Below are 121,896 nucleotides of genomic sequence, written 5' to 3' on the forward strand. Positions count from 1 at the left end.
AGCTGTCTACCTCTTCCAGGAACAGGTACTTAGATGACCAAGGTATCACTCAGCCTGTTTTTGATATACTAACCTCTTTAAAGCTCACTTCATCAGCAGATTTTCTAGCACCCTCACCTTTTTGCTGGCCTTCCCTTGGGCTTTCTTTACACATCAACACTGATTCTACTAACAGTTCAGAGATGGACTATGGTCCTTTCAACAGGAGTTTGACAGCTATAACTAAAAAGAAAATAGTATCAAGAAAGAGGAAGTTAATTTCCCTAAAGGCACAACATTTGTATGTTTGTGATAGCTTTAGCAATTAAGTCCCTTTTATAGCAGAGATACAAATTGTCATCTACAGCTCTCAGATTGTTAGCCACTACATGTCTCGATTACCACATCTGTGTACAATGGGCTGCAGAAGGGATCACCTGAGGAGCCCCAGGGAGAACAACACAGGGTATTTTGAATGCCAGCCCACAAGACCACGCTGAGTTAAACTACAGAAGAAAAGACTTGTTTGAAGTTACTAGAACAAAAAGCAGCACGACTTGTATTTCAACAAGGAAAGCACTTAAACACCCAAGTTGAAGATAGAAAGGAAAGACACACAAAAAACAAAAGTCTCCTCCTGGAAAAATAAGTAGTTCATCAGAAAACTACAGCTTCCTTTAGTCACAATTCATGGCCATCTAATACTCTACAAACCTAAGAGCAAATCAAACACTCCTTTAAAAAACAGGTACTTACCAAAAACTTCCCCCAGGTGCCACGCAGAAAGCCACCTCCCTTCACACAGCTAGCAGCTCCCCAGCTCTCCTCACAAATACCTACCCTCCTTCCTACAGACCTTTATGATCCTAAAGTCATTAGCTTACAAGTGGAAACAACTGTGGGACTGAGGGAGTGGCACAATTAACCTTCCTCCACCCTTTATCTTGGCACTGGGAGATGCAGCCACTTGTAAGGGGCTTAATCTTTTGAGGCTGTTTTCTTTTAGTGTAAAGCTATCCTTTCTTTTGTTACCCCTAAGGTTTGGTTTGTATATTCTATGCCGTTTACAGAGCCAGATTAAGAGGCTTGAGAAAGAAAGCTAAATTTTACTTTTTCTCTATAAGTACTTTCTATTATCCCTAGGAAAACTAAATTCAACTTTTGCCTTAAGTTGACTTTAGAGGAAGCTGGATCTGACCAAACCTCACCCATTGCTGAGGCTTGAGAGGGCAGATAAGAAATAAGGTTTGTGTCTGTGGCAGGAGACGCAGGTGGGGAGCTGACAGTAAGTGAAGACTTGGGAGCTGGGAAGAGATTCAAGGGCTGTAAGCATGAGAATAGTCCTTCCTGGAATGGTCTTTTTCTCTCCTTACAGCTAGTAGTTTCTCCAACCTCTGAGACTTCTCTCTTTGCTCCCATCCCTTTCCCTCTTATTTTCCTCCATAGGAAGATATTTAAAATCCTAAAGATATTTTAAAGCTGCACAGATGAGGTGCAGAGAGACGTGGTTTAGTTTAGTGGTGGATTTAGCAGTGTGAGATGAGTGGTTGGACTTGATGACCTTAAAGGTCTTTTCCAACCATAATGATTCTATGAAAAGGCAGGAGCAGCTCCAGGGGTCCTTTAGAGCACTGCAAATCAGTATTTGTACATCTTCTTATTGTTAACCCCCTTTTCATGCTCCTACCTCCTCATGATGGTGGACAAGAAGTGGGAAAGCACAAGGTTTCCAGTCCAGTCGGGGCCAGCCCTGGAAAAGCACCTCTTGAGCACCACAAACACAGCCTGGCTGCTGCATCTGTGATGGCAAAGGCCCTCCTGAGCTGGGGAAAGAGGACGGCAGGTACCAGCAGGCACATGAGGGCTGCCAGGGAGCAGCCATACCTCAGCAACGTTGGATGCTGCTCTCTATTAATAGGGCAGCAGCTTCCTGCTCCCAGAGTCAGAGATGTTTTGAAGTAAAATTGGCTTTTCCGGAGATGGATCAAAATAGAAATCCAAGCTGCCCCACATCTGCTGTGGGGATTTCAATCAGCACCAAGCTTCTTCGATGAAGTTTGGACTCTATGCTGGTTCTGGATGAATGGATTAAAGAAATCAGATACATAAATAAGTCTTTTGGTCAGCTTGTGCTGTACACTAACTCCAGTAAAACTCCCCATCACATGAGCATTGACTCTCAGAGATCACAGAGCCCTCACTGGCATCGAGACGCTGAGGAAGACACCAACAGACATCTCACAAGAAATAAAGCATCCCTGGAAAACTTGTACAGGTACAGACCCTGTTCTGCAGCTCTGGCAACTCCCAGTCAGCAAAAATCCAACCTCCCAAAGAGTTAACGTTCGAGAGGGCCAATAAAGCGTGATTGATTCATCGATCAGGCGGCTGCTGCCGCCTTTGGGAGAGGGAAGAAGCCATCTCGAGAGACAAGCGAGGCGATTGTTTGCTTTCTCTGGTGTTCACACAGTGCCCTGCGGTAACCCTCGTGCTCTGAAATGCTCATATTGGTTATTTGGAAGTTGGGTGCAGAGCTGTGCTTTCCCATGGCTGCCACTAATGACTTGCAGCTGTTGCTAATCTGTGCCTCTGATTTCCTTTGATTACTATGTGTATTGATGCCTGTGGTAAATAGGCATCTGCCAGGTGCCAGCACAATCAGGGGGAAAATATAAAAAGTTCCCTGTTTCAAATTCAATGTGACATTGTGCTTGTCGAGAGGCAGCCGTTTAACTATTTAAGGGGAACAGTTTCCTGGGCTCTTTGCTGGCCTCTTGGCTATGGAGGAGATTCTTGTGCATTTTGGTGATGGCAATCCCCCAGCTCCCTCTCCCAGCCCCAGCTGTAGGAAATAGCCACGGGGAGAAGCTGGTGGCTGAGAGGAGCATCCCAGCCACGTAACAGCCCATGAGTTTGGTGCAGAGAGAGAGGCCTCTCCTACTCAACTCATTCCCCCACCCCAGGTGCAGTGTCCCAGAGCTTCATGAGGACCTCTCCTCCCACTCAAGGGCAAGGGCTGGCTGCTGTAACTTTCTCCTCACCACACTCAGCTCCTGTTTCCTTCGATGCTGAAAGGCAGCAAGGCACCTCTGCCTGCAGTCCTGGGGTAAAAGGAGTGGAGCAGCAGCTCCCCCAGCCCATTAGGAAAACATCTGTCTTGCTGACAGCCAAGGCTAATATTAGATTATCCAGAAGGAACCTTGAAGGTCTCACAATAAGGAACATCCCTGGAAGAGCTTCCTCAGCAGGCTGCTGTAGCATGACCTGTTACAGGTGCTCACGTGTTGCCTCAGCCCCAGACCCCCTCCAAGCAATTTCTCTGGGAGCTTCTCATTCCCCTTCTGCTTGTAGCAGCCGGCTGAAGGTACCACACAGCTGCTCCTTGCTTCCATCCATCATCCTTCATCCTGGTAGCAGGTAATTATTTCCAGCTGTTAATTACTCAAGACTATCACATCTGACCCATATTGTTTGCCTTTCATTTGCACCTCATGTATGGAAAATGAGTAAATAAAGGAAAGCCTGAGAGAGACAGCAGTTATACACCAGTACTAGAGAAAGGAGCAAACTGTCCTGTTGAGAGCTGCTTTTTTTGTGGTTCATTTCCTCAGGGTGTGTGGGGATCACTATTCACTTCTGTGCCAGGATGCATTTAAAGGGCAGCAAGAAGTCAAAGGCACAAGACTCCTGGGCTGTGTAGAGGTGTCCACAGCAGTGGCTCCTTTTTGTTTCCCTCCCTGCTCAGTTTGCTTCCCTGTGTGCTGTGAGCTGCCCCGGGCTCAGAAGGATGGGGAACCTGTGGAGTACAGCAAAGGACACGAGCTCTTTCCTTGCAACAGTGCTAGAGGAGAGTCACAGGTATTTGCTGCAGATTAAGTGTTTTGGTTTAGGCTTGTTCTACTTCCTATTAGAAAGAAAGGAGCACTGAGCTTAGGAGAGGATGGTGACATTGTACCTGAAAAAACAGAGGGTACATGACTGCAGGAGTTAACAGTCATAGCCATAGGCTGATATTTCAGACCTCTTTCCCACTAGGAAAAGGAGGCTGTAAATTTAAGTCATGTATCCAGAAATGCACAGTTTCTATAGCTAAAGCTGTTCACCGTTGCTACCAATAAATTGAGTCACCTGAGATTATCATTTAAGTTTTGTGCTAGATCTAACTCCTTCTAGATCATTGGAAGAGGAAAGCTGAGCACACCTATCCTCCTAAAATAAGGTAAATAAGATACCTGAGAAATCAAAGGGCTCTCCATTGAAAAGGATAACAGGGCTGAGTTTGATTTCAAAGGATCAGGATGGCAGGAGCTGGAGACAAGCTAATCCAGGTACAGGAGGAGAAAGGGCTTTAGTAGGTGTGCCACAGTATATAGCCCATGGCAAGCAGGGTTTCAAGCTAGGGAGCAAGCTACAGGAGACTGGGAGTCTGAATGAAGATACAGCCTCCTACTTGTTTGATTGCAACTAAGTTCAGGATAATATAACCTTGTATATCTGACTTGAGAGGCAACCAAGTTCTTTATCAGCCTTTTTCTCTGAAGTGGAATAACCTTAAAGGCCTCACCTTTTGGCTTTGACCATTATATTAGCTGAGGCAGAAAAAGCAGACTGATTTTGGTAATTGTCACTGAACAAGAGAAAGCAAAAAAGTCCTGTAACGACCACGACACACACTCAAATAGTCTTCTTTAGCTTAAAGACTGGATAACTTTGTGCTTGGGCAACACCAACCCTCCAGACTTCAGCTAAGAAAGACCTCATGCTCCTCCCTTTTTAATCAACACTGACACTCCAGCCTTCCTCTGGGCTCTGAAGAACCATCCCTCCACACTGCCAGCTCGGAGAGGGAAAGATAGACATTGACAGAGAGCAGCAGAGTGTAGTTTGTGCCACTTCCCAATTAACACGTTCAGAAAGTCACAGATCCCTGCTCAGATGTGGCTGGGGACTCAAGGGTGCAGGAAGGTTTTACATTTCACCACTGAGGCTCCCAGAGGTTTTGCCAAATACTTACTAAGTTATTTGGAAGGAAAACAAGAACCTGGCCAAGCTTCTCCTTTGTTTTGTTCTTACTCTGGGCTCAGGCACCTGACCTGGCAGCTGCCTGCCTCCCTCTCTAATGGCATGAGGGAGAAGAGACATTCATGCTGTTGTCCGTGCTGGCATATGCTGTTTCTGTAAGCTCTCATCTGGTAGCTAGCCTAAGCTAGGCAGCACAGTGCTTTTTGAAGGAAAATAGCTGAACTTTGGCACCAAAACCCCACTGGAAACAGGCCGTTGCCTAGAATGTGCCCAAGCCCTTCGGCTTGGCTTTCATCACAGCAAGATTGCCCAGGAGAAAACGCCCAGAGGACTGGCAGCAAGGAGTTTTCTTGGGATTTACAGACTCAGAGACTTGGTTTCTGATGTGCTGACACCGAGGAGAGGAATCCTGCAGTGGGGAGGGCGAGCAGGGTCACTGCCCACATGGGAAAAGTGAGGACCAGACCAAGACACAGAGTCTGGCCTTGCTTTCCCAAATGGATTTGCACAGCTACGCTCTGTCTCCTAACCATTGCTTCACCCCCTATCCAGGCACATCAGGGTAACAGCCCCTCTTACACTGCAGGCTCCATGAAATAAAGGAGTAGGGTGAGTGCCTAGCAGTGGACAGAGGCACTGCTCGCCTTCCCACTCTAATCTCTCCTCACCATACCTAGGAATGGTTAGAAAGATAAAAGAGAGGCTGGAGAGTGTTATTGTATCAAAGCAGATCTGTGGGATCCAGATTGTGTGCCTCTATTGTACTCTGTGCTGGCTCTCTATTTTTAAAGTCTAAGCTACAAAAAATAAATTACTCTCAACCTGAGTGTGTGAAAGAGTTTTCTTTCATATTGGCATCTTAACTTTATCTAATAATGAGACCCAGGTAATTTCCTTGAGTTTCAGCTGCAGCAAGTGATGAAACAGTGAAATCTTTCTTTGCTGATTAACAGTATTAGGCTTCTAGGGAACAGAAGCAAGTCTCCAGTCTCAGGGAACATTAGAAACTTGCAGGTAATCCTAACCTCATCTGAGCCCCCTCTGCCTCACCAGCTTCTCTCTCACTCGGTGTGTTAGGTCAGCAGCACTGCAGCAGAACATACCTTCCCAAATCGTTACACTGATTTAAACCTCTTGGGGCGGGGGGGGGGAGTTTAAGGAATTTGTTTTCTAGGTTTTCAAATCCTGAAGGGACATGATTTCAGGATTTTCTTCACCAGCAGGAGAGGAGGCCTGCTTACTGTCCCCTTGGTGTTTCAAGCTATGTCATCTCATCCAAAGTACATGGAAAGAAATCAATGAGAGTCTTTCTTGTAACTTCAATGGGCTCTTGAGCAGCAGGCTCCTGGTTAAATGCCTGGCACTGGTTTTGTCCCTAGGAAAGCCTATCTGCCTACAAGGCATTCAGGCTGTGTCACAAATCCCACCATTTTTAACTACATAAACTGCACATCTTCTCTTTCAAGCTTTCAGATGCACTAGCACATACTCCAAGCCTTGCCACTCGTGAATATTCACCACATTGAATAGTCACCCACAGAAAGTGGCTCAGCTCATCTCCACTGCTCTTTTTGCAGTCAGGAGTCCATAGGCAGTCACAGGAAAAAGAAGTAAAAAAGTGTTGTAACTGAGGCCAATGATGACAATAACCAGAGCTGTGTTACAGAAAGAATAATCTGGAGTCTTTGTAGAGAAGCTTTTTGTAAAATAGCTAGTAATTTTGGCACCCAATTGGATATAAGCATCTGGTTTGCAAAGACTGCTGAATATCTGTTCTCTGGCAGTAAGAGATCTCTGTTTTTCAGAGGCTAGGCATAAAAAACCCCACAACACACCAAAAGGCACCCCAAAGTTTACCAACCACTTGGCTGCAGGCTGCCACAAACTCTTTCAGCCTTGAGACGATTGTGTAAGATGAAGAAGCTGCAGGCAAAACTTCCAGAAGGGTTTGTTTCGTTTCCAAAAGCTACATCATCCTTGCAGATCTGCTGCTCGTGGTGCCTGAGCAGCCTGCGGTAACAGAGTGTGACGTTAAACTCTCAAGTCTGTGGCAACCACATGCCTGCCTACAACTGAAGTTGGTTGCACACACTCAGGCATGAGCCTACTATTTGGGTATTAATTGAATAAGCTTTCAAAAATAGTTTAAGCAAATTAGTCCCTGACACACTGCACATCTTGAGCTTTCCATTTGTGGCCTTTCATTCATAAGCGATCATCCACAGAGTGAAAAGAAGCACACTTCACTCTAATTAGGGAGGAGCTAATTATCCTCCATCAATTAGATCCTACAACACTTATCTGTAAACAGTTGCTGGAAAGGTACATAACAGATTAGTGACTGAAGGTCTAATTAATAAGGAATAATGAGCTCCTTCCTGCACTAGATGGAGGAAATGTGCTCTCACACCCTGAAAAAGCCCAGCGCTAAGAGCAGTAACCTTACCAGAGATGCAGCAGAAGTCATTGCACACACAAGGCTTCTCCAGGTTTCAGATCCCACCTGCACCGTGTGCTTTGCTGTGCAGCAATGCCACATCCCCCTGCCCTCCTGGCCAGGACCTCCAGGGCTGCAAAGCCTCCCCAGGGAGAGGAGGGGTGGATGCTTTACGGTGAGTGGGGACTGTGGAAACACAGCAGCCTCAGGCTGTCTCTTCTGAGTCACACACAGGTCACACACAGCCCTGAGCTGCCTGCCCAGGCAGATGCCACAGACATGGAATCGAAGCAAGCCATTCTAAGTGGGACACAGATAACCTGCTACACCAAGTCTCCAGTGGATTTGAGCCAAATCCCTGTTGCAGGTCAACTCCACCACACTTAGAGTTAGCTCTGCCTTTGCCATGCTTGGTCCCAGAAAGCACAGCCTCATGGCACCGAGGCTAAAAGAAAAATTGCCACTCTAGACCCAGATGCCAAGCCACCACCCTCTGTCACCACAGCTGCAGAAGAGCCAGGACCACGTCCCAGCCACTGCAAGCATCTGTGGTTTGTGGCACGTTCCAGGAACATCTGATCTCTGGTTGTATGGGTTATCTAAACAAATGCTAAATTCAGAAATGTTTTTAACCCACCCATGATTCAAATACAGGCTTGTCAAACAATTCCCCAGGGCAGAGACGGCTCCTTCCCTAACTATGCAGCTCAGCAGTTGTCCAGCAGTGCCCAGAAGGGCAGCTCCCTCGGGGCAGAGAGCAGGGACTCCAGCTAATGCTGCCAAGATGGTTAGGACTGGTTAGAGCCTGCCATGTCAGGAATTTGTCCCCTTGTGGCCACAAGAACTACCGGACAAACCTGATGGCACACCACCATTGCCTTCCACCTAAAGGGCACTGGAAGAAAAAGGGGACTTCAAGGGCAAAATTGTTCTCGTTTGTATGAAAGTGAGCCTGCCTTCAGCCACATGAAGCCTCAGGGAAGAACAAAAGGTTACTGTCCAGACAGAAGCACTAGCTTTAGAACTATCTGCCAGGCATCACGATGCAGTGAAGTGAGGAAAGCCAGTCCCTCGCCACCGAGTGGAACTGGAAAACGAATGTATGTGGACGTGGCTGCTGATGCCTCCAGTGGCTCTTCTCACCCCAGGGATGCTCCAGCTGGCAAAAGGGGAAAGAAGGATCGGGTTGTGTTAAAAACCAAGGAGACCGCGCCTGTTTTCTTTCTGCGTGCATCCACCACTAGAGGTCACCTCGGATCCTCTCCTCTGGAGAAGGCTGCCCTCGGTTAAATGACATACCTCGACAGAAAATGACGCACTTTTAAATCAAACTCTCTGCTTGAGGAGCTCCAGCCCGAATGAGCGATGAGACACAACTGTCAGATACTTTAAGGCAGCGATTTTACCTTTCCTAGCACCCAACACTCAGCCTTTAGGTTTGACACACAAACTTCAGCAATGTCACTTAGGTTTCCCCATTTTTTGTTTTGCCTCTCTCTGACTTTCCACCTCTCCACTATTCAAAGAGGGCAGCAAACCCATCGTGGCAAAGGCAGATGCAGCTTGAGAGAGGGAAAGTAGTGTACCACCATTTCCTTGTCTGAGAGCCCCTTCCTCACCCCTGTGGGCTGTCAGCTCCCCCAGCTCACACACACATCACCTTGCCGTGTCCAAACAAACCTCTGGACTCCAGTGAAAGGGACCATCATCTCCAATGCTCTGCTAAGAGTCTTTAAGACATTATAGATGGATAAAGAGACAGCAGTTTTTAAGACCATTGCACATTTGTTCTCTTTTGAACAAGAGATCATTAACCTTGCTTTACAAATACACAGGTTGGAGGGCAGTACTTTGAGTACGACATTCCTGTTTGGCTACACACACTGCCCTTGGTGCCAGCAGTTTACATCCTATCAAGGATTTAAGCTCTTCTGGGATCATGGCAAGGTTTTCACGATGGCTGAAAGAAAGGGTCACTCCAAGTAATTACTGCAGCTGCCCCCGAGGACGCAAGCAGCAGAAATGATTTATCACCGTTGGCACCAGAGCTCCCTGAGGTGCCAGGGAATGAAAGAAACACCAGCCTGAAGCAATGGTAATGGGATACCTGCAGCGTTTCTAGGCATCCTGCTCTCAGCAGCTAAAGCCCTGGGAGTGGGGCTCCCTGCAAAGCTTCAGGTTGGGGGGAAGGCACAGAAAAAGGGGGCATAAGGGAAAAAGAGCTTTATCCTACTCCATTTCCATGACTGCCCTTGCAAGCTGCTGTTTGAAGGTGGAGGGGAGAAGCCTGCTAGGCGGTAATAGGATGCCAAAGTATTAGTTCTTGCCAAGGATATTTAGAGCCACAGGAGAAAGACTTTGCATGCCCACAACATCTTTGTACTGAGATGAACAGGTGAGATGTTGGCCTCATGGAAATCCAAAGCATCTCCTGCCTTTGGTTTCTGTAGAAAATCATCATATGTCCACTTGGAAACTTGAGAAGAATCCAGTTTTAAGAGATAATAGGATCACAGTTCATCTGAATGTCCTATTCCTGATCCAAATAGCCCACATCAAACACTTGATCGATGCTCTATTTGCCTGCCTTGTTAAGTCTTCCCTACACTCCCACATAGAAAAAAAGTCTCTGGGTCATGATCCATCATTATTATGGGAGCCTGAAGCACCTGACAGTTCAAAAGTAAAGGTATTGTCCCCTTCTTATTGATATCGCTCCAGTTTCCTCAGCAAAGTTTTTGTGGAGGGCTTTTCACCACATCTGTGCAGACACCACAGGTTAAGGGGAAACCAGCAAACACAGGCAAAGCCAACCTGCAAAGCCAACCTGCAAAGCCAACCTGCTCCAGCCTGGAGGAGCGACACTTAAAGGGGAAAAAGGCAGCTCTGATTTTTGTCTCTACCTTGGGAAATGACCTTATCCAATGACAAATATGCTTCGTGACTAATTACCCACTGAAATCTGCCCGAGAGCGACAGAGCTTCCCACGGATGTTTTGCAGGAGATATGGGAAACAAAGACCACGATCTTTCAGGGTTCTTTCCCTGCTATTGAACTGCGCGAGTTGAGCGGCTCCGTTCGCTGCCCGACACTGCAGCCCGGCACTTTTTGCACTACCCCTGACCGCCACTAGATGGCAGCAAGAAACTACTCTTGGCATCTTGATGGACCCTGGGGGTCCTCAGCTTCCTTCTGCTGAAGGCAGGGTCAGACCTGGGACTGGGAGCTGGCTTTGCCCGGGGTTATTAATCGCTTTTACTTGTGAGACTCATCCTTTGGGGTACAGCTCGTTGCCTACTGTAGTTCAGCAACCTTACAAACCCAATAGCATCCTTCCTGCACACTAAGATCGGATAGATATAGCCCAAAACATCACAAGGTTCACAATGCAGGCAAGTGTTCCTTCTCCAGCTAGTTGAAGGGTTGCTTCTGTTTCCAAATTGCTCCTCCTGCCCTTTTTATTCCCCCTTCCCCACATCACTTCTTGCTTTCCCAGCAGCAAACATTGCACATCCAGGTGGCAGAGAGGGAATGCTGGAAGAGATGAGGAACATCAGATGTCTTTAGCATCATGTGCACCTAATTCCCTTGGTCTGCTCTCTCCTCTCCCCAACACTTAATGCCAGGACAGCCCACATCTAAGGAAACCTTGCATCTCATCTCCCTTCTTCAGTGTGTTCTGCTCCAGATGCCTGGTGCAGGAACCAGCATCCACACAGGACACAGCTGTGCAGGGCTGGGAAGGGTCAGCATCTAAGCTGGAGTCCCAGCCCCATGGCAGGTGGTGAGTGTGGGAGCTGTCAGTGCTGACAACGGGCTCAAATATTCAGAAGCCATTTCACCAGGCCTGTACTTTGTACCTCAAAGCTGCAAGGAGTTGTCCAGATAACACAACTTCCCTCTCCTTTCTCTGCTAATGCTGCCCAGGTCCCTTTTTCTCACTGCACTGGGTTTCTAAGGTCTGGAGGGGAGGAGGGGGAATGAAAAAATAAAGTGAAAATGGGGGTTTCTTTCATACTGTGTGTGCTTCCCCCTCTCTAGCAAAGCTACTCTTTCAAACACACTGTAGTTCTCTCCATGGCTCACCCAGCCACAGCTCATCAGTTGCTGTGCCCCTCACTCTGCTGTTTTCAGATGATCCTGTCCCTGTTCAGAGCCCCGTTTCCCTCAGGGGCTGTGATTTCACCCATCTGATCTCCTCCTGGCATTGAATCCAGCCTGCTGCAGCACAACCCCACTGCTATTTGCATCATGTTTGCTGGCAGTAGCCATCCTTCAGCCACACCAAGCTTTCCTCTCCGATCTGACAGCAGCCCCAGGGAGCCCTCAGGGACTGCAGAAGGGAGTCACTGGCATTTCCAAACACTCCACAGCCCATGCCAAGAAGGAAAAATAAGCTTTTAGCAGGAAAAGTGTAACTCCATTTTCTGGGGCCCACCCAGAGATAAATCAGTGGTTGTTTTCTAAAAGGCAAAGTACTGGCTACCATCATCAGCTCCATTTAGCAGGTGCTGGGAAGGTCAGGCCCAAGCCCTTGCCATGGTGGCTGCTCCTCCAGTTACAGAGCACACATGCAGATTTGGCTCTAAAACGGCCCTTGGACAGAACTTCTGGGTCAGTTCTCTTCTCTGCCCAGAAAGCAGCTGCCTGGCAGATTGGCAAGATATCAGCATTGCCCTTTAACGCTGCTTCTTGCTATTGCCTTGGGTCATGCCTGCAGAAAGAGGAAAGCAGCAAAGAAAAATCCCCAAAGAGCCTCAAACAACACAAAGGGAAGACAGGTTATTTCCAAACTTGTAAAGGCTCCGTTCCTGCAAGTAATAGCGACAGTTCCCACACAGAGAACCATCTGAAATATTTGAGAGGCATCCTTTAGCTTCAGTGAAACGGAATGAACTCTGCTTTGTCCCACAGAGCCTCACACATCACAGCTGAAGTGCACAGCAACCCACGTTAAAACCCTTGTGATCTCAGTTAATGGGAAGTTGCATCACCCCAGCAGCTTGAACCATGTCTGGACCTGTCAAATGTTATGGTGTTTGGACAACATAACCTACTTCCACCAGCTGAATGCGCTCCTACCTCCAGAGGATCACCCATTGCAGCACAGCCAGGGAGGGGAGCAGAGGTTGTGCCCAGCACTGCTGTAAATCTCCATTTAACCTTCCCATCACTGCAAAGGGGAAGCTGCTCTGACTGAATCCATACAGGGCCAAACATCACTAGTTTATCTCATTTCTGTTCCCACTCTTGCTGGAGGTCAAGGAACAGAGAGCTGGACAACATCCAGCAGGTCAGACAGTCCCATTCCTTCCTGCTCCTTTTGTTTTGGGGGTGTGTATTTGGTCAGAGAACACAGAGTTTGCCATTAGCCAAGCAGCAAGCCCAAACCCAAGCATGCTTTAAATCCCTCTGCAACCCTCATGTGCACTGTGGACAGCCTCCAGGCATGGGCAAGTGCATGACCATGGGGGACTGCACCTGTGAGAAAGGGTGTCTTACTTTCTGGAGCAGGGATAGGGCTCTGTCCAGTGTCTCAGCTTCATCCTTCCTTGAGGGATGGATGGGAGGTTTTGGGGAAGCAGACAAGGAAGACAGGGAAAGGACAAAGACATTAAGTCAGCTTCCCATGGTCCTGCAAGGATTCACAACAAGAATGTTCAACTCAGGTGCCTACAAGTCTCACATGGCAGATGATGTTCAGTGGCCAGGATTTCCCCTCTGCAGGGTCAGCTCAAGGAAGCTGCACTCACCTGGAGCCTCAATACAGGCTCTAAACATTCTGCTGGAGGAGGGGAAAAATGATTCCACTCTGATGTTCAAGATGTGAGCACAGGAACTGGTCCCACCCCGTGCTAAATCCACACCACAAAAGGGTGGATTCATACCCTCCTGGTATGACCTCCAGGCGCATCCTGTGACAGCAGGGCACAGGGTCCCCACATGCCACCCCTCTGGGGGTAGCAGTACCCGTCTTGTGCCCTGTGGGACCTGTACCAATACCCAGCTCAGCAACACACACATACATCTCCGTGGGTTAACTCATCCTCTGCCATCCCCCAGTTACCACGCAGGGAGACCTCATGTGTCAGACACAACACCCAGCTCCAAAGTCCAGACAGGCTCCAGGAGAACAAGGAGTCTGTCAGGGTGCCCACACCAACAATTTCCCAGCAGAGATTGGGCAACATTCAAGGAAAAACAGCTCAATCACTTTGTGAAATCAGATTGTCGCAATCCCACGTTGGGTATTTTTTTGCCTTCAAATCACACAAATATTATCACCTGCTTTTTATGTCCTGGCCCCTAGTTTGCCTGTCCACACACGTGTAATCCCCTCCTTCACAAGATGCTTCTGTGCCATGACTCAGGCAGGAGCTGCAGAGCAGGGAGCAGAGTCAGCCATTGATACCTCAGCACTTGTGGTGGCTCCATCACCTCCCAGGAGCAGAGATGACGTGGCACAACCCGCAACACCCCCACGATGGTGGGTATGACAGACCAGGTGACACTTCAGAACCACAAGACAGATCTTTGCCGCTTGTCACTGTTTCTCTCACTCTCCTTCTCCCTTCCCACACCCACTTTCCTCTCTGCACAGTCACTGGTGAGCAGTCATTGATCCTGCTCCTCACAGACATCACATGCCCTGTGCAAATCAGCAAGCAGGGGGTGGGTTGTATTTCACCTCAGGGCTATCTCCAAGTGACCCTCAGTGTTACCAGCTAATAACAGAAACACATCAAATGGCCTCTGTGGATTTACTGTGGGTACCACAACACCAAATGCCAGAACCTTACATCCAATGCAGCATTTGGGGTTTCTTTTTCTGCTCCCTTTCCCAGCTTGGACTTGTTCATCTTCCCCTTATTGCTTTCCCAAAGCACATGATGTAAGCTGAGCACAAAGAACACAGCATAAAACAGGGGAAATGGTTTCTAGTTAAGACCTGTTTAAAAATAAATGGTATCTTTCCTTTTAGTACATTAGCATCCATTTTTTAAAACAAACCCTGTGGAAGAAGCTGTAATATATATGCTGCTTGATGCAGCCCACAGGGTATAAAGGAACCTCTCCTCCCTCTGTCCTGTCAGGCCACGGGAATGCTGCAGCCCAGCAACCGACCCACATTAGTCCCAGCTTTACAGGAACCTTTGGATGTGCAAAATCCAGTAACGAGAAGCAGAAGGCAGAGCTTCAGCCAAAACCATGCTGTCATTTCAAAGAACAGATCAGGGCAAGGATGGGAACTTGATTTGCAAACAGTAAAATAACTTCCTCTTCCTCCAGCAAAGCCATATCCATTGTAGCCCCAGCATCTTATCATCCCTGGGCTTCTCCAGACCTTGGGTGGCTGACATATATTTTAGCCGTATATAAGCTGGAGCATAATCATTTCTGGGAAGAAACTGGGTACTCAGGTGTTGAAATCACCATGTGCATATAAAGAAATTGCTAGATGATGACAATGACATCAAATGACACTGTACAGTATTGTATAATGCTAACTTGTGAATAATGGGGTTTGTAACGACGCCTCCACTGCTGAGGCCCTAAGTAATCCCTGTTGTCACTGGTGCCATGTGGCCTCAGCTTAATGACAGTTACAAACACAGACTGACACAAAGCCCTGGGTCTGAGGTGGATTTGTCTTCCCAGAGGACTGGCAGAGGGATCACAGTACTATGCTGCTCCTGTATAAACCAGTCTGGGGGGCAAGCCATGAGCTGCAGACACACCTCTCTACCAGGATGTGTGTGTGGTGGTACACTGGAACAGCCTCCATGGACACTTATGGCTGTATTCCCTTCACCTGCACAGCCTCCAGGATCTGCTGGAGTTACTCTGGAGCAAAGATGTTTATTGTTCACACAGAAAAGCCACTATTAGCCTTTGTTTTAACTGGAAGGCTGACTCCAGCCATGCATCGGTAACATCCCAAAGACACGGGTGCAAGACCAGAAGGAGATAAGGCACAGCCCTGGAGTGCCTGCTGGAGGGAGGCAGACATGCGACCTTCATGCCCTCCACCATACAGGGCTCTTCTCCTGCAGAGCTGGTCTCCCACAGAAGTTTGTGCATGGGCACAAATCAGACCAGCTGCAGTGGGACACTATGAAAACAAAGCATAACCACAGACCCAGGCCTGAGTCTGTCCAAACCCAAGCTGCAGCTGGGAAGAGTGACCGAAACACTCAGAGATTATGAGCACCAGAACTTTAGTTAAAAGCAAAATCCCAGTTCTAACTAAAACACATGCTCAGTTCTTGCTGGGTTACCTCCTGTTGTTTACATACATGCTCTCTTCTTTGAAATCTTTTTATTGATCCCATATGCTTCAGCTCTGGCAGCTGAACTAAGTCATCTTATCAAAATTAACATTAAAATAATGTAGTCTTACACATTACTCCCATGATTTTCCCTACACGTGCATTTGCCTTTCCCTACTTTGAAAGGGGTTCTCGTTCTTGCCCTCTTTGCAGTCAGGGGGCTGTTTTGAGCACACTGATAATTTTACTGGCTCATCTAGGTGTGATAAGGTCTTTGCTAAAAGAAGTTGCCTCTTATAGGGAGGGGAGAAGTGAAAGGAGCGAATTCATAACAAAACTCTCTCTTCATCTCTCCAAAAGGAAGGCCCTGCCTAAGCTCCATGTGAACGATGAGCAGGCGCCAGCCGAGCAACCCCTCAGCAGCACGTCCCTGCTAAGGAGGCACAGCCACCACCTCTCTCTCACAGCACTGGGGCAGAGTCTTTTTGGCTGGGCCAGGTACCAGATTCAAATAATCCTCAAGTGCTGCAAATGTGAATCAGTTCTCCCAGCTGGCACCTTGCCACTCTGTGCCAGAGCTCAGCACTCCCCTGCTCTTGACCAGCCTCCCCACCACGTCAGGGGACACAGCCACACACACACAGAGAGCCCAGGGACTACCTGGGGACAGGCAGAAGGACTCGCTTCTAAGGATCAACATGCTGAACCGTAACATTAAATTTCATTTTTGTGGCCAGCATCGCTGCTCCCAATCTGGAAACTCAACGGGCTGTTCCTGGCAGGCACCAACAAGAGCACCCAGCCACTGCTGCCAGGGGCTCCCAGCAGTAAACCCTCTCCCCACAGCAGAGATCAGGTTTTAGAAGCACAGGGCAGGTGAGGGTAATCAAGGTGAACCAGGAGGAGAAAGGCTTGGATGAGATTTCATGTCAAGGTTCACTAGAGCCTGGATGTCAGTTGGTCATCAGCCCACACAGCCACTCTCTCTCCCTGACACCGTCCCATGGCAGGATGGGGAAAGGTGCTGAGGGTCTCATGGGGGTCTCCAAGAGCAGCGAGGGCTCTCACATTGGTTTTAGTCTCAGTGAGGACAGGACTGCTCAACTTTGAGAACAGAAAATCAATGTAATCCACCACCAACCAAAAGCAGAACTACCAGAAAACAACACAGAATGGGATGACAAAGAGTGTGACCAGCCATCAGACCTTCCCCTCACCCCATGCCCACACACCCCATCCCGTATCTGCACCTCCTCCTCCCCTCAGGGCGCTGAGGGCACAAAATGGCGGCTCGGCCGTCCCTCACCCGTGGCTCTGCCACTCGTTTCCCCTCAGGGTGGGAGGGCTCCTCGACGTTCATCCCTGGGGTCTCTCACACACCACCCAATCCTTCACAAACCTCTCAGCCTTGGGTCCATCTGAAGGCTGCAGCTCCTCACCAGCTCCTCCCGTGTGGGGCTCCTCTGTGGGCAGCAGCCGCCTCAGGACACCCCTCTGGGCACAGCTGCCCCGGTCCCCCTCTGCTGTGGGGTCCTCTCGGAGCTGCGGGTGACCATCAGTCCTGCCAGTGCCCTCCGTGGGATCAGGGACACAGCTGCTCCCTCCCTCCGGGCTGCAGGGGGTCTCCTTTCCTCCTTCTCTGACTGAGGGGTCACCTCCACCTTGTCCCACTCCTTCCACCTCCTCCTCCCGCTCCAGATTTCCCTTCTTAATTAGCGATCACAGTGGCACTAGATTGGCCCACCCAGCGCCAGAGGTGGGTCCAACTCAGAGCTGGGAGAAGGTTCTGGAACTCCCCACAGGTGCCACCACTTGAGCCCTTTCCTCATCACCAAGGTCAAACAGCTCCACACGAACTCAACACGTCACTTTTAAACTATTGCCCCCAAGGAGCCACAGACTCCCAGGTTGTACCAAAACCTGTGGAGGTCCAACAGCCTGTCACAATTTAGTTGTTTGTAGCCTGAGCAAAGCTAGAAGATTCTTTTCCAGTCTGACTGGGTTTTTCGAACCCACTGGCACTGTAACTCTGTGCACCTCAACTCACTTTGGTAGCAGAGACACTGCAAGGCTTCTCCAGCTGAAACACCATCAGGAACAACATTTCTTCCAGACAACATACAAGGGATGAAGTCAGCAAAACTGCATACGAAACTGAATTTGTCTGTTTTCTACCAGGAAACAGACAAATTCCCCTTTCCTGGCAGTGCTGAGGGCCAAGGGACAGAGTCAAGACTTGGACCCTCAGAGACACAGGTATCCATTCAAGCCTTTCCTTGGTCTTTGCTGCTGAATGTCTCACTGTCCACTCTGCCTGGAGCTCCCAGGGAAACCAAGAAGAAAAAAACCCTCTATATGGGAACAGTGAGAGTTCAGCATCACTCACAGGGTCACCTTGGAGCAAAAATGTTGACCCGCTTACTGGGAGAGCAGAGATGTTTCATGAGGGTGACATGGGTGGTGTTTGTCAAACTGGAAGGATGGATCGGGCTGAGGGTAGGGTTTAAAGCATCACATACGTGCTGAGAAGGGAGTGGAGATGGGCGGGTGGCTGTCAGACACACACAGGTCAAGCAGGTGAACGACATCTTTTGTAATCTCCAAAAACATGAGGGGTTTAGTATCCAGGGATTTTGAAGAAAGCTGGTCTTTGTGACAGGTACAGGAACTAAGGGGGAAATTGCACATTAAAGACGGGACCAAATCAAATCAAATTAGAAGCCATTGCCTTGTTTTTTTTCAGAGTGGTCAGGAGATGTTTGGGATGGCAGGAGTGATGGCAAGTGCCAGTTCTCCACACACACTTAAAAGAGTGAGCTGAGTGTTGCAATGAGTTCCAATTTCTGGTGAAGAAGTATATGTGGAAGAAGATGTGACCATAGAGGAGTCACGGGGCATCTGGCTTTCTCACTCTGCTGAAAATTGCTCAGACTCAGGGGATCTGGAATTCCCCAAATTGGAGAGAAAAAACAGAAATGTCATTTTTATCCTGGATTTGTTGAGGTTTTTCTTCAAAGCTGCCAGGTGAGGAGCTGGAAGTTCACTTGCCTCCCAGATGGGGAGCTGGGCAGCTTGCCCACCACCGGCAGCCGGTAGGCTGGCAGGGCACCAGGCCATGTGTTGGCTGCCTGCAGCTGGTGTCCATCATGAGTCTGACAGAACTGACACATTCCCACTGCAAAGCTGGTTCCCCAGTAATCAGCAAGATCAGCAAGGACAAGTATCATGCTGGAAACCTTCAGTCTGCTGCCACACGTAACCTACGTTACCATGTGGGCTGAGGTGTTGTCGCTGCTTCATTGCAAGACCAGAGCCTCAGCCACAACAGAATAGTAAATAAAGAAATGGTAAACAAATAAAATGAATGTGTTTAAGTGGAATAACATCAGTACCGAGTCTACCCTGAGCAAGCCAGTGGAGCGGGAAGATAATATACAGGTATGACCAGAACTTTGAGCTGCAGGAGACATGGAGACATTCTCTTCAATCCACATCCCAAGAACACGTCCTCAGAAGCAAAGCTCTCAAGATCTTTCAGATTATCTGTGAGGTGAAAAGCCCCACAGACAGCACAATGAGCTTTCAAGGTAGAAAATCCTGCCTTCACATGCTGAGTGATTGTAGCTAAGCTGCAAACGTTTAATAGCAAACATCACCTTCATACATGATGCCCAAAAACACAGCTGTGATTGTCTCTCTGCAGCACTGCAGGGTGTGGGGGTGTGAGAAAACTACAGAGCACACATCTCTGAAACCACACGGCCCGGTGCAGCGTTTCAGCATCTCCTTCAGAAGGGCAGAGCAGGAGGCCTGATTCTGCTGCAAGGACAGGCGGGGTTGGAGGAGGAAGGGAAGAGAAACTTTTCTTCATGCAGGCTGTGTGTGTGTTCTGGGTCACTCCTGGTAAAGCCCAGGTCATGGTCTCCACCAGACTTTGCAAGGGAACAGATTTATGGTAACCTTGCACCCCATCTGCAGAGAGCAAACCACGGCAATGCTGCCTGCACGCTGCCGCAGCAGCACTCAGGAGCTAACCCAGAGCCCGCCCTGCTCTTTAAAAAGACTTAAACATCATTTATTTTTGACAAAGTCAAGAGGAGTCAAGACTCTAATCTCACCTCTTCCACCCTCTTTCATCTTCAAAGTTCCCATTAAGCACCCCAGATGTGTTCAACTTTTCTATGTTCATCTTTTTAAAGGCAGTTAAGGATTTACAACAACATGAGGCAATGTCTTTACACTAATTCTTTAATGTTGCACATACTGCATTTCATAACATTCGAAGAGAAAAATAAAACAACCAACAAAGTAAACCTTAAAGACAGAAAATAAATACCTTTCTTATGCAGAGAGAGTGCAAAATACTGTGTTTGTCAAACCTCTGAATGCTGAACCATACGACAACAAAACACTTACAAAAGCACTTGTCTCTGTATATCTCAGCTTTCCTCATAGAAACACAGAAATATTGTAACAAATCTTACAAAGATCAAACCCTTTTGCCCTTCACCAGGAGAAAAGTGGTGAAGAAAGTGTATTACCTGGAGGAAAAGGGGGAAAAAAACCCGAACCAACAGAACTCAGGTAAACAGAAGGTAAAGCCTAAACATGTACCAGGGAAACATCAGCTAGGTGCTGAGGGTGAATCCGCCCATGTGCCACAGTGGGACGGGACGGGGTCCTCAGCTGCTCAGAAACACAGCTCAGCATCAGACTCAGACCCTTCCAATCACACATGGTTGAAAGATGTACTTGTTTTGAGAAATAAGCAATGCTGGGGCAGTGATGCTGAAGTCAGCGTGGCGCAGCTTTTCTTCACAAGATTTGGTCACTAGGTGAAGTGAATGCTTAGAACAGCTGAGCTCCAAATAACTCCGAGCTGAGGTTTCTCTGAAACAGGCTGGTAGCAGAGACTGGAAGGTGAAAAGAGCAGAGATTTGCTGTGGAATGTGGGGAGTTTTGAGGGTGGGCAGGTAGCTATGGCAACGGTCAGCTTGAGATGGGGAGCTGATGAAACTCTGGGGCAGGCTCAGGCGTGGTGACACGGCCCAGCCCAGCATCCCACATGCTGTGGGATGTGTCCCTCCTGCCCCAGGTCCCCTGCACAGGCCCCAGCAACCTGCAAAGCTCAGGCACCTTCCTGATAGTCAGGCAACTCGCTGCACACATGCCACAGCATCACACATTCAGCCTGCCTGGGATCTCCCAGCACGTGGCCACCAGAAGCTGCTGCATCGGTTTGGACATCCAGAAGGCACAAGCAGCTGACTGAAGTCCTCACTTTTCAGCCCAGAAAAGAGAAAGCCTCTTGGGCAGAAGAGGAAAGGATGTAGTTGTGTCCTCTAAAGAGCTGGTGAATCTTGTCAACCAGTATCCTCTTGTATAGCCCAAATTGTGATAGTCAATAAAATCCACTGCTAGGAAACCTTTCCTAACAGTAGAGATTTGTTGGGACTAACCTGAAGGAGCATAACAAAGCCACTAACTAAAAACCAGCAGCAAATATGTACTGTGGACTGCACCAAACCATAGGAATTTACCTTGCCAGGAACACCATGACCTTCTCCTCAGGAAGCAGAAAAGGCTTCCAGTATGAAGGCTATTCAAATAAATCAATCAGATGCTAAAAGGCAACAATGCTTCAAGTTCAATATTTTATCATTACTAATTATAAATTATACATGGAGGAATTATAAATTATAAAAACTTGAGTGCAGTGACACAAACCAGACCTTTGGGCTTCCTGTTCAAACCACCCAGCTCTCACTTCGTTACTTCACTAACTAAAGGACAAACACAAAATTAAACTGAAGCTTTCCAGCACCTCAGCAGTAAGTTTACCTTCCAGCAGATCACAGGAGAATCCACTCTCATTACCCCAGGAGAGAGAATATTTCACATCTTTGTTGCCAGCCACATAAATTAGGGTCTGATTCTACACACTTCTGTGTGAGAGATGTCTTACAACTCTTTTACAACTAGCACCCTCTGTTCAACTGGTTTACTATGTATTTTTTTAATCATCTTACTGTGTAAGTAAGGGTTTTGAGGGTTTGAATCCCTCAGACATGAGGGTATACAAACAACACTTTTGTGATATACATGATAAATGGAGATGTAGATTTTTCTAGGTTTTGTTTTCCCAGTACATTTCCAAAACAGTCTGCTCAGCAACAGCAGCATCTCTCCTGTGAAGCTCCAAACCTGTAGAGCTCCTTTACCCACCAGCTCTTACAAAGCTGTCCTTATTTAGGTCTTTGAAGGCAACTTCATATGTCTGAACGAGTTCTTCTAAACAAGCCAAGCCTGGAATTTCTATCTTTGGTCATTTATCTCAGCATCAAATTAAAAACTGGGGGAAAACTGTTGGGAGGTTTTTATCCTCATGCAGAGAAATCTACTAGTTTCACTCTAAGAATCTTTGGCTTGAGATAGAGGATGAAAGGAATCAGTTTGAGAAAGATGAGAGTGAGTGGGAGAAGGAGATCACAGCACAGAACAGATTGGAAATTAAGTGGCAGGAACAACAGCACAACCACCCACTGTGGTACCAGAGGACAGAGCAGCCAAAAGGTGATTTCAGTGGCCAGTTGTGGCAATACAGTTGATTCTGTTCACTTGTACACCTGCAAGCAAATCTGAAGGTAAAATCCAGTCTCTCTTAGTTCATTCAAGTAAAAATCACGTGCATTTTAAACTTATGTTTGGACTTCATGCCATGTTACTGGATAGACAACAGTACATAGCATTTACCATCATTAAAGGACTGTAGAAACATTAGTTACTGTTAGTTCTCTCATCCTTCTTTGGAGTAACCCCCTGCACCAATTAAGAAATCATTTACTGTAGAGCAGCATTGACCATCTCCCACGCCACAGAATGACAAATGCTTTGTTTATGAACAGGTGCTTTGGGGAGCAGGCATCATCATCATTTTAACCCCTGGATGTGAGATGCTGAGTGGGATCCTCAGCTGTATTTGACACAGCTCCAGTGACTGCTGTGAGATTACCATGAGACATGTGGCCATGGAGATTTGTGGCCAGTTGCAGTAAGATGTTCAGATTTTGTCTCTAGGCTCTGACCGTTAAACTCAATGTTCAGCGGGGCTGAATGCTGCTGCTTCAGACTGAATGGAGGAGCTGCCACTTTTGTTCTCCAAGAGAGATATCTGTGGACACTAGAAAGGTAACATTAATGGCCTAAAACCTCTCTTGCTAGGACCACAGACCTCAGATCTTGCACCCTAAGATCTCCCCTGGCTGCCACCCACAATAAATCCCTTTTACAGTGACTTCTTCTTCTAAAGTGAAAAAAACTCCAACAAACAAACAACAAAACCCAACACTGTAAAAACATTGCTGCTAAAATGTCTCTCTGAAAACTCTGTGAGCATGACCAGCTGGTGCAAAATAGCTGCTTTCTGGAAAACAAGGCAACAGGGCCCTGCTGCTCCCAGCACCTCAGCACAGAGTTAGCAGAGTCCTGCTAGCTCAGCAGATTTGGTGTGCCCTCAGGTGCTGACCAGGTCAGGGTCTACTACATGCACATAATCAAGCAGCCCTATGCACTGAGAAGCCAGGGTAAGTGCTGCACTGGAAACAGTCTTTTTCTTTAAAAAACAACCTTTTTAAGCTCTGAAGTATTTCTAGGGCTTCTTTCTTGGTCAATTGCTGCATCTACACAGTCATAGGAAGATGGGCCTGTAGCTCATGCTCTCCTTACCCAGCTAAAGCCTGGGCTGCTGCTACCAATCTGCATACAGGCTCCCCACATGCCTGGGCTGGCACTCTGGCTGTCAGGTTGTGCTAAATATTAACTCCTCCTGCTTTTGGTACCCCCACCAGGAATCTAAATTGGCACCAGCAATACAAACTTGTATTGCAGTTCAAACAGTGACCTTGTGTCCGTGAGTGTACTCTGGGAAGACAACCACCTTCAGGTGCATTGGGAAGAACTTGGCACTTTCATTAACACAACAGCATTAATGAGAAAAAACAAAACAGGAGACATGTTCATTCCATTAGGGATTTTAGCAAAAACAAGCCAAGGGAAAGAGAGGGAGAGGACAAGGAAAGAAAGTAGACTAGCAAAGGGCACATTGGACATAGGTAAGCCCACAAATCATGAAAAACTCATTAATTTTAACATGCAAAGGATACTGGTACATTGCAATGCTGGTTATGGCTAAAGAGACTGTACAGCTCCTATGTCCTTGTCCTTGAGGCTTTGTTAAAGTAAGACTTTCAACTTCAAGTTCATAAATAAAATGGAAATGACAGTAGTGCCATAAAAACGTAGGTAGAAAAATAGTGCAAAGCCAAGGGCTGGACACTTTAATCTGTCACAAGTAGCCCCAAGCACTACCATTACTGCTCTTAAAGAAAACACACACAGAAAACATTCTCTATTTATTACAAATGGCAGTTGCCTGTATTGCACTCAGTATTTAGAATGTTCTGACTACCTCTCTGCTTCCCTTCGAAGCTGTGGATGGAGAATAAATATAGCCTTTCCCACTGGTGAGCGCTGCCTGCCCTCCAGTCACCACTGGAAGCAAAGTCAGACAGTATTTATAACGTAACTCAATTAAAAAGTAAAACAGACAATATCATTTAAGGCCTTTGTCCCTGCTAGTCTGCTCAACAGACCAGGCTCTCTTAAAATAACAACATCTACCACTTCTGTTACAGTAACCAGAGAGAGAAGTTAAACAGAAACAAAAGGTCACATTTACGGCTGCCAAGAAGGCAAAGTTCCTGAGGCTCAGCCCAGGGCCACAGCAGAGGCTCCTGCAGCCGAGGGGCAGCCCCATGCCACCCACGGGCAACCAGCTCGTCCAAACCTCGCAGCCCTTACCCAAAGGGGGGTGGAATTACAACCCATTACACAGTGCAAACTCGTGTCAGTTCCCACAGACAGAAAATGCACAGAACAAAAGCCACCGCTGGCCGGGGCTGTGAGGAGCACCAGCCAATAAGGAAATGAACTCCGGGGAGCAGAGGCTGTTCTCAGCTACTCCTGAGTGAGCCTGCAGTAACTCCAGCTCTTGGGTGAGGTTTCAGAGAGCTTATACAGGTGGTACTGAGACCAGGGCATGGATCAGTTTGATGGTGAGGCACCAAATTAAAATGAAGGGTTCGTTAACTGACAGCCTTTCAGATTTAGAATAACTAAGACTTAGCAGTAACAGACTTTGTTCACCTCGAGCGGGGCAGAAGAAACACCCACAAACAGACAGAGCTTACGCTTGCACAGCACTTCTCTAGTACTCCCTTCAGCAGCTCCAGGAGGTTTTAAAGGAGGGTTTGGCTTAGCTTTGAGTAACTTTTTAACAGGGTTCTTGCTGCCACTCCATGTAAACTGTTGAAAAAAGTATACCGGCTGCCCAGAAAATTGTGCATAAGTACTCGGAGTACTTGGTGTGTCCATGGCCACGCTGTGTACATACAGCCAGATCCCAACGCCAAACTGCATCGTGGCCTTTCTTAAAAGGAAGTACTTGGAAATATAACTCTCCTGACACTCCTTTAGAATTACCAGCTGCCAGCAGACACGTTCAACTGTCTTCCAAACCATAATCCAGAGAAACTTCTTGCAGTTGCAGAAAGTGGGGTGTGTTTGGGCCCTGAGCTGTTGCACCGCGTTCCTTCCTTCTTTCTGCACGCTGAGTTTGCTACACCCACGTTACTGACAAAAGGCATACCCAATGGCAGGGAAATCTGCATACTCCTAATATTTTAAGGTAGATATGTCATGTTTGATCTGAAAAAATATCAGTAGTCCAGTGTGTCAAATGAGAGTCCTACCTTAGTTAGAAACTTGTTGGGTTTTCATCCTGTGATTGAGATCAGTGGTGTAAACCACACTTATTTCAGTGCTAAAACAAGTACCATGGCAGCCAATTGACAGGGAACTGTCAGATGTATTTTCTTAACAGTTTGTTACCTTTCACTAGCAGACAGAAGAACTTAATCAGGCTTCTCCCTCTTCTACCAGATTCCTGAGAAATCTGAGTGTCTCCACGAAGCAACAGAAAGCGTGACAGTAATGACTGGGTCTGCAAAGGCAGAGTAATACTGCAGGATCGAGTCACATGCAGCTGATGGAAGATGGTAAAGTTCTAGCAGTGGTTCGTATTTTAGGGTATGAACTACTGAAGGGTGTTATATACTGCACAACCATCTAGACTTTTCCCACGCTGTGACTCGTTAGTGATAGAGTAGCCTGTAAAGAATAGGCACTTTTCCCAAGGATTGGCAGAAAAAGGGAGTATTATTTGGTAGGTATGGCACCAAAATACAACCACTGTGCTTCCTCACATACATATGCCATACAGATAGAGGCTCAGGCAGACACAGGGGTTTATGTTGTTGGCGGGCTGTGTTTTTTCTTCTTGCTTCGGCAAGATTTGCAGATGCAGCAGATGATGCATGGGGATGCCACGAGCAGCAGGGGGGAGGTCACCAACGCTATGATACCGAGTCCAACAAGGATCCCCACAACCTGAAAGACACAGTGGGGGAAAAGAGGTAATTAGCTGATGTGGAAAACAAAATACACGTGTGCATGCACAAGCACAGCACAGGTCACACACACACACAACGAAAAGCAGATGAAAACATGAAAATAATCCTCTTGGTCCTTCACTGAAGAGTAAAATCTCTTTGCTTCATGCATGGTGAGAGCCCTGCTCAGCAGAGGAGGAGCGCACCTGCGTTCTGTTCCACATCACCGACGCCCGCGAGTGGCCCAGCTTGTTCCTGCAAGGCCCTTTGTCATAATGTCTTAAGAAGATATCGTTCTGAAAAACAAAAGGGGAAGCTGTAAGAGCAGGTTACAGTTCTGGGGGGAGATGTTTGGGATTGGATTGGAAACACAACTTTTCTGACACGCTTTAAAATTAGCAGCTGCCAGCAGGCAAGTTCACCTGTCTTCCAAATTGTTATCCACAGAAACTTCTTGCAGTTTCAAGAATCACAGAATCTCAAGGGCTCCAAGGGACCTCAAAACACCACCTAGTCCAAACCTCTGCCAGAGCAGGACCACCTAGAGTAGGTCACACAGGAACTCGTCCAGAAGCGAGGTGTGTTTGGGCCCTGAGCTGCTGCACAGCCTCCTTCCTCCCCCGCTGTTAACGTGCATAAGAAGATGCATTGCACCTACTGCACAAGTACCTAACCTGGACTTTGGTGATGATAGAGGGGCTTGTAAACAACATATATGGCTGAAAACTGGCAGTCTGAGGGATCATCTTCCTGAGCTCCTTCTACCTTCTCTTCTCCTGCTGCCCCTACACTTTATAGTCATTTTCTTCCCAGGCTTAACAGGGAAATTGTAAAAGCAGGAAATCCCTGCTTCCTTCCTCTTTTCCCAGTAATACTTAGGAAGTGATTCATTTTTACTTCAGAAGGTGACCAATGCCCTGCATTAGCCTTCCCTGGCCAGCTGTGCTGTAACCTGACGCTGCCTTCTCTTTCATTTCTCAGCCCTGCTCTTTGGCTCTGCAGGTATCACCTTCCCCTAAACTCGGCACTCCCATAACCCTGCCGACTTAGAAACAGCTACACTGGAATCACCCAACTACTTTTTCCCTTTCTTCTTTGAACTGACAAAACAGAGCCTGTGAGAAGCTGAGCCTTCCAGTTCAGCTTGGTGTTGAGCAATCATTGTGTACTGCACGTACTCTGAGGCGAGCTGTGGCACTCGTGTTGAGAAAGCACATTCACACGCAGAGATGTGGGACATAATGTTAACAAAACCTGTTGAGCATGCTGAGAAAGGGAAAGATGAAGAATGAGGAAGTCTCATTGTTTGCTGGAGTACAAGGAAGAAAAGCCATGCAGCATGTAACATTTTCTTTTGAGTGCTGGTAAAGTCCTTTTTGCACTCTCACGGTTTTAATTGATGGTTGGGCCAAAAAGGGAAGCTGTCATACACCTGAACACATCACTCCCTGTAGGAAGGAGGACTGCTATGAAACTTGAAGTCCATACAAGTAGAGACTAATTGGTATCACTTGAGAAATAACCAGCAACCTGCAATTTTAATAAGTCATGTTCACAATCCAGTATTTTTATCCTCAAGTCTACTATGCAATCGCTCTCTTCAGCAAATGCAGTACTAGAGATGGACTGGTAAAGGAGACCTAGTCCAGATAAGGTCTTAACACATCCACCCATGGAACAATCCCCTTTACTCAGTACCATACCATTTTTTGGACAGGCTGTGACCCTTGCAGTTGGAGCAGGTGGAAGACACTTACTTCCAGGCTCTCAATCAAACTATTTTTACTGCACTGGAAGAGGAAATCAAAGGAAGGTAGTGATGGAATGGGCCTCCAGAAAACAACTAGTCTGGCCCATTTCCCTCAAAGAGCTAGCATGGGAGCCACAGACATGGCTATAATCCTTTCTAGAAAAATAATACAGATATAAATAAAAGCACTGCATGAATGAGAAGCCAGAAATGGAGTTGGAAGCTGAATCGAGCCAAGACATACACTGGGATATCAACAAGTTGGTGGAGAGCTTGTCCAGGCCCTCAGACCAACCCCAACCCCATTACAGTGTATTTAGCTGGGCTTTTTTCTGCAGCACTTACATCCAAGTTCTGTAGACAGTACCAGCAAAACGTGTGCTTGCAGTTCTTGCACATCATCTGAGCACAGCCCTCGTTTCGCTCGATATAGATCCGACAAACCGGGCACTGCTTAATTGGTGCTTCTGTCGCCGTTCCAAGAAGTGATCTAGGAGAGAAGAGAAATACATTAAAGTTGAATGTGAATGGAATTACTGTTGATACTCAGCTCCTCTGCCTAATGGGTACTATGCTTATTTTCAAAAGCACCTAATGCTGTTGTCTTAATGCAGTTAATGTGTGAAGCTTGTTACATTTGGTTCAATACACTGAAGGGTACTCACTCCTAGGTGTAAGATCACGTAAAGGGAAACTCCATTCCCTCGGTCTTTTATGCTACAGAAGCCCAACTCTCTCAACACCCACAAATCTATCACCTATTCCATTAAAAATCAGCACTGTGCAAGACAGCTTGCACAGTTCATTTAATAGAACCAGAGTGTGCAATTTACAGTACTGTCCTTGCCCGAGCAAAATATCCTTAAGTCCACCAAGGGCAGAGATCAAAAGTGGAGATGAAATATTATGGCAAGAGCTCTTTGGCAACTCCTATTCGATGAAGTCTCTAGCAAGCACAATGCTCAGGTTTTCAGTTAAGTCTTCAATTTCTTGCAAAAGAAATGATAGAAAACTTAAACACACATGACTGAAGTTAATCTGCTTCTGACAACAAACATGGATGGCCACAGACATGACATCATTTAAAAGCAAAAGCGTTTTCTTTCTGTACGTTAATGCCTATGTAACCTTATCTATAGCTTATGCTAGAGATACACACCTAAGCAAAAGGAGCACAAATCAGATTTCTCACACCAAATGGGACAGTTTACATCCACTCTGTGTAAGACTCAGCTATGCAGACATCCTATAAATACTAAGCAGGGGTGATAGTTTAAGCAAGGTTTGGACTTCTTGTCATAATTCTAGCAGGTGAATAGAGCCTTTAGGCTGACTCAAAGCCCTGGAAGGCTTCACCTTTCAGAAGTGTCGGTGGCATCACAAGTTTGATCAGAACCCAAATAACATTAGTAATCATTTTTTTTAAAGTAAGTATCATTTAAACTAATCTTTAGACTGGCATTACATTTATAAAACACCAGGAGAGATGGGAAGACTCAGAGATGTGCCTGAGATGTCAGAAGGAAGCCATTCCACAAGAGCGATATGTGACACACAGCTAGCACCTCGTGCCAAAAGGAACTGAAAGACTACGTTGCCTTTTTGAGTTCCCTTCTTACCCCTGCTCAGTTGGTACTAGAATAGGCTGGTTTTCCTGGCACAGGTGTTGTGGGTGCCATGCCTCCTTGCAGGAAGAGCAGAACTTGAGGTGGCAAGTTGGGCACTCCATGGGCAGCGGCGCTCCTGACTTGCTCGGTACAACATGGCACACCGTTTGGCAGTCAGCTGCAGGGCACCATGTTCTCTGGGGATCCAAGTGGACTTCTACAACATAACAGAGAAAGAAATACAGCTGTTTATACAGTCTCCTTCTCATTCCAGTGACATGTGTCTCGGTATGTAAGACCCAATTCTGCAAGTGGATAAGAAAGCTGAAGCCTTCTGCACCCATTATCTGTGGGCATTCCAGCCTACACCTTTGCTTTAGGCAGCTCTGCAAACACACTCTGCAAAGGCAGCTGCACTGGAAGCATTGCAAGAATGGCAAGACACAACATGGGACATATTCCGTGTCTTTATAGAGAAGTACAAAGGATGAACACAGGCTCTGCTTGCTGAGCTGCATGTGTCCTGTGTCGTTAGGCCATGCCCTGTCTTTCATGTGTGCAAGCCATCCGGTGTCTTTCACGTAAATAGCAGAGAGATTGTCATTAAATTCACTTCAAGTCACTTTCTGTTCCTTATTTCCTTCCCACTGTCTAAAAACTCCAATTAATATCCACTTTATTATACAATCGTTGTTTGTCAGGTAACAGATTATAATAGTCAAGGCAAGATTTGTGGTGGGGACATCGAGTTACAATGGTAAATGTTGATTCTTCCTCTCCCTCCCCAGCTTGTATTCAAGGAATTGGGGCTTACAACAGAAACCCATTGTTTGTGTGATTTATACTGGCTCAAGTGCACAGGTGCAGCCAAACACTCCCACTCTGTAAAGCCTCCTTAGAAACGGGCTGCTGTACCTACAGGAGCTACCTGCCTCTCCTGCTTCCCTGGGACCGCTCATGGTATCACCACTGAAAATAAATGGGTGGAGGGGAAGTCTCAGGAACAGGTGGAAATCCCTCCCTGTGAGATGTCAAAAGCCATTGCAATGTTCTTCTGTACCACCAGCAGATAAAATATTGTCACACTTGAAAAAGGCTGCACAAGTGCCCCAGACATATGTCCTCTAGCAAATTTGGCTGCAACAGCCGAAGGCACTTCCTCTTATGCACTCCCCTGCCTGCACTGCTCCTCTGCAGGAGGCTGCTGGTAGCCCACAGTGCAGAGGGGTGGTGGATGAACATCTAGCAGATGCTTCAGTCAGCATGAAAACAGTCAGATCAGTTCAGTGTCCAGATATCCAGAAAATAGAAACTGTACAACCAGATATAAGTTCAAAGTAGTAAAACTCTTTCCAAGCTCTCAAGCATTTAGATACATGTGCATGGACTCGATGATCATTGTGGTCCCCTTTCACCTTGAGGTATTCTATGAACACCCTGGGGGAAGGACACCCCACAAACCTCACAACCTACCTAGTGACTCAATTCTTTTCCAGTATGCCAAACCTCTCTGTTCACCTTGAAAACTCCCAGTTTGTTTAAAGCCATCTCTTCCCCCTCTTTGCCAGGGACGCTGACAGTGAGGAACCACATAAGGATGATCAATCTCTCTGCTGGCTGCAGGACACAGGTACACAATGCTCTGACTATAGGTGATTTTTAAATATGTGTCAGAGAGCTCTGACAGAAGTGGAGACATTTTACATCCATGGCAAAGGCTGTCATCTATAATTTAGGCAGCATCAGCAAAACACCTGTACCATCTACCTCCAGCCACTTCATGAATCTAGCTCCCTCTTTCCTGTTATTCCCTTACACATGCTTCCTTTGCCACCTAAACCAAGCAAACATTTTGCTTTCAGAACAAAATAGTTTGCAGCTTCATTTCTGGACAGAAGAGAGACAAGGATGGGCAGTACATCTTACATTTTCCCACACAGCAGTGTCCTGACTGAGAAATCATTATTTCTGTACCTTCACTCAGTGTCTGTTAAATTCTGAGCTGGGTAAGACCATGGCCTAATACTGGCTATTGCCTGAGTCTTCACACAGTAGGTTCTGATGCTTTCTGTGGCTAAAGGGCAGTTAAAAATGAGATAAAGCACAGTTTCTTCAGATAGCTGCTTAACATACTCAGCTTTGGAAACCTAAATTCTCCTGCCCTGTTTTTGGATGAATGACAGGACGTCTGGTTTTGACATCATGGGGAGGAGGAGAGCTGGGTTGTAAATCTTACTGAGTTTTACAAACTTGTTGCAGCAAGATGTAATGCACAAGATGGAATTCCCTCCTCTCCCACTTCCTCCATTTTACAAAGAACCTACAGATCGCGTTTTGCAATCCATGTCTCATACTGTCTGGCTTACTATGGAGTACAAGCAAAACCAGGAAAACTAAAAAAGAGTAGTCAAAAAAAAGGGAAAGAGGCTATTACATCGCTCTGAGAAGCTGCTCCATCTTTTGGTAAGGGCCATTTTTCTACTAAGCTTTTCCTCTGCTTCCCAGAGCCAGTTCAGCCACACTGGCTCCACTCTCAGGAGGAAAACCTTCCCAAACAGGGCCAGTAGCAAGCAGAGAGCTGGACAGTTTCCACAAAACGTGTGAGCAAGCAGGTGAGATATGGGAGACAGACAGGAAAAATACAGCACTCTGAAGGAAGGAGAATTTCAGTACCTCAGGTGAGGTGCTCACTGAAAGGATGAGCCTTGTGCAGAGTCTTAGGAACACCTTTTAAAGCAGACCACTTTTCAGCCAGACATCAAATAGAGGTTCACATCATCTACCACTCGGCCTATTGGGCAACTGCCACAGAAACAGAAATATAAAGCCAATGTCCTAACCACATCCTATTCCTTTATTTCGTTACTTCTGATGATCACACCAACCCCCACCCCAAGAAGACAAGTAGCAATTTTTATTTCCTCTGTTAAAATACATTGCATGTAAGCTCTGTGGCCAGGTCCTGCTTGGATAGAGACACTTGATAAAGTGTCTACCGATACACAATCATATGCCAATTACTTCTGACTACTTTTTCACCCAGTATCATTTGTCCCTTTTTTTCAACAAAAGCAAGGAAATGAAGAGAAAATCTATTTTATTAAAATAGCCAGCAGAGATGGGTGTGGGGGAAAATAGCTTTTGGTTATCTAAGTCCTTCTTCAGGTCTTAAAATGTTCCTCAAAATCCATCTTACACAAAGACCTCAGAGCAAGAGCAAGTTTACTTAAGAAGCTGGTTATTTCTTTCTAGCATTTCTAGTGAGGCAAAGAGCTCATATCTCAACAGAATAAAGCTGAGAGAAGAAGGGTCTAAAGCTAGGAAACTAAGGCTTTTAATAAAGGACTTTGCTGATCAGAGCAGAAGTCATGAAGGACTCTCTAGTACCTGCCTATTTAAGAGGGCAGGGCAGAGGTAGAGAGCAGTGGCCTGGGTTTGCCATAGCACTTGGTTTGAAAAGGGTCAGGTTGCACTAAGACTGACACAGACACAAAGCACACAGCAGATCTCAGCTCCCGGGAATCCCTGGGCAGTTTCCGGGTCACAATTTGGCCCCAACGGGTGCCCTCAAGCAAAGTTTATTGCTAATTTCAGAACAAGACTGTCTTGGCATTGGTCAGAGCAGGCAGACTGTCCCCAGTTAGGGTTAAATCTAAGAATAGAGTTCCAGGCTAAGCAGAAGCTAATAAGCCAAGACCAACTGATGAGTCCAAAAAGGTCAGCTTTGGGGGCAGCGCTAAACCCAGGACAGGGAAAAGGTCTTGGCTGGGGTTGGGATTAGCGCTGGTGTCTGGGTCAGAGCTTTAGTTAGCAGGAATTGCCATCCTCAGGCACCAGTAAGCTGGATTTGTTGTTGGGGCCAACAGGAGAGGCAAAAAGGCAAGGGTTTAAGCCTGATGCTTGAATGCCAGCTTTACTCATCAAGGAAGAGAAAGGAAAGATCTTGGCAACATCACGGAGAGAGGTAACGGAGGTGAAGGAGGATTTGTCTGACTTAGGCAAGAAAGGAAAGGGACAGGGGATGTAAACACCAGACAAGTTTCAAGCATCTGTGCATGGGAGGCAGAGAGACAAACAAGGAGATGTAACAGGGAGTTGGACAAAAGTTCATGAGTTCAGCTTGGGGAGTTACAGAGGAGGAGATAGCAGGAAATCATTAGTTTCACAGTGTTCAGTTTCAAAGTTTTTACATGAAATGGATTAATGTACTGCAAGAATGTCACTCTTCCTTAACCCTTTAATATGGTGATCTAACAAGTTCTGATTGCCACTGACTACAGCTGCAGACAAGCCACTGCTTGGCTGCTGAACTGGAGGGACTTCCTAAGGATTTAAGGAGAAATAAGGAGAAGGTAAAATAGGAGACAGAAATAAAAAATGAGAGCAGAGTTTAGGATTGTTTTCTTGGCACAGCCCCAACCTGCATCTGCCCATGAGCTCTGGGGCATAGTTGAGCTTGCTAATTTTGCAGTTTTTGTACTTCATGATCATTCACTGTAACTCATGCCAGATGAGATTCTGGAAAAACCCATAAATTCTTCTATCTGGCCATCTTTTCAAGTGCATTACTGTGCCTAACATCTATGAACCTTTGCATCTTCACACACGTTCCAAATCCATCTGCACCCTTGCGTGCAAAGCAAGAGAAGAAACACAGTCTTGCAAAGAAAGTTTGACAACAGGGCTGATCAGCCCCAGATACATCACCCTGCAAACTACCATGGAGTGAGTTCTTTGGAAAACTCTGCAACTTCCCCTTGAGTCTTCTGAGTTGGGGTCAGTCTTTAAAAGCAGCATTGAGATCTCATCTTTCTGACTAGCAAGTTTCTTCTCCAGCTTTGGCATTGAATCGTCTCCCGAAGCAGAAAGCTCACCTCTGGCATAGGAAAGTTTGGCCCCAGTAAGTCCTTTAGGTTCATATGTCTTTACTGGGTCTTTACTCAGTAGAGAGGGGTCTGACTATCCCTCAGGGAAAAGATTAAATATATGAGATGAACACCCATGAGGCATCTACGTAAGAAAAGCACTCTTGCAAAAATCCCCAGGGCACTGCAGGCTCTGTCTCCCTTACAAGTTCTGAAGATCCCTGTGGGTGTAGGAAAGGACTGTGTGCACCCTGCACCAGCCTCTAGCACCTTGTCTAGTCCTATTTCAAAACAAAGACATCTCTTCCTTAAGTCACCCAGTGGGCTTTGTCTTTGCAGTATGTATCGCTGCTGCCTCCGCTGACACGTTTAAAAGGAAGGTAATAGAAACAAGATTCGTACCTCGTTCAAACTTCAGCCTCTTGTATAACTGAAACTGGTCAATGGGTACCAAACAGGCAATCTGAAATGAGGAACAAACACATAGGAAAAGCATTAGGAGCACAGACTTGGAAACAATATCTAAGTGCCCTGTTCTACCCACCTGCACTCCTGAGCTGGCTCTCAAATCCACCTGCTCTGGCTGGTTTTCACCACCATGTTCCTCTGTACCTTGACTTCCTTCTCCAAAACAGATAGCTTGTGACCTCTCCTATTTCAGCCACACACACCACACTCAGCCTTTCTTACTATGCACAGAAAAGCCTTTTCTGTGGATTCTGTATTTACATCAGGCTTCTGGCTTTTATCTCATGTTGGTTTAATGTAATGAAGTGCGACAGCTTGCCAGCCTTGGAGACTGCAGCATGTTTTCATGCACAAGAACACAGCTCAAGTGAATTGTTCCTCATTCATGTCTCCCTATCTTAATGCAGGGGTCACTTAGCTCTCAGGAACTTAAAAGATTTCCATTTTTTATTCACTTCACGGCTTTTCAGCTCAGACAGTCAATGCCATTGCTGTTGGAATTTGCCTTAGACATGCATCAGCCCGCTGGGAACCGGACCGAAGTTAACAAACTGAGTTGGCACGGACAAATAGGATTTGCTGATACATTCTACACACTACCATAATTAAACTAGCAGCCCAAAAGGCTAAATGGTCTAATCTCCCATTAACAGTCTACCTAAGAAAACCAAGTACTCTGTTTAAAACTAATAAGCAAAGCTGCATACGGGATAACAAAGGGTTCAAAAGAAACTTCATGGATTCAGGAGCCACATGGTTGTTGGGCTTAGAATTGGAGATCATTCTGTCTGTTTGATCCATTTGTAATATCGTACCAGTACTGAAAATGTCTTTATCTTCCACTGAAAATAAACCTAGACTAAGACAGTACCCCACTGCAGTCCTTCAGATTACTGTCAAAGGCAACATTTTGCCCTCAGTGGAATGAATACTGGCCCTTCCCATCCTTCTGCGTTGTGTGACACAACATTCACGAGAAGAAATACAAAGACAAAAACATTCAATATATATTCAACATCATGCTGTGAATTCATTTGCTTTTGCAGATGGAGTAAAGAAAACAATATATCCATTTTTATAATACAGAATATGAAACTGTTATATTAAGATCTCATATCAACTGGAATTAAATTGCAGATGCATCATTTGTTTGACCTAAACCAATACCATCCAAAAAATAATCTGACTGATATTCAAGATCTGAGTGTTCACAGATGCATAAAAGACAACTGAAGAAATCAAAGGACTTAATTTCAAAATGGGAAACACCAACAAATCTTTACAAAGCACATTGTTAGTCTAGTAATCAGCCCTGGGTCAAAGCACTGCCTTCATTCACTTTCTGAATTCAGGGTGTAAACTATTTTTAATATGAAAGCATTTGCATGGCTAAACAACATTACATGAATATGACTACAAGACACAGAGAACTTCCTGGGAACCCCTTCACCTGTTCATCAGAACTCAGCTGAAACACTCTTGGAACACAAATAGTAATCAAAAGGGGGCAAATAAAGAGTGAAGTTCAACAGCTTCAGCAAAGAATGAAGCCAACCAACAAAGCTCTACAAAACCCACAAGACACATCATTTTGGTATTGCTCCTCCCCAGGGCAGCTTCAAATCTAAATAGAGTTTGGAAAACAGAATCATCTACTTTTCTCCATCTGGGTGAGCACTGGCAGCTACTTGAAATTTTCCTTCATTATGACTAAATTAAAACAGTCTCAGTGCTGTAACTTGAGTGAATTGTTTCCTTGTCTGGGCTTTCTGTGCTTGCTTTTGCTTTTAACAAACAAGAACAGTCCTATTGAGCCCAGAATTTCCCATATATTAAAAAGTGGCCTTTTCTATTACAGTGGGAGAGAGCTGGGAGTCTTCAATAGGAAGCAGAGTCAATGCTGAAAGCTTTCCCTCCTCCTCTGGAAAAGCTGATCTCACCATACTAGCTCTCTCCCACCAGTTTCACCCAGCCCCACACTTCTTCCTACACATCCTCTTCACAGCTCAGCTCCCCCCTCTCTACACACAGCTCTGGGCATCAAACACACACAGCCTCTGCCACTGACTCCCCCAGGCTTTGAACCACCAGCTCCTGGTAGCACCCACTTGGATGTCTGACTGAGACCTGCTGCTGCCCAGATCCAGTGCTGCAGCAGCTGTACCTGCAAACTCCTTTGAGAAAAAATCAAACAGATGAGATTCCCTCCCCAAAAAAACAGCAAATCTTTTCCTCAGTGAACTTTTAATCTCATTTATGCTTAATCAAGAAGGACAGCTGTAAGTATGGCAAAGGGATTAGGTGTTTATCTTCTCCTACTTGGCATCAGAATCTAAATAGTCTAAATAGTCTTCATGCAACTTCTCCAGCCCCAACCTGGAATCCATCCCAACCACCTCCTCTCCTGCACAACTGCACAAGCCCCTGGGCTGGACAGAGCATGGACATCTGGGGAGGAAGCAAACCAGCAACCTGGCAGATGGCAAAGGGCCAAAAGAGAAAGACCACGAGCATGTCAGAAAGCAGATGTATCTTATTCTAGGCTATGAAATTATTCAGTGCAGCCAGAACTGCCAGAGGACAAGTTTTCAGCCTTTTTTTATATTTTTCAGTACTGGGTTAAGGATCCAATAAAAACCTGTGAAGAAAATGAGAGGGAAAGACTCTCCACTCCTGAAAAGAGGTTTATTTGAGACTTATCAGACTGCTGGGTGCTGAAATAACGATTTCTGGGTTTCTCTATCCTGTAAGCAACATCTGCAGTTAAAATGCTCTTGTTATAGAGAAGAGCTCTCACTAAGAACAGCAGCTTTCACCTGAAGTAAAAATATCCACAGGAAAAAAAAAAAAAGCTAAATTTTGGAGGCTCACTACACAAAAGGCTCCAGCTGGACCCTTGTCAAGTGTCCAAAAAGGCTGCCCAGCGTGGTACGATAACCAGGGGTGCTGTTACTATGCAAGACAAAAGAGCAAAGGAAGGAAAATGAAAGGGTTTGAAATAATTGGGTTCAGTTTACACAGGGGCAGACTGTTCCTTGTAACCCAGGCAGCGCAGTAACCAGCAGCAAGGAAGAACAACTCCCCTGTTTTTAAATGCTGGCTACCACAGTGGAAAGGGAAAATCACCACTCCACCTATTCTCAGGCTTTCAAGGGAGATGCAAAGAGGCAATCAAGAATACTGAACAGATCTGACTTCCTTTCACACCCACGTGAATCAAACCTTGATAATGCCAATTCACCAGGACAAGGGCTTCTCCCTTTCTTGCTTTCCCACACAGGCAGCAAGGGCAGATCCTGCCCTGGCAGCAGCCATGGCCACTCGCATTGCCCACCTCTGCCAAAGTCCCACTCTGGGTTTGTAAGGAGTGCAAAACAGCTTTAACACAGGCAGTGGTTTGCTTTTGGAAGGGGTATGGCAGCTCAGTCTCTTTATTGCTAGACATTACACCCACACCTTTCTTCATCAGCTACCAACGCTCACCAGAGTCATCAGGAAACAGTAAATTATTCATTTTCCCCATTAAGAAGCTCTTCTCTCATTTAGTGACAAATAAAAACAAAATTAAGGCTCCCTCAGTTACTCCCCCTGGGTTTATTTTTAAAAGATGAGTAAATAAGCACAACAATTTTAATTCTGACCCCGAAAAAGACAGGTCAGCCTGCAACATTTTCTCACCTTCCTCCTCACTTTACCATTTCAATCCCTCCCAGCAAAATGTAAACCAATTTTCAAATGAAAAATAAAACTGGGGTGTTAAACTGCCTCCCAGTGGGCTTTTTCTTCAGCTGTGCACAGAACACAATGCAATTAGGAATTCTGAGATCTGGGTCACTGTCCCATTTCAGCATCGCTTCACAAAGTGCTGACAACCCTCTACCGGGTTAGCACTGGTGGAGGTCATGGATTGAAGATAGATGGACAATCTGCATTGCATGCAGAGGGGTAATTTTCCTTGCCAAACTGAAGAGGTAAAAGGAGAGCCCAAATCAGTCTTGCCTTTACTGCCTGCTGCATGGTTTTGATCCAAATCAGATGATGTATACACAGATCACTGGCATCAATGTTACAAGCTTCAAAACCACAGAGGAATCAGAAATAGCAGAGTACCATCCCCTAGACATTGTCCAGGTGAGTACTGTGTTAGAAATGCCTGTATGAAGTTGAGACTTACCCTGATTCATAGCTCACAGTGGTGATTGGATTTGTACCAAGTAAAGCCATTTCAAACCATGATAAATTACCCCTTACTTGGATTTGGGGTATTAACTGGCCCACTTAAACCAATGGAGCCAATTCCCATGAGAGACAGGAATATTCTAGACAGAAGAAGCCTGCATGGTTCAAGAGAACTGCATTAATGTATGATGTTCCTTCTACCTTCTGCTTCCAGGAAGGAATCCAAATTATCTTTGTTTATTGCACTATTAGAGCTTGAAAGGACAAACATCTTGTTTAATGAGATTGCTTTTAAACTTTCCTTTTTCTTTTGTGTAACCAGCTATTTGAAACAGAGTCTATAGCCAAAACCATTGTCTTCCCACCATCAGCTCTCATTCACTTCTACTTAAAACCAGCTAAGCCACAAGCAGCTGCTATCTTGATGTAACAGGTCAAGATGGGGCCTATGATTGTGCTTGATTTCAGGCACTTCAGTGGAACAGCTCCTTCTGTTTGAATGCACTATTTGTCAAAACAAACAAGAAAGGCTGCTGGGGAATGTACCAGTTGCAACTGGATTTTGTTAAAAGTAAAAAAAACCCAGAAAAAAACACTGAGAGGCTTCAGAAAACGTATTTTCCAAGTACTGAGACAATTTTCTAGTTCAAATGACTTTGAAAGTTCGTTTTTAAGAAGAAAAGCCCTGGAATATTTTCTTCTGAGGTCCAAAGAGGCACAAAGGTCAAAAGTAAATCCTTAACATCTCCTATACTCTATGGATAAGCAGTTTACTCCCCAAACGCTGGTGAAATGTTCAACTGTTTGAGATGCACATTCCCCCTGCTCACACTTGCTCATTTCTTCATGGCACATACAAGAAGAAATTCTATTCCCTGTTTAAAATGTTAATCAGGATTTCTGCCCCCATTCACCCCCCAAAAGCAACACATGTAGCACGTGGCCCAGAATCGAGGCACAAGCTGTGAAAAGACTCATAATTGAGCAGTAAATTAGATGAATTCTAAAGAATTTTACCAAGAAAACAGACTTAATTCACAAAGGAGACAAACAGGTCACTGGGAAGCACTGAAGAAATGTTACACACCTTCAATAAGGACCATCAGAGAGGGAAACAGAAGGACTTTCACAGCTATAATGTGTTATAAATTGCTTATAAGTTCTGTTAGTAATTGTTCGGTTTCCTTATTGAAGAGTGGACAATCCAAAATGCGCTGAACTAAGTGAAAAAAAGGCTTCCCTCCACTTCAAATTATGCTTAAGTTCACCTTATCTCCCTTGTGCAGGCCAGGGCAAAAGGCATTTCAAAAGCAAACAAACCAACCACGTTAGCTAACACAATTATAGACACAACCTGCTCAAAATATAGGAACCAATTTAACATCACATCTGTGACAAAGGCAGTTCTGCCATTTCTTCTCCAAGCTGTAATGGTACCTGCTAAATATCAGTCTCAGCAGCACCTGAGATGGATATAATATGAAAACTACACTTTTTCCAAACCCTGATGCTAACACAAGGGAGAAAAAAAGACCAACTTTGTCCTGGTGAGGAACCTTTTCCTGCCAGAAGCCCAAGATCAAACATCCAGACCCTCCAGGGATGAGAAGCCTCATGCTTTTATACCAGGAGTTTCAGAGTGTGTAAGGAATAAACTTCAATTCTGAAGAGTACTTCCATGCCAAACAATAACCATACTTAAGCACATACCCTACCATCTGAAAAAAGGTTCTGGTTTTTAAATAATAGCTTTTAAAGGCCACATTTATTTCATGCAACAGCCTTTATAGAGAAGAAAAAAGAATACAGAGTGTTCACACACTTTCACATAGTGGTTTACATAGTGATCTTTCAGATTATTAACAGAGACAATCTATTATTTCTATTGTTCCTGGGGTTTTGGGGAGGTTTTGTTCCTTAAAGAAATAGGCATTTGGAAAAATACATAAGCACTTCATATTAGCCAGGTTGGGGGCCTGTTTGCTTTTCAAGCAGCAGGTCTGTGTTTCCAGAGCATTGCCAAAAGGGAGGGTCTGAACGTTCATTCATCCATCCATGGGACACTAATGCACATTTGGGCTGTTTAGTCATTCTGCCTTCAGCCCAAAAAACACCCAAGGATTAAGCTAATGGTCCATTAATACATGCCCTGGAGTGTCTTCCTGCTTTACTAAGGGGAAATATATCTCTGTAATTCCTGTAACACCATATTTCTTCCTGCCATTTGTTCATTTTCTTTTAAAATACTCCTTTTCAATAACAGCTAGTTGCCTCCAATCTGGTGCAAGGGGTGGAGGGACACTGCTACATGCCCTCTGTCTGTGCAGAAGAAAGGAGGAAGGGAAACAGCTGGCTGCTTTCCACAATAGCTGCATTCAGCCAGAGAGAAGCTCCAGCGTACGCCTACACGCTATAAGGAGGGGAGCTGCAACTCCCAGGCCCTGATTTGGTTAAGCACAGTGTTCCAAATGCAAGCTGGAGAGGAGATCCTCATTTTTTTTCTGGAGAAAAAGGCATTTTTGGTATAGGGCATTCCACTGCCACTAATTGCATCTGAATAGGAGTGTATACTTCTACCACAGTCATGTCTTCTGTATACCCAGGACCTGGAAGGTCAGCTGCTTTTGCTCAGTTCAGGGATGGAGATCTGATTCTCTTTGATTTTTTTCCTGCAAGCCAACGCAGAGAGAATGCACAAAACCAGACAAAATCCCTTAGCCACCGTTTTTTTCCTGTTTGTTTTTTTTCCCGCTTGTGCTCTTAAGCTCAGCAGGGCCCTACGTGGCTCACTAAGCAAGCAAGCAACAATAGCTGCCAGGTGACAGCAGCTTTGCCCACTTTTCACCATGGCCTTCTAGATGCACAGATCAGCTGGCACATCTGAGGGCTTCAGACGCACTGGCAACAGCTCTTCCCCTTGTCATGCATTTGGCACTAAGCTCAATTCATAAACTTCAGCCCTAACTCAGGCAGGAGGCTGCTCAAGCACTGGTAGAGGCCATCTACAGCCTCCTTGAATCTTCTTGCCCCAAGCGGTGCAGGAAGGTTTGAGAAGCACATTTTCCCTCCAATTTCTCAGCCTCCAACTTTCAAATTGAACCTTCCAGTCACTCAGAGAGATTATCCATGTGCTAGATGGGCAAACAGCTCTACCTAAACCTCATTTAGCTTCTGAGCTCTCAAACTCTCCCGTGTCTGCCTTGGGAATTATAACACTTTCGTATCTCTTAAGACCTACCTCCCCCCAGCACTGTGCACATACCTTTCTTTCCATACAACTATACAGACTTCTCCATGTTTAAACTGGACTGTAAATTTGTTGTTGCAGCCCACTATAAACATGCACAAAGAAATTCTGGCCTTGCACACCACCAGTCTGGCTTCTTGCTCTTGGGTTAAGAGAGGCACAAGAACTTCAGGTGTTTGCAGGGAAATGAAATACGATTTAACTGACAGTGCTAATGGAGACTCAGCAACTCTGGGTTACAGGATATTCTGGCTAAGTCACCTGTACAGGTAATTCAGAGGTTGTCTGGATGCCAAGTAAACCTTTCCCCAAGGCACAGAGGGAGGAAAAAGGTGCAAAACCCTTGAAAAACATCTGTTAGGTTCTAGTTCCTCTTGTCAGTCAGGCTTCCTGCCAAAAGCTCATTAAAGGTAATTAAAGGGAGGAGGGGAGTGTATTGTCATATTTATTAAGTAGATAAAGAAGTTTAGGGGATTTATGTTGAAGAGGAAAAAAGTATTGATACCTCTGCTTCATACAGGGTCCCATTGCTCAAGCAAAGCATGTCTGGACAAGTGATAGGAGAACCACAACCTTCTTGGATTGCCAGCTGCACGTATTGTTTCAGGCACTAGAAACAAGCAAAGGAAAGAAAAAAAAGTTATAGCCCACACGTTGGTAACACACAGATGCTTGAGATGCTGTACAGTTACCACCTCCCCTGCCTTAATTGGCTGTCCTGAAGCTCCAGCACACAGCAAACATCAATTAATACAATTGCAAACGCTACAAGTCATTACATTGGAAAGAATGCAATGAAGAACAATTAATTATGCATGACTTCATCTGCTGAGCATCGTGTTTTTCCCAAATCAGCGAGTCAGACCTTTCAGCACTAACAACCCCCGTGCTCTGTTCAACTGGGATTGGAGGATTTAGGTGGGAGGAGTATCTTGCATCCTAATTAAACAGGCTTCACTCTTTTGCCTTTCCTCCCGTGTTCTTAGTTCAGACTATCAGCCAGCAGTCTCCATTGTAAGAGACCTCATTCACACAGAACAGACTGCTGTTCTCAGTTGCACAGAAGGGGAAAAGGGTTTAAAACCTGTTTAGGAGGTTATAATCCACCCTGGAAGATGTGCAGTTGTCAGTTCTCCCTCCCCCTGCCCCAATCCCCCGTATAGATAGACAATTTCCATGGTTTACCATGATTTATCAGCATTCTCTAGTCTAGGAGTTCAAAGTCCATTTCCAGCACAGTCTTACAGATGTTTCCAAATTGTCTCATTACACAGAAATGGCAGCCCTCACCCCAAGGTAAAAAAGGTGTCTATTCTCCCCATATCTTACTTGGTATACCAGTTTCAAATGTGTTCAGCTGGTCTTTCTAGCACATATTGTAGAGCTTTAAATAAAGGCTGGAGCAGTGGCCCGGACACGAGTGCTTGATTTGTATCTCCAAACTACTGGGGTTAGTAAGTGAACTCAATTCTCAATCAAACAAAATAACCAAGTGTCTTCAAAATAATGACAAAGCATGCAATAAATTGCAGCTCAGTCTTCACAAAACAACCAACCATGGGTTTCTGTCAGCGTGCACAGTTTACTGCAAAGGAAAACAAACACATTTTACTAGCAGCAGGACTAATGCAGCTTTGTGCCCTAGAGATTTCTATGATCAGGCCCTTGTGATAAAGTTCTCCTACTCAGTACTGCTGGCTTCTTCCTGGATTGCCCCATCAGTTTCAAGAAACATGTCAAAGCATAAGGTCTTTGAGACCTCTGTCTCTCTGCCAACTCAGCTGCTAAGCAGGTTACGGGGGAAATCACAGCCTTTCAGCTCTGGTAAAGCCCCAGGACACTTCACAAACCATTTTCCCACTATTTATAGGGATTCAACATTCAAGTCTGTGTCAGTTTGGACTGTTGGAAGAAGGCCTTGCAAATTGTGCTCTAATTAAAGAAATGTCCTCGTTTGTATTTTCATTGGAAGACTGGTACCCTTTTAAATGTCAGGATAATTAGGAGGTTTTCAAATGCAAATGAGGTTTCCTCCTTGTTCTGTCTCTACTAAAATACCAGGTCCATATGTTTTGGTTAATTCTGATCAACTACATGGAGATATTAGTTCATGCAAATAGAATCAGCTTAGTGGCATTTTAAACGAGCTTACTTTTGATTTGTAAATATTTGAAGCTAGAAGAACACAGGGGTATAACCTAAATGGTAAGCTTTAAATATCTAGCTCATTAAGCACTAATGGATTCAGATCCAGCACGTACCCCTCTAAGAAAACAGCAGAGCAGGCTCTAAGGAATTGATGGTGCAAGTAGTATGTGGGAGGTGAGGGAGATACTCACAGGTGAAGAGCAAAAAAGAAATCATGTCAGTAACTGAAAGCAGTATTAGCTCCCTAGGGAACAGAAGCTCAGATTTAACCAAGAGCTGTTCTTTTGTTACTCACACAGCAGTCTCAGTGCCCTGTCCCACCTCCTCGCCCACCTCTCCCAAAGGCATCTAGGCACAGGGCTCACAAAAAGTCAGTTTAAGCACCACACTAGCACACACAGTTCCTCCACAGTGCTGTAGGCAGCAGCAGGTCCATACCCACAGTGACTGGGAATGGGTACCCTGGAGACACTGGAGCTGCAGGGGCCTTGCCCACTTCTGCTGCCACCACCATCTGGGCAGTGGCAGCAGGTGACACAGGAAAAGCCAAAAAAAAAAGCCATTGCTGATGTGGACAGAGACTGTGGGTGACCTGCTCCTTCAGACCCACGGTCTGCAAGCACCTGCCATTGCTCAGATGCTTCAGACCATACCACAGCAGAAATGGGATATCAAGTGCTCACTCCCTGTACAAATTTCCTCCTTGCATTGTGCCCTTACACATTCTCCACCAGGAACAAATGGAACCAGAAAATTCTGCCCTCCAAGTCCCTTCCCCAAAGCCTGAATGTGCTGCAGGGTGTTGGGTGTACTTGAGTGGGTGATGCTCTAGCAGTACTTTCTTACATTTCACTCTCTCCCCTCATGGGACACCCATGGGACACTTTCTGGATCAAATCTCGGGTCACCTTGTGGGGAAGGGGGACTGTTTCCCTGCCACCACAGCCTTTAGTTTGCCTTAATTCCTCAGCAAGCATGGGAGAGCAACCTTTTACTTTTGCTAAGATCCTGGTTTCTGTCTCCTCTGTGATGCTGCCTGATATTTAGTAATTTGTTTTGACAGTATGGTACAGTGGATTTGTATTTGAGGGGCAGCTCAGGTCAGCTGGGTACAGAAGGAGGACAAAGCCTGAGAAGTTACTGCAGGCCTAGCAGCAGCCCAGAGGCTTGTTCTTAATTTAGACTTCCAGGACAGAAGCTCTGAGCACTCGCAATTACCCTTTCGTGCAAGGATGGGCATGAAGCTCTTAAGGAGCTTCGATCCACAGTATGGATTTTGCAATCAGTTTCACTGTGCAGTATTTAAATCATAAGGGGTGCCAAGCCAGGAGAAAGGAGGTTTCTGAGGATTGCTAATGCATCTGGATTCTTCTAGCTCACTGCTTGGTTGTAGGTGAGGACAGGAGAGCAATTGGAGCCTTCTGTGATGCTTTCAGAGGGTGCTATGCTTTCAGAAGGTGTCTTGGAGAGATTTTACCATAACAAAACTGTCTGTGCAGTGCCATGGATCTTGAAGTGTTTCATATTAAGACCCTTGCTTTGGTTTTCTGCACTTGGAAAAGGTGCTGTGGGTACAGCTCAAGAAGCTGACGAGAGGACTTAAAGCTGTTGGGAAGCTTGAAGGAAGCATTTAACATTTACCACTGAAGAATTAAGCTTTTTACTTAAGTCCATACATGAATGAAGATGGGAACTTCTTGTTCCCTCTTTCATAAGTCAGTGGCAAAGAGGAGACAGTAGAAAATCACTGTTTTCTAAAATATGCCTTCACTTTTACACTAAGACTGGTTTTAGAGTGTTTTACTATTATTTACAGCGCAGCTACTAATTGAGCTACTTACTTAAGCAGCAGCAAATAAAAGTATCTGAAAAGATGCACAAGCTGCAAATGTGATGAAAAGAGGATGCAATGCCTATCTAATGAATCACAACTGACCTTCTCAGCCATATGTCCTCCCACACTCTGCAGAATGCACTATACAGACACAAAATGGGAAGGCTACAGAAATCAGCAGTGTCTCAGGAAAACTGCACACACTACATATGCTACTTAATTGCTCTAGAAAGCAATGGTAAGATCAAGATACTCATCTTTCTTTTGGTATTAAGAGTTTCTTGAAAGGATCTTAATTTTGATATTGAGAAATCAAGAGGTCTCAACATCCTTGGGCAACACTCCACTACCACTTTCACACAGTGGAGTGACTGACAAGCACAGAGAGCAATCAGTGGCTGGAGAGGCCACCACACAGCACCTATGACTTAAAATTACTGTCATACCATCATCTTCCTCTCCATGGCCAGAGCAAGTCCTCAGTAGTGACCTTCCTACCAGCACAGTGAGGTTTCCACAAACATGCCACATAGTCAAGGCAGCATGTTTGAGGCAACAGACAACAAATCTACTAAGGTCTGGCTGAACAGGTCTGAATCCCACCGTGTACAGATGAAATGGGAGTTTGGCTCCATAACTGTCACCCCTCAAGTAAATGCTAGACACCAACATCAGAAATCCTAACTTCCATACCTGCAAATGTACCACTTATGTTCACTTTACTCAGATTTTCTCCACTGAGCAACTATAGCATGTACTTATCTGTGTTCTGGGATACATAAGAAAACCCTGATGCAATCAAGCAAGAGGGATCAATTCAAACCTGATCATGCCATTCCACCAGCCAAGCCTGGTAATACCTAACAGGAGGTTCTGGTGCTGACCTAATTTGTGCAAGCACCTTTTGTTTCTGCTGGGCCTCTGTCAGCTTCAGTGGAAGAAGAACTGCAAGTCATTTTTTCTCTGTCTGAGGTTCATAATATGGAATGACATCCTTCTCAAATAATTTACTGTCTAAGCACTTTGGGGCAAGAATTTTTTTCCCTCCTAGGCCATTTTTGTCCTTCAGGCCATCACCTTCCTCTACTCATCAAAATAAGGTCAATGTGCATTTACCTACTTCACAAAATGCTACTCATGAATATCTAGTAAGTTAAGGGCTGTAAAGCACCTGGATCAAATTATCATGCAATACATATGTATTTCTTTTTTATCTTGCAAGAAAGATTAGGATTTAGGCAAATATTTACATATGCCCCAAGTACACATCCCTCTCCTGGAGCTAAGGCTTTGTTGAAAGTGGATGTTGTAACATGATGGAAGAACCTTTATAAAAGCATCAAAAAGCCCAATCTAGGAATGTACAAACTAGTGGCATAAAAATTTCCTTCTTCAGTAATAAATACTTCCTCTAATCTTCAAAAGTGTTTTCTATAGTCAGCTGTGATGCCTCAGGAATAGAAAATCCTTCATTTCAACACTTCTCCTACATGCTGCTCTAACTTCAACTATTTTTCCCCCCAAAGGATATTGTACAGAGGGGATCTTTAATGTGCTGACAAAAAATAATACATGTATCAGTTAGGCAATGTATTTAATCTGCAAAGGGACCATAACAGTTCTGATTTTAACATCAGAATGAGTTTAAAGCATGATTTCAGTATTATGTTGCTAGGTAATGATGTGACAAAGGCACTATATCCCTCTCACTGTGAAATCTTCTGTTTCTATTCAAAGCCATTTTCAGACAATCTCTGAGACAATAGGTGGATCTCAATCACTCCTACATAGTGCTTTTTCCAGGACCCTTCCAGTTCAGCTACTTTGCTTGTCTCCCATCTCCACGCAGCTCTTTAGTTCCCTAAATGCAGCCCCACTGGCTTGGATGCAAAAGCAGAAAAGGAAAGCACCTATGTGACATGACAAAGTGCAACTGGTAGTTTCATTAAGAAACTAAGAAGCAAGCAACAGAAAGTGCTGGCCTCTTTTCCTGTCAAATGCTACAGGGGATGGAGGATAAGTAAGAGTAGCTGTCTTTAATTAAATTGCTGAAAACAGATCTATGTATTTCTTAACTAGTACCAGGGCGTGACTTACATTAAATATGAAAATGCAAGAAATGAAGGCATCTTGCCAAAACAAGGTTGTCTTTCCAACTAACAATTGCATATTCAGAAAAATACCTCTTCCAGACTTTTCCTCACAACTGTATTGGTTTAGGTTTGGGGTTTTTTTCAGCCTTAGCCTTTCTACAAACTTAAAATTTGGGGGCTGAAACATAACTTCTGGGGAGAAAACATAACTTCAGTTTGCATTCCAGAGTGTCTTCTGATTAAGAACGGATCAACAGATAGGCATCCAGATTTTGTTTCAGTTCTGGGCAGTGGTGATGTACTTTTTACTCAACTCTCATTTCCTTCTTATCATTTACAAATGTTATCTCTTCTTCAGTGCATCCAGAAGACAAAGTATTAGTTATACAGATTCACAAGGAATACGTCAATTACTGACTTCAGTGAGACAGTTCATACCATCTGATCCACTCAGCATTTAATCAGCTGTGTACTGAAATGAATATACACATACACACACACACTCCCCAAACAGTACTCACAGTGTTTATGACAGATCTACAGAATGCTTAGTAATATGTTCATCACTGTCACGACACGCACTTCTGCATGTTCCATCTCTAAACCAGGCCAGTCCTTTTCCATGTGTGGTAGCTGAACTCCTGGAATCTCTCTAGATTAATTAAGTCTACTGGCAATTAGCTTGGAGACATCTGCACTTCATTTGGAAAAACAATGTGGGGCTTTTCCAAGTAAAGAAAGTTTGTTTTACAAAGTGCACCACAGAAACAGCCATTTATTAATTAGTTAAAGTCATGATAGGCACAGGTTAAAGTGAAAAGAGGGGACTGTGGGGGGATCTCAGTATTTACAGGTATCTAAATGGTGGGTGTCAGGAGGTTGGGGCAGCACTTTTTTCTGTTGTATCCAGTGACAGGACAAGGGGTGATGGGAAGAATCTGGAACACTGTAAGTTCCATAAGGAAAAACCAAAGTCCAGTGAAAGGTGCATTTGTATTGCCCAATCTGTACTTTAACTGCTAAGGACCAGATGCAGTGATAATGAAGTTGCTTTCAAATGAACAGAAGATCAGGCCACATAAGGCTCACTAGAATGGGAAGGAATAACATCACTGACAAGCATTTCACTTTGTCAGGACCAAGTGAAAACACCAAACAAACATGACAACAGACCAGAATATAACGGCCTCCTGCTGCTTCACAAGCCTACTTTTTAGCAGATCTTTCAAGTATGTCTGAGAAATACAGTGTCATTAGCTTTGTCTCTAACAAGCTACCACCAATAGTGTTAGACCCTGCTCAGATACACAGTCTAAAACCAACTGACATACAGTCCACCATATCCTGGCAGCCTTTCATGAAAGTCAGGATAGGTTCCTGATAATTGTTGCCATGAAGTGGTATGACCAGACAGGAAAGAAACAGAGAAATCCACTCTTGCCAAAAATGAACTGAACTTGGCCTTACCAGCAGCTACAAACCAGTCATGACCATGAGGCTTATGTCACAGGCTGGCTCAGTTACTGTGTCACTCTGAGGCATTGACAACTCACTTCACATCTGTGTATTCATTTGCTAAATGGAGATAACACCAACCTCGCTGATGCGGTGCTGTCATTAAACATGTTGGTTCCCTCTTCCTCGCCTGTCTTCCCTTGGCCACCATCCAGATGCTGCCACCTCTACTGATTTCAGAAACTGTGCAGCCCCTCCTCCTGAATAGCAGCATCCATCAGAAGGCAATGGGAACACCTTTGTGCTGTTTTGGCACACCTACTAATTTTGCCTTTGATGTGACTTCTCGTGCAAGAAGTTCTTAAAACATCTAAATTAGTGTGTTCAGTGCTAATATGAGCAGATGCAGGACTTTCTCTTTTATAACTTTGAAACAAAGCTATCCTGAAACATTTCAAATGTCAAGCTGGGGAAAAAAAAACTCCAAAACATCAAAACTTAACAGCTTGCTACCTGTGGGTGGAAGCAGAAAACAACCTGAGGTGAGCTTTATATAAAGTAAGTGGGGCATTGCAGCACAAGGTCTATTTAGGAGGAGGAGAAGGTAGTGTTCTGGGGCAGCCCTAAGAACATGCAGAGGTCTCCTAGCATGGGGGAAAGAGGGAAAAGGAAACCAAAGCACTGCTTGAAAATTAGCACAAAGAAACAGAAGTGATACTAAAACTCAGTGTTGGCCAGATGAAGGCAAATCCACATTTTTCCTTACTCCTAAGTTTTACTCAGTAGCCTTTCACTGGAGTATTTATGTATGTTTGCTCCATTCAGTAGGCATCTTACCCTCTTTGTCATCTGCTTTCTCCTTGTCTTTGACCTACTTGGTCTCTCCTCTTTTTTGCCCATGCTTTTTTGCTGATGATGCTGATCCCTCACATCAGCTTGTCTCCAGTTCTCTAGTCCTTACCTGCACAAGCAATCTGAGGCTTCACAGCATTGAGGACAAAATAAACACTCAAAGGAGTCAGGGCAATGCACAGCTCGTTTAAAAATATTAAGGAAATAAAGGAACTTTGGAGTGTTCTGGTAGTGAAGTGCAACAGAAAAACTCCCATTTCTCGAAAGGTTTCTTACTCCCCTCTAAGCAAAAGTAGCTGGCAGCAGCATGCTGTCATCCAGCCCCTGTCTCAGCCTGCAGCCTCCCAAAGCCCTGGCTTGCCAGGCAAGCAGCTGCCTGGGGCACCAGGCTGCCAACAACAGCATAAGAGCCTCTTTCCCCCATGATTACACCTGGCATTGCTGTCACATATAGCTACAGCAGAAAATCTTGTTCTCACATACACCTCTGGATCATCTTGTACTTGTTGAATAGCCAAGATAGCACAGAAACTACCTGGGGTTCCATTCAACATTGCACACTGCCTTCTCCTTTTAAGGCTGCATGAAGTTTAATCTCATTCAGATCACACTTTGTGCACCAAAAAAACAAACAGGTGGATCATCACAGTATTTGTTTTGCACATTTTGTAACTTGGTTACCTTACACACTTCTCAGAAGTACAAGACCCAACAAAGCAACTGCTTGGAAAAAAAGAATCATGCTAGGTCTGCATAAACACGTGCTGGTGACACAGAAGCACATACATGAAAGTATCTCCTGGTTCCAGGTTTTTACGTGTCATGTTAGGCATCTCAAACTCTGTTCCAGCAAATAACACACAGGATGGATATAAGCTGGATGTAAGATGTTTTCCATAACAGCACAGCACTGGATTCCTTCTGTCAGCACTGCCACCAGGGTAATCTTACCACACCTGGTAAAACCTCACGTGTGTTCTGCAAGCCATGTGCTTTTTCTTCTCTGGACAGAGAGTAAAAATGCTTATAGCTATCTGAAAAACTCCTGTCTCTCTAGCAGCATTCCACCAAAAAACAAATATAGACCTTCTTATACACAGTTTACTTACTTTGGCTAGAATACAGCTTTTACAAGATATAATGCTTATTACAAGAGTTTCTAAGCGGAAAGAAATCTCTGTACACAATTCTAACTCATTCAAATCCCTTGGTTTCACAGGCTACAAGTGAAAAGGAGATAAAGCTCGCCCCCACAGATGCCTGTATAGCAACAACTTTTAATTACTTCCACAGCCAAAACTGCTGTAGTGAAAAACAAACAAAGATGCAGAATCTTCATTACAGTTAGCAAAAATTACAGCTACCTCTTATGTGTAATAGAACAAAAAATTACTGAAACTAATGGTTCCATCTTAGTAGAGCAGAACCTATTATGTCCAGGTCAAGCCTTTTCCTATTTCAAATGTAATAGTGCTCTTGGATCTATATAATGAATCTTAGCAACACAAAATAAGAATAAACTGAAAGCATTTCCAGTTGATAAACTGATATGGGCTCAATCCCATAGTCTCAGATGACGTAGTCTCTTACCCTATCATCTGTCTTAAGGGTAATGTGAAGGTATCTAGAGGCCCTAGCATGAGTTGCAGGAAATTTAGGGCACTGCATACCAACACAGCTATTACAGGCTATGAGCCTAGCAATCCTCTCTGCAAGCCCCAGCACCAAAGCACTTGATAGTAAGGTGTTTCTGGCACCAAAGGTGCAACTTGTATGGCAACTGAGAATCTGCTCTGGGTTTGAGAAAGAAAATCACATAGACATGTTATAAGTTTCCAGAGCTCCCTTTGTTGTAGGATGCAAGATCTACATTTCTCTGTTGCATCAGCCCAGACATGTCTGTGGGGATGATATTCAGACACAGGCAACAACAGTCAGACAAAGGGTACACACGGAGTATAAGCACAACTGAGACATCTTACGCCCACTGAAATAAATAGAGCATGTCTAAAGGCTTCTCCCAGCTGCACTCAGAGCTCACTCATGGCTGCCTCTTGGTTTAGACAAAGTCAGTGAAGTTTGCACAGATGCCAAACAAGTGTGACTGTAGTCTCCACTCTGCTGTCATGGCACCAGAAGCCAAGCCCAGAGCAGATGCACTTCCCACTACCAGCTGGGAATGGGGTGTAGAGGTGCCAGGTGGCAGCTGCAGCACCAACACAGGACAGGTGGGCACAGCAACGTCCCCAGCCATCATTGAGATACATCTCCAGTCATCACCAATCTCTCCCTTTGGCCACTGCCCTGAAGGAATGGAGAACCCAGCTCTGCCTGGCACAGTCCTCAGCAGTCCTCCCTTCCTCAGGGGTGGAAGGGTGACTTGCCCAGCTAACACTGAGGTTAATGTGCCATTAATGACCCTAAATCGGAGTCACACAATTATTGGAAAAGAGTGGGACCACTGTAAAGGTAACAACTTCTCCATTTTCTTTTTGATTGAAAGCAGTATCTTCACACCTACCTCTGAGGTGTGTTCTCTTAGAGTTTTGTTACAAACAAAAGGTTTTGTGGAAGTTGGTACAGAAAACGACCTTCATGAAGCTCAGGTTGAGCATGCACACTAATTGCTCTCCTCCTAGTTTCCCGAATACTTTTATCCCATTTGAGCTCCCCTGAATCCAGAGTAAGTGAAGATACTCTCACTCAATCTGGCTTCACAAATATCAGATTTCTTCCATGAGCTTAAACAATCAAGGGCAAAACTTAAACTTACTTCCATGATTCTTATCTGCAATTTGTTGTTAAAAAATAAAACCAAGCACATTTATTCTGGGGTTTAAAAAAAACAAAACAACATCCCTCTGGTGGCTTCTGACCTGTTTCCAATTAGTCAGGTACATCAAGGTCACTATCACCAGAGAAACTACCACCAGAGACCAAAGGAATACTAATATCTGTAGGGCTTTTATCAGCTCACTCAACCTCCACCTTTATCACTTCCACCAGCTTTATTTGATCTGAATTTGCAGGACACCAAGTCATCACTGGTGGCTATAGGCAATCCATGACCTGGGCAGCAGGCATGACCTGCAGCACAGACTGCAGACACAAAGGTTCAAGAGGCCAAGGTTTATTTTTGTTTAGATTTTCTGATCTCCCTTAAAAATGACACACGTGACTTAAAAGGGCTCTGAGTACTCAGCAAGTGGTAATGGGGAAACAAAACCTCACAGTTATCCTTTGATGTTGCTTCATCCTAAGATTTTGCCTCAGAAACAAATAAACCCTGGGATTGCACATAGACTGTGTGTGTTCTCTGACAGCCCTAAAATGCATCATTTCTCCTGTTTACTGCTGGGATTTATTCTTGTTTGCTATGGGAACGTCTGTTGGAGTCACGAATTATCAAAAGCATAATAGCAGGCAAGTCTTTTAAGCAAGAGAGACTAACACTCAGTGCTCTTTGTGAAAGCATCCTCTACCAGTGTGGATAACATATGCTTCTTGTATGAGACAAGCAACTCCATCTCATAGTTCCATCTCCCATTAGCCTGCTGCTGTAATGTAAAGGTGCTGCTAGATCTTACCGACGTGCAGAAGATGCAGCTGCATTCCTGAAGAATGGTCATCTTATCCAGGGAATATTCACAGAGACAAAGCTTGCAACTGAACAGGGGCTCCATAGCTAACTCTCCAGCTTCTGACTCATCAGTTGTCATGGTGTGAGGAAAAGCCTTTCCAGCAGAGCCCATCACTCATTAATGGTCCCTTCAGCCTGAAAAGAGAAATCAACAGCTGAAACATCGCACAAGCCACCTAGTCACTTCTCAATGACCTGAGAATTTACATTTCAGTCTCACACTTCAGGTCATTCAAAAATTACCAAGAAGGTGCCTGAGAACCCCCGTCCCCAAAAGGCCTGAACTGGGTTGTGTTCTCTGAGAACATTCACCTCACTGGCACAAAACACTTCAGTCAGGCTTATCATCAAACTGAAAAAAGTCCAAACAAACTAAAACTCACACAGATGAGATATTGCCTATGTTATATGCAACAGCATAGTGGCCAGAGCCCTCACTTTAGGGCATTAGATGAATTAAAAACATAAACTGCATTCACACACTTGGCCTTTTCAAATGAGCATCAGAGTCACGACCCTCCCAGTCCCTATGGGATGCTTCAGAATGCACCCACACCATTTCAGTGGGTGTCTCCACCCCCACTTTCCATTCTGGCTGCTGGCTAAGAAGCTCTCCTGGGCAGTGCAAGGCAACAGCAAGCACAGATTCTCATTTCCTAGGCAAGCCCTTCAGACATTTAGCCTGTAACGCAGATGGTGGGTACCATGAACTCCAATGAGCTGTCACAGAGACAGTGAGCTGGCAGCCCATTGCAAGAGGGGTAGGGAAGGCATCTGAACCCAGGAAAGGGTTTCACTTTGCATATCCTACTTCATACAGGGCTGGAGCTTAAATCCAAGTAAGAGTATTTCATGTGCAGTTTTCTTTTCTGCATTGCCTTGATGATGCTGCAGAGCTGCCTGCTCAGCTCTGTAGCTTTAGTGCATCTCACTCCCCTGGCATCCAGCTCTTCTGTTTCACAGGGCTCTTAGGCATCTAACCGAGGTTTGTGAACCATGAACTAAGTGCACTAGCACTTTGACAGGGAGATGCTCAGAATAGCCACGTTTCCACCACACATTATGTCACAGCAGTGCTTGGGGAAGAAAATTCTGTCCTTTGAGAAGGAACAAATGGAAACATCATGCTTGCACGTAATGTTTTCTGACCTAAGCATATGAAAATGGTGCACCATGATCGTAAAAAATGTCAGGCCCCTTGTTCTTACACGGTAACACTACAAGAGAAATTAAACAGAATATCCTGATGCTTAATGTAACACAACAGAAAGCGAATTTACACATTTTATTCACCTCAAAATAGACACTGGGGCTCAGTGCAGCATTTAAGGTATAGGAAAATCTATTCCCATCTCCAAGAAACTTGGCTCAACTTCCACAGATCTCCTTGTGAATACACTTAGCTAATGGCAAGACCTTCACACACATTTTTTGCAAGCAGGGGTCTGGTGGCTGGCTGCACACAGCTGCTTGCACCAGCACCAAGTAAGAGTGCAGCTCCACAAAATCTAGAAAGGTGCATCATGACTGGATGAATGGAGGCTGAATGATCATGAAAACAACAGAGGATCAAGATCTGTCCACGTTCCTGTCAGATCTGACATCTCACGAGGCAAACAGAGCCCTTTGGTTCACTTTTGCTTGCCTCCCCCACAGGCCTGGGTGTCCTCGTGGCAGGGCTGTCAGGTCACATTTGGCAGCACATCACTGCTGCCATTCTGTGCTCCCAGAGCAGCCAGGCCAGCTCCAGCTCCAGCCAGTCAGCGTGTACACGATGTGCTGGCTTGCAATACCTGCTGAATTCCTCCCCAGAGGAAGAAATGATGGTGTTTAGAGAGCTCGAGGGGTCAGCACATGTGAGAGCTTGCCCTACAGCTCCCACTCCACAGCTCCATCCCCAGGCCTGCCCCACAAGCCTCCTGCCATGTGCTCCCATGGCTCTGCACGAAGACATTTTGTTTTCAAAAGCCTTGAAATCACAACAAGTCTGGGTGGGAGCACACTAACCCATTTTAATTGTTACACTTTGTAGTTTCCTGGACTAGTCTGGCAGGGAAGCCATCAGATGTGTCCCTTGGGATGTCTTTCCCATAAGCACCCAGTTTTAGAGACACGAGAGTCATAGCCAAGATTCTGGCAACCAAATTTTTGGCCACTAACCCAAAGTAAACTCTCTGCAGTTGACTTTGGGAGTGCAAGATGGAGTGCAATCACTAGTTCAAAACATTTGCCTTGCCCACATTATTCTCAGCACAGTCCCCATCTCCTGTCATGATGCCCCCTGCAATTTGCTCCACACAAAGCTGGAGCTCCAGGATGGCCAGAGCCTTGGAAGGAAGCCTCCCTCTGAGTCAGGGCTTGCAATACTCTTCTTTAATTACTGAAGCAGGGTGGGAAGGTGGGGAAACAGTGAGTCACTGCAAATACTATGGCAGATCAAGAACTACCTGTTATTTAAAACTAAGTGCTAGACATTATCTCAGGATTTAGCAGTGGAACACATTTCCTCAGGTATGCTTTTCAACAGCAGCTTCATCTCTCCAGGTAAGCTACTCACCCTCACGCTGCATGAGGCTGACGTTTCTTTATGGTAAAAGGTAGCACTGTTAAGAGGAGGGATGTACAAAAGGAGACAGCTCTTTCCAAAGTCAGTATTCTTTTTATAACCAAAAGGGTTATAACCCTGCATGCTTTTATTAAAGCAACTGTGGAAAGATTCAGGTGTATGACTGAGGTTTAGGGCTAGGGGCTAATTTTAGATGGCCTAAATCTGGCACTTGGTATGACAGCAAGAGTTTGCCACAGTGAAGAGCAGGCTCCTGATACACCACTCTGCCTTAGTAGCAACCAGATACCACAGTGTGATGGCTGTAGGGACTCATTATCTCCCAGACATCTTTGTCCCTCAAGACACCCTTGTCCCTGAATTCCATCTTGCTCCCTGTCCTCCTCCTGCACTCCTCCTTCTCTTGTACCAGCATGCCAGAGAGAGGCTGAGCTTCTCCCTGAAACAAGCAGAACACCTTGTGCAAAACCAGCAGACAACACCAAGCAAACTTGGTGGACCAGAGGATCCAGCCAGCTCCCCCCCAGCCCAAGTTGGCTCATCTCACCACAGCCTCATTAACCCCAGTGGGGTTCAGCAAACAAAGCAAACAGGATCGAAGCCACAGAGACAGCTCTGCACAGCCCCAGGAGAAAGTACCACGGCCACCAGCAGCAGCACTCTCTCCATGCTCCCTAAAGGACCAGCTCCCTAAGTGATTCTCCAGGTCAGGCTGGCATAGGCAAAGCCTTCCCATTAGCACCTGAAAACCTGCCCACCACAGAGAGAGCGGATGCATAGCCTACACAGCCTGCTCATTTTCCCGAGGCAACCCAACCAGCTGGTCCCTGCTTCTGCTCACCAGAACTGGGACTACTTCTGCTATTGCTGCCAAGGGAAGCATGCAGATGGAAGAGTTAATGGTTATAGAACAGGGCAGCCCCATCCAGTGACAACTGGGCTCTGAAGAGAAATCAGGCCTGCAGAGGAGGTTCATTCCCATGATTAGATCAGATGATGAGGGAGAGAAAGACACGTGTCTTCCTCTTGTTCTCACTCTCTACTTCTCTTACTATTTCTCAACATTTCAAGATGCATTGTTCTCCTCCAAGCTCTCAAACCACCTCCCCAGCTTTACTACCTTGGCAGAACTGACTTTTCCACACACTGCAGTGTGGAAAACTGCTCTGAAGTTCCACCTCAGTTGCTCTGAATTTCAATGGCTTTCACTTTGCTAGGCTTCGGCTCACAGACTGTCATTAGTTAATTACACATTCATTAACTCAGTTTACAGTGGCTTAAAATTCCTACTGTAATTATAAGTGAGTTGTCAACAGTTCAGGTTGAAAACAAAACACCTAGGATGTATGTCATGCAGGGGAAGAGGGACTCACTGGAAAGTGAGTTAGGGACAAAGAGGAAAAGACCATCCCATGTTTGGTTTCAACAAAAAAAGTGACCTGAAATAAAAGTAAAAGGAAAGTCCCTGAAAAAAAATGGACCCTCATATAAACAAAACACATTTCTAAGCACTAAGATCTTCCTTTTCATGATCACAAACACAAATGACGTGTTTAGGATAGAATCCCAAATAAAGCAAGAAATGTATTACCGAAACCAGAATACAGCACGCAGCCCCTCACCAAATCCTTCACTCAACAGCAACAAAGGCTCCATGAGATGTTGTGGAATAAGGATAAACACATTTCAGGGACACTCTAACCCAGAGGAACATATTAAACTAAATTCTGCAACATCAGTGGTGAAGATGGGTCAAACTGGCCCCAGCGCACAGAAATGCTCATGAACTGTAAAGACAGGAGTATTTTTACATACTCTATCAGCCACATCCATGCACATGCACACACACATACACACACACATCATACTCCTCCATTGCCCAGAATTTCCAGGAAATGGGATGTATTTCCTCAAATTGTCTGCTGCCTAGCTTATAAGGAAGAACTGTTGGTAAGACTCAACCTTTCCTGGCTCTGACAGTAATGGTGTTGATGCCATAGGATAAGGCATGACCAGCAAGTCTAAATGAATGTGAGCTGTGTGGGGTCAGTCTGAGGAGGGTGTCAACTGCACAGTCACCAGGAGCACTGTGTGGTCAACCTTTCCATGTAGTACATCTGCCTGCAAATGATTTTGCACGGTCTCTGGGAGATGATAAAGCTTTGTGCTCTCAACGCTGAAACATCTCAACAGTATCCATAAGCACAAAAACACTAGAGCGTGCTCAAAGCAGCAAGAGAAAGGGCTCAGGGGGGTGGGAAGGAAAAGTACAAGCAGAAACACCAACATGAAAGCAGTTGAGCAAAATATGACAAACACAACAAGAGCACTGGAGGACGGAGTACAGAACTTGTATGCCTTCAGGGCCTCCTGACAGTATAGTATCTGGTGCCTGGCTTTGAAAATTACTTCCTAACAGCAAACGTGTGCTGTACCTGCTTCTAGAAAGATACCTGTTGGAAATCTTGATATTAGTGTCCAGAAGTGGAAACTATTAACTGCCTGAAATTGGAGTGAGAGCTGGGTGAGTATCTGGCAGCCAGCCATAGTCAAGCCACCACAGCTCCCTCCATCAAGGTGTTGAAAATTGATGCAACCTAGGGCTGAAACTTCCCCTCTAAGCATGCATTGTAAGCTAACATCCTTGTTACAATCACACAAAGGCTCACTTGAGTCTGCCCTGTTGCCTCAAACCAAGACTGCCAGCCTCAAAGAACAAAAGTTACTCTGTGTATGTGATAGAGCAAACAAGCCAGGCAGTCCCCTGAGCTGTGACATCAGGAGGACATTGTCTGTGTGCCTGCAATCGAGCCACTGTACTTACCTTCAAAAACATGTCCAAATGTGACTTTCACCCCTTAGAAACATCACATAAAGTCATGAAAGCCTTCTGCACTGAAGCTGGAGGAGAATGAATGGATTGTATTCAGCACCATAAGTCATCCTTTCAGTTTTCACATGCTGCATCCAATAGCAACCACAGAGTTCTTGGAGAAGTTACTTCAAGCCTTGTGTTTACAAACAGTTCTAAGTTAGTAGAGCTGTATGCATTTAGCTGAATTTGGAGTTGAAAGGAACTCAAGAAATGTACAAGCATGAGACACATTGCTCTAGGAAAAATTAATGGAATAAAAAAGGGTCCTTTATGTGTTTTTCCCCATGGGCTGGCATGTGCCTGAGCCCCTTCCATGGGGCAGAGTGAGCCGGCAGTCCTCCCTACCCCAGTGCCCCCCAGGCTTGGACTCACATACACAGGGTGAGATTGCAAAGAGACTGGGGTTAGGTTTAAGGTCACACATGGGTCTAACACAAAGCACTTCCCTGCAAAAAACCCCCATTTTAGTATCAAAATGACCTCACAGCACCTGTCTGAAGCTTCTGTTTATTATCCCAGGTATTTACTGAACTTTCTTGAAGAAACACTTGCAAGCATTGTGATTGTTTCTCATGCCCTAGAGATTTTTTAAGAGCTCCACCCATTTCAAAATTACTTCAATGCCATATTAAAACCTGTTTGGACATCGTTCAGCTCAGGGTTCTGTTGTTTCCTGTAACTAAGGTTGCCCTCTTAAAATAGAAGAAGAAAACTAGTTGAAAAATACAAGTGCTCAAAATCAAGGCTAAAAATCAGGCCCTGGGACTAAAAGAATAATTATAGCAAGATTTAAAAAACATTACAGTGTGGTATTAAGGTAATGGTGTTGTATTTTAGAAGATATAAACTGAGCTACAAAATTAGGACGTGAAAACAGCTGTCAGAAACCCACATTTCCATCACCTGCAGCAAAACCCCATCATTACAGTTTTGATTACGAGTCTTTAGCTGTCCCAGCTCTCTCAAGGCAATGTTATTCAAAACTGACTTCTAAGGCAGCTTTTTAAAACTCAACAGCCCTGCACAAAGAATCAGTTTGAATCAAGTACTTCTGTGGTCTAACAGACTGTCCACTAAACCACGATGCATTAATTTCTCCCTCTTTTGATATGCACAGCCTACACAGAGCTACCTTGCTAGTCTACACAGCATTACTTATCAAGTAGTGATTCAATAAGGCTGTAAAACATATGATTAAAGCTCCAACTCACAAAAGCCTTCATCTTCAAGAACATTTAATCATATGTTTAAGTGCTCTGTGTATCAAAGCCTGAGTATTTTGCTTTACTGCAATGAGATTATTAAGTTAAACGAGTATCACAGAATCGTTTTAGCTGGAAGAGACCTTTAAGATGATGGAGTCCAGCCTGAAATTGTGGTGTCAAACCCCTCCCCAGATCTCCAATTAGAATTTTCAATTTTAAATGCATCTTTAATATATTCAGAATGATGGTTCTACACCTGTGCCTTCATACAGCAAGCACTCGATTACATGCATGCACGAGGAAAGCCCATTTCTGGGTTACCACAATATGTTAGCAAGCCAAAGTATTAGAAAGAACAAAACTATTTCAATCTCTGCTCTCTTTTGAGTGAGGCTTAAGCAAAGTCAGATGTCTAACATTTCATGACAGCTTTCTGCACTGTAAAATGTTTATTTTTAGAAAACTTGTTTAAAGAACAGGCAGCCTAAGTAAAGTGCTGTCTGGTACATGAGAACACACCGAAGGCAATTTCTCTCACTTGCTTTCACTGGAATGCCTGGAAGGAAAAATAAAAAAAGAGCCCTTGAGCTGCTGTTCAAGAAGCCCTGGCTGTGTGCAGTATTTTCATACCATGCTAGCAACCAAAAAATAAATACATCAAACCCTCTGAAAGGAATGTAGCGAGTGGGAAGCCTCTTGCTCACAAAAATGTAAGAGACAGACTGCACTAATTAAGAATATCATCCAGTTTCCTGCCAGGCAGTTTTACACCAGCACTTTAGGATGCCTAAAACACACATTGAACAGCTTCCCAAACCTCACACGTGCCAAATATTTTCACATTATCCTAATCAATTAAAACATCATTAAGGGACACATAAATCAGTCTCCACAAGTCTTTGGGAATACGCTTTTTGGGCGACATTTCTACAGTACTGCATTGATAACTTTGAGATTTTTGAGCACCAGTTTTTCACAGTAACTTTTAGCAACCCTCCATCCATACACCCTCTGGAAGTTTTTTCCCAACAAGACCATGCATATTAACTGAACATAACACACCACTATTTTCTTTCCAAAACAGATGTGACACTCTACTACAAATGTGGGAATCCTTTATGTGTTTCCTTGCAATACTGTTGTAGAAGAAGCAAAGGGGGAAAAAAGTGGACTTTCCATCTTTCCATTTCTAAATAGCTGCAGAGTCCAAGAAAAAGGAATCTTCCAGCTAATGGTGAAACAAATGCTGCTACTCCCAGCTGACAGGCAGCTAAGAAAAGCACCTTCCAATCACTTAAAGAACACAGAGACTGAAAAAGAAATAATGCAGCCTGTTACTAAACTGAAATGCACAATCAAAACATGGTCTTTGGCTCTTTCTAATACTGCCAGAAGCCACACAATGGCAATATCCCCTGAATTCGTGAGGACAGGAGTAAGCCCTTCTGCGTGGAATGAGAAAGACACCTCAAGATATAGCTCTGTCAGCACTGGTAGGCTGGAAAGCTATGGGATGTCAGCCCTGGGCAGGCCTGTGGGCATTAAGTTAGAGCTGACCCAGATGTACCAAACTTACTATACCTAAACCTCAGCAGGCTGATGGTGCTGGCCACAGGCAGTGGGATGTGATGATATGTCTGCTGCCATCCGTCTGCTCCCACCAGTGGTCAGTAGCAGGATTCTCCTGCAGTTTTATGTTCACCCTGGGAGTCACAGAGCTAATGAAAAGTGATCATCACAGAACGCTGTGAAGCAGGCAACATGCAGTCAGACAACAGAACTTGCATATTGTGGCATCAAACATTTCCAAATGTTTCCAAAACACACAGAAACAACAAAATTACACCAAGAGGAATTCCAAGCGTTGGTTGCCAGGCCTGAGATTAGACTCTCAAGCTTATCTAAACAACATCCCCAAATCTCAATGACACTATGCAACATCTGTTAATGTTAAGCTACGAGGAATTTCCACCCAAACTAGTTTGGTGCACTTCAACTTCCTGGTGATGAGAGGTAATATACCACTATTAAATAAAAACACACTGATGTTAATGACAAAAGCAAATGATAGGTCTTCCTTTCTGACCACATGAAGGCTTTTGGTAACTGTAGCATTTACCAAGTAAAAGGGAATTGAGCTTCTGGGAGGTCAAATGGGTTGGTAACTTGGCTAGCTGTCTCAGCTGAAACAGGAATGGGAAGTCAGATGTAACAATTTGCCTTTGACACAGAAAAAAAATGTTTATGTTTGGGAATGGGATAACAAAACCTTGGGATAAGTTAACTCCTTGAGCTGGAATGTTTGCAGTTTAGAGAGGCTGTGTTCAGAAAGTATCTGTGACATGGGCCTGTTCTAACAGCAAGGATTTTTAGAAGGCATTTGTAAACACACATTGTTAAAGCAGAAACAACAGAAAATTGTTTGAGAGAAGGGCAGACTTTATGTGTTTGTTTATTGGATGTGCTTTTCTTCTAAACAGAAACTAACTGGGTTGTTGGGCTCCTCTGGCTGAAGATGGCTCCTTTTTCACAACATCCAACGCTATTTGGAGCAAGCAGCATCCTGACTGCAAGGCAAGCAGGTCAAGGCAAGTGGAGACATGACATAAAGCCAGGCCTCAAAAGTGACAGCAAGAAACTTTTTAGGGCCAAGTGAAGCATGCAGAGTTTGCCAGAAGCCAAAGAACAGCTCAGCTAACCATAACAATTGATCCCCTGCTCAATTCTGCAAAAACACCCTCTACCAAAAAAACTTTACAAGACACCATCTATTGAAAAAAAACACACATATCTAGATATTTATCTTCAGGAAGGATGATCTAAGAAATGGGTTTCTTCAGTGTTTGAAATAAGACACCTTTAACATCTTTGTCATTTCATTTTGTCAGGTCAAGAAACGGCAAACTTGTAAGATTATGGACCTACGATCTTTGTTCACCACAAGCACCAGAAAGCACTTTCACACAACTTTAGAGTTATGTCAACAGGAATCAAACAATAAGTTCATTTTTGTTTTAGAACAGTTGTCATGTGACTGCTCAGTGAATAAAAATACTATAGTATTAGTCAGCCATTTGCCCCTATCTAATCTTCCAGCCAAATATGCTGCCCATTACTGCAGAAAAAAACCCATGCTGTTCAAGGTAACCAAGATAAAAGAGGTAAAACATTGAAAACTGCCCTTCATGCAAATACATCTCAATGACTTAGAAAGCTGAGGGGGACACACTACTCAGTGGTAACTTCCAAGTCTCAGCTACAATGACATTCAGTGAATCAAAGACTGAGGGTCAAAGCTGAAGATTAGACCTTGGGGAATTCACTATCACTAATATAAACATTTTCCATTAAGGAAACAACATGAACAGCTAGTGACTTTACTAGAGATTGACAAGGAACAATACAGCCATTAAGAAGCCATAGCAGAGGTTTGGACCTGGACATGAACAGGTTGCTTTGAAACTAAATACATGCATTTACTAAAGTAACTGCTACTGATTCTCACAACTTGTTATTAAACTCATTGGAATGTATCTATTCCTCTGCCAGTTCCTGAATGAGCCCTACCAAGGTCTGCTGCAACCAAGAAGTGGAAAGGACAGAGCACTGAACAAGCCCCAGACCTGCAGAGGCAAAAAAAGAGAAGTAAACTCCAGCAACAATTCTCCCACTGAGCTTCTCTCTGCTTGGCCTGTCAATATCCACATTTGCTCTCCCTCTCTTCCAGCCCATGCATAGGAAGAGCAATGAGTCCAGCATGCTTGTTGGGTCTGCTGCAGGCAACTCCATCTGCAACACCTGCTACCCCAGCATGAAGGAGCCCTGTGGTGCCTGCCCCATCAATCCAGATGTGAATATGGGGCATCTCTAACCTCAGACAGGCTTCAGGGCAGACTACTGAATAGAGCACTAGAAGGGGCTGTGGAGTCTCCTTCTCTGGAGACATTCCAAACCCACCTGGATGAGTTCCTGTGTGACCTACTCTGGGTGGCCCTGCTCTGCCAGGGGGCTTGGACTGGATGAGTTTTTGAGGTCCCTTCCAGCCCTTGAGATTCTGTGATGTTGTGAACTAAGTGGGAATACCAATAATAGCTTCAACTACAATTAGTCTAAGAGCTCCCTATGAATAAACACTTTCAACAGAGCATGATCTATTTTGCTCTGTGTCCTTTTAACTATATAAGATAAATATGATATTTTCCTAATGTTGAGTTGAAAAGCTCAGCGTGACACAAAGTTGTCTCATTGCTGCTCTGCACTCTCCCACCTGAGTTTCTGCATCCACCTTCTGTCTCTGTGTTTCAGGGTCTATTTGCTCACAAGGTTTTTGCCTGTACAGTGGCAAGCACAGGGAAACAGTTTCTCATGGGCTCTATGCCACTACTTAGACATCCAGATGGTACTAAAAGACACAGAATGAAGCAGAAGTGTACATCAAATGCAATTAGAGGTTTGCATTCATCATTCCCTCACTCCAATTTCAAATTTCAACCTTCATTACAGAATTCGTTTCAAAGGAGAACAGCAACCTGTAAACATACACGACTTCAGCCCCAAGAGCTTTAGTATCTGTTAACAACTGGCTAGTCTCTACATCATCTTAACCATGAAGTCAAAGCCTTGCAAATGGGACTGTTTCCAATGGCCCCAGTGGACCTGTTTGTGTGTGGAAAGATAAGCAACTAGGAGAAGTTGAAAGAAGCTGCCTAACTTCCCTAACACTCACAAAAATGAGTATCTGGAACGTGGCACTGAAGGAATTCATAGACTTACTATACTATAGGGTGATAATCTTACAGAAACCTTTCTAAAGACATCCCTCAGCTAGTTGGTCTTTTAATTAATACCCCTCAAACTGGCATATCGCCCTCACTGTTAAGGAATTAGGAAATGGAGCTACAACATGAATTCTTGACTCTACTCCTCTCCACACAACTACATATTTCCTTCATTTGTTGGCCCACCCTTCCAAAATGTGGGAAGCTAGGTCAACACAAGGGTTGAAACTGGTCAAATCATGTACACTGCTTGGATATTTGCAATAAAAACACTGACCAATCCAAAAAACACATGTTCCTTAAAGTAGTATTGCATAAATTATATATACATACATGTGGCTTTTAGTCCACTCCAAACAAAAGGCATGACTGCCTTTCCACAAATCCTCATCAGAGACTGTGATGGAGGTTCTTCACCACTGAACCCATCAGTGTAACTGTGGAGACGTCAGGAGGGTGCAAGGTTGCACCCTCTCTGTTGTGCAAAGCTTCAGCAAGTTACTGCTGGCCTCAAGGGTGTTACCATGGCCCTGTAGTGGTGAAATCCCATTGGGAAGGGTTCCAGGAACAGTGCTTGGCTGAGGGTCCACCACTGTGGAAATGCTTCAAGTGAGAGCAACAGCAAATAGCACAAAGCATTAGCTTTCCCCACTGACTACACCTTTGTAACTTTCTTTTGAGATGGAAAAGACCAGCTTGTTTCTTTCATCATCTCCCCACCTGCACCCATCAGAATGCTTCCAGAATTAGAACACAGGCAGAACACATGAACTTTCCTATCTATTGCTTAAACATCATCAGTGTCAGCCTGCAAGTCACAGCTTCTACTTAATCCTGGAATTTTCTTTGCATGAAATGATTAGTCTATATACCAGCTGTCATGAAATGTGGTTTTCCTTCTATGTACATAGGGGTTTAGAGCATGTAATTTTGAATGATTTGTGGCTAGATATAAAGAGTGAGAAATTCATCCCTAAGCCACAGCAGCATATAGTACATAAAAGCACAAGTAGAGGTAGCCTGGAAGGACTCGTTTCAGTCTGTGAACACAGAGATACAGCTCCTCTGTAGCAATGGTTTTTCCCTTTTTGCAAGCACACAGAGGACATATGAAGCAACAACAGTTTGTATAACCAAACATGAACATGAAAGCTTCTGTCAGACACACTTCTGTCAGTGTCCACTCTGAGTAATGACTCACATCTTACACTTTCCCTCCCCTCATTATTACAGCAAAGTGAAAGGCAGAAAAGCTTACGGCAGACACAACACTGACATTCTCAATTAAAAGGGAGAAATATGAACATGACAATAGGATGGTTATTTTTTTTCCTTCTAGTAAAAAGTAATTTTGTAGTGTGTTTCCTAATCAGCACCTCTTGTCCCTCCTTCAGACAAAGAGCTGGTAGAACAACTTACCACGATGGCTGTGTCTACCACGAGCTCTAGCACACAGGAAGAAACCTCATGCCTGGGATGTGTTCTACTGTGTACAAACCCACACTCATAAGCTGGACCTTACCAGAGTAATCTGCTGGCTAGAGCTTTCATGAACACTATGTCTTAACTTTATCATCTTTGCTGGGAACAGCTCCAGAATAACACCAAAGAATATACCTTATCACATCCCAGTTCTGAAGCCACTCAATAGTCCCACTCATACTCATCCCATTGCCCTTATTTATGGTCTTTGGAGTCTGTCACACAGTTACAGAGTTTCTCCTGAGTTTTATATCAATAAAATTTATACAAATAGTCCCTTGACTACAGTTGCTCTATAGCAGGAGCCAGAATCACATGGCCCAAATCACTGTGGCTGCCTTCAGAACTCCAAGGATATCAACCCACCTGGAAAAACAAGGCACAAGAATGCTCGCAGGTCCTGTAGTCAAGCAGCTCAAACTAAGTTGAAGTAAAAACTGCACTTGCAGGTATCAAGGGCATTCCAAGAATCAGGTAAGCTGATAGCATTTCTAATTACAGATTATGGATTTTCCCTTGGAGGATGAGCAGATTCCCCTAGAAATACAGTGAAAAACACCCAGGGCCTGGGCAACCCACAACTTTTTCTTTGTTATAATAGAGTAAGAGGAAGCAGAAAAGGGGAACAGTTATGTAATTGTGTGCAAGTATCAACACATACAAAGAGATCTAGGAAACTGAAACAACAAAATGTGGTTTCTATAGCTGTATTTTTCATTTGAAAGTCTGTTTGCAATGCAGTTAACCTAGTCATGCTCTCAAGCCTAGAAATTTCCACTCAGCACCTCTGCTCGTCCCTGGAAGACTAGGAAAAGTCCCACTTCAGCAAGAAGTGAAGGATGAGGTCCTTTGTATTGGAGATACTATCTTCTTTTTTATGAGTGCTTTAGTATCTGCTAGCAATGATCTATTTCATGAATGCAATGCCCACTCAGTTCCCACTGAGCTGAAACCATTTACAAGAGACATTGAGAAAGATTACTGAATGCTGTTTTCTTACTGATCAGCACAAAGTTATTTGGCACAAGCATCTCCGTAAATATTTGTCCAAGACTGGGTAAATTTGCAGTGTATGATGGCCCTCAGACTTGTACTTCTATCAAGTGTGAAGGCTCATGGTCTAGCAGTGGAGTTCAGCTGTGCTTCAGCAGAAATACAAAACGCTAGGGGCTGAGCTTAGTACCATTGCATTCTTTCCCTTTGGATCTGTTCCTCCTTTTTGTTCAATGTTCCCCTTTACTAACAAAAAGATTAATGCTGAGATTGAATGAATGTAAGGTTATTCCTGGCTGCTGGCTAACAAAGAGAATTTGTGAAGTGGCTTGGTTTTGCACAGGGAAGTCAGAGGCAGAGGAGGGAACTGTGCACAGGGACAGATCCTTCATGAAGCTGAAGGCAATGTCTGCTTTGATATGTGCAAGGAGGTCCAATGGACTCAGTTCACAGCAACACTGGCAGCCTGCCATAATATTTTGTTCACGTATGCTTGTGACAACCATGGGTCCAAAGCTGTAATTATGGTCTCAGGTGTCACAGTACTGCTATCCCAGGAGATATTTATGGATCTGACACACACAATCTAAAAGCACTGTGAAGTTTCAGACACATTCAAGAAAACTCCCTACTCGAGGGCCAGCAAATCTATAGCAGTTTTTATGAGCTACACGTCAAAGCAATAGACTCCACTGGGGCTCACCACTAAAGTCACTGAAAGGCCTGGACAGGGTGCATAGCAGGCACAGGACTCAGACTCATACCATAGATACTATCAGAGGCATACTAATGAACTGGGAACCAAGTTAAATGTTACTGCAGCTTGTTTTCCTGTCAAGTGACTTGCTGCTTCTCACAGTTGCATTTGAAACTTAAGGTGATAATAAGGACAAGTGCATATTTTCCTCCTCCACCAGAAGGGAAAGGCCAGCTAACCACTTCCATACTGGTAGTTTATTTCTACAAAGCTTATGAAGCATTTAGAGAACATAGTGTAATCCAAGAACCTAGCTAGAGGCAGAAACATATCCATCTTGTTTGCTATTTCTGTTATTAGCTTTTGCTCCAAAGTGTACCACCACACAAACAAAATCACCAAATGTCACCATCTGTGAGGAAGAAGACCGTGACCATCAGAGAGGAGCACACAGGATATAGTTCAGCATAGGGAATAGAAACTGTACCATGTTGCCAAATGCTATTGCTAGATGAAGTGCAGGGAGTTTTCTCTATCCTTGTATGAGCAGACAGCACTTTATAGCAAGTACCTCTCCATCAGCCAGTAAGATGCACGGGAGAAAAGGTGTCTGATTTTCATCATACAGCTCCAGTTTACTTTGAAGGAACATCTCCCATTTTACCACAGCTTTAGACAGTCTGCAAACACACTCCTCTCAATCCATAACCTAAAACGTTACTTTCAAGAGCCAAACTGCAGCCACCTCTTTATTAATGTTCAGTATTTTTTCCAACAAAGTTCACTGAGGGAAGGGTTTCAGTCACTTTCATGCTATGACAACAACCTTTACACCCACTCACATTCAGGCATAGACAAGTCCTAAAGAGGAAAAGAATCAGGTCCATGTGTTTGTTTTGGAAAATATTTGAGGATAAGATTTTGAAACTTCTGTTTCCAGAAATGTTGGTATCCCAAACCCAGCACTTGTCCTTAACCAAGGCCACTTGCCCTTCAGGCTGAGTGAGGGTAGGCAAACATATCACGTTGCTGTGCCTGCTCAGAGTCAGTTGGAAAGCTGCACAGGGGGGATTTCAGACATGGACCATACCTCTGCTAAAATTTATTTCTCAGAAGCATTCAGTGGCTATTGACCAAGAGGATGGGAAATCACCCTGCAATGCTTCCTTAACTATAGTCATTCTAAATATTTTACTACTTAGGGGGCTCTCTGAAGACAGATATTTGACATTGCTGTACATAGTTAGGAAATAAGAGTGCCTTTGAATTACAGAAAAGACAGAGCTTTATAATAAGCCAGACTGAAACACCTTCATTACTGAAGCAGCTTTGTACTGATAAAGCCTTGTGCTAGTAAAGCAGTGCAAACATATCAATAAATGTAATTTGCTCTTCTTAATGTTAAAAGAATTTAAAATGCAAACTCAAAACCAAACATATTGTATATTTAGCATGTGCTTACACAAACCACACCACCCTAAGCCCCAAACAGATTTGAAGTGTACACTAATGCTTAGAATATAAGATCAGCCTATTTTTCCTTCCTGATGCCAGCTGTAAACGACTGGCAGAAGAAATGCCTTTAAACCAGAAGGAAATCTCTGCATTTTAAACTCGGGCTCCCTCCAGCTTTAATCAGATGTGCTTTCAGTATGAACAGAGTTCCTGTATTTAAACTAAAACAGATATGTGACTGACAGTATGCCATCTTAGCAACTGCTTTCCACACACATGTCCCAATACTGCAGCATTTTCAAACACTTCACACGGGTATTTCTTCAAAAGTTACACTGAGAAAGGTACTTTTACCCTTTTGGGAAACACTTGGTGTCTATTTCATTTTCTGTGCCTTTAAAATAGTCAGGACTCCAAGATTTCCTTTTGCCTCAGCTCAAAGCACCACAGTTTGATTTTAGCCAAACCACAAATACAAACATTTACTTTAGCTCTTTAATCATTCTCATTCTTACCTTTCATTTTAAACTAAGCCTTTTCTACTTTCTTCCATCAGAAGCAAATGCTGGCTTTCAGTTGTTTTCAGGGAGATCCTTCGCTTTTAAGGAAAACAGACAGCAAAGCCGTATTCCAACATACCTTGAAAGGAGAGTAGCATTCACTGCCAGCTGTGTGACTTTTCAGTAGCTGCACTCAGACTCCAGCGTTACCAAGAACTACGATGTCACAAACCCCCGAAGCTCGTAACCAGGAACGGAGGCAGCAGATTGCTCTCGCACGCCCTTCCCCTTCTCCAGCTAGCTGACAGCTGTACACTTTTTAGGACTGCAGCAAGACTTGTCTCCCAGCCCCTTTGCCACTCTGATAAATCATCCCTTCCCTGCTCTTAAGAGCATGCTGCCATTATATCTTAAAAGCACGTCACAGCTTTTATGCAGTGGCTGTGGGAAAGCTGCATTTATTTATACAGGAAGCCTGAGCACAGCACTTCCTACTTCCCATACGAGTCTCAGTTCAACTGCAGGTGATTACTTCAACCCTGCCAGCTTCCAGCCAATGCATTACCCTACGTTCTTATTTGGATAGCTCTGCTGCTTTTAATCATAACTCCAATCTGGGCCCTGACAAGATAAAACTGAAAGAGATGAGGCATTAGATGAGACACTCATTAAAAAGCCTCCCAATTGCCATTTAACCTGTTTTAGGGTAGCAATTTGTGTAGCAGCTGCCCAACTGCCAGATGATGTCTGAAACACTGCTGGCTTCTGCTGAGAAAAATGTCACCTAAAAGTGATTTCTTCACATTGAAGGGGAAGGGAGCAAAAAAATCTACACTCACAAGTAAAGTATCAGTGTAATTTCAAATCTGAGTGTTTAATGATGATGGTGCTCATTCTGCCAGTACTAAATTTTGACTCTTTAAGCTGTGTTTGCATGCAGGAGGGGTTGGAAATTCTGCAGTTTGGTACAACAAATTTATAGGTGTGATTCACACCAGCCAAGCAGCAGGAGAAGGGGTTCTTGTGCCATATGACACCAAACCATCAAGAACTTTTCTTGCTGTAGGAAATGTAGCACACCTACAGCTATAAAATAAAGTCATATCAGAGTGCAATGGGTGCAGAAAAAAACAGAGGGAGAAACAAATATATATGATAAAATCTAGAATTTTGTCTTTATGATGAAATAAGTTTACACTGTGCTTCATGCAATTATTGCTGGCATTTCAGTACTCTTTTGTGAAGACTGATGTAGAGGCATTTCTTCTGGGGTGTACAGAAGCTCCCAGCTGAACTTCTCATTATTTTCAGACAATTATAGTGCACCAGATTAATTTAAGGAAAAGGCAGAAGACTTATGCAACTTTAATTGAGCCTCCTCACACCCATGCATTACAGACTTGCTTGAATTATCACCACACGCTCTCTTCACCTCAGTGTAGGTACAAACTTTATCAGCCTAGTTGACATTGGGGGTGTTACGTATAACTACATATCAGGTGAAGGAGGAAATAATCACCAGACAAAATACAGTCATTCCAGCATGTGGAATCATGTTGATCTCTACAGTATTCATCAAGAGGATTACCATTCCATTAGGTAACTTTGAGCCAATGTGGACACTTGAGCTAGTGAAGTATTTCCCAGCAGTGACAGACTTTTATTGTCAGCAGTAACCAATCAAGAAACACCTGGTACTCAGACTTATTTTTTTAGGCTGCAGAGCAATAGTGAAAATGTGGAATTCTGTGTTAAACTTCATGATTACAAAAGGAGTCTTCTTCAGTGGTTAGCTTTTTATCCCTCATCTTCTGTTCTTGTATACAATAGCTTAAGCCTCTATCACTGGCCTTTCACTACCTCTCCTCTCTTCACTACCTCTCTTTCCTCTTCTCCTCTCTTTCCTCGTTTTACTACCTCATATTTTCTCCTGCAGCTGCTACCTGTACAGAGGTACTTGTTAGGCCACCGATGAAGTGCAGCAAGAAACTTAGGTCAGCTCATGTGCTCAGCACCACACCACTTGCACAGCAAAAGGACGGTTACCTCAGGGAGAGTAATGAGATGGGAAGGGTGAAGGACATCAAGTCATTCATGCAGGTGTAGTGAAAATTGCAGGGCAGTAGGTCTAGACAAAAAGCAGGGCAGCTGCCAGTAGCAAAGCAACAAAACTAGCATCTGTCTTGGTGCTTACTCCTTGCTGGCACAACAAACCAAAACCAAGCTTCACTGCACCAGTCAAGAGAAACAACAGCAAACAAAGGCTAATCATCTTTCCTTCACAGAAATGATGAGGCTAGCTTGTATCTAAAGGAGTTCTTCTTTTGCATGAAGAAAACCAGATTAGTCTATTAAAATGCAGATAAATTCTGGAAACTTCAGCTGCAAACACCACATCATATTTCTATCTGGTTTCTTACTATGTATCTCTGTGCATGAAAGTTACAATGTGAGTGCACAAACCTGCAAAGCTGCTTCCAGCAAAATCAGTTTCCCTTAAACATCACAAAACCGGTGAGAAACATCATGAATGATCAAGACATTTGGTTTTCTGGAAAGTGTTAAGATGTGCTCATTCCACACACTACAGTTGCATAGTACCAAATCCGAAACTGTGGTCTGCACGTTTCCATGCAGGACAATCACTTACTGATGCTCTGTGGACAGCCGGCTATTTCCCTGCTGCCGTCTTCACTCTGGATTTGCTCCTACTCCCGTGCTTATCCAGGATCTCTGCAGCAAAGACGAGCTGAAGGTGATGCAGCACTGTGCAAGAGCTCAGGCTGTCAGGACTTGAGGTGATCTGATGATTCTTTCCATTGCCATAAAAGTCATGAGCTGGACTGTTACAAGCTCTTCTGTCAAAATGATTTCTCTTCCAGCTATACCTGAAACCCAGGGTACTCCACAGTTTCAGAGAAGCACATCTTCTTGGCAAGCTAATTTTGTGAAGTGATATGAGTCACACTAAAATTGCCACCCAGTTCAAACCTCTGAGTCTCTTAACCCAGATGGATTGATTTCTTTTGTTCAGAAAGCCATGCAATGCCAGTCAAGGCACAAGCTAAACCCTCCTCATTTGTTTTCTTCTTCGATAACGATATAAAGCACAAAACTGAGAGGGTTCAATTCAATTTTTTGGACACTTTTAGCTGATGCTTTTATAACTCCAGAGCTGGGGGAATGGCTGAGCCTCTGAGATAATGCATGCCAAAATGCAACATCACTGTGAATCTTTGGTTCAGTTACTACCCAAAGTAAGAATAAAGGTAGGCATAGTTAATAACTAACGTTGTTGTGTCATCTTTGCAGCTACTTGAAATCCTTACAAAATGACTAAGCCACTCTGGCATTAACTAAAATTACTAATTAATTTATGATGTAGGTGGGTAGAAAAGGAATAACATGACCACTGAAAACATCTCTCATATCCCACAAACAGAATGCCCTTGACAGCAAGTGAAAACACTGAGTTAGTGTTAAAACTAACAGTTTCATTATAAGTGCACATCAAGAACTAGGTTTGTGAGGGAAAAAACCAAGAATTTTTCACTACCCTTATTCACAGTTTTCAACTAATAAAAACCAAATAGCCTGAAAAATAATTACTACCCATAGGTATGAAACAAAACCAGGTTTTGTAACAAGCTTTCTAAAACCAGAGCCTAGCTAAGAAAAATGTGTCTTTACCCACTTTACTTGCTGTACATGCAAGTTATCCATGTTTGCATGGGGGAAAAAAAAGTGTCTGTATATATAACAGTGGCAGTTCAACTAGAAAAATAGATACGGATGTGTAACATAACCAATGCTGAAAATAAAACAGGAAGTATACATATATCATGTGAAGCTGCAATTATGATGCTCCTGATGCCATGGGCTAAGAATAGTTTTCTTCAGTGTAAACTATTTTAAAGGGGGATTACACTTCAAAAGTCATTTGTGGGACTTTCCTAAACCTAATGTGTTAAAAAAGGAATCTCTAGTCAATGTATGTGTTGATATAATCAAACAATGCTAGAAATCAGACATCAGTGCAAAAAAAGACAGAGCTATATAATACTTCTCATGCAGACAAGCATTACTCAAAATAGCTACAAGAAAATCAGGATCACATCTTTTCCTGTTAAAATAGCCCTATTGTTCAACAATTCTGACTTGCTACACAAGTCACTCATTGACAAACCAGGCTTGAAATCTTCATTATTCCCTTTAGCTAAAATAGAAAAACTTTATAATAAGGTGTTTTGTATTGGCATGAAATAAATCAAGTTAAATTATTTTGAAAGAATAGTAGGTACAAATCTGAAGAGCTTTTTATTTGACAGTAAAAAAGTGAGTGGGATAGCACTCAGTCTACTGATCATTTATAATCGTTATGAACTCGAAATGCATGGATTTGTCTCAGACACAAAGAAAAGTGGTAGGTGACTTACACTTATCCTGCTCTATGAGTAAGGCAAAATTCACTATTCATTAAAACTTCTTGGCACAGGAGACCATCTCCAAACAAAATATGATCATGTGGCTTCCATAAAACTCTGCATTTCTCCTCTACAGATATTTTTTCCCCGTTTTTCAACTTTGAAGCACTCCTTGACATACCAGAAGCTAGCTTTTGGTATTTGATCCATATAGAACAGTGCTAGAGGAAAGAAACGTACCAGAAAACAGTGAGAAATCAGCCTGCCACCCCAGTGGGGCAGCAGTGTTTGGGGTGCTTACAAATCTCAGCTTAAAGACCAAGGCCAATGGCTTTGATAGGGCAGTACTGGAGTTCCAGTGCAATTTGTCTTCTTGAGACTAGCAGGCAGTAAAAGTATATTTGCCTCTGTAGAAAATCCCACTGCTGGAATGGGCTTTTTGCCATCAGCAACAGAAGAGCTCTGTAACAGCTCTACATACATGTTTAACTTTGGCTAAGTCCTGTCTGTTCACTGTGTGAAGAACCAGCCTGCAAGAGGAAAACAAGCTGAGTTTATATTAGTCTGCCATAAATAAAATGCTGATGAATTGCCAGTGAATGACAAACACCCAGCCCAGGGGCAGCCAGCGCAACACCCCCAGCTTAGGGCCCATCCTTAGCCATATCTCTGCACTCAGATGAAGGGAAAAGGCAGGTTCCTGTCACCCTTCCCCTTGACCTTCTCCTATGACACGAGACATGCCCAGGCATCAGTTCGCAAAGCAGTTGCATCTCTCCCTGCGCACGCAGCAAGCACAGACACAGCAGAGGCCGCAGGACACTTCTTGGGCTCAGAAGCCACCCCGTGCAAGCAGGTGCAGTTCCCTGGCTGGACAGGACATGAAGTTTCTTTCAAACCAGCATCATCTCATGAACTGCTGGAAAAAAAAAACAAGGCAAAGGCAAACAGCTTGCCTTACTCTCACGTTCGTGTGTATCACACAGAGATGAGAAGGGGTTCAACTCTTCTAAGCATCAGCTAACAGGTGAGAATTTCTAGCTGCAAAAAGAGTAACTGATAAAGCTGCTCCTTGGCTGAAGGACTTTCTTTTCTATTAGCTGTGCTCATAGCTAGCTTCAGAGCATGGCAGAGACTTTCAATTATGCCTTTTTTCCTTTTTTTCCTTTTGCCTATGTGCCCAAAGTGACAAAATCTGTTGACTTTTAACCAAGTGTTTTAGTAATACACCTAGAATTGCAGTCATTCCAGACATCAGAATCACCATCGGTTTAAAAACTGAGAGGACAAAACCATCCTGTCAGCCAACACAGGAAGCTTCTTCTGTAACACAAGAGGTCACCAACCTGTCCTTGTCATCAGAAAAAAATGTGCCTGCTGTTTTCAGTTCTCGGTTTCTACTGCTGCTTCTGTGTTGCCTCAAGCTCTTAACTGTCCTTTTTTGGAAATATTAAGAGACAGCTTTATTCCTTCCAACCCAAGCCAGTCCTCTAGGTGCTGCCTTTGCTTTAGCCTGGTGAGGCTCTATCAGGCTTAACAGGCAGCTAAAATGGCTGGAGGAGCTTAATAATACATTTCAGCCCAGACTTTGTTGTTTTATTTATACCAGCTCTGGAGTTGGGGATGGGCAGGTGAGAAGTGAGGTAAGAGCTGAGGTACTTCATGTACTTCATGGCTACAGAAGCCTATGACAGGACTTACAGATACATCTGACAGGCAGGACCGAGGTGTGGAGCTAAAGCATACCTTTGATTCACACATTTTCTTTAGTATTCTGGTATGACACAGACCTTTTGATTATTTTAGGGTGAGAAATGGTTTACAAGTTGAGAGGGTTTATTCCAACAGGTTGGTTACGCAGGGAAATACGAGAACTGAAACACACCTATATAGGAATATCAAGAACTTCTCCCTCTCTCCCAGTATCCTTCTCCATACTCAACTTCCAGGGAGGGTATCCCACACCATCACCTCATCTTTATAGTCTCCTTTCTCTATCCTAATTTACATCTCACCTATTTATGGTGACACCAGCTATGAACAGGTTTGTCCAGATCCACTTTTCTCCCTATGGGACTTAATCACGTGGTTAGATGATCTCAGTTAAGAGTTGTTTAAGGATTTCGGCCTCTTGGTGCACCACAGTATGGCTGTTTGAAGAAGGCTGTTTCAGGCTGCCCTCCTTTGCAATGGCAGCAGCCAATAAGGCCACGATGCCACTTCCCAGATGACAAGCAGCAACATCTTAAAACAAAGACATCAGATCACAGCCACACTAACCAAACCCAGGATTGCTCCATGTTTGGGCCCTTTGGTAGAACAGAGGTAATACTTTTTCCCCTCCTCCGCTCAAAGCAGAGAAGACAGCAATTCCAATAATCACCTCAAAAGAACCTCTTTACACACAACATCTGGCAAGTGGTTGTTAAATTCTACAATCCTAAAATTAGCATAGTGGGAACTCAAAAACAAGCCAATTACTTGGGTCCTGCAAGTGGCATAAGGATTTATTCAGTTGCACTGAAATCATTTGGGGTGGGGGTAACTTCACCTCGTTTATTTTTGTGTGTTGCAGTCAAGTGCCAGGTAAGTTTATTAAAACCACGTGCATTTTGCATAGGCATTTTTCAAAAACAACTTCTAAAACTAGATATACTCATTTGGTCAGAGCAAATCTCTACGAAAAGAAACATGAGTTTTAAGAGACCAAGTGGGCAGAAGGGTGAGTGCCAAATCAAAACCTTTGCTTTCCCAAACACTGCTAAAAATTCAGGCAAATAGTGTTTTCTGCTTCACTACTACCTGCAGTCATTGAAGAAATGACAAGTGAACTTATCTTTTTGTTAAGCATGACTTCATCTGTGAAAATGCACTGGCTCCACTTAACTCCCCTGTACTTGTTGGGAAGAAATTTCAGCAGACTTGGGTATAAGCTACAACTTTTTCTTTTATCTATACATATGTATTTTCTAGGATGTGACAAAACAAACTAGTCATGGGCAGAAATTATCCATCTTTTGCTCCCACAGAAAACCACTTTGCATTATATGATATAAACAAAACTTGGAAACATGAACTCTGAATCTGTAGAGATCCCCTGAGTTCTTTCTGTGCCCAGGTGAAGAAAACATGCTCAGTGAACTCTGCTTATGAATAAATAACTAAATCTCTCTTTATATTATCCACTTACTGCATCTCAGTAGCCTACAGTAAATATCATTTGGGACTTTCACAGGGAATGGAAATGCTGCATTGTGGAAGAAGAAAAAGGAACTTTAGGCAAGAGGAGAAACAACTGGTCTACTTGCATGGACAAAGTCCTGACATCTCGCTCACTTCCCTCGTGATAAGTTAGGTCAGCTCCCACCTGCAGATGGGATGAAACTTCCAGGATCTTGAAGTCTGCCAAGAAGGTATGAGAACAAGAAGTTTAAGGAGGAACAGGGGCCAAAGGCAAGGAAACAATTTGATTCTCTTGAATATGAAATGAACAGCATGAAAAGACTGAGCATAACACTCTGCTGTTTCTCTCCCTGCTTTTGATTCATGCATATTTGCTGTGCTGAAAAAAAAAGCAAATGAAAGGAAGGGAAAATCATATGCACAAAGCATTTCTAACATTACATGGAAAACATACAAGAAAGGGAAAAGCTACTTCAGTTTCGCTAATTGTTTTTTTTCCCTAAGACCAGCTCTTCTAATAGTCTTTAATCTTCATATAACTTCATAGCTGTTTGAGCAACACAACCAAAAAGATGACAAACAGCTTTTCCCAATGGCCTCCCAGAGAGCAAACTCAGTGGCAGAATACAGACATGTAGCATCTCCAGCATCCCTGTTGGTGATCACAAATGTCTCATCAGTATCTGAGAGTCCCAGGGAGCAAGCTGCCACAGGCTTCAGCTGTGAAAGCAGCAGGAAGCACCTTACTGGGTTGAGGAAACTGGAACAGAGTGCTTCCTACTAAACAAACCTCGGGGAAATTATCCAGCACAACTTAGTAAGAATCAAGAAGTTCCACCTGAGCTCCTTTTGAAATATGGTGATCATCAGAATATGCCACAGAAATAGGGTTTACAGTTACACTTGTCTTTGGATCAGGAAAAAATATTCAGATCATGATGATCTGTAGCACTCAAACTTTGTACATGGAAATACAACTCGACAGCAGGAGGAAATAACTTATTTCCACTATGGTTTTATTCCTGATCATATTTGTTTAATGGTTCAAAGAGTTTCTGGCAGTTGTGTTTAACTGTTTTTTTAGGAATCGTTGTTTCTGTCCCTCCAAGCAAAATGACAGGAAGCATGAATCAAGAATCTTTAAAAACTGAAAGAACAACTTCCTTTGTCCTTATTGATATCATTTTTGGTTTCATGACCTGAGTGGATATTTGTGTGTTTGTTGACTGTGGGAAATCTTTGTCCGATGACTCATTATTTTGATGTGATATTTTACATAAAGCCATCAGTTGATCTTTTGTGTCACTTCTTCTGTTGTCAGTGGGATTAAGAAGGAAGAAGAGGGAACTGGAAAAAATGTAGGAAGTATAAATAAAATTAATGTTTTACAGGAAATTAGATGGATGTTCTGCTACAGTTAATTTCCACTAAACACAACAGAGTATGAATGGAGATAGTGATGGTGAAGGAAAAATACCAAGAATCTGCTTTAGCTTCCTTCAACTGGCAACAAGCACACAACAAACCTCTCATTCAGTGGTAACCTGGATGTATAACATTCCACATACCATGATGTTTTGAGTTTGGATACTGTTATGAGCAAAGTGGCCCATCTAGTATTCTCTCCAGACCACTCAAAGTGTGTTACCAGCACTGTATTAAGGTTCAAGATTTCCTCACATTAGAGTGGCACTAAACTGATGACCAAGGTCTCTGCTGTCTCTGTACCATCAATGGCCAAACAATTTTTCTTTTTCAATTGAGAATTCTATGGGAAGAAGAAAACACCTGCTTGAAACGTGCCTAAATCTACTCTGAAAGTCTAAATCTTTTCACCTTTTCTTCAGAATAGTTACTTCCCTCAGTCAGCAAAATCCCACAGATGCCACTGGGAATGTCAGGAGTTCATGATTTTTTTTAATCTGTAGAAATACATAACATGCTCCAGTGTGTTTGATCTTGGTTTTGCCTTAAAGGCTTTCTTTCTGAAATGTGTTGAACCAACCGTTTTTCTGTTTGTATACACATCTGAGTTCCTGCTTTACTGGAAATGTAACATGCATGACCATGATATTTCTATGCTTATCATTAATGTGTGCACAGGATTATCAGAAGGTGACTCCTTTAGGTAACACCTATTTGACAATTCCTAACTGCTAACATTTCTGCTATTAAAATGCAAGTAATGATAAGAGGCTGCATTTTGTAAGCCTATGAGCTAAATTAAGTAGCCTGGTACCATTACATTTTCTCTTATGGCTTTTCTGTACCCTGCTTCAAACTGCGGTCCCTCTGCAAGGCATCACTCAAACGTGCAGGAAGCTGCACTATCAGAAAGAGCTCATAGCCTGAGTTGCAATCAGAGGCAACAAGGAAGAGTTGTGAAACAAGAAAAGTAAGGCAGGAAAAGCATGACTGGAAGAAGATAAAAGCTACCTTTGTATAGAATGAAATGATTCAGAACACTTGACGTTTCTTCTTCCGCTTCCTTTCCTCCTCGACAAGAAAATAAATAACTGCAATTTCTGACCAATATTAACTAGTCATCACTGTTGGCTAGCCACAGGTAGATGTCATAGAGGAAGTGAAGATGCTAAAGGAAGAGAAGATGTTTCCTTTATGAATAATGAGGCAAGGTGTCTTTTTTTACAGAAGGGGCCACATAAAAGATCATAACAACATAAGCAAGGCTGACAATCACTGGCAGAAGAGAAGGGAGCAGTGATGAGTTGTAGAGGACCTGAAAAGCAGAGAGGAGAAGCAGCAGTCCCTCCTGCTGGAGGGCTGTAGGAGAGAGGGCACTTGGCTTGAGCTCAGCATAGGAATTAAGCAGCCACTGTTGAACTATCACAGCCACCACCACAGGATGGTTGATGGGAACACCTAATGCCTGAGAAACACTAACAACTAAAACCACACATTTCCTATCACTGTTTCCAGAATTGCTCATTTTGTCACTTAAAATAAAAAGCCTTTTTCAAGCAGACTTTGTGAATTGGGCAGAATGCTTTTCCCGACCCAAGAGCCACATGAAACACTTCAGCATCACTTGATCTCAAGCCTTTTTCAGTCACCTTATTTTATCATCAAGCTGACAGCTCTTGCATTGCATTAATTGAAACATAACTACTGGGAGATTTTTTTTGCCCCTTTTTCACCTTTTCTCAGTTCAGTCACCAACCCCTTTCTCATTTGTCCTCTGTCCCTCAAAAATCCTGATTACTTCAGATAGGTCTGTGAGGAACTTGTATTAGTCATAAGTAGGGTGCTCCAATTGCTTAATCAGGACGTGGATATTGCCAACACTTCACTGCGGAGGTGTTTCTGGTGGGGTTTGTATTTTGCCCTGTAGCCTTCCTCCACAATGTCAGCCACCTTAATAAATGAAGCCATTTTGCTGACACAACTGAGAGGAACTTTCTCTGGCATTTGTAATTGGAGCTTCAGTAACTGATTGTCCTGAAAAATATGAAAAAAGTATTCTAGGAGGGATTAGCTCTTGGTTAGGAGCTAGAAACAGAGTGTTTAAATGCCATGAAATCAAGCAGTGCTCTGCAGACCATTCTGGAAGAACAACTCTGTGTGGATCAGCTTCTTTAACACAGCTGCAGAGATTACAGAGACAAGGCTGTGTAAAGCTTCTATCTGTCTGTCATTGGAGTTGTCAGTGATCAGGCAGATGGGTTACTGACCCCCCTGAACCAGCCCCTTTGCAGAGTCACATGAAGTTCCACCTTTCCTCAGATATAGAGTCCCAGACCCTGCTAACACAATCAGCAAGGGATAAACTACCACAGTCTTTGGCTAGATACGCTTCCCCTTTAATCATGACGACCACTGCCTTTATCAAGCCTGCCTTCAGCCAAGTGGCAGACTCTCAATACTACCTGGCAGAGCAATTGAAACCCAATCTGTGCAGAAGGGTATTCTGCTGCCCTCAGGCTCAGCTCTCCTCTTGAGCATTGCCTTGCCATATTTTTAGACTCTAGGAAAGCTTTTTGCCTTTGAGAAGTGTCACAGAGTCCAGAGCTCCCCCTCTATTTCCACCTCCTCTTTCCAAGTGACAATGTTCCGTGTATTTCCCAGACAGCCCCTGAACAAGCTCTCCTTTGTTTTCTCTTTTCTTTTTTTCTGGCTTTTTCTATCCCTTCCCACCATACTGACACCCACTACATGAACACTGGATCCTTCCATTTGTGCTCTCTGCAGCTCTTCAGCCTTTTCTGGGCTGTGCTACATTTGTAGACTTCCTCTCCCTGCCCCATGTTAGATAAAACTCCAGTAAAACCAGCAACAGCTGCCAGGAGGATCCAGTCCGAAAGTCAGAAGGCTCACACAGCATGTTACTAACATTTGGAGTGTTAGACAACCTCTAGGCAAGTACATAACCTATGTACTGTGATCATACAATTGTATTATTTGTTTACTATCATATGCAAAACAAATCTGACAGTTGCTAATGAGCTTTTCAGCTTCTCTAGAGGCAAAATCACTAATGCACAGTAGCACTGTCTGAGAATTTCCACCAGGCTTTGCAAGAGGGAGAAAAAGGCGATAAAGAGCCCTCTGATCCTGTATCCCTTTCTCCTTCAGAAAGCTGCTGAGCAAAGAGCTAAATGAACATGCTAAGGTCACCTGAAAACCAGCTCTGCCCAGCTCTTCAGTAGCTCTTTGAGAACAAAATAAATATTGAATACTTTAAAACACTGATCACATTTAATATTTACCCTAACTTAAAAGCAGAATAGTCAATAAAGCAGGAGACTACCTAGTCAAATCTATCATGGTAAAGAACCAGATAACATTAGAGTGCAAATTTTAAGCTATGATAACTGGAGAGTGTCTGAGAGGAGATACTTTTTCAGGAGACTGAAAGGTCTGAAAAGTCGGCAGTGGTGTTCACCAGGGCTTAGTGTGAGAACCAGTCTTGTTTAATATCTTTATCAATGGTCTGGGTGAGGGGATCAAGTGCACCCTCGGTAATTTTGCAGACAAGTTGGGCAGAAGAGCTGATCTGTGTGAGAGCAGGAAGGCTCTACAGAGAGATCTGGCCAGGCTGGAGTGATGGGCTGAGTCCAATAGGATGAGGTCAAACGATGCTGAGGGTCAGGTCCTGCACTGGGGCCACAACAACTCCATGCAACACTCCAGGCTGGGGATGAGTGGCTGGAAAGCTGCCTGGATGGAAAGGACCTGGGGGTGTTGGTCAACAGCCACCTGAACATGAGCCGGCAGCGTGCCCAGGTGGCCAAGAATGCCAATGGCATCCTGGCTTGTATCAGAAACAGTATGACCAGCAGGACCCAGGCAGTGATTGTCCCACTGTACTTGACACTGATGAGGCTACAGCTCTAGTGCTGTGTTCAGTGTTGGTCCCCTCACTCACTGTCAGAGGGACGCTGAGGGGCTGAAGCGTGGCCAGAGCCAGGCAGCAGAGCTGGGGAAGAGTTTGGAGCACAAGTCTGATGGGGAATGCATGAGGGACCTGGAGGTGTTCAGCCTGGTAAAAAGGTGACTGAGAGATCTTCTCACTCTTAACAACTCCTTAACAGGAGTGGTTAGGTGAAGGTCAGTCTCTTCTCCCAAGTAACAAGCAATAGAATGAGAGGAAACAGCCTGAAGCTGTGTCATGGGAGGTTTAGATTGGAGGCTGAGAAAAACTTCTTCCCCAGAAGGGTTGTCAAGCATTGTAAAGGGCTACCCAGGGAAGAGGTGGAGCCACGGTCCCAGGAGATATTCAAAAGCTGTGTAGATGAAGTGTTGAGGGACATGGCTTAGTACTGGCTGTGGCATGGGCTCTGTGATCTTATATGTTTTTTCCAACCTAAAGGATTCAATCATTTTATGATTCCATGAAAAGATGTGCCACTTAGTACAACAGCCTGTTACTGGGTTTAGCACATTATCTCTTCAGACTCCACCAAACAGCTTCCTGAGGATCTTAGTTAACTGTGATCAGATGAAATACTGCTGGAGGACAAAGTTACTGGTGTTCCCCACTGTTCACTTGCAGGATAAATGCCTTTGAGATCCAGAGCAAACAACAATACACCAAACTACAGTCTTCCTATTTTTCCTTTGCCAGACTGGTTGTAGCTTGCTCAATAAGCCTCCTTCACCCCTCCTCTGCCTTCCTTTCCTTCTGCTCCCTCTCCTCCCTTTGTATTACAATGTGCAGTATAAGGTTGTTAAATCTGTGAACGTTAGAGAAAAGTATCCTTCTGAATGCATTCAGCAGGAACCATCAAAGCAGTTGCATGCAAGGTCTAAAGGTGATTCTTTCCATTCTCTCTGAAACTGTGGCTCTTCACAAGTGCATTCCAGGCTTGACTTTGAAATTCCCTTTTGATGCAACTACATATTGGTCTTCATTTTAGAGTTTCCTTTCAGTAAAACTACTGTCTGTGTTTTCTTTTAAAGTATTGTGAGGAAATACAAACACAGAAAGCTGTATGTTTATATCAATATTCTAGAGGCAGGTAGAACGGAATGAAGCTTTGCCATCATGATTTATACTGTCAATAGAAAGCTTTAACTAAGTTACAGCAATATTATTCAGCTGAATTTAGTTTGTTGTACAGAAAACATATGTGAGATATAAATCTCAAGAAACAAACAAAAAAAATCTCTTTAGCCACAGGCACTTTAATATCACCAGTGGGCTTAGGTATACTTTCAACATTCTGTCTGTTCAATGCTAATGCCAATGGACTGGGCAGATTAGATATGCCTACCAGTGCAGCTCCTCAGTAAATTACAGCCTTTCTATCCACAGCAGGCTCTCAATAATTCCATTTTCTCTAGAAATGAAAATGTATCTTTGGAACAAAAGAAAGCCTTCAGTCATCGAGCCATTCACCAATAGTTTTGTTAGTATCTTAGGAATATAACCATACACCAAAGCATGCCTACACTTCTGTAAGCCATGCTGGAAGGAGCAGGATCAATGAAGTCTGATTTCCTATAGAATATGTCCTACATTTAGCCCCCACAGCATAACCCAGTCCCTGATCCCTCCAGGGGCTCACAGCTGTATTCCCTAAGCTGCCTTGCAGTTGTCATTCCTCACACAATACCTGAACTTCTTCATCACACACACGGCTGTCTCCTTCCAAGTGTCCTCCCACAGCATTCCTCCACCACCTCCTCTCCACATCTTCCTCCTTTCTAGAGTCATCACCCTCATTCTCCCTCTCCCACTCAGCTCCTGACAGCCTAGTGCTACATCTGCACTGATGGGGGACCAGTGGCAGAATAAATTAGACATGAAAATTGTCTCCTCCAGTCTGGCAGACACAACTACAAGTTGAGCAGTGAGTCCCAACATCATTAGAGGGAAGATGAATGGACAAAGGAACAAGTAAGATGGCTACACATCTTGTGTTTTCTTTGGAAGCTAAAAGTCTAGTCTCTTCCAAAGCCTATTGGGATGTTGCTTGGTGTTCCTTCTCAGGAACCACATCAGCATAACAGTTATCAGAAAATTCACCTTTCAAAAACATCCTGGTGTAATTATTTTTCATTGTACAACTTCCCCTTTGGGAAGCTCAAAAGATAAAATAGTAAGTATGTTGCTGAGTTTTATGCATTTTATTGAAGCTTTTAAGAAGCCATTTAACAATATTAGTGCTGCTGCCTCAGATTGAGCTCCTCAGTCCTATCTGCCACCTACAGAAGGTCCTTGGCGTGACACAACAGGATGCACTAAGCAATTCCTCAAAAAAGATGGGCTTGTGGCAAGGTTTTTGTTTTCCCCTGGCCATGAGAGATCAGCGTGATAACAGCATGAGATTTCAGTAGCAGTCAAGTAGTTCTTGCATTTGTATTTTGAAATTGTATCATGGAGCCTAGAGCAAAATTCACTGTGTGGTGGAAACACAATCCCAAAAACGTATGGACTGTCAGCAAAACCAACAGGGACTGAGCCTACAGGATCCAGCTGTCTTTGGGAATCTTTAAACAGGCAGTCCCTTGAAAACTAAATAAAAGGCAGGAGTGGAAAAATGGGGAAACGGCCATGGATATGCTGGGTTTCCAGAGTGTGCCTGTATGCTTGCCATTGGACTATAAATTACCTTTTACCACCATCCACATAAAATTTCCCACTTCTAGCTGAACTACTCAGCTGAAAACTGGGAGCCATTAACTTCAAATAATAGAGAGAAAATGCTATATATATATATCATAGTAAAGTATTTAGCTGCAATTATAGTGGCCAACATCCATTTTCTTAGATTATCAATACGGTGCATTTCTATGAAAAGGGGTTAGCATGATTTACTGCTGTTTATATGGTTCAGTAGGCATCTGTGGACTTCATAAACTCAGTCAAAACCACAGAACCACAGGTCTGTATACCAATAGCAGTGGAAATACTAAGTACCAGGTACTGGGTTTGGACCATTACAACCAGTTTCTACTGGCAGAAGTCAGGATCTAACACAGTCATGTTGCTTGCACTGCGCTTTCTTTCTTTCCTTCCTTCCTTCCTTTTCTTTCATGCCCTCTCTGCAATCCAGGAACATGTTACCTTTTCCTCTAGCAAAAGCCACACCTTTGAAGGACAAGATTAATACATGTTCTAAATGAAAAGAGGCATTGAGGCAAATAACACTGTCCAGGAAAGAGGATTGTCTGCATTTGTTGAGGCCCCCAGTTGAATTTCTTTAACCAGAAAGACAGAGCTCTGAATGTGCCTTTAGTTTTTGGTTTGTGTTGTTGATGATTACGAATGGCCTTTTTATTATTACTATTATAATTTGCAAAATCACAGAATCTCAAGGGCTGGAAGGGACCTGGAAAGCTCATCCAGTCCAACCCCCCTGCCAGAGCAGCACCACCTAGAGTGGGGCACAATGATACATTTAATTATTTTTTCTAAATGTTTTTAATGAAAATGCTAACAAATGTCCCTCGCCTACAACAAGGTTTTATTACAGAATTTATGCAATGCAGAACAAAAATACTCCTTCCAAAAACCCTGTAACAATCTCAGTGATAACTAATGGGAGTAGTTTATAATTTAGCCTCAGACAAGTTAGCATCTTAGAACTACTTGACCCTTCTAAACAGGAGCCTTTATCTTCTCATAAAGTGAAATATATTAATCTCTCCTGACTCTGGCATAATTCTGCTTCTTCCTGAAATGTTGCAGTTCTCAGCAATTATTTGAATCTTGTTCTGAGACCTTGAATTACAGAGGCTAAAAATACTAAACTGGGTTATTTCAAGTAGAAAGTGTATATATTAATTCACACTAGCAAGAACTGAGTAAACAAATGAACTCAAGCTTTCCAAAATCACAGTATTTTGTATTCTGTTTTCTATTCAAACAAAGCCCAGTCAAATAGAAGTAATCATGACACAGAAGACTGAAATAATTCTTAAATGTTCTTTTCACTGAACATTTCATCTGTTCAGCTTAATGCCAACACAGGCTCTCCTTAAATCCTAGGCTGTGGTCCTGGGATAAATTGTTGATTATATCAAAGGAACTTTCTCTTTGCCTAAATATTTGATACCTGGCTGGCATTTTCACTGGCCAAGTGTGCTTTGCAAGCTTTATAAACTGTGCTGCAGCCTATGCTATTTTGGTTCTATGATAGCTAGAAACAGGAGCTGAAAACAAGTCCAAGCCTGTCATTTTCTAATCTAAGTCACCACATGCATCATGCTTCATCAGTGATGAAAAGTAGAAATACAGCAGCCTGATGTCTCAGGCTGAATAGTGTCTTTAGCCATAGAGAACATCCAGAAGACATTTTAAAGCAGTTTAATGTCCATAGCTCTAATTCATTTTGTGTGCAGCAAACTGAACTACACATCCACACTGCTGACTGCATCTATCCTCAAAGCAAACTGAAATGACTTTGATTATGGTAATTGGCAGGTATAACATCAGCAGTGTTTAGGGAAAGACAGCCATGCTGTCCTCCATGCAATCACTGCAAAACTTCTCAGCAGGACAGGCAAAACTAAATGCTACTGCCCTGAGGATGAGAAAAAAGGAAGTAATTTTGTCCTCATCCCTGGGCCAGCAACATGTAGCTTGGAAACAGCAGCAGAGCAGGGGTATGGGTGGGGTGGAGATGCTAGGAGAGTGGTTATGGTAGGTGGTGAAGTGAGTAAGGGTGAGGACCTGAAAGAGGCCTGGAGGCATTCTCAAATACCCCTAGAGAGAGGGTACCAGCAAGGAGTTACAGAGTTCTGCATGGGGGAGAAGGCTTAGGAGACATCAAGGGCAGGTTTTCTTCTGCTGCCCTCACCTCCCCACCCTCCTTCTCCCAGTTTGACCTCAGTCCAGCACACCCCTCTATTGCTTTTCAACAGTGTCCTCTTTCCCCATCTCTCACCCTGGCAGGCAAAGCATCCTAAGTCACCTCTGATCACCCTTAGGTACCTTTCTTCATACATTCCTTTTCTCCCACTTCCCTTGGGAACTTCTGGCATGTAAGAACAGTAATGTGACCTTGATGAGACTTGGAGGAGAGAGAATTATAAAACAGACCAAGAACATTCTTTCCCTGCTCTCTTTGCAGGCTGTTCTGGTCAGTTAACACTTCCCTCACCATCAGCCAGAATTTCCCCCGACTGGTTTAAGTCTTGCTTAGAAATTCATAGCCTCCTTTTGGGTACTGGATATTTTGAGTCACCAAGTCTCAGGAATCCAAAAGAAAAGCCAAATGGAAATATCTCTCTCCGATCTTGAAATAGTTCAAATAGATGTTCCTACTCTTGTGCCTGCTACAACATTACATTTCTTTACTTCTAAAAATTCCACTTGGAGGCTGAATGTTTTGGACAGAACAACCACACACCGAGGGCTAAAAATAAGTTACATATACCTGTGACTGGAAACAATCTGGCAGCGCCAGGAAAATCCAAGAAAATGAAGAGTGTTTGAAAGCCAAAGAAAGTCTCTGCTGCTGCCAATATTATTTAACACAGAAAAAGCTCCATTGGTTTCTAGGATATTGGGCCCATAAACTGACTACCAACCTATCTTTCAAGTCCCATTTGTGTCTTTTGTGGTGACTTGCCATAGGGAAAAAAAAGCCCTTCATTTTCCTAAGCAAGCAACCTACTCATGGCTCTCCACAAACTCCTGTCAAAATAAGTGTGTACATTTTTGTGTACATAAAAGCTTTAAGTTTGAAAGCACCATTGTATTAATTTTGGTGCATAACTTCAGGCTTCCCTCTGACAATAGCAAATGCTGCTGCCTAGAGTGATGTAAATTGCATACCACAGTAACTAATTCAATTTGTAATGTCTCTCCCTTTCTCTAATATCAATTATCTTTTACAACACCACAGTGTCATTGAAAAACACTACAATAAATTGTGCACAAGAACCACTTGACAAGGAAAAATCAAGAGGGAGGTATGAAAAAAATGTATCTGATTACAAAGACTCTGTAAACTGAGACCATGGAATCACTGTTCCCCCACAGCTTATGGAGTGCTCCTATTTTATGTTTTTTCCGATCAACACAGAGCAGGTTTTGCATCTTCCCTTCTTACCACCTCAGTGGTATCACTGGAATAAACACACTCAGTCCAAGTTTCAGTCAATGTACAACGACATAGCCTTTCCAGGCTGCACTGGAAATTCACACCAGCTAAGAATCATTCTTACATGCACAAAGTGTATAATGTTTGGTCCTGTTTTTGAAAAGCAAGTATAAAGTGAGTGAAAAACACTTTCAAACAAGCAGAGCTACATCTCACACTCACCTCTGCATACAGTGCTTGCATATAGCACAACGCAGATTTGGGCTTCATAATACAAGGGCTATTATAAATTATCATGGAAGGAAAGAAATTCAAAGATGGACAGACAAGCAGAAAGAAACATAAACATGTAGTTATCTTAAACCACTTGGAACAGGAACATGAAGAAAATCCTGTCTGCTAATCAGAAAAAATGTATAAAGATTGAAACCAGTTAGATCACTACATATAAAAGGCTCATTTCTCAAAACCTGAAATACTTGCTCCGTAACAGCAGGCTGTATGGCTCATCTTTCAAAGACACTGATTTATTTTTTTCTTGAAAAGGAAAGCCTTCCACTATTCTAATGAGAACAGTGCTTTGAATCATTTAATTCAAGATAACAAAATGCCTTACAATCGTCCTCAATTATAAACATGACATTGTGTTACTGTGTATTAGTCTAAAGAGCCCTCTAGTGTCCATCTATCGCAGGCATAAAGAAATTATTTCCAGTGACTAAGGAACTTTCTTGCAAATCTCTACCTATTAAGTCTACCAAACACCTCTAAGCTAACAGAAAGCAAGCAAATTTTAGGCACTGGGTGATCCATCTGCATTAAGAAAATAATTTAAATTCCATAATTTAAATCTCCATTTATTTATATATACAGACAAAGAGCCTTGTGCCTCCAAAACTAACTAGTTCTCTGATTCAGTCACTGCCACTGAAAGTCAATGACTAATGGGTCTCGCTGCATTATCTCAAAGAGGCATTTTTCTATAGAGACTCTGTTCAGTTGAGTTCTTGAACGATCACCACATTCCACTTGAAGCAATGAATTGCAAAAACCTTCAGATCATGTTGTGGAAAAAAGGGTATGCCCTACTCCCTCATCTAGGCCAATGGTATTGCCTGTGGAGATAAGCTATGAATCACACCACAACATGCTCCAGTGCTACCAAAGGCCGTAGAAAATGCATATAGAGAGCTCCCTACCCACCATCTGGGAAAAGATTCTAACCCATTCCTCCATTAAAAGGAGCTGCAAGACAAGACGTGTTCAATCTATGATACAGCACAAAATATTCTTACATTTTGTCCAGGGGGGGTCTACAGATAAACCTACACCATGTGTACCTATAGGATAACACATATTCTGGACACAAAGAACAATCTCAGAGACACACCTCATCAGAGCACTGCCTTGACTGTCTCGTTCTCACCTTTCACATCAGATTTGAAATTAAGAGTGAGATCCTTCTGACACTGCAATCCAGTTGACTTGCAGTGAATACCTAGGTCAATGAACTCCTAAACGGTGTGTCTTTGAGCCTTAGAATCATAGAATAGTAGCCATAGAATCATAGCCTTCTTACAAGCTTTTCCATTGCTCACAGGTTTTTTGAGTGAGCTGCTGGGTCCAGGGAAACATCTTATTTAAATGGATACTTAAGAATGAACTGCATTATCAAATAACCTTGACCTAAAGCTTGTAGCTTTCTGAACAAGTCCTGCACCTTAAGCTCTGTACTTTCCTTCCTCTCTGGAACAGCCTTGCATCTTGTAGTGGCAGACTGCATCCGGGCTCTGTCTGAGTTCAAGAAAGGTACAGCGCCTATATGAACATGAAAGAGTCCACAACCCTGCAGAGACATCATCTCCACAATGCAAATGTATGACAACTGCCTCATCATTGACTTTCCATGGATCAACAATCCTTCCTGTAAACAAGGTCCCAAGAATTAGACAACGCAGGGTAAGTATAGCTTTCCACAGATAAAGCAGTCTAATTCAATCCACTCTGAAACCTCCAACACCTTGAGGTCATGTTCCTAAAAAACGTTTATCAGTATGGTGCTTACTGAATCTTCCAGCCCACACGAGTGCTATGGAATTCCCAGTGCTGGGTGGTTGCCAACTGTCACAGAATGATTCCCATTCCCTTCTTTAAGGGGAAAATCGTTGTTATAACAAGTTGGTTATCTAAATGTAAATGAAACTCATTTTTCCCATCAGTATCAATAAAATTATCAGGCAGAATAAGTAAAAGGAAAACACATAAAATCCCATCCTGAAATTACTTTACTGAGGTCATTAACCGCAAGGTCAAAGCAGAGTTTTTGAAGATTTTATGAAGAACAACAGTACCAAAGGAGAAAACCTTGTTTTCCCAAAGGAAATTCACTGCTCTTTTACTAGTACTATATTTTCCATGTAAATTAGAGTTATATTCTCAGTGTCCTGTTATGATTTCCCTCTTCCTGTAACCTCTACTAGAAAATGAAAAAGCAGCATGAAAGAAAGTAGACTGACACTAGAACAAATTAATTATGATGCTCTGACACAGGGGATTGGATTGTTTTATTATATTAATGATAATATAGATTAGATTTAAAGAACCCTACTGGTCCTACTTCACAGAGGCTACAGATGTCAGAAGAATATTTTGTTACAGCAAGCAGTAAGTTTCAAGGTCAGGAATGAACTGAGCATGTCATTATTTGACAGGAACATTTTCAAATACTTCCCACGACTCAGAATCAGGTTTGACAGCTGCTATCAAGCCAATTGTCACAAACACAAGGTTTCATTTTCACTCTGACATAGCCCAAAGCTAGCAACTAGTCTATCCCCTGAGAAACACATGATACTATATACCAAATGTATTCAATATTCTTCTTTATCCTCCTTAAAGAAAGTCAAGGTAAGGAAAAACATGAACTCCTTGTTGAAAGGTGGCTCTGTAGAGGGTAACTCAAGTAAGCAAGTGTGTTTTCTTCATCCAAAAATTGAAACAGAAATATGCATCTTCTGCAAGTTCCTTAATGAGAACTGCAATTCTGGAGTTAAAAAGGTTACAAGTACTTCTGCCTTTAGCTTTAAAAATACATTGAACAAAAATCATTTGTGAGCTTCTATTCCATACACCAGTCTTTGACTAATAACTCATTTCTCCTGCCCACTTCTCAAGAGAGATTTCAAAAATCAATGCATTACCCTTCTGCAATCAAGAAGTTTTATGGATCTCATAAAATTTTACACTGATCTCTTAAAATGTCCCTAAACCTTACGTGCCAAAAGAGGAGATTTAAATACTTGCCCAAGATTCTTTCAAGCCATTTCAGGTGAAATAAAAGTCAGACATGAAAAATGTTATGACTGTTTCATGTAAAGTCAAGTCTTTTTATAAGAACAGGTATGAACTTCAGTTGAAACTGAAGCTACTTCAAATCCTGTGCAACAACAGCAGTATCTGCTACTGCCACTATCCTGCCTGGCAAAACCAGCTTGTAGGCTCAGCACAATTCACTTCTAGTTTTGGAGGATTTAAAGATAGCAGCCACTAGTCTTTCACAGACCTCCCGCAGGAAACTGGCAGGATGAAACAGAATTAGAGCGGTGTAAGTGACAGAAAAATTCAGGACTTCAGATAATAATAGTAAACCATCAGAAAACTGGCAGCCAATATCTTGGCCCTCCAGAGGCAGGCAGAGCTTCTAAACAGTGTGGCTGCTCTCCTGGGCCAGCAGTGCTGTTCTGACTGAGCACACATCCAGCGGCTTCCGGCAGCTTTCACGAGCTTAGGGCAAGAGCAGTTTTAATCCCTTGTATTTAGAGCATTGTCCCTCATGGCAAGACATGACATGATAAGCAATATTTGGCATAGAAATCTCTGTTCTTTAAATAACATTCAGAAGCCTGGGTTTGTTCAGTTACCAATCAGTTTTGTATATATATTTGTCCTTTCCACAAAAATACACTCAAACCTGTATGTTTCTGCCTTCAAAGAACACAATGAAAATGCAATGAAAACAATGTGCTACAACTCAAAGCTCCATACCTTAAAACCAACAAGTTTTCTAAAATAGACACAAATAGGAGAGCAGTAGGATTCAGGAACTTTTAAAAGTGTTCCTTATAGCACTCATGACATACATTTAACTACTTGTTCAAAGCTTAATTAAAAAGCAAGAGGGAAAAGCAATTGCTATGTAAAGTTGTCCAGCTCCACATTGCTTCACTGTGCATAGAATCATGGAGTGCTTTGGGTTCAAAAGGACTTTAAAGATCATTTGGTTCCCGCCCCCCTACCATAGAAAAGGACACCTGCAACCAGACCAGGTTGCTCCAAGCCCCATCCAACCTCCCCTTGGACACTGGGATGGGGCAGCCACAGCCTCTCTGGGCAATGATTACAAGTCTGTGAACAATACTTTTATTAGCCTTGACGGAAGAACCCCAGGCATGAAACCAGGTATACTCAGAAGAAAGTAGAAACCAACACCTAGTAATACTTCCAAGAAAGCTGTTTTCAACTGCTCTGAAGTGCTTGAACTCATTTTCAAGACTATTTTTTCTGAGGTCAGTAGCAGAGCCCATGCCAAATGATGTGATCTGTTAAGTTAGTCAAAAGAGAGTATTTAGTTTGGGAAGCATCAGGAGTGTTTAAGGGAGAAGATTTTGGGGCTTTTTGGAGGTTATTACCAGGAAAATTTCAGAATATTGAAACTACAGGGGAAGAAAACGTGGCAGGGTTTATTAGCCAGAACCTTCAGGAAGATTTATTTGAATAAGCTTTTAAAATGTATTAGTTAAACCATAAACAGAGTTTAAAAGTGACCATGAAATGCTTTCATTTATTTTAGAAGTCAGCCAAACAAACAAAAGTCACTTCCAAATACAAGTATTCATAACAGAAATGAACGTAATTGAATTAATACATGTTTGAAGTTAGCTCCAATTAATATTCCAGAATGTTCATGCAGTTAACTTGGAATAGTTTTTCTCTCAATGCTCCTATGTATGCAAGCCCAGAGACTGATATTCATTTTTTTCTGAGGCACAAAACGCAGCAAAGACAGAGGGCTGTGTTTAGCACCGGGCAAGAAGGTAGCTGTGAAGAAATGTGAAATGAAAGCATTTCAAGGAAGTATTTTTTGTAGAGGCAGTCACAAAAATGACAACACTGGCTGTGTTGCTTAGCTCACTTCTCAAATGAATTACCTAACCAGATGGAAAGCCAAGATATGTGACAACCTGTGCCAAGTAATGGCACACATCTTCCTGGGTTTTTAATAAAGTTTAAAAGCAGAAACTAGTCTGAAAAGACAAGCACAACTTTTGGTGTAGACTCAAGGCGAATGTATCTTCTAAAGGATAATTAATTGCATAAGCAATTAGACACACAGAACAGATGCAATCTATCAGCACTCAGATTTCTGAGATAAGCGTGTATTATACCACCGCTGTATCACTGATCATTCTGATATATACCTCAGGCCAAACTCTTCCTTGGTAAATTACCTCTTAAACACTCCAGCAAAAAAGAAACTTACATATCTAGCCATTTTAAAGGAAAAATAGCCATGATGGAACTAATTTCCTACTCTGATGAGAGCCGTAGCATTTGTTTTAGTGCTAGGTCCCAGTTTACTTTCCAGTATCTGTGTTCCCTGCCAGTAAAACCTGGAACAGATTGAACAGAGGTTTACATTTACAAACTGAACTGACATTTCCATGTCAGAAATGATGCTTAAGAACTCTGCAGTTGAATCACTCAGCCTGCACACTCACTCCCCCAGATGGCTTCAGTAGTGGGATATATCAGGTCACTGCTGGGCAAAATGTGGGCAAAAATTCAGGGCTCCTTTAAAGGAGTGGAAGGACTTTAGCAGGCAAAGACAGATCTTACACCCAATTTTAATCTAAATTAAGGAGAAAAAATATAATGTTCTGGATATGCTTACTTTTCAAGACCAAAATAAGAAGTTTTAAAGAGCAAGTAGCTCTAATAATATTACATATTACAATTCTCTTTCAAGCTTTAAAACCTCTTCCAGAGGTACCAGCTATATTATATTATGTTATTAAACTCTTCAATCTTGCACACAACTGTAGAAACTTTCAGGTATGTGAGCATTCCATCTTTATTTGGGTAGGCAAATGAGGTAACCACTCACAGAAGTATTTATAGCATTGGGATTTCAGGACCTGCTTCAGAGAGGTGAGAGGCAACTACTTCTTCCAACTTACCTGAGTGTTCAGGTTGCAGAGCTCATCTGTGATCAAGGATCTTGTAATCAATGCTGCAATCCATAACCAAAAGTCTAATTCTCCTAAAAAGTAAGAGCTGCTTAACATACTGGGTATAAGGATTTCCTTTAAGGCCTAACTAAGCATCCAAGGAAGCCTCGTGGCACCAAAGGTAGTGGCAAGTATGGCATGTGTTAAGTCACGCTGATTTGCAGCAGTTTAAAAGCACTGCTGTAGCCTCACCACATGGTAGCAACCAGGGTACAAGCCTTTCAAAAAGCCAATAGCACAAAGCAATGAAGAGTAAACTGGAAACAGGCATTAGATTTTAAAAATATTTGTTCAACCTTTTATTTCCAAAGCAATTCAGCACTCGATGAGAAATGGCCAGGATAAAACAGACAAATGAGATCCCTGTGTTTACATAGCAGCTGCCTCTTTCCCCACCTACATTTCAAAGGGGAAAAGTAGATAATAATTTTGCTCTTTTCCTGTTTCAATCAAGAACAAGCAAAAGATTTTCCCATAACCTTTCCAGGAAAGTCGACCTATGGACTAAAACCAAACATTAAAAGTGTTGTCAGGTAAGGTGAATATTTTATGAAGTTACAACTATGCAAAGAGAACATTCAGATCTAAGCCAATGGTGAAAATTCATATGTAAGTCTGAATTTAGCAGGCTGCCACCAATCAGAACAAGAACAGATTTCAAAACAACTCAAGAGAACTCAAGGCACAGGCAGTTTATTGTGTGCTCTTTACTTCTGCCCAGTTTTCGTATATTCGGTATCAGAAGCAAACGCTTAAAAAGCAGGTGAATGGGTTCTATTCCAAAAAGGCAGTTTTGTGCAAAATGGTCTGTTCCAAAAAGCAGTAGATGATTTCACAGAATGGCAGGACTTTGCCAAATCTGACAGTTAACGTTTCTGGCAAAAATCAAGATATTCAGTTTGTGGACAAAACAAAAACTGAAATATTCTCCTATGCTGTATCACCTTCATTTAAGCTGAAGTACAACAAATACCTGCAACAACAAAGGTTCTGGAACCAGAAAAAGAGTTTGAGGTGTCTTGTGAAATTATTTTTATAAGAGCTGGAATGAGTAATGTCTGAAACACTCCAGAAACTTTTGTAGAATAAGAAGTTCCAAAGAAACACAAGGAGGAATTTCTTCCCTGTTGAGGTGAGGGAGCACTGGCAGGGGCTGCCCAGATGTGCTGTGGAGTCTCCTTCTCTGGAGACATTCCAAACCCAGCTGGACGAGTTTCTGTGTGCCCTACTCTAGGTGTCCTGCTCTGGCAGGGAAGTTGCACTAGATGAGCTTTCCAGGTCCCTTCCAGCCCTTGATTCTATGATTTTGTGATCTATTTAACCAGTTCTTAAATCCTTTCATATTATGGGGAGTAATACACACCTCTGGATGCATCACTGATAAGTAGAGCTGTTTTTTCAAGATAGAGCCAAAAAAGCCTCATCTAAACCAACACACTGAAAAAATACTATCAATTTACTCTGCTTTTTTTCTACCAACTTTTTGGAAAGATGATGGATGTTTCCTTTTTTTTCCCCCCACAGGCAGTTATGTATGGGAATCAGCAGCTTGTAGCTTATTTCCAGGTCTGCTACTAGATGATATTCATACTGTTATTCCTCATAAAATGAAAGAAAAAATACAACTGACTTTACCTGAGCAGCTAGCCCAACGCTGGTGTCTTGGAGGTTGTTTCGCTTACAGACTAATTGGTCAAGTCCAGTATTCCATTAAAAGAAACTTACTTATTTATTTACAACAACATATGTATATGGGCCAAAAGAGGATGGGATATAGGAAAAGGTTTCTAACTAGTTGATGGGCTCTCTGTTCACCAAGTATTTCCATGGATATGTATGTGATTGAGGGATGCAGATTAACTCACTAGCCTGTGAACTTTCTGAAAAAGCTCAACCAACTACTCACAGATGCATGTGGGTAGTGATGTGATGTTATTCCTGGAAAGTCTATTCCTAATGTCCACATTTCAGAGGTGGCATCACTCATCCTCGGGAAATGGAGTGCTCAAATTCAGTCTTCTCTGACATCCTTGCAATAATTTTCACTTGTATTGGGACTGCCCAGAACAGGAAGGCTTAGCCCAATTTTATAGGACTTACTTAAAAAACTACATACAATTCTACTAAACATTCTGAGAACTTATATAGTTTCTATTCACCAGGTGTCACATGGTGGGGGTTTTTTTGAGCAAGCTTTAGAATAGCCCTGTCATTATTTTCTCCATACTGTACCTACAAAACTCAGGTACAGAAACCTTCACTAATTTGTTTTTGATGACACGGGAGGTGACTATTAGATTCATACACACAGGACTGGAGATTTGTCTTCTAGTTCCATACTCATAAAGTTTTCCCACTTTTTCAAAGTAAGCAATATTTGGCAAATATTCACCTGGATATCAAATTGTTGTGTAGTTAAAAAGAATAGGGCATTTTCCTTTTCAAGACTTCAAGTAATTAAAAATATATCTTGCTAGATTCTTACACTGCAAACAAACTTTACTTAAATGCCCCTAAAAGATGCATTAGCATAGAAGAGCATCAAATCAGGAATCTGACTTACAAAATAGTAGATCTTCTGTTTAGTCAGAAACCCCCACAGCTCCCTACAGGCTTCCTGTGACTGTCCTTAGGGGTCCTAGACCATAGGAGAGCCCAAAAGGAACGTATATACAGAAATCTGTGAAGCCTCTGAGGTCCAGCCACCAGAGAGGAAAGTATGAGCTGCCTTTTTTGTCTCTATTTCAGCATGTCATTACTGGAATTCTTCAAGACTTAACTTGAAAAATCCTTCTCATCTTGACTTTGCAAAGTTATTTATGTGTATACACAGAAAATAATTTCCCTAAAGCTTCTACTTCTTTTGTACCAGAATTTCCACTAAAAAAGGTCATCAGAACTGAATGCTTGTAGCTTCTAGCCACACAAAAAAGCACTGTGGTTTCATGCCTCTAATGAAAACATGTGTTACAACTGTATTTCCAATTCTGCAAGTCCTATTAAGAGAGGAGAATCAGTTAAATTGGGCATTATCCAATTTGCATATAAATCCTGTATTAAAAGCCTGGCTTGAGCTGACTAATGTCACAAAATATGACAGAAGCTATTAAACAAATTCAGCATCCAGTTACAGTCAGGCAAATCTAGAGTAACAGCTCTGAAACTGAGTTACCGTGGTGTAAAGTCTGAAGTAATTTGGAGCAGAAGCAGGCCACCTGGCATTTACTCACTTCAGTAAACTTACAGCCCTGGAAGGGTCAAACAATGAATAACTATGAGAAGAAATGCCTAGAAACCCAAGATACAGAGGTGAAACGAGGATAAATGTTTTGCTTCCATGCTGAACTTTCTGGATTTTGTTAGTCTAAGCCAGGCCATGGATATTGCTTTAACATGTCATGAATATTTGCAGTGTGAAATGCCATTCATTTAAAAACAAGACGTGATTCATACAGACTTCACATGGCAGGCCCTGGAATTTTAAAGAAGCTTGACTACAACAGGCAGATGTATAAACCTTTAGCTGGGATTTCTTTTTCTATATAATACATGTAATTGTTTCAACCGTGGGCTCTGAATACTTAGGAGATTTTAATATTTGTTTCTATATCTGTGTATTTCAGAATAAATTCTACGGGCTCAAATCTGAAAAGCAAGAAGGTTGTTCACAGTAGTCTCTTGAAGGCTTAGAAGCTTTTATACAGCTGTACTTGCAGCTCACGTGGCAAAGCATACCTAGAGAAAAGGTATGTGGAAAATATCTTTAAAAGCTTGTTAAAATTACAGAGTAGATACTTAAATGAATGTTATCTTTTTAAACTTCGACCTTAATTAGGCTTCTGAACATTACTTGTAAGTTTGGAAAATCACACCCTCACCGAATGCCATTAATACACTATTAGCCCTGGAGCAAAGCAGCACTCACAAGCTCCCAGGGTCGCGAGGAACGGCACGAAAATCCCCCAATTGAGAAAAGTTCACCTCTTGTGCAGAAGATAACGCAATCACCTGGAGGGCAGAGGTGGAGAAGCTCTCTCCCTCTAGCACCTTTTGCAGGTGGTCGTCGGTACCGAGCGGGGAACGGCGAGGCGACAGCGCTGGGACCGCGCCACCGGCAGCACGGAGTCCGGCGGCTGCACGAAGGGCAGGGAGGGGAGGCGAAAGGATCGGAGCTCTCAGGGTTCCCTACCTTTGCCCCTCGCCGCCCAACGGCTGGGGCCGCGACGCGTTAATCCCGGCAGCGGTTTTCCCCTGGGCGCGGATGGGACAGCGCGATCGGTAAATCGCGGAGGAAGCGGCGGCTGGGAACCCCCCGGGTCCGCGCTGGCGTCCTCCTTCCCTTGCTGTTCTTCTCCACTCACACGCATCAGCCACCTGGCCGAGGAGGCTGCCGGCGAGGGGAGGCACCGCGGCCCCCCGCACGCCCGCCCCGCCGCCGCGGGCGGGGGAACCGGGGGGTGTCCCCGCCGCCGACGCCGCTGTCGGCAGCGCGCCCGGGCCCGGCACTCCAGGCGCCGCCGCCGCTTCCAAAGGGCCAACGGACGGTACGTTGGCCGAGCGCAGGGCTGGAAGGGCCCGCGGCCGGGTGAGGTCCGCAGCTACCGGGCAGTTTGGCGGGCAGGACGAGTCCGAGTCTGAAAAGAAAAGCCTCCTCTTCTGGAAGATGACAAGTTGCAGCACGTCATGTCGACAAATTGGTAGCAAGATCACCTTAAATTATTAGAAGGTGACAAAGTCATCATTTGTCTCGGTTTTGGTTGTTTGGTGGGGATTTTTGAAGCATAGGTTGACATTAACTACATGTAATGCTTGTGGAAAAGCAGCAGTTTCACTTTGTACCCCAACTTGATGCGTGAAGTACGAACTTCTAGTGCAAAGCAGCGACACCTCCGGAAACATTTTCAGTTTACAAGAATAAAACTGTGTCATTGTAAATTACCAGCTCTACCAAAACCTCTAGACCTGTGGAGCTGAAATTTCCAGACTTGTAAGTGTAAATGAATGGTGTTTTTTTCTTCCAAGTGTGAGCTATGTAACATGTACATAGTTAACTGGCACATACACACATTATTCTTTGCAAGACTCTCCCAGTTGTAGCAGGAGGCTGCTGAGTACACATTCAGTGCAGCTCAGTTACTTCACTGGGAAAACCATCCTGCTAACAGCTCTTGATCAGCAAGTGGGACCTCGAGCTGAGGCCCTTTGTCCAGCATCAGTAAGAGGGATACAGGAGAGTTCACAGGGCTGTCACCTGCACGAGCCACACGTCGTCTGTGCAGAGCTGCTGGCTGCCATACCTGGACATCTGAGCACCAGAGCTAGTACTAGATCTAAATACATCCCAGAACACGTCACAGCCGTGGGCTCTCTGACTGAACACGCAAATGTAGGTGTTGCTAAACCCACACAAAGCACTATGGGTTTAGTTTAGTTTACTCTGCAGTTCAAACTCTGCAAAGTAAGATTTAAGTTCATGATAACTGAGAAGTTAACAGTGATCCCAACAGGGAGCTCTGCCTGAGGGAGTACAGCGTTGTCAGGCTCACACGGAGAGAAAATGTGTCTTTATGTACTCTTTTTGATTCACTGCCTTGGATGCTTCTTATTACTTCACAAATGAATCTTTGCATATACTTGCCCTGAAACGCAGCCCATATAGATACTTCTAAAATATAGTGAAGGTATAGATATATTAGATATATTCATATCAGTTATATTAGATATATTCATATTCATATCAGTTACTCATTGCATGTTTGCAAGGTTTTGTATTTACAAGGAGAGCTCTTTAAGCTTCTTAAGGGTATAAAACAGTGGATGATACAACAGTCTTCTAATCCTGAAACACTTTCATGGGGAATGAAAAGGGGAACAGAGGATGTCAGAAATGAGCAGGGCCCTCTTAGGAAACACTTTGTAAGCATATCAGTCAATAGATGTGAAATATCTTCCACAAATACACAGCGAATGCTTGGACACGCTCAGCTTATGTTATTAACCACACCATACCTTGAGTACATACTGCTCAAACAGTTTTCAAGGTTCTCTTGTCTTGTAAAATGTGTTAATTAGCTCAATTATCAGTTCATGTTTACATTCCTGCCTTCAGTAGTTATTATATACGGCTTAGATTCAAAAGCCACATTAAAAAACATGTTCTTGGCATTTACATTGGACTTTTCTCAGCCTTTTATAGGGGATCCACTTTGACATTTCTAGGAAATATGTGGTCACATGACTGTTACAGAGAAACCAAAGTGTATACATATATTTACATGACTCTCACAAGAACAGAAAGCCATAGTACCTACATTATTAAAAAGAAGCATCCCATAATTACTGTGTTCAGCTCTGCAGCCCTCAGCAGAAGGACAAGGAGCTGTTGGAACGAGTCCAGAGGAGGGCTGTGAAGATGATGAAAAGGTTGGAGCACCTCTGCTATGAGCCCAGGCTGAGAGTTGTGGCTGTTCAGCCCAGAGCAGAGAAGGCTCTGGGAGAACTTCTAGTAGCCTTCCAATCCCTAAAGAGGACAACAGGAAAGCTGGAGAGGGTCTTTTTATACGGGCATGTGGTGATAGGACAAAGGGAAATGACTCCAAATTGAAAGAGAGGATGATTTGGATTAGATGTAAGGAAGAAGCTCTTCCCTGTGAGGGTGCTGAGGCACTGGCACAGCTTGCCCAGAGAAGCTGTGGCTGCTCCATCACAGGACATATTCAAGGGCAGGCTGCATAGGGCTTGAAGCAACCTGGTCTAGTGGGAGGTATCCCTGCCCACAGCAGGCGGGTTGGACAAGGTGATCTTTAAGGCACCTTCCAACCCAAACTGTTCCATGATTCTATGATAATTTGTTTCTGTGGTACTTTAAAACTCCTAATGAGAATTACTGAGTACTTACTTTGACGCAGGGCACTTTCTATGCAAGCTACAAATGATCTTCTCTGTAGTTTTGCTCCCAACAGATCTGGTAATTTCTGCACTGATGGAAGGACATTGTAGTGACCAGTCACTTTGGAAACAAAATAAACACTGTCCTGAGGGACTTTGTACACTCTGTGAAGCCTAAGCTATTCCCAGGTGCTTAGCAAAAACTGCTGTAAGTTCTATGCTGAAAGCCCATCAACATTGCTTGTTAATACAACCTGCTCTGAACTAACTGGAAAAAAGTGGTTGTATGAATTAACACAGGCTAGTAACCATATTTAAAATTGCACTGCCTGATGCACTTTGGCATACAATAGAAGCTAGTCATGTATTTCCAAACACACCAGCTTCTTCTCTTTCCAGCACCTTCAAAACATTTTTCACTGTTTAATTCTACTGAGTTATGAGTTTCAGTACCTAAAGAGGCCAACAAAAAAGCTGGAGAGGGAGTTTTTACGAGGACATGAAGTGATAGGACAAGGTGTAATGGTTTCAAACTGAAAGAGGGAAGATTTAGGTTACATATGAAGAAGTTCATCCCTGTGAGGGTGGTGAGGCACTGGAACAGGTTGCGCAAAGAGGCTATGCCCCATCCCAGGAAGTGTTCAAGGGCAGGTTGTTCAAGGACGGAGCTTGTAGCAACTCAGTGTAGTGGCAGGTGTCCCTGCTCATGGCACGGGCGTTGGAACTACATGACCTTCAAGGTCCCCTCCGAACCAAACTATTTGATCATTCTATGATATCTAAGAAACATACCCTTTGATACCTGACAGTGAACCCGAGGCACCTCCAGGGAAACCATGTTTTATGTAACTGGTGTTTGCAGATGGAGTCAGCCAGCAACACTAAATAAGTGTCCTTAATATTGGGCCTAAGGCAGTAGGAAAGCACCCTCAGCATGATGGATTAAGAAAAGCAGGCTACAGTAAGCAGCTCTGTCATTAACTCTGAGGACTTCTTAGAATCATGTTCCGCTTTCCAATTTAGCCTTCCTCCAGAAGCAAGGTTTTTAAGTTGTGTCTAGTGCCTTTTCACTACACTGTGTAAATGCCTTAGGTAATGTTAACATCTTATACCCATTTATGTATCTCATCCAGGTCTCTCAGCCGAAACTATAGCATTAACTTCATCCGGTTGGGTGGAGAAAAGGCAGCTATACAGAGGCACCAATAAAGTGAAGCATCCCAAAGCAGTGTATTGGGAATGAATATTCTTACTCATGGTCAAAAATAAAAGATGAATCTTTCACTTTCTTGAATTCAGCAATTTCCCTTTAACGTGTCTGAAATCTTCTCAAATTTGCCCTCTCCTCTCAAACTGTAGCTTTGTAGATTTTTTTGCTAAGTCTTTTCAATGCATAGTGTTTCAATCTTGTCTGGGAGATGCAGCAATCAAGTATTAAACTGTTAACAGCATACTGAGACTACTTAATAAACTTAGAAATCAAAACAATACTGGGAAGAGCAGAGGTTTCAAAAAATGGAACCAAGTTAAGTTTCATAGCTGTTAAAGTTCTGACAGAAGAAATCTGTGACAAAATGAAATTTACCTGTACTACCAGTTCCTGAAATAATGGATTCAGTCTAAGGCTCTGCCTGCTACTGCAGTGGTATGTCTTCATTAAAAGGATCAATGAAGCCCTTATCTTCTATTTCTCCTCACGATGCTGCTCTAATGTGATACGTGTAGGACATTAACATAGGTAGTTTAACAAGGTAAATCATCTCCACTGGGTAAACACATCCCTCTTCACAAAACAGTAGTCCAATTTATCATCCCAATTTGAAGCACAGCCTTTGGATGTCTTCTGTCAGAATTCTCAATTAATCCAAACCTATTCATCTTATAGGAGTACTCTGTTGTCTTCAAACATCTGTCTTGTGCCATTTGTGTAGCCCATGGCTTAACGATGAGATATTTTTAGTCTCTTCATTGTGTGTTAACTTCAGGGTTGTCTAATTCTGTGTTGGTAAATTATTTGCATTTTCCCATTTAAGGCCACCACCATCTGTGATTGCAACCAGCTTTAAAAACTTTTTTAGAAAGGCATCTGCATCTCCATTGCCCAACTCAGTCCGTGATTAATATACACTCCCCTGACTTTCCTTTTGTAATAGTAATTGTAGTATTTGCCTTTTCCAGATTCCTAAGTATTTTAATCACACATATTTCCTAGGTTTATTGCTTTTTCTCCCAAGACTGTGCTGTATATACACCTAGAATTGACAGTTCTCATCAGTGTGGCCGTTTTCCCTCCCAAATTAAAGGTCAGCTATCTACAGCTACTCACACTACGTCAAAATCGCTTCCAGTCACCGGCACTGGCTTGTTGGGGGCCACTTCCCTTCACCACCACCTTTTCTAGAGCCGTCCTGTCTCCCGCTGAGGACACTTCAAGACCAGCCAGGCCTTCTCTCTGGCTTGCAAAGTTACACCTTAACCTCTGGCAGGCCACAGAACGGAGAGCCTTTCACCTTTCGGGGGCCACCTGTGACCCCACAGACGTTTTATGAGGGCAAGAAGGAGATTTCACTCTTCAGTCCCGGCTCTTTCTTCTGTTGGCCTCACTCCCTCAGCCCCGCGGCCGTTACGAGTGAAAAAGGCGGGACCATCCAGCCCTTCCCGCCCTGACGGGCACGAAGGAGACAAGGACGGCAAAGGCGTCCGGGAGTAAAATGGCGCTTCAGAACTAGTCCCCCTCAGAGAGCCGCCGGACGACAAAGCGGCGGCGGGAACGCCTCCGCGCCTCACGGCGTCCCGCGCTCCCTCCCACAGCGGCACCAACCCGCCCTCACGGCGTGACGTCAGCGCCGGCGGGCGCGCGCGCGTCACGCACGTCCACGCGCCCGGCCACAGCAGCCCTCCCTGCGCGCGCACCCTGCCCCTGTCCCCACCCCTCCCAGGGCCCGCCCCGCGCCCGCCGGGCTGCGGGCCGCTGATTGGCCGCCGCCTTCCCGCTTCCTTCTCCCCGTCCGAGAACCCGCCATTTTGAAAACCTTGTTGATTCCGGGAGAGAGAGAGAGACACGGTGCGTGTGACCGAGAGCGGCTGAGCGAGGGACCGGCCGGCGGCGGGACGCGGAGACCGCGCGCCTCCGGGGGTGCGGCCCCGCCCGCTCCTTCCTCCGGTGCCTGCCGCCTCCCGCTGCCGTTACTGCCGCGGCCGCGCCCGACGAAGGAGCCAGAAGCCGTAGGGTTCGTGCTGAGGTGGGTCCTGCCGCCATGGCCGTAACGGCGCCCGAGAGCGCGCGTTCGTCTCTTCCCTCAGCTCGCTGCGGGCGGCGCGGGCCCGGCCGGGCGGGAAGGGGCAGTGAAACGTGCCGCTGCGGAGACGCCGAGTGCTTGGGAGCGCTTGGCACCGAGCCGCGGGAGCCGCCTCCCTCCATCCCTCCCTCCCTCCCGGGCCTCCGCGGGACGGCGCCTTGTGTTTGCCGCCTGAGGCGTTTCCTGGGCGGGACGCTCTCCTGGCAGGGCACCCGCCGCACATCTCCTTGGCCGCCGTCTCCTCCGGGCGCTACTCCATCGTCGTCCTTTCCTCGGCCTCGCAAGTCTGGAGGGGGACAGGTGGCGAGTCCATCTCTGAGAAGTCCGGGACGAAGGTGGGAAGTGCGGTTGAGCAGGTTTGCGGGGTACCCTCTCCCGCCTGAAAATACCCCCGGCTTAAGTCTGCTTAAAAGTGCCTCCCAGTCCCCGTTTTTTTCTTAAACAAGTCGTTCCTCACGGACATGGTTGCTGAAAAGCTCAAAAGTCTCCAACTTTCTCATTCCTCTTCTGCTCCTGTGGAAAGGGGAAGGAAGGCAACTTGTGGTGCTTCACTTGCTTTTTCACTTGTGTGGACAAGTGAAATTAAGAGAGTGTGAAGAAATCGGATTACTTTCGTTAGTCAAACAAAATACTGGTGCTAACACTCAAAGAATTCTGGGAGGTTTGGTTTTTTTTTTCTCAGAGATTTAATAAAGAGTACTAAACTTTCTCTTTCCCCTTACTATTGGTGATACAACTTATGTTTTCTGACATTTAGAGTGCTGCTGTTCTCTGTCACCTGCCAATATTGCATATAAGCTGTTGATTTCACTACTGTTTATTCTGACCTCTTGTAGATAACATTGGCTATAGTATTGGCTAAATAACATTGTAAGTCAGATAGTACTTTTTTTTCCACAAGGACTTCATACTGTATTTTGTTCCAGATCTGTACATAGGGAAAGGTTTTTCAAAGGCAGAATTTTTCTAGAATGAACAGATACAGCTACATTCCTTTGTTAGACAATCTCTGGCTATCTGTGAGGTATTTTCACCTGAGAGTTAACATTTAAGCCACTTCAGATGCTAATAAAAGACACAAATGTACTAAGTATGAAGCATTTTATTATCTTTTGTTGTAGGGGAAAATCATTTTCAAGCACTAAAATGTCACAGCTATTTGAATTCTGAAAGCAGTGTTTATTTTTTCTGTATTGCTTGTGACTTGATTTTTTTTCTGTTCCCATTTCACATCTACAAGTGTAGCCTGTTTAACTTTTTTAGGGGACATGTATTCAGAGTTGACAGTGACCAGAAGTAACTATTCAGTTTATAATACTAAAATTGTGGTATCTCACGGTACTTCATAGATAAGAGCATTAGCTGCTTTGAGTGGATGTTTCTGAATGCTTCACAAACAAAGCTGGAAAGAATTTCTAACCTTCCCAACTGTTCTTAACTGGGATGGTTGCAGAATGGATGTTATGTATTGTGGGTATGCAGAATACTTCAGTGTCTTAAAGCAAGTGAACAGTCACAATACAAGCACTATGATGTTACTTTGACCATACAGGAAGATTTTTGTTTTAAAAGCAGCAACATTCATGTATTCTTCATGTATAATTCATGATGGTTTCCCTGTCTGCTTTCTACAGAACCATACACCATGTCTTCTGCTGTTTCATCAAAAGAAGACACGATGTCATCTGAAAAAGCAGATGAGAAACAACCTGAAACTGAAAGCAAAGCTGAGGAAAGTGAGGAAGATGAAGAAGAGGAGGAAGAGGAGGAGGAAGAAAAAGGTACTTGTTTTTCTGCTGAGTAAATTGTCTTTTTTACTGAATGCAGTGTCCTGTGATCTTGGATAGCTGTACAGTTATTGTTTAGGAGATTCTGTGGTACATCAACCTCATGGGTCATAGATGCCTTCCCAGTAGACTGTAACAGGCAACACCAGAAAGAACAATGCTGATGTTCCTCAGGCAAGACTGAAGGAATTGACAGCATCCCGATTCCTGTGCTAGGGTTTTTTGTTGTTGTGCAGACTTTATATTGGAAAGGGGATATTCTGTTTGTCTAATTTTGTCAATAAAAGTGATGACGATGTCATAAGACGAGCAAGCAGGGCAGGTTTTTGGATGTGGCATGAACTAAAGAGTAGTCAAGGCATGTGAGATGTGTTCAAGGAACTACTGAACACAAATGTTAATTTTCATTGTGACATCTTTAGACACCTGTTATACAAATGAAAGGCCTTCCTGGAGGTAGAGCTGCAGTATGGCACAGTGAAAAGCAAGTCACTGATAACTCTTGGATTCTTAAAAGAGATGAAGTTTGTCTTTCAGAAAAGTGGTAGAAAAAATTATGCTCTTTGGGAAGCAATAGAGTAATTAGATTTTTAGAAATCTCTGTTTCTTGTGTACATGGAACTATGTTTTGCTTTTGGGTGTTAAAACCAGGATAGCACGTCTGTTTAGTGCTAAGCATTGCTTGATTTGAAGTGTTTTAATGTGAGACATTTAGGTGCTGGTACCGTTGAAGTAGTGGTATGTAATGTATACATAAAGCAATCTATATATATTCATTACTAAGCAGTATCAGAGTTACTGGGAGTAGTATTCTTGTAGTATGGGGACACTCATATTGTGCCTTGCAGAGTGCTGCAGTGAGTAGCCCTGTGAGATGTAGTCCAGTTCCACTGTGCTTGTGCTTCTGCCTGTCCTGCCGATATTTGTGAGTCTTCCAGTCCAGTAGTGAGAAGAGAAAGTGTCTGCGGTCATACTGGATTCTGCTTCTGCTCATCTGGTGGTAGTGTTTCCCCTGAGAGAGCAAAAATGAACTGTGCGTGTAGGGGTTGCAGCTTCTCAGAAGGAGACTGTGTAGTGTCAGTTCTGTACCTCAGAAAGGCAGTTGAGGGAGAGAAGGATGTGCTTCTGAAAATGTGTAATGCTGCAATCTCCATTGTGGGATGAAGTTCCTTCTAGGAAATACCAAGTTTTCAAGGTTAAGTTGAATACAGGTGTATGGTTAAGAAAGAGACTCCTCTAGTTATATATATATATATATATGACTCTCTAGGACACCAATGACCTCTTAGCCAAAGATTTGGAACTGTCATAGTACCTGGTTATGTCAATATCCATTTTTGGTTTCCCATTTCAACTCAGTGTTGTATTGCCTGTCACTACAGTGTAATCTGCTCATGAAATGAAAATTGCCATGTTTAAGGAAGCTGTCTTTTGCAGAAAAGAGTCTCATTGTTGAAGGAAAAAGAGAGAAAAAGAAGGTAGACCGACTAACCATGCAAGTGTCCTCGTTGCAAAAGGAACCTTTTACAATTACACCAGGTAGGTTTGTCCTGTCACATAAGAATTGTTTTGGGAATAACAGTGAAACCTCTTAAAAGATCAAATTATTAATTTTGTTGTAGATGAAACCTAAGAGCCAATATCTGCTTTAAAATAGTAATGCTATTGTAATTCTTTTGAAAACCCTCTTTTATTCTGTAACATCAATTTAAACTACAAGAGTTATATAATGTTTAAAGTTACCTGGAACAGGATCTTTGGTACCTGCTAACAAAGGCAGGAGCAACTAGGATAAAAAGGGCTGTGAAATCCTTGTACTCTGGTCTAGGTAGTATCAAGGAAGAAAGATAAAGAGACTTTCAGGATACCTAATTGATAGGAAAAGGCCTTGCTTAATGCTATTATGAAATAACTTCTTTGCTTTTTCAAGAAAACAGTAGATATTTAAAGTTTTAAACACATATGTAGCTATGAACATGGTGAATAACATAACTCATTGTAACTGTTTCAGGAAAAGGACAAAAACTCTGTGAAATTGAAAGGATACAATTCTTTCTGAGTAAAAAGAAGACAGACGAACTTAGGAACCTGCACAAACTCCTCTACAACAGACCAGGCACTGTAAGAACTAAAAATCCATCATGTGTGTTTATTGGTAAAAAGAAATGAAAACAAAGAAGACATTTGGTATCTTGATGAGAGCAGGTTTCCTGTTATAAGGGCTGTTGCAATGAAAGTTCAACCCTGTTCAAACTGCAGGTGTATTGGTAGAAGTTGTTGATTGGTTTATATGGAAAAATTTGGGTTGTAAGCAAAAATTGGTCACGATAGAGAAAAGGTTCAAATGTAAATCATGGTCCTATGTTAGACTTTAGGAAAGCAAGTAAAGCAAACCTGCTTTAGCAGCCTGTATAGTAAAAATGAAATTGATTGTTCTGTTACAAATTATATGGTACAAACTGTGCAACAGAAGGTCTTCAAGACCCACCTGGACACGTTCCTATACCTCCTGATCTAGGTGAACCTGCTTCTGCAAGGGGATTGGACTAGATGATTTCTAAAGTTCACTTCCAACCCCTACCATTCTATGAACAGGCTTCATATGATAATAGTTGTGCAAACCTGTGAATAATCATGCAGTGCATTCTAAACAAGCTTGAAATGGCATGTCATTTCTACCTCTTAAGTTATTAAAGGGAATTAAAAGTACTGAGATCAAAGGAACTTCATTGTTGTTATTTGGCTGTCTTGAGATAAAGGCATAATCTGTGTAGGTTCTAACTTAAAGGGTATAACTTTTTGGCAACAAAAAGGGAAATGTTAGATTAGATTTTTGTTGTGTGAAAAATTAACAAAACAAATGTAGTTGGATGAAATGTTTTAAACTACTTGCAATGGAAAGGAATCTGTGTGCTCTGTTCTAGGTTTCTTCCCTGAAGAAGAATGTGGGTCAGTTCAGTGGTTTCCCATTTGAAAAAGGAAGTGACCAATATAAAAAGAAGGAAGAAATGTTAAAAAAGTAATGATCTCTATTTCTACTTAACAAAACTAGACTCGTGCTATACACTCCTTTCTGTTCTCCAAGTTTTACTTCAGATTTGAATTTAAACCTTTAAGATGAGTGACTCTTTGCTAAAGCTCTAGGATCACTTTCCGAGTTCATTTTCATCTGGTCTCTTAAGACAACTTGAAATGTATTAAAAAGTGAAGTTGTGGACATTCTTACTCAGTTCCTAGAGTCTGAGCTATTAACTGTTGCGTGCTAGCTAGCAGATTCTTCTGTCAAGTGTGAGGAAAACATTATTTAGCTTGGGCCAAGCATACTGCTGGGAATACACTGTATTCATGGTGAAAACTTATTCTGTGCTTCAAAACGTTCCTCCTTCAGAATCCAAGCCATTTCTACTTATTGTATATTAAACATAGAATTGCTGTAGCCACTCATCTAACAAATACATTTTATTTCTTCCTACATAACCTGCTTCTCTTAAAAGAGGAAGCTGCTGCAGCTTGGTTTTGACTAAGGATTTAAAAATGCCTTTGCATATTTGCTCAGCTAGTTGTAACAAATGAAAAGACCAATAACTTCTACACAATTGAGTCTAAATTTGGAGGGGGGTATTAGTGTCAGTTTATTGATGGTTGTAAGACTTTCAGAATTTGAGCTTTGCAAATCTTCCTCAGATCTGCAGTTTGCTAGGAACAGGGCTTCAAATGCATGTGAATCTACAAGACAAGCTCTGTCTTTGGATGGGAGTTTCCTCAGTGGTTTAATTGGATGTTTCCCCTTATCTTAAAAAGGTCACAAGATAAAGTGTGTTTGCACATGTTTTTCATATTTTCCGTGTGAAAGAACTTGTAGTAAAGTTAGCGACTCTTCAATCTTCAGCAAATATTCCTAACACTGGTTGTGTTGTCACTTCTATATCAGGGTCCTGAGCCCTGTATGTTTGTGTTCCTGTGGTCATTTCTGCTGCTTTTCATAGCTATGTATGAAACACTGCTGATCAGGTGATTAATTTATTCCACGGGGTTGATTTCTGCTCACATTTGACAGCATTGAACAAGATGAACAAAGGACAGCGTTTGTTTTGCAGAATCTTACTGTTTGAGTTATAAACTAAAAAGAGTGAGGGTTGAGGTTGCTTTGGGGACTGTAGTTCTTGGATTTTGTAAATCAAAAACTGCTTGCTCTAAGTTGCTAAATCAAAACTTGTGTCCACTTGTTTATTCCACACTTGAACTGCATTTTAATTCTTACTACAGGATGTTTGCCATTAACTGCAGATATACCTCCAATGCATTAGAAATATGAAGGGATTTGGGAGGTGATATTTATTCTTCATATATGTTAGTTCTAACCTAAGTTCAAATACAAAGACAAATGCCATGTGTAAAAAATAGTCATGAGGAATTTTAGTTGAAGCAGCAATGGAACCATAACATCTTTAATTCAATATACAAGGCCTTGAAAGTCTGAAATAGAAACTTTGATGCTGTGCCTGTTTTAAATGTGTTAATGAGTTCAGTACTTTTAACTCTGTAGTATTATTGTCTTTTAAAATGCAAGAGCCTGACCTGAATCTGCAGGAATACAAGTATTCCACTGTCTCCAAAAGCTAAACAGGAAGGCTCTCTGCATTTAAAAATTGCACAATTTCTTAAATAACCTTATCTAGAAGAAAGATTGAAAGATTTAACGTCACTGTTGAATGAACTATATTCTGAGGTGGGGAAATGCACCAAACCAGTTAAGATTTCCTCTTCCCATGCCCTAAAACATGAGAGAGAAAGTTGTTCCGTCCCCTTAAAAGCCTCTGAGTTTAAAAGGTCAGTCTGAAATTAAATGCTACTTCAGAGATTCTGTAAGCCACCATGAGATAGCTGCGCAGACTTTTTAAGTAAACAAAGGAAAATAAGTTTCCTCTGACTTTAAAACTCTTTCTGGTAATTAAACTTGTGCAAAATGGTCAAGCAATAAAATACACTTTTCAGGCAGCAGTGTACAAAAAGAGTGTAGAGGAAAGCATAAGCATTTGGAGGGAGGTAACAGGAAGATCAAGTGTATGAGGGGTTGCTTTGTTCTGTAAAATCTCACGAAGCTTGCATTTTGATGTCATACCCTCATGGGATTTGACTCCTTTCCACTTTTTTCAATATGTGTGGACAGATGTTAAAGTGGGACAGTTGGTCTGAGATCCTTTTGGAGAAAAGGGGATGTATGTCAGAGTTTCTTTAAATATTCTGTCTTCAGCAGAGGTACTTCCAAAAAGAGGTAAGGAACCAGAAGAAGTAAAGAAAGGCTCTATGCCCCCTTTTGTTTAGATATCCTTCTTTACACACATGTGGGCTTAGCAATTCTGATTTGATTTGCTTTATGTAATATGGTGGTGGTTCTTTGCTTAACTATAGACTGGAAACGTAGTTAAGTCTCTATATTGATGGCTATTGTCAGGTTGCAGACACAAACCAGGTAACAGCTTATAGCAGTCAAATGTTGAGTGGTTGATTAGGATGTGATACTGAATCTTCTTTTTTTCCTCTCCAGATTCAGAAATGCAATGTTGAAAAGTATCTGTGAAGTTCTTGACTTGGAAAGATCAGGAGTTAATAGTGAGCTGGTAACCAGAATCTTAAACTTCTTAATGCACCCAAAATCTTCAGGCAAGGTGAGATGCAGATTGTTATGCTTGCTTTTATAGCTCTGCTCTGATGCAAAATGCAATTACTTAGTGAAGTAGCAATAGCTTCTTGAAAGGGAGTAGCTCTACCCCTGCTGGCATCCATATTGGGGTGAGGACTTTGTTAGAAACTATATGCTTACATGTAAGCACACCCATTGTATACTGTTACAGCATAAAAGTGGCCAAGACATGAAGCTAATTAATCTTACTGGACTGGCAGTATTTAATCTGAAAGCAATACTTCGATAGGTATTCAGCTGTTGCTCAGGAAATGAAACTTACTCTCAGCAAATACTGGTGAGTGATATGAACAAGAGTCTATAGGACATAGGGACCCTGGTACTGAGTGTCAATAAAATGCAGTTTTACATAAAATGTGTCAGCATTCCCACCTTTAATTTGTAGTAAGAGTTGTCAGCTAATTGGTTACCAGAAGAAAAAACGTGCTTTTATAGATTAGGAGAGTATATGCAGGTAGAAGGATTGTTCTTTCTTATTTCCTTCCCCTAGTGCCCAGCCTTTGAAGATTTGTCTGGGTGGTGGATATGGAAGGGATACTTAGCCTAGGACTGAAATTTCCTTTTACTCAGCTCCATCTCTATAATGAATTTCTACCTACTGCTAAACATTAGGGCTTAACTGCACTACACAAAATAGCCCTGGGGTTTGTTAGCAAGACTTTAAACATCTTATATTTGTTTACTGTTCTTTCATGTGATTGGAAAGAATGTGTATTTCTGAAATTCACTTTTGTGTTTCTGTCTGCTAACACACATCCCTGTTTCTCAGCCATTGCCAAAGTCCAAAAAAACACCAAGCAAAGGTGGCAAAAAAGAACGCAGTAGCACTGGAACAACACGAAAAACAAAACGCACCAAGTGTCCAGAGATCTTGTCAGATGAATCCAGTAGTGAAGAAGATGAAAAGAAGGAAAAAGATGACTCTTCAGAAGAAAAAGAAAGTGAGGATGAGGTAAGGAGGTTGGGTTTTCTTGTTTCTGTTTTTCAAAGTAAGGCTAAAGAAATTGGCTGCAGGTTGTCATTATATGATTTGTTACCAACTGGTAATTCTTGGAATGGGTGGAGTTGGGGGCAGGTATTTCATTGACTGAATGATTGGAAAGAAAAGGGAACACCTCTGCAATTTACAAGAGATTTTCATAACTTCTTAGTGAAATGACACTAGAGAACCTATAAGATAAAAGGCAAAGGTTCTTATTCCTGGGTTTATCTATGTACCTTACAAAACTATTTGCTTTATGTCATTTTGGGGCAGCTGTGGTTTCAAACATAGCTGGCTACATTTCATGATGACTTTCTGTCTGTGTGTCAGTCTTGGGTTTTTAATTGGGTACCTGGAGCTTAAATTTGAGTTCAGTAGAGATCCTTGACCTCCCCCTATGGTATAAGGATAGAAAGAGCTTGTAAAATACAGTAATTACATTTGCTAATTTAGTTTCTATTGACAGAAAGGATAAGTTCCAATGTGGGAAAGAGGAATGAATTGTTCAGGTAGAAACCACCATTTTAATCTTCTGTTTTTCTCCTTTATAGCCTCCTAGAAAAGCATCTAAAAGAGAAAAATCTAAAAAAGTGACTTCCAAAACCAAAAAAGCTGTGAAGGGTGCAAATGTCAAGAAGGCAGATAGCAGCACTACTAAAAAAAACCAGAACAGTTCTAGAAAAGGTAAATACTTTAAAGCTTTCATCGTTTGTTGTCGTGTAGCTTAACTGGCATGCTTATTACACAGCAAGCTTTTGCACCTAATTATGGAAGAGAATAGGATTTGGTGAATTGTTGGCTTGCTACTTGGTAACAAAACAAGGTTTTGTTTTGTGTATATTTGATGTAATTTCTGTTGTCTATGTCTAGATACTCTCAGTTTATACATTAAAAAAAGTATCAGCCTAGTTCTCCCATTTGTTTGGAAGAGTTAGCAAAATTCTGTTGATACCTTGAGTGATTTCATGTGAATCTTAAAAGTGATGTAGTAGTGTATATCCCACTGTGTTTGGCTTTTCTTCAGCAGCTTGACTTGGGTTTTAAAATAGCGTTCTGCTTGCCTTCTGTTGCTAGTGGATTTAGGTTCTTAATACCTGTGTAAAGACTGCAGCAGTGCAGGTGAGGAGAGGTTGATTTCTTCCTGAGCAACTTTGCAGAAGAAGACCTGTTGGGGCAGACAGCTTTTTCAGACAAGTTGAACTCCATTCAGCAGTGTGTCCTTGTGATAAGGGATGCTGCCAACCCTCTGGGCTGCTTCAGCAACGGTGCAGCCAACTGTTTGAGGGAAGTGATAATTACTCTCTCTTAAGCATCTGTGAGGCTGCTTCAGGGATGCTGAGTCCAGCCTTGTGCTTCCTGGTGCAAGAGAGAGGTATGGACATTCTGGAGCAAGTCCAGTGAAGGGCCACCAAGATGGCCATGAGGCTCAAGCACACGCTGTAGGAGAGGAGGCAGAGAGAGCTGGGCTTGTTCAGCCACAAGACAAGACAGATAAAGGGGGTTCATACCCCAGTCTGCAGCTGCCATGTCAGAGAGAGTGGGGAAGGAAAGGCTGGGCTCTGCTTGAAGGTGCATAGTTGAGAGGACAGGAGGTGACTGGCACAGGCTGCCACCAGGGAAATTCCAATTACATGACAGGGGAATAAAAGCTTCACCATATGGACAGTCACACAGAGGGGGGTCTGGAGCAGTTGTGGATTCCTTGTTGTTGAAGATGCTCAGAACTCAAGCTGGCAGGGCCCTGAGCAGCCAGCTCCACATTAGCCCTGTTCTGAGTAGTGACTTAAACCAGGTGATGTCTGGAAGTCCTTTCCCACCTTAAATTCAATGGCAGTCTGTCACAAGGGTAGTACAACTTATTAATGCAGCTTATATCCATACTATAAATGCACTTCATTTAATGCCAACATTGACATACATATGCTCTAGCACAGGCATCAGATCAGATTAATTATCCTGCTTACCACTGTATTAAGAAAAGGAAAGATGAAACTCTTAGGCATAGAGTTGTGCCTAAACTTCTTTTGTAGCCTTATTTCTCAGCAGAGGAAACTGATCTGTGCTGAAGTGAATATATTCTCAGACTGGCTGCTGGCAGTACTCATGTGACTGACTGTGTTTGTGTACACTGTGTTTTGTCATTAGCATAGAGAAATATGATATAAAAACAATGTCATTTATGTGTTTTGGGTATGTTATACAATGTATTCATGTATTCATGCCTTTCTGTTGTGAGAGTATGGTTGCAGTACAGAAATGAAACTATTAATGAGCTTACAGAAAAACCTACTTGTCTAGGTTGTTTGACATCTGCTCTGAATTTTGTCTTGTTGGCAGTAGAGGAACTGAGTGGATGCTGGAGTCATTCAGTCTACTTTTTTTTTGCTGCTGGAAAAGATTGTAGGAGTGTCCTGTTCCTCTTCACTTTATGATTCTGTCCATTTGTTATCATGGTATTTCTGGTAGCGTGGTCAGTAATACAGCATTGCAAAATGTCAAGATCCTTGTGCACAGCACACTGGGGAAGAAAACCATCCAACCTCCTTTTTAAAGCAAACAAATGGGGTTTTTTAGGGCCATAATACCTCAATTTGGAAGCATTGTAATAAACCTTTTTTAGTTTAATCCATCCCATACTTTGTAGAGTACATATTGATTTGTAAACTGCTAATTCATCAACAATGATGCAGATTCATAAATAAATGTAGTGGTGATAGCATTAGCTTTATTTTTAAATGGATGCTCTGGCAAGATGTCTATTTTAAGGGAGATCATCTGCATCAGATATTTGGGGAAAGTTCAGATGGCTTCTGTTTTTAAGGAAGAAAGTAGATAAACTGAAAATGTTTTATTACAATTCAAATTACTCTTTCTGTTCAGAAAGTGAGTCTGAGGATAGTTCAGATGATGAACCTTTAATTAAAAAGCTGAAGAAACCACCCACAGATGAAGAGCTTAAAGAAACTGTCAAGAAATTGTTGTCCAATGCAAACTTGGAGGAAGTCACAATGAAACAAATCTGCAAGAAGGTAAGCAACTGCGATTTTACAGTCTCATTTTAGGTAGTGGGTTGTCTGTGGAGGGACTTTTGCCATCTTTTCAGAAACAGAGCTTGGCACTCGACCCAGTGGTTCACAAAGTAGTTTTGCATTGATTTGTTTCCTTGCTAATGGCTATAACAGAGTTTTGACATTAAGATATGCAACATTGATAGCCAAACATTAGAAGGGAAACATGCAAAGAAAAATTATGTCCCTGGAAAGTGGCAGTGTGATCTCCAAAACAGCCGCCATGTATTGAAAAGCGAAACTGAGTTGTGTAGGGCGTGCAGCAGCTTGCTGCTGTCAGGAGGGAAGGGCTATGTCTTACTCTGTGTGTATCTCCTGCTCACCTTGCTCTCAGTATGCACCCTTGATGAATCTATTCAACTCTCCTCTGTCATCAAAAAATGAATAGTTCTCAGCTGAGTTAGAGAGTTGAATCAGTTCAGCAAGGAATCTGTTAATTATCAGGATGAATTGTGCCAGGAAGGGATCCTGTGGCCAAAAAAGGAAAAGATGGGAAAAGTGATCAAAAGATGGATAATATAATTACTTGGACATTTTCTTTAGTTGCTTAACTCACATATTTGTTTTTCTGGTACTTCCAAGAAGTTGTCTTGAGAAAGTCAAGCCTGAACTTGTGAGAAACCTATGTGTTTATAATCTGTACCAACTTTTTGTCATGTTTACAGTGATTCTAGAAGTGTGAAGTTTGGTATATTGACATAAAATACTTCTCACTGATTGTCACTGTTGGCATCTGGTTTTGATTTGGTCCTCTCCCAACCGGTTAAGCACAGAATAGTTTTAGAATAGCACTCAAGTCTATTGACTCTTCTATTAAGTCAATTGAAACCATCACAGTTCTTATTACCAGATAAAGAAATATCCTCGGGATTGTGTATTTGTTTAGCTTCCTGCACTAATGCAGAGGTCTCCAATACCTAAAGAGCATGTAAGACCAAAGATTAGATAATTCTTCTTTACCTGACATGGCAAGCTAGGCATTCCAGTTTGTTGATGTGAAAAATTATAGTACCAGTTTAGGCAGTGACCAAACGTAAAGAAATGCATGTACCTACTTAGACCATATACATATTTATAAGGACTGGAAAAGAAACTTGTGACTTTCCATAATGAACACAGGATGTTTTGGCAGTTGCAATAGTGGATGTGCCATGCCAGTCTTTACCTTAATTTCATTTAAGCTCCTGATCATACAATACATTGCAAGTAACTTGAGGTTTGTTTGGGGTTTGTTTTTTTAGGTATATGAAAACTACCCAAGTTATGATTTATCTGACAGGAAAGACTTCATTAAAGAAACAGTCAAAGAGGTAAAGATTTTTGTCATTTAGAAAACTTTTTGTCTGGGGGTTTGGTTTGTTGTTTGTCTGGTTTTGTCTTTAGCATATTAGAGAGTGGCATGGCACCCTGTTAACACTGATTTTAATAGCCCCCTGGATGGTATTGGAGGTGCATTTGTAGGTAACAAAGCTCTGGCAGTGAGAGAAGGCAGAAGAGGATAAAGAGAGAGAGCTTTTTTTCCTGTGTATTTTCCTGGTAGCAGAGTTAAAATGTTGCTCTTGAGTTTGCTGCACTGAGGATGAGGTCTGAGCTAATGCACTCATGGCACAGGGTTTACTGTCCAGTCTGTGGTTGGACAACTTGTAAAAACTTGTAAAAAGCAAAACAATTAAAACTTGTATGGCTTTTGCTTGCTTCAAAACCAAAAATGGAACTAGAGAAGTGAGATTCACTTTGTGGAGTTAATAAAGGAACTTTTCTTCCTCCTGTGGCTTCATTTGCAGGTGTTGAGATATGGCTATTTAGAAATAGTTATGTCTATGTGCTTTGTGTGTGTCACTATCAGTGAGGGTGTAAGAGAGCAGTGTCTCTGCCATAGGGATGTCCTTGGCTTTTTGTGATAGCAGAAGCAGAGTGTGTTTTAATGATAGTCTGTCTCATGCAAAAGGAGAGGCTGTATGTAACTGAATTGAGAGAAAGGAGAAAACTAATACACTTCTCTTTTCAGTTGATTTCATGATCTGATTTCACTGTGGGAAATGAAGATTCCTGGCTTTATGTTCCCATGGATTTGAAGATCTGATAGGCACCAGCAAAAGGAATGTGTCTTACCCTTGTGGTATTCAGTCAGAGCTGATTCTGCTGATCTAATGTTCAGAGTGTTGATGTAAATTGCTTTGTGTATTTTATTTTTTTAAAAAAACCCAAGAAGACAAAAGCTGCATTTGATGCAGTTTTTAGTTGAACATACTTAAGTTTTGTGCATGGCAATAAATGTTCTCTTTTTTATAGGTTTTGTACATTTTGAATTGCTTTGTATAACTAGATTCGTTAGAATCATCATAGCTTTTTAGCGTGGATTGCTAGCTTGGAGGGGGTTTTCAAATCAAGATGAAAGCTGCTTATTTGCAGATATATATGCAGAGACTGGAATATTGCAGTATTGGTTATAAAGTTATTTTGAATACTTATCCATTCTCAAAATAACAAGAGCTAGTCACACGTTAATGTCTTTTATATTCTGACACATTCTACAGATGCAGAGTTATTCTAAATCTAGATTGCTGTCTTGCATGTGTAGGCACTGAGAGAACTGTCAAAGCATGGTAACTAATTGGCATATAGATGTTATTTTTGTACTTTTAAAAGGCTTTCAGTTGTGTATATAAAGTTATTTCAGATTCCTTTTGTGCAAATCGGGTTTTTTTTTAATCACGTTACCTTGGCATTTATGACATGAAATGTCAGTGTTCAGCAGTGAGGCTGTGCTGAAAGTGGTATGCTGAAGGTTTCCTGAATCTACAAGGTTTTTATGTTTGTCCCAACTTACATTGTACAGAATCTAAAGTGTAGTTTTATACTTCAGCTTTTCTGCATTTAACTTTGTACAAAAGACTATGGACACGTTTATTTCAATGGCTTGACATGGTAAATAAAATCCCTCCAAAGGCTATAGCAAAATTTCTAAAGTTCACTTTGCTAAAAACCTTTTATTTAGTGTCTTGACTTGATGGCCTGGCATCTCAGCAGCGGGTATCCAAGGTGGACAGCTGGGAGGCTCAGTAGCTTTGGAAATCCCCAGTGCAGCTTCCAGATTGGGCACGCTGACATGCGTGGTTAAGCTCTCTTCTGCATGGGAAAGCTCTTCTCAGCCTGAGCTTTGATGCCTCAGTGTGAACAATGGCACTTTTAAGCCTGCCAGTCTTGTACTTCAGCCCACTGCATTTTTGGATCCAAGTGAACTATTTGCATCAGCTTTTGTTGTTTAGACTTCTGTTCCTCATACACCTTGTTGCTAATACGAGGAGTCCTACACTTCAAGCCATGAAACTAATGGGCTGCCATTGGCACCATGAGCACAGAATCCCTCTGACTGTAGTATTGCTGGAAAGACAAAGTGTATTTTTTTGAATTTTATTGTTGTACAGTTGAGAAATAAGGGTTCATAAAAGATCTAAATCTTGCACATGTTCAGCCAGTTGGGAGTATTAATCTTCACACACTCTTTGGATTTCTTTGCGTGGAATCATTTCTAAGAAGGCTGAATGTAAAGGGGGGGTTTTGTATCCAATAAATGTCTTTCAGAAAAATGTAAATCAATTTTGATGACCTAAGATTTGCTTAAATGTATAGTAAAAAACCCAAGTCTATACAGAAACAAGGTTGTTGTCTTTTATCTCACCTGGTAGAAACCGTTGAAGCCTGATTCAGCAGGCTTCTCTACTTTCAAGATACTGTTGCTGAAATGTATGTCCTTGCACCAGGAGGAGAGTTTATTTCGTCTGGGAGGTTGCCTTGGCCTCGGGTTTGGTGTGGGGGTTTTTCTGAACTAACTTGGTATAGAGAATTTTGTCA

The 121,896-nt window shown here is 43.1% G+C and overlaps 2 protein-coding genes across 6 annotated transcripts; one reads left to right on the forward strand and one right to left on the reverse strand.

Moving 5' to 3' along the window:
- Positions 1-19,970: 19,970 nt before the first annotated feature.
- Positions 19,971-100,663, reverse strand: RNF144B (ring finger protein 144B). Of its 4 annotated transcripts, XR_009818681.1 has the most exons (9): positions 71,046-71,327; positions 54,303-54,490; positions 42,839-42,943; positions 34,842-34,902; positions 29,587-29,791; positions 28,313-28,457; positions 26,424-26,513; positions 25,658-26,215; positions 19,971-20,622 (listed from the first exon to the last, which is right to left on the reverse strand). XR_009818681.1 is itself a non-coding variant. In XM_061995792.1 (8 exons), the coding sequence occupies exons 2-8, from the start codon at positions 54,465-54,467 to the stop codon at positions 26,075-26,077; spliced, it is 912 nt and encodes a 303-aa protein (XP_061851776.1). In that variant the 5' UTR covers positions 54,468-54,490; positions 100,503-100,663; the 3' UTR covers positions 19,971-26,074. The 4 variants fall into 4 exon arrangements, 3 of the variants coding, with proteins under 3 accessions (XP_061851776.1, XP_061851774.1, XP_061851775.1); XM_061995792.1 differs by lacking the exon at positions 71,046-71,327 and adding an exon at positions 100,503-100,663 and having other exon boundaries at positions 19,971-26,215; XM_061995790.1 differs by having other exon boundaries at positions 19,971-26,215.
- A 5,516-nt stretch (positions 100,664-106,179) lies between these two features.
- Positions 106,180-121,641, forward strand: DEK (DEK proto-oncogene). 2 transcript variants are annotated; one of them, XM_061995967.1, is made up of 11 exons: positions 106,180-106,443; positions 108,135-108,281; positions 109,725-109,826; positions 110,299-110,408; positions 111,212-111,306; positions 113,836-113,956; positions 114,761-114,943; positions 115,525-115,657; positions 117,854-118,002; positions 119,283-119,351; positions 120,050-121,641. In XM_061995967.1, exons 2-11 carry the CDS (start codon positions 108,146-108,148, stop codon positions 120,059-120,061), a joined length of 1,110 nt encoding a protein of 369 aa, XP_061851951.1. In that variant the 5' UTR covers positions 106,180-106,443; positions 108,135-108,145; the 3' UTR covers positions 120,062-121,641. The 2 variants fall into 2 exon arrangements, with proteins under 2 accessions (XP_061851951.1, XP_061851952.1); XM_061995968.1 differs by lacking the exon at positions 106,180-106,443 and adding an exon at positions 106,756-106,835.
- The last annotated feature ends 255 nt before the right edge of the window (positions 121,642-121,896 follow it).

This window comes from Colius striatus, chromosome 4 (assembly GCF_028858725.1).
Source record: "Colius striatus isolate bColStr4 chromosome 4, bColStr4.1.hap1, whole genome shotgun sequence".
Taxonomy (NCBI): domain Eukaryota; kingdom Metazoa; phylum Chordata; class Aves; order Coliiformes; family Coliidae; genus Colius; species Colius striatus.

Coding starts and splice junctions, on each gene's coding strand:
- RNF144B (XM_061995792.1), bottom strand. CDS start 54,467: ATGGGCTCTGCTGGAAAGGCTTTTCCTCACACCATGACAACTGATGAG. Junction 29,792..34,841: donor GAGGCTGAAGTTTGAACGAG/GTACGAATCTTG, acceptor GTTATGTTGTAG/AAGTCCACTTGGATCCCCAG. Junction 26,216..26,423: donor TGATGTGGAACAGAACGCAG/GTGCGCTCCTCC, acceptor TGTGTCTTTCAG/GTTGTGGGGATCCTTGTTGG.
- DEK (XM_061995967.1), top strand. CDS start 108,146: ATGTCTTCTGCTGTTTCATCAAAAGAAGACACGATGTCATCTGAAAAA. Junction 113,957..114,760: donor ACCCAAAATCTTCAGGCAAG/GTGAGATGCAGA, acceptor CCTGTTTCTCAG/CCATTGCCAAAGTCCAAAAA. Junction 115,658..117,853: donor CCAGAACAGTTCTAGAAAAG/GTAAATACTTTA, acceptor CTTTCTGTTCAG/AAAGTGAGTCTGAGGATAGT.